Source organism: Equus asinus, chromosome X, assembly GCF_041296235.1.
Source record: "Equus asinus isolate D_3611 breed Donkey chromosome X, EquAss-T2T_v2, whole genome shotgun sequence".
NCBI classification, from domain to species: domain Eukaryota; kingdom Metazoa; phylum Chordata; class Mammalia; order Perissodactyla; family Equidae; genus Equus; species Equus asinus.
Genome location: NC_091820.1, coordinates 72,584,122 through 72,728,300, shown reverse-complemented (window position 1 = coordinate 72,728,300; position 144,179 = coordinate 72,584,122). Strand labels below are relative to the sequence as shown.

The following is a 144,179-nucleotide window of genomic DNA, read 5'->3' as shown; positions in this document are numbered from 1 at the left end:
TCTTTTTAATCTTATGAGGAGACTCTATATTGTTTTTCATAATGGTTGCCTCAATGTACATTCCCACCAACAGTGTATAAGGGTTCCCTTTTCACCACATCCTTGGCAGCACTTGTTTTCTTTTGTCTTCTTGATGATAGTGATTCTAATGGGTGGGAGGTGATATCACACTGTGGTTTGATTTGCATTTCCCTGACACTTAATGATTTTGAGCATCTTTTCAGGTGTCTGTTGCCCATGTTAATGTCCTCTTTGGAAAAATATCTACTTAGTTCTTCTGCCCATTTTATGTATGAATTGTTTATATATTTTGAATATTAACCTTTAATATATGGATAGCAAAATTTTTTTACTTATTCTGTAGGTTGTCTTTTCATTTGGTTATCTGCTAATTTCGCTGTGAAGATGCTTTTGAGTTCAGTGTAGTCTCATTTGTTGACTTTTGCTTTTGTTGTTTATGTTATTGGCAACCTCTCCAAAACATCACTGCCAAGACAATATCAAGGAGCGTCTTTCCTACATTTTCTTCTAAGAATTTATGATATCAGGTCTTATGTTTAAGTCTTTAATCCATTTTGAGTTAATTTTTGTGAATGATGAGAGGGAGGGGTCCAATTTCATTGCTCTGCATATGTTTCTCCAGTTTTCCCTGCACTATTTGTTGACAAGACTATCCTTTCCCCCACTGAGTGTTCTTGACCTCCTTGTTGAATATTAGCTGACTGTATATGCCAGGATTTAATTCTGAACTCTCCATTCTGTTCCATTGGTCTATGTGTCTATTTTTGTTCCAGTACCATACTGTTTTTATTATTATGACTTAGTAGTATCTTTTGAAATCAGAAAGTGTGATACCTCCAACTTTGTCCTTTTTCGATTGCTTTGATTATTCCAAGTCTTTTGTAGTTCCACACAAATTTTAGGATTGTTTGTCCTATTTCTGTGAAGAATGCCTTTCGCATTTTGATGGGAAATACATTGAATCTGTAGGCAGCTTTGAGTAGAATGGATATTTTAACAATATTAATTCTTCCAATCTATGAACACAGGATGTCGTTCCATTTGTTTCTGTCTTCTTCAACTTCTTTCAGCAGAGTCTTGTAGTTTTGATTGTACAGTTCTTTCACTTCCTTTTTAAACTTTATTCCTAATTATTTTACTGTTTTTTTGATGCTATTGTGAATGGGATAATTTTCTTGATTTCTTTTTCAGATGTTTCATCATTCACATAAAGGAATGCAACTGATTTCTCTATGTAGGTTTTTTATCCTGTAACTTTACTGAAATTGTTGATTAGTTTCAACAGTTTTTTAGTTGATTCTTTGCGTTTTTCTACATATAAAATTGTGTCATCAGCAAATAGTGACAGTTTTGCTTCTTCCTTTCTGATTTGGATGCTTTTTATTTTCATGTCCTGTCTAATTGCTCTAGCTGGGACTTCCAGTACTATATTCAACAGGTGTGGTGAGAGTGGGCATCCTTGTCTTATTCCTGATTTTGTAGGAAAAGTTTTCCATTTTTATCCGTTGAGTACAATGTCACCTATGAGTTTGCCATATATCACCTTTATTGTGTCAAGGTATAGTCCTTCTATAGCCAGGCTTTAAGGGTTTTTGTCATGAAAAATGTATTTTGTCAAATGCTTTTTCTGCATCTATTGAGATGATTGTGTTATTTTTATCTTTCATTTTATTAATGTGATGTATTACATTTATTGATTTGTGTATGTTGAGCTATCCTTGCATTCCAGGGCTAAATCCCACTTGCTCATGGTGTATAATCTTTTTAATGTGTTCTTGAATTTGGTTTGCTAATATTTTTTGAGAATTTTTGCATCTATATTCACCAAGGATATTGGTCTATAGCTTTCCTGTGGTATTCTTATCTGGTTTTGGTGTCAAGGTAACGCTAACCTTATAGAATGAGTTTGGAAGTACTCCCTCCTCCTCAATATTTTGGGAGAGTTTGAGGAGGGTTGATGTTACTTCTTTAAATGTTTGGTAGAATTCACCAGTGAAGCTGTCTAGTCCTGGGATTTTCTCTGTTCGGAGGTTTTTCATTCCTTATTCAATCTCTTTACTTGTTATTGATCTGTTCAGATTTTCTATTTATACCTGGTTTAGTCTTGGTAGGTTGTGTGTTTCTAGAAATGTATCCATTTCTTGTAGGTTATGTAATTTGTTGGCATATGATTTTTCATAGTGGTCTCTTATGATCCTATGTGTTTTCATGGTATCAGTTGTAATGTCTCTTCTGTTTCTAATTTTATTAATTTGAGTCTTCTGTCTTTTTTCTTATTTAGTCTAGCTAAAGGTATATCAATTTTGCTTATCTTTTCAGAGAACAAGATTTTAGCTTTGCTGATCCTTTCTATTGATATTCTGGTCTCTATTTCATTTATTTTTGTGCTTATCTCTATTACTTTTCTTCCCTCTCCTAACTTTGGGCTTAAATTGTTTTTCTATTTTTAGTTCCTTGAGGTGTAAGCTTAGGTTGTTTATTTGAAAGTTTTCTAAATTCTTAATATATATGTTTATTGCCATTAACTTTTCTTTCAAAACTGCCTTTTCTGCATTCCAGAAGATTTATGTGTTGTTTCCATTGTAATTTATTTCAAGATAACTTTTTATTTCACTTTTGCTTTCTTCTTTGAACCATTGTTTGCTTAGGAGTATGCTATTTAGTTTCCATATTTGTATATCTTCTCGGTTTCCTCTTGTTGTTGATTTCTACTTCCATATAACTGTGGTCAGAATAGATACTATTTCAGTCTTCTTAAATTTGCTAATATTTGTTTTGTGTTCCATCATGTGATGTATTCTGGAGAATGATTTTTGTGCACTTTAGAAGAATGTGTATTCTACTGCTGTTGGATGGAATGTTCTGTATATATCTGTGAAGTCCACTTATTCTAAGCTATGTTTCAATTCCAATATTTGTTTGTTGATTTTTTGTCTAGACAATCTATCTCTTGCTGATAGTGGAGCATTGAAGTCCCCTATTATTATAGAATTGTTGTCTATTTCTCCCTTAAGATCTGTTAGTATTTGCTTAACATAGTTAAGTGCTTGAGTGTTGGGTGCATATATATTTACTATTGTTATACCTTCTTGATGTATTGACTGACACCTTTATTATTATTTAATGACCTTCTTTATCTCTTATTAAGAATTTTGGCTTGAAGTCTATTTTGTCTGATATAAATATGGATACGCCTGTTTTCTTTTGGTTTCTACTTGCTTGGATTATCAACTTCCATCCCTTCAATTTGAGCCTATGTATTTAGAGCTGGAATAAGTATCCTGTAGGCAGCATATAGTTGGGTCTTCTTTTTTTATCCATCCAGCCACTCTGTGCCTTTTTATTGGTGAGTTCAATCCATTTATACTTAGGGTGATTGTTGATATGTACAGACTTACTAATGCCATTTTATCTTTGCCTTCTGGTTATTTTGTACCTCCATTGTTTATTTTTTTTTTCTGTTTCTTTCTACCTTTGTAAGTTGGTGGTTTTCCCTAGTGATTTGCTCAGTCTCCCCTTTTTCCATGTTTTGTGTCTTTGCTCTAGATTTTTGTTTTGTGGTTACCATATGGTTTGGATAAATCATTTCATGGATAAAATAGTCCTTTTTCTACTGATATCAACTTATCTTCATTCACCTATGCAGCTTTCATTGTTTTATTCCTTTCCTTTTGTATTTTTGATGTCACAAATTATCTCCTTTTATGCTGTGAATTTGTTACCAAAATGTAGTATCTCTTTAATGCTGTTTTCCATTAAAATTTATGCTGTAATTGATTTACACCCTATTCCAAGATAGAGTTACATTGTTCTAATTCTGACTGTCTAATTATCACCTTAATCAGAGTTTTGGGTACTTTGGGGTTGTTTTTTATTTCCTTGTTTCAACTTGAAGAGATTCTTTCAACATTTCTTATAAGGAAGATCTAGTGGTGATGAACTCTCTCAGCTTTTCTTTCTCTGGGAAAACCTTTATTTCTCCTTTGTATTTGAAGCATAACTTTACTGGATAGAATATTCTTGGCAGACAGTTTTCACGTTTTAATACTTTGAATATGCCATTTCATTCTCTCCTGGCCTGTAGAGTTTCTGCTGAGAAATATGTTGATAGCCTAATGGGGATCCTTTGCAGGTTGCTTTCTTTTTTCCCCTGATTGCATTTAAAATTCTGTCTTTATCATTGACTTTTGACAGCTTCATTATAATGTTTCTTGGAGAAGGTCTTTTTGCATTGAGATAATGTGTTCTATTAGCTTCATGGATTTGTATATCAAGTTCTTGCCCCAGGTCTGGGAAGTTCTCAGCTATTATTTCTTTAAACTCTGTACCCACTTCTCCCTCTCTTCTCCTTTTGGAATATCCATTTTTCTTATGTTTGCTTTTCTTCACTTTTTAAAAAATCTTAGTTTGCTTTCTACCTTCAGATGAATCATTTCTAAATTCCTATCTTCCTGATCACTTATTCTCTCTGCTATATGATCTGCTCTATTTCTAATGCTTTTAATTCATTCTTCTTCTCATTTATTGAATTTTTCAGCTACATATTTCTGTTTAGTTCTTTTCAAAATTTCAATCTCCTTGGTAAAGTATTCCTTCTGTTCATGAATTTTAGTCCTAAGTTAATTGAATCACCTTTCTAAGTTTTCTTATAGCTTGTTAAATTTCTTCATAACATTTATTTTGAATTCTCTATCTGTTAGATCACAATATTTCATGTCTCAGAGTTCAGTTGCTGGAGAGTTGTCTTTTCTTTGTGAAAACTTATTACCATAATTTTTCATATTTTCTGATTAAATGTGCCTCTGCCACTGCATTTTAAGTAGTGAGCAACTTTCTTATCAAGTAAGGCTTTGTTTACTTTGATTCTCGCAGTTCAACAGGTTGACAATTGGAAGCCTTTCTTTTGTTTTCCAGTAAGTTGCACTACAGCACAAGTTTTTGGTTTCTCTTACTGGAGCTGTCTTGCCACTATATTTGGGAACAGTGTTAACAAAACAAAACAAAAAGAAAAGCTGGTAGAAGGGGTATGTTCTTAGCATTTGTGGCTTTGGGTGTGTTCATAGCCCAGTAGGGGAATCTTTGAATGGGGAGATCCCAGAGGTCCTGGTTGGACTTCTCGCTGAACTCATGGGGCAGACAGCAGGAAATAGGTTCCTTAAGATCTCTTTATCTGCCTTCTTCCTTTTAATTTCCCTCCTCCCAGTCACAGACGTCTTTCCTCAGAAATCTGGGCACCACTGAAAAGCAATGGGATCCTCCAGCTGCAGCCCAAGGCCAAACTCCCACTCAATACTTTCACCCTCTGCCATTTTGCCAAGGGGATGGCCACTGCTGCCCATTCCACTGCTGCCAGTGCCAATGCTGCTGCTGCTGTTGCTGCCAATGCCAGTGCTGCTACCCCCTCACTGCTGCCACTGCAAGTCCCCTGACTCCACAGCCTCCATGAGATCCAATCCACTCACCCTCAGCTGCATAGATGGATGGATCTCTCAGGTGTCCCAATCTGCTGGGCAGTGGAACCTTTGTTTGGTTATGGATGTCCAACTGGTTGTAAATTGAAGAGGCAAAGGGAACAATTCATGGTGTCATGATACTGGAGAAAATATTCTTACAGGTTTTAAAAAGAAATCAAATCTTGAAGATACTGTGCAGGGTTTTTACTTTAAAAGGAAATAATGAAAATAAAGTGAGTAAAACCTGTAGCTATTCCAATAACCTTTTTCATTTTTTAAACTTTAAGTCATAGAGTCTCACTCATCTTGAATGCATATTATGACAGAAATCAAAGCAATGGTGGGATATGTTCACAATGTGAAATTTAACCCAGCAGAATTCTGCATTTAATTTTTTATTGAAGAGAGTGTGTGGGCAAATCACGAACTTGATTAGTTGTTTTCTAGGCAGACTCTAGACAATATTCTGAAATCCTGATGATTTCTTCTCCTACCTCCCAGTAGCCCTCTTCTATTCTCTGAAAATATTCCCAGAAGCTAAAAGAATGAGTGTAATGGGAAATCTTAGATACTATGCTGAATTAATGAGGAGGAAACTGAAGAACATGGATATTATTCTTTAGAACACCATTCAAAAATTTGTCTCTTTAACATGAATAATTAGTATAAGTTAGGAAAAAGAATAAATTTGTCAAATTTATTTTCAGAAACCAGCTTACATTCAGCAGTCTCTTTCTCCTTCTTGATGCTCCCTTCTAGTTATCATTTGCCTTCATGATCCCTCATGAACTCTTGCTTTCTCTACCATAGGACCTGCTGAGACATCCTCTCCTAGGAATATCTAATACTCTAGAACTCTCCTTATTCTTGGCCTTTAATATATATATATATTTTATATCCCATGGTGATGTTAGTCGTAATATAATAAAATGTCTGTATTTGGCCATAGTCCCAGTTTCCTGGCATAGAGCTTCTAAAATCTTTGGAATTTTCTGGGTGGCAAAAGTTTCTTTTGTGATTCATAATAAACCCTTTTCTCTCATATCTGAGTTTATGCTAATGAAATATCTCCTTGATAGGGACTGATTGTCAGAGAAATAAATCACATGATTTGAGACCTGGAAATTTCAGCCCCACCTCCTAATCTTGGGGAGAGGAGAGGGACTAGAAATTGTGTTCAATCACCAATGGCTAATTATTTATTCAATCATGCCTATGTAATCACATTTTGATAAAATCTCTTCAATAACAAATTTAGTAAGCTTCCAGGTTAGTGGAGAGGACCTGAAAACTGTGTGCCCACTCTCATACCTTGCTGTATACATCTCTTCCATTTGGTTGTTCCTGATCGTATTCTTTATAATAAAACTATAATCACTAAGTACAGAACTTTCTTCAGTTCTGTGAGTCATTATAAGGAATTAGAAAATCTAATGAGGAGTCACGGGAGCACTCAAATTTATAGCTGGTAGGTCAGAAGTACAGGCAGCCCCTGCAACTTGTGACTAGTGTCTGAAGTGTGATCAGTCTTGTGATGCTGAGTCCTTAAACCTGTAGAGTTTGATGCTTACTCCAGTTAGTTATTGTCAGATGTAATTGAATTGTTGTATATCCAGTTGGTGTCAAAGAACTGGAGACTTGATTGTTTAGAAAACCAAACACTAGCTAATATGAAACAAATACTCTAGTTAACTAATTAACTAATGTAATGGTTTTTAATTTTCAGATTACAAATTCAAGTATATAAAACATCTGATAGCAGACATTTATTTTTAGTCAATTCAGAGTAAATTCAGACAATTCAGACTTTTTTGAAGTCGATTTAACATCTTCCTCCCAGAGTTGCATCTGTCATATATCAGACTAAAAACACCAACAATTGCAAGATGCACCATTATTTTATGTATCTCTAGGGGAAAAATGCTGAAAATTAAACACAATGCTATTCTATCACTTATGACTTTTTTACACTTATTTTAAAACGTTTTTAGACCTAATTAGACATAATTTTTATCATATATCACTCTTACGGATACATTAACAAGGAAAATACAAGCAACATAAGTTAGTTATGGTAATTCAAAACCTACTTTCTATTTTACAGTCCCAATCTTCTTGTTTACATTTTACCTCAGAATTATCAAAATTTATTTTTTTCATGTGATATTTTCCTTGCCATCAAGAGCTTTGTTGATGCAGAATTTCACAGAAGAATCCATAAAAAAGCTATAAGCATCAGTTTGGGGCTCTTATGCCAGCTTTAAAATTACATAGAGCTGGATCACTTTGATTTCCACTTTAGGAATGTTGCTGGATAATTTGGTATAACACGTCTCTCATTCCCTCCCCACCAATATTCGGTTTCTAAAGGTTAAAACACTTCACTATGAGGTAAAAACACTTCAGTATGGTCGCAAGCCTTTGACATCCATTCCACATGTGTTGGTGATGCTGATGCTTTTGATATAAGCACAGTTCAGGCAATGACTACTGTGTTATGATTGCCATCTGGACAACACCGATTGTAATATGCCTTGGATTACAAGCTACATCTTAATTTTTGATATGTAAAAATGTGAGAAAATTGCATCTTAGAATCTACAAAAATTGTAAGAGGTCTAATACAATATCAAGATCCATGGTGGTGGTGACTAGATTTGACGGAATAATTATATAGTCAACTATTTTTCATGGCAAAGCTGCCTGGAACCCCGTAGTTTCCTCATGTCTCTAATAAAACACTTTAAAGTATCTGCAACTATGTTCTCTTTCTTTCTCCTCTTTGAAGTAACTTTAATATCGCTCTTGGAGGAAACACAAAATGTTTGGATATTCATCCTGTAGATTCTGGGGAAATTCTATATTTTTTCTCAAGTCATTCTATCTTAAACAAGCCAAAAATTATATTTCTTCTCTATTTCTTGTCCTACTTTGCATCAGGGGATGCCACAAGACTTGGAACCTCTTGCAGGCTTTACTCAAAAATTAGACATAGATATCCTTTACTCTAGAATCCCACAGACAGAGTGGTAGTTTCTTTTCTTTTCTTTTTTTTTTTTTGGTGGGGTAGATAGGCCCTGAGCTAACATCTGTCACTTATCTTTTTTCTTTTCCTTCTTCTTCTTCTCCCCAGAGCCCCTCAGTTCATAGTTGTATATCCTAGTTGTAGGTTCTTCTAGTTCTTTTATGTGGGACACCACTTCAGCATGGCTTGATGAGTGGTACTAGGTCCACACCCAAGATCCGAACCAGTGAACCCCAGGCCGCCAGAGCAGAGCATGTGAACTTAACCACTCAGCCAGTTGTGGTTTCTAATGCTCCTTTACCAAGTCTTCATCTGGAGAGTGGGAGAGCATAGTATCTTCTAGCAAGGACACATACTAACAACCTTCTACTCTTCTTATTTCCCTTATCCAGAGAAATTTCATCTCTTCTGAAGCAATAAAACTAACTTATATGATAATGATTTCTTCAAAATCTATTGTTCAAGCCAAAATTTTATACACAGTCCTCCAGAGCCTTGGTTTTTGATACTCAAAATCACAGACTTTGATATTTTGAAGTATGTTTTTCAGAAACTATTATTCATGTCCCAAATCTTATTTATTTCTCTTTGCAGTCCTAATGTAAAAACATACATTAATATAGGCGACAATTGGTTACCTGTGCTATTACCCAAATAACATTATCCAGAAACAAGGAATATCTTTCTCGTGTGTAAGAATATTATCCTACCCTATTAATTTTGTCTAGTATTAATTTGAACCATGTGAAGTGGCTGCATTTGTAGGCCAAAAATGGCAAAACCAAGCAATTTCATAAGATTTAGCTTAATATTGTAACTTAACTATTAGTACCACAGTTAAGAAAATGACTCTATTTTTAACATGGCTCTCCTGGAAAGCTTACCTTGTTATATTGGTAATGGAAATTTAAGACCAAGAATAAGGATTGGAGAGGTCTTCTTGAGTGTAATCAGGGATTTGTAGTATCCCTCAAACTCCAATATGTGGATGTGGATTGCCTACACTGTCTTTTTTCATCTTCCCTATGTCTATTCGTGCTTATAGATAAAAAAGTCTATGTATCATTCCTGAAATCTATGTTTCAGTTGGAACTGGCCCCCACATCTGCTTCAAACAGAACACTACTTTTTAAAATCTGTTATACATTAAATTTTCAAGTAAGCTTTATTTTGAATAAATTTCCACTTCTAATATTTTTTTAAAGGAAAAGAAACTTGTACGAGAAAAGAACATATATAGACTCTTTGGTCATATAAGTCCAGAGTGAGTAGGTAACTTGCCTGAAGGAAGAAAGTCATTCACTTAATCAGATGGAAAATGGGGACTTATAATCAGTTCTCTTTATTCTTATTTAACAGCTTATTCCAATATCCAAGAATAAGAATAGTTCCTTGACTGATAGGAGGATTATTGGCAACTGGGGAGATGGAAAATATATAGGAAAAAAAATGAGTTAAATATAGTGTGGATCCTGCCTGAAATTCATTGGCTAATTTAAGTTCTACCACTTGTGACATTTCCAAGAACCCCAGTGCACAGTGACTTTGTGACTCAGCTATTACAGATATAGTGCTATGCAACAAGCTACTCCCAAACTCAGTGGCTTGCCAAAATAAATGTTTATTCTCATAATCATAGGTCTGTTGTTTGTCTGATATAGGACGGGCTCAGCTGGGTAGCTATTCTTCAGACTAGACAGCCCTGTTTCAGGTTGTGGTACTGGATTCAGGTTGTGGAGTGAACTCAGTTTTGGGTTTGGAATCAGGTTGTAGACTGAATTCAGATCTGCTTGATATGTCTCTTAGCTTCCTTGGGCCAGCAACTACCACGGACATGTTCTTGTCATGGTGAAAGGAAAGAAGGCAAGAAGTCAAGCCAAACTGTAAGCATATTTAAGGATTTTGCTCATATCTCATATGCTAACAGCTCATTAGCCAATACAAATCCCTTGGCTAAGCCCAATATCAATGTGCTGGGGAAGTATTCTCCAACCCCAGTGAGAGAGCAAAGTTACATGTCACATTGTACAATTATATAATCCCATTACAGAGAAATAAAAGCTTGGAATCAGTAATCCACTTTACCACAGATCTTTTTCTTTTTTAAAGATCCTATAATCTTTATTTGTTTTAGTTCTATGATGCCTAACGTTCTCACTTATCTTTTAAAAAATAATAACAGACATTCAAGGTAATACCTCAGCAAATGTGTGGCAGAAATGAGAATAAACTAAAATCTCTGGTTCCAAAGTTGATTATCATAACTACTATGACATAGTGTCACTTTTGTCAGTAAATCATAAACTCATTGAAAGTTTTAACTTCTTTAATAACTAGCATAATATCTTGCAGAAAGAATTAACATAACCAATGTTTGTTGGTAGCTTTAAATTCTGTTTGAACCACTGAAAGCAACTAGATACCGGAATACAGGCTCTGTATATTGGTCAGCATCCAATTAGCAGACACATACTATATTGATTCCTTTAAGAGAGAATATAATATAAAGAAATCCTAGCAGGTATTAAACAGTAAAGGTAAAAGAAGGCTCTGAGGTGTCATAAAGATAGCAACTGCAGGGTGTAGCTACCATCCCCACAGCTCAGGAAACAGAAATGAAGTGTTTGAAATGATGAAAACCTAGAAACTTGGAGGAGTGTCCCCATGAAGCTGGGGTTAGACTGTGGAGGATGGGTTGATACTTAGCTGGTGCTGGTACCTCTGAAAGAGCGGAATAAGCCTGGTTACAGAAACGTGAAAACAGCAACTTGGAGCCAATTTGATGTTACTACAATCAACGCCACTGCCAGGGTGGAAAACATTGCTGTGGTATTTGGAAACAAAACAAGTGTTACTCTTCTTCCTTCTGCAGCTCTTCAGAATCTCTCTCTCTCTGTCTCTCTCTTTGTCTCTCTCCCTCTCTCTCACTCCTTATTAGCAGTGAATATAAAGGAACACGCTGGCAATGAAGCAATGGATTTGCAGAGTCAGCCACAGCATCAGAACACACAATATAGCCGGGTGGATTTGAAACTGAGAGATGGCATTTTAATAATCTTTCCTTCTGACTCAAAACCACAACATATTTATTTCGATTATAACTTAAAAGTTATCAGACTTTCATTTTTAAGTGTCTACCACAACAAGTAATGGAAATGAAAAGTAATTACTTTGTTTGAAGAAGTGCTAACTCCTGAGATTGAAAGAATAGCTTTTTATTAAAATTAAAGTTTAAAATTTAGTGCAAATTGTTATAGATACTCTTTCATATTTTTTTAAAGTACTATACGCTTTACCACTGCCCTCTGCTGAGGTCATTATCCTGATTCCAAACCCAAACCTGAGTTCATTATCAGAGCACAATAAATATAGGGGATTAGGGCACCCTTGAATTTGGGGTACCATAAATGCTAAAGGCTGCAAGCCTGCACTGTGGTTATGATAAACAGGAACTTATAATAAACAGGAAAATATTTTCTTTCACATGAAGCCTCTGTCTTCTAGTTTTTGGAATGACCTTGGGTAAATCTTTTATGAGGAAATCCTTCTCCGCTCAATTATGATGGCAGTAAAATTATGCTTCTGAATTAAATGAAATGAATGTGTTGCCTTTATTGTAAATAAAACATTTTTTCGTTTTAAAACGACAAGAAAAAATGTGAACCCTTCCTTTTCTCTTGGTGCTAGTCATTGGTATGACAAATAATTCCAAAATGCTGAAGATGGCACAGGTATGTTTTATTACGATTTTAGAGCTATTCTCTGATTATTTATGACTATATTCTAGTAGCCATAAAGCAGATGCTAATTGGTGAATTCAATAAAACATCAACCAAATTCTCTGGAAAAGGCAGTAAATAACTAAATTACATTTAACAGCTGTACAATTCAAGAGATTTAGCTATCTAAAACGGTCATATTCCTGTGGAAAAGAAGTAAGACAGAACTGTGGCCATGCCATAATTTCCTGACAGGCTTTAGAGATAATTGAAATAGTCTCTTCTGTCATTTTATAAAAGATGTTTGACTCTTCAAGTAAGTTCAGAATTCAAATGGTATTTGGAAGGTTTTTAAGGGATGAGTAAAATGTCATACCTGTGTGCTCTGTGTGTGTACCCCTTTTTTACTCTAAAGACAGCGAATATAGTTTCCTGGAAGAAAAAAAGATAATAAAAATAACTGAAAGTAAGTTGGTAAGATTTTGTGAAAACAACTCTTCTGAGAAGTGTAAATGAAAATAACTTTTATGCCCTGAAGGCTAAAATGTCATATAGAACCAATCGTACTGAAGAATCTAAAGAATTAATTCAGGCTGAGTCAGGTTCCCTGTTAGGACACACTGTCCTTACCCAGATAAGTCATTTATTGTCAGTGATTCAAATGGTGGTCCCTAATTAAGCTTACTCATATTTCCACCAATCTTTTATAATTTTATCAAAGCTAGTCACAAAAACTACCCGTAGTAATTCTGACACATACATTCAGATTATTATGAATTGACTAAATAGAAAATAAGCATTACTATATTAAGATCCATCTGATGTTTTATATATACCACATATTTCTTCTTTAATAATTGGCCGACTGCTGTCTCTTTCAAAGTCTCTCTGAATTATTCCACTTATTCTTCACTCCTTTGACGTGATGACTAAACCTTTCCTAATCTGGAGGTTGAGTTCATGGTTATTATATTAAACACAAACTTTTGACTAGTTATATTGTCTTTGCAGTGCTTCTCAAAATTTAATGTACACACAAATCACTTGGAAATCTTGATAAATTACAGAACCTGATTCAGGAGTTTGAGATAAAACTTGAGTTTTTTTTGTTTTTAACAAGCTTCCGTGTACTGTTAATGTTGCTGGCTGGAGAACCACACTTTGGGTAGCAAAGTATTTGAGAACTGATTCCAGACTCTTTTTCTTTTTTAATGTCTTCTGGGGATAACATACATGAATTCCTAAAATTTACTCTCGTGCATGCATGTACTCAGTCTCTCTCATACACACACACAAAATTGTGGTAGCTAAATTGTATTTTATTCTTGTGCAATCAAATCTTATCCAGACCTCATTAACCTATATATACAGATAAGGGCCACAGTAAAATTAAGAAGCCAAATGTCACTGGCTTTTGATCCTACCTATTCACACAGTATAGTATTAACCTGTGAATTGTCCCACAAATACTTCTGGAGTGTACAAAATTGTCTAATATGAATACAAGAAACTCTATTTCTACAGTGTATTGATTCTGTTCAATTCTTTGATGAACATCTATCTGTTGGTCATCATTGTCTCTTGCTGCCCTAAAGCAATGGAGTCTTCAAGATGAAAAACCCACAGTGTCCCATGTTGCACTAAGGAACAGTGCCTCTGTTCCTCTTTTTTGCATGCAAAGTATCAGAGTGACACCATCGTATTTCTGCTTGTATCCCAGTATTTCATAGAACTTTTAGTGTTAGATGACTATCAGTTTAGGCTTAGAGTATTCTTATACTCTAGAGAATTTGTACCTAAGTCTAACAGGGACTTAGGCTGAGAAATTAAGTCAAGTGGTAAATAATATGAGATATTCATAATGTCCCCCTAATAATGATAATAAAAGCTCATTATTTGATCAGGATAGTCACACATAGTTGTTCTTCCATAAAATATATATATATCCTAGGATAACCCTTAACACCTCTACTCAAATGGACTTCTATTCACCATTTTGCTAACAGTTCCCCAGACAAACTCACACAACATTAAGTCTCAGGCCATGAATAATCTGGCATCGCAAGTTGAAATTAAAATTACTACCACCTGTTCTTTAGATACCAATTTACTACCTCCAAAATAATGGACATAGTGATGCCTCCTTCAAAACATCTCTGATGAACTTATCCTTAACATTTTCTTTATTCCTTCAGCATGCTTACTAACTGATTCGTTATCTTAATATCACTTTCATGATAATTAATTAATTTTCAAATATGGGTCATTTCCCTTTGTTTGCCTTCTTTAAAATAGTGGGTAGCACTCATAACTATCATTATTACGTGTGCTTTATTTCTTTACTGAGATATAATTGACATATAGAATTGTGTAAGTTTAAAGTGTTGATTTGATACATTTATATACTGCAATATGATTATCATCATAGCATTAGCTCACACATCTATCATATCACATAGTTATCATTTCTTTTTTGTTGTCAGAACAATTAAGATCTAGTCTCTTGGTAACTTTAAAGATTATAATACAGTATTGTTAGTTATAATCACTATGTTTTGCATTAGGTCTCCAGGACTTCTTTATCCACCAGTTGCAAGCTTGTCCACTTAAACAGCATCTCCCCAATTCCAGCAAGGCACAGACCCTAGTAACCACCATTCTACTCTCTGTTTTTATGGATTTGGATTTTTTTATATTCCCCATATAAGTAATATACAGTACCTGTCTTTTTCTGTCTGACTCTTCTAACTTAGCATAATGTCCTTGAGGTCCATCCATGTTCTTGCAAATGGCAAGATGTCTTTCCTTCTCATGGCTAAATATTATTCCATTGAGTATATATATATATATACTTTATTCATCTTCTTTATTCATTCATCTCTTGATGAATACTTTGGTTGTTTCCATATCTTGGCTGCTGTGAATAATGCTACAATAAATATGGGAGTGTGGATATCTCTTTGATATTCTATTTCCTTTAGATATATACCAGAAGTGGAAATGTTGGATCATATGATACTTCTACTTTTAATTTTTTTAAGGAATCTCCAGGCTGTTTTCCATAGAGGTTAAACCAATTTGCATTCCATCAACAGTGAAAACGTTTTCCATTTTCTCCACATCCTGACCAATACTTATCTATTATCTTCTTGTTAACAGTCATTCTAACAGGTGTGAAGTAAAATTTCATTGTGGTTTGGATTTGCATTTCCTTGATAATTAGTTATGTTGAGCATCTTTTCATATACTGTTGGCCATTTGGATACTTTCTTTGGAAAAAGGCCCATTTTTAAATCAAATTGGTTTTTCTGTATTGAGTTGTATGAGTTCCTTGCATATTTTGGTATTTACTCCTTATGTGATTGGTGGTTTACTAATATTTTTTCCCATTCCATAGGCTGCCTTTTCATTTCTTTGTTGGTTTCCTTTGCTGTGCAGAAGTTTTTTGTTTGATGTAGCCCCACTTATTGATTTTTGCATTGTTGTTTGTGCTTTTGGTGTCATATCTGAAAAAGTCATTGTCAAGAACTATGTTGTGAGACAATAGTAAATATCTAATTCTCTACCCCTGGTTCCTGGCACAGAGCTCCTGACACCCTTGTAATTTCCGACGAAATAAGAGGACTAGGAGGATCTTTTTTTCTAATATTTGTTCTTTGACCCCAGTTCCTGACACAGGGATTCTGAAACCCTTGTAATTTTGTGGGCGATAGCAGCATCTTTTGTTCTAAAGAGGCAACTTTCGGTGGGCTCTTGGATGGCCCTTTGATGGGGGCTGGTCACCAGAAAGACCATGCCATGATTATCAGTTTGGAATTTCAGCCCCACTCCACCTTCTCCAGAGAGAGGAGAGGGGCCGGAAAAGGAGTTAATGATTGATCACGCCTCCCAGGACCCTCCCAGACCTTGCCCCATGTATCTCTTCTTTTGGCTGTTCATCTGTATCCTTTATCATATCCTTAAATAAACTGGTAAACGTAAAAAGTGTTTCTCCGAGTCCTGTGAGCCATTCTAGCAAATAATCAAACCCAAGGAGGAGGAGGTCATTTATAGCCAAGTTAGACAAAAATTGTGGGTAACTTGGGGACATCCTACTTGTGATTGACATCTGAAGTGGGGGGCAGTCTCATGGGACTGAGTCTACAACCTGTGGGATCTGATGCTGTCTCCAGGTAGACAGTATCAGAGTTGAGTTAAGTTGTAGGATAGCCCCCTGGTGTCACAAAATTGTTTGGCATAGAGAAATAAACCCATACATCTGGTGTCAGAATGGCTGTGAATATGATAGTAGTGTGAAAGTAAAGGAGAAACACAGGAGGCAGATTGAAATGAATTTTTTTAACTCAAATGTCAAGGAAATTTTTCCCTATGTTTCATCCAGGAGTTTGATGGTATTAGGTCTTAAGTTTAAGTATTTAATCCATTTTGAGTTAATTTTTGTGATGAGTTTAAGATAGGAGTCCAGTTTCATTTTTCTGCATGTGGTTATCCAGTTTTCCCCTTATCTTTTGTGGAAGACACTGTCCTTTTCCCATTGAGCATTCTTGGCTTCCTTGTCAAATACTAGTTGACTGTATATGCAGAGGTTTATTTCTGAGCTCTCTATTCTATTTCATTGGTGCATGTGTCTATTTTCCTTCCAGTATCATACTGTTTTAGTTATTGTAGCTTTGTAGTATACATAGTTTGAAATCAGAAAGTGTTATGCCTCCAGCTTTGCTCTTCTTTTACAAGATTGCTTTGGCGATTCAGGGTCTATTTTGCTTCCATAATAATTTTAGGACTGCTTTTCTATTTCCGTAAAAAATGCCACTGGAAAATGATAAGGATTGCAATGAATCTATAGATGGTTTTGGGTAATACGGACATTTTAAAAATATTAATTTTTCTGATCCATGAGCACAAGGATACCTTTCCATTTGCTTACCTTCGATTTCTTTCATCAAAGTCTTGTAGTTTTCATTGTACAGATCTTTCACTTCCTTGATTAAATTCATTTCTAAGTATTTAATTGTTTTTGGTGATATTGTAAATGGGATAGTTTTCCTTATTTCTTTTTCAGATGTTTTGTTGTTAACATATAGAAACACAACTGATATTCTGTATGCTAATTTTATATCCTGCAACTTACTGGATTTATTGATTCGAATCCAGTTTGATTTGATCAAAAACAGTTTTTAGATTGAATCTTCAGGATTTTCTATATATAAGATCATATAATCTGCAAATAATGGAAAATTCACTTCGTCCCTTTTTGTTTGGATGCCTTTTATATCTTTGTTATGCCTAATTGCTCTGACTAGGACTTCCAGTACTATGTTGAATAAGAGTGATGAGAATGGACACAGCTGTTTTCTTACTGATTTTAGAGGAATAACTTAGTTTTTCACCATTGGGTCTCTTAGCTATGGGTTTGTCTTATATGTTCCTTCTATAAGCAATTTGTTGAGGATTTTTATCATGAAAAGATTTTATATTTTGTCAAATGCTTTTTATGCATCTATTGAGATGATCATGTAATTTTTGTTTCATCTTATTAACGTAGTACATTACATTTATTGATTTGCATATGTTGAACCTTCCTTGCACCCCAGGGATAAATTCCACTTGATCTTGGTGTATAATTCTTTTAATATGTTGTTGAATTTGTTTTGCTAATATTTTGTTTAGAACTTTTGCATTTATATTCACCAGAAATATTGACCTATAATTTTCTTTACTTGTAGTGTCTTTATCTGGCTTTGGTATTAAGGTAATGCTGGCCTCATAAAATGAGTTTGGAAGTGTTCCCTCATCTTCGATTTTTTGAAAGATTTTGAGAATGATTGGCATTAATTCTTCTTTAAATGTTTGGTAGAATTTACCGGTGAAATCATCTGGTCCTGAGTTTTTCTGTGTTCAGTTTTTTGATTACTTATCCAGTCTTCTTTCTCATTATTGGTCTGTTCAGATTTTCTATTTCTTCCTGAGTGAGTCTTGGTAGGTTGTATTTTTCTCAGTACTTATCCATTTCTTCTAGGTTATCCAATTTGTTGAAATATAATTGTTCACAGTAATCTCTCATGATCCTATGTACTTGAATTGTATCAGTTGTAATGTCTTCTCTTTCATTTTTTGTTTGTGTGATCCTCCTCTCTTTTCTTCTTAGTCTAGGTAAAGGTTTGTTAGTTTTGTTTATCTTTATGAAAAAACATCTCTTAGTTTCGTTGATTTTTTCATTGTTTTTCTGATGTCAATTTCATTTATTTCTGCTCTGTTCTTTGCTGCTTCCTTTTTTCTGCTAGTTTTGGGCTTAGTTTGTTCTTTTTATAGTTCTTTGAGATGTAAAACTCTTTTCTTATTTTCATATTATTGAAAAGAGAATACACACTTGCACACACAGACACAAACAATTCCTATCTGCTGGAAAGTTTTGAAAAATGCTTGCTAATTGAACCGTAGTGAAATGATGTGATATAAATAGATGCTGAAATTTTATTCGGCTAGGAATTTTTAATAAAGTTCCAGAAATCCAAAGTCTGATCATAGGCATACATATGGCAAGCTCTGTTATATTATATAAATAATACGGTATTTTGCATTGGCTTAAAGTGGCAGCTGTAACAAAGCTCTGTGCAGGATGCTGATGTTCACTAAATATGAGAAGAGAAACGGTGAGCACTTTGTTCCATAGAAGTTTTTCATCTTTAACACATATAATAGTTCTTCTCTTTGTAGTAATCAACTCAGAGTTGCAAAAGTGTCATTCCATTTAGTGCTTTCTGTGAATAACTTTTCCTTTCCTTACAATACTATCTATAAAGGAAATGGAAATAAATTCAGGACATTGATATCTCACTCTCTCTTTCTTATCACCACCTGAAGCCCCCATGCTGTTTATGTTTCTAGACTCATGATTCATCATTCTTTCTTTTGTAAAAATACCCCTACCGTGTGTCAACTGAAAGTGACTGATTTATTTTCTGACTTGAAGAAAGACACATTGTATTTTAATTCAAAATTATGGTGTTATTTGAAATGACAGGTGCAAAAATGGTAGGGGAACGCTTTGTTGCCTGAACGAATGTGAGATGTCATTTTGTGGAACATATTAAATTTTCATTGTGTTTTTTAGAGCGTACTTTTTGTTTATACCATTTAAACTTATATTTCCCTGATGTGAAACTTTAATACGTTATTTCTGATGCTATTAATATGTATAAGAAAGTTTTGAAAATATATATCTTTATATCATGCATTCTCTTCAATTTCAAATTGCACAGGCATATTTCTTAGTATATGATATCAATTTTTATCAATTGGAAATTATTGCAGCATCATAAATATTTAGATAAGGTAGCATTCTACACAGGAACAATATAAAATTAATTATGCTGAGAAAACAGAAAAATATTCTATTTAAATATGAACTTAGGAAATAGTAATTCTTTTCATGTGTTTTTCCATAGAATTTTGTTCTGTTCTTATTTTAGATATTTATAACTCTCTATGAGCTCCTTCATATTTGAAATAAGGAAATGGTAATTTCAGCAGACCTTTGATATTTGTGTCCAATAAGTTTGGAGACTTTTGTGAGTATTCCAGTTCATTAATATTATTGTAGCATAGAATGTAAGACCCGAAACCATGAGAGTTCTAGAAGAAAACATAGGCAGTATGCTCTATGACATTGGTCTCAGCAGCATATTTTCAAGTCCCATGTCTGACTGGGCAAGGGAAACAAAAGAAAAAGTGAACAAATGGGACTACATCAAACTAAAAAGTTTCTGCACAGCAAAGGAAACATCAACAAAATGAAAAGACAACCTAACAACTGGGAGAAGATATTTGCAAACCACATATCAGATAAGGGGTTAATATCCAAAATGTACAAAGAACTCATACAGCTCAACAACAAAAAAACCAACAATCCAACTAGAAAATGGGCAAAAGATCTGAACAGAGATTTCTCCAAAGAAGAAACACAGGTGGCCAACAGGCATATGAAAAGATGCTCAACATCATTAGCTATCAGGGAAATGCAAATCAAAGCTACAATGAGGTATCACCTCACTCCTGTCAGAATGGCTATAATTAACAAGACAGGAAACAACAAATGTTGGAGAGGGTGTGGAGAGAAGGGAACCCTTGTTCACTGCTGGTGGCAGTGCAAACTGGTGCAGCCACTATGGAAAGCAGTTTGGAGTAACCTCAGAAAATTAAGGATAGATCTACCATATGGTCCAGCTATTCCACTGCTGGGTATTTATCCAAAGAACTTGAAAACACAAAGTCATAAAGATACTTGCACCCCTATGTTCATTGCGGCATTATACACCATAGCCAAAACTTGGAAGCAACCTAGGTGCCCATCAAGGGACGAATGGATAAAGAAGATGTGGTATTTATACATGATGGACTACTACTCAGCCATAAGAAATGATGAAATCCAGCCATTTGTGACAACATGGATGGACCTTGAGGGTATTATGCTGAGTGAAATAAGTCAAAGGGAGAAAGTCAAATACCATATGATCTCACTCATAAGTAGAAGATAAAAATGACAAAAAAAAAAAAACCCCACATAGCATTGGAGATTGGACTGGTGGTTACCGTTGGAGAAGGGGGGAGGGGGGAAGGCAAAAGGGGTGATTAGGGTCACATGTGAGGGGATGCACTATAATTAGTGTTCGGGTGGTGAACATGATGTAATGTATCCAGAATTTGAAATATGATGCACATCTGAAAAAAATAAAAGTTATTAAAAAACAAATATTATTGTAGCATATAAGATCTCCCATCAAATAAAATAATTATTGAAAAGTTTGGACAATACTTGCAGATCATTTTTACTCAGTTCTTCTATTATGAGCAGAACAAACCTGATTATTTCTCCTTGAGCTCTTCACTGTAGACATATTTTCATTCTGTACATAATTTAATTTTAGACATATTCTCTCCATGAATCTTATTTCATGTACAAAAAATGACTGTTTTTACACTGTAATAATTTGTCTGTTTAAATTATAAGTACTAATATTGGGCTTTCATTTCAGTATTTTTCTCCAAGCAACAAAATTTCCAACAGATCCAGAAAGAAAATGTAAATGTCAAGCAAAGTAAAACCAAACATTATTGAAGCGTAGATGCCAAAGCAAGCTTTATGTTCACTCATTAGATAAGATACTCATTTCAATATACTTACTTGATAGCATTTAGAATGAAATTTGTGATTCATAAACATCAAATATTATATTGCATGACAAGTGCTTAGTATATGAATAAGTGTTAACTAGCCTTGTTGTATAACGTTAAATAGTTTTACTTACTGTTGGACTTATTAGGGGTTTTAATATGGTAAAGAATATCCATAGGAAGAGAAAGGAAGGAAGGAAAGAAGGAAGAAAGGAAAGGAGGAGGGAAGGAAGAAAGAAAGAGAAGGAAATAAAGAAAGAAAAAAATTTTGTTGCACACTCCTTAAAAGCTGCCAGAAAAATGTGCACAAAATAATGGCACACCAAGAGTAGTTGGAAAGGTTGAACTGGGATACAGGCTTAGTGTACTCTACATGGAAGTGAATTCAGAGATCTCATGGTTACACTGGTGGCTTGTTACATATGCAGACTCATGTAATATTACATGTTCTGTATTTAAACTAAATTTTATTATTTTTTCTTAATTAAATTATTTTTTCATGAATATTTGTGTTTGTGGCTATGATTTTATGTTGCACACATAATGCAGACATATTTTCTGCTAGCATAAGTGTTCATTTTTTCTTTTGCCATCAGATTTTTAAAATTTGAGACTATTTTTTAGAGCAATTTTAAATTCACAACAAAATTGAGAGAAAGGTACTTAGATTTTCCCTATGCTCCTTGTTCCCACATATGCATAGCCCCTTCCATTAACACCTGTCATCAGAGGGTACGTTTTTTAAACTTGATGAGCCTACATTGAAAGATCATATCATCCAAAGTCTGTAGTTTACCTTAGGGTTCACTCCCGGTGTACATGCTATGGGTTTGGACAAATATACAATGACACGTATTGATCATTATAGTATCATACAGAGTATTCACTGACCTAAAAAATGTCTGTGCTCTGCCTATTCGTCTTTCTCCCTCTTTTCCCCACAACTCCCAGCAGACACTGATCTTTTTACTGTCTCCATAGTTTTGCTTTTCCCAAATGACATAAAGCTGGAATCACATAGCATGTAGCCTTTTCAAATTGGCTTCTTTCACTTAGTAATATTCATTTAAAGTTCCTCTGTGTCTTTTCATGGCTTGATAGCTCATTTATTTTCAGCATTGAATAATATTCCATCATCTGAATGTACCACTCTTTATTTATCCATTCACTTACTGAAGGACAATTTGGTTGCGTCCATGCTTTGGCAATTATGAATAAAGTTTCTATAAACATTGTGTGCAGAATTTTGTGTGAACATATTTTCAATTCTGTTGGGTAAATATCAAAGAGTGTGATTGCTAGGTCGTGAGGTAAGAGTATGTTTGGCTTTGTAAGAAAGTATTAAACTCATCCAATATGACTGGATCATTTTCCACTCCCACCAGCAATGAATGAGAGTTCTTCTTGTTCCACATTCTCACCAGGATTTGGTGTTGCCAGTGTTTTGTGTTTTGACTATTCTAATAGACATAGGGTGGTATCTCATTGTTTTAATTTGAATTTCCCTGATGTTGATGTGGTGCATCTCTCCATATGCTTATTTGACACATTTATATTTTCTTTGGTGAGTTGTCTTCTAAGGTATATGACCTATTTTTTACATCGAGTTATTTGTTTTCTTCATGTTGAGTTTTAAGCGTTCCTTGTATGTTTTTACTAACAGTTCATGATTAGATGTGTCTTTTGCAGAGATTTTCTCCTAGTGTGTGGCTCGTCTTCTCAGTATTTTCACATTTTCTTTCACAAAGCAGACATTTTTAATGAAGTCCAGCTTATCAGTTATTTTTTCATGCATTGTGCCTTTGATGTTTTGTCTAAAAATTTACCACCATACCCAAGGTCATCTAGGTTTTCTCTTATGTTCTATGCTAAGAGTTTTAAATTTTGCACTTTACATCCAGGAGTGTGATACATTTTAAGTCAATTGTTGTAAAAAGTATAAAGTCTGTGTCTGGATTCATTTTTTTTCCATGTGAATGTCCAGTTGTTCCATCACCATTTTGTTGAAAAGACTATCTCTGCTCCACTGTATTGCCTTTGCTCTTTTGTCAAAGATCAGTTGACTATATTTATTTGGGTCTACTTCTGGGCTCTCTATTCTGTTTCATTGATCTATTTGTCTTTTCTTTCACCAATAGCACACTGTCTTGATGACTGTAGCTTTATAGTGAGTCTCAAAGTCAGGTTGTGTCAGTCATCCAATGTCGTTCTTCGCCTTCAATATTTTCTTGGCTATTCTGGGTCTTTTGCTTCTCCCTATAAAGACTAGAATCAATTTGGCTATAAGCATAAAATAATTTTCTGGGATTTTGATTGGAATTGCATTGATTATATAGATCAAGTTGAGAAGAACTGACATCTTGAGAAAATTGAGTTTTCCCGTCCATGAACATAGAATATCTCTTCATTTACTTAGTTCTTATTTGATTTCTCTCATCAGAGATTGTTAGTTTTCCTTATATAGATTTTGTTCATATTTTGCTAGATTTATACTTAAGTATTTCATTTTTTTGGGTGCTAATGTAAATAGCACTGTGCTTTTTATTTTAAATTCCACTTATTTATTGCTGATATATAGGAAAGCGATTGGCTTTTATATATTAACATTTTATCCTGCAACCTTGCTTTAATAGCTTCTTGGTTCTGAGAGGGTTTTTTCCCTTGACTCTTTCATATTTTGTACATTGACAATCATGTCATATGCAAAAAAAGACAGTTTTATGTCTTCGTTCCAAATCTATATATCCTTTCTTTGCCTTATTACATTATCAGGGACATCCAGCAAGATGTTGTAAAGTAGTAGTAAGAGGGCACATCCTTTTTTTGTACCTGATCTTAGTGGCAATGCTTAGAGTTTCTTATCAGTAAGTATAATGTTTGCTGTAGGTTTTTTGTAGATAGTCTTTATCAAGTTTAGAAATTTTCCCTCTAACCCTAGTTTATTGAGAATTTTTATCATGAATGGATCTTGGAATAAGAGTTCTTTTGAAAAATGTTTTATTTCCTATGGTGCAATTTAATATATCAATTATTTCATGGCATTCTGGAAAGACCACCATGACATCCAGATTCTGTGATACCTGAACCAGTTGGAGAAACTATTTCTCAGGACATGAAGGGCTATGGAAAGGATTTAAGTAGGAGAATGACATGAACGTATTTTCACTTTTGAAAGATTTTTCTGGATCCACCTTGGGAAAAAAATTGGAGTGGAGGGCAATTAATGCAATTTGCATTTGGGAGTCATCACACTGTTGCAGCAGTTCAAGCAAGAAATGATAGTGTGAGTGACATGGGAGTAGAACGGCACAGAGGGAATAGAGTCCATGTTAAAAAAGGTTACCCAGTAGGAGCTTTGTGTGCCTTGCTAAGGACGCTGAATTGCAATCCATAGAGAATAAAGAGTCTTTGAAGCTGTGTTTCTTAATTGGTAGTACCTTATTCAGCTGCATCAGAGTCACCTGTAGTGCTTCTTACGAACGTAAAATCCTAGATCCCCTCTCATAACTGCTGAATCAGAATCTCTGTATGACAGAAGAAATATGGGTTTGTAACAAACTTTCCATGTGGTTCTGAGGCACATCAAACCCTGAGAACCATTATATGAATAGTTACTGAGCAGTGGCATGACACAGTGTAATCTGTTTACACAGATCACTTGAGTCATCATATAAAGAACTGATTGAATGAGGGCAAGACTAAAGACAGGAAGATTAGTTAGAAGGCTACTGAAATAGTCTTAGACTGATTTTATACATTGGGCAAGAGCCAAAACTCAAGAGAGGGCTGGACTTACAGTCCACATCATGACATACTAGTTGTCCTTATAGCCTGATTTGGACATGCAAATTTAGACAAGTGATATAATTTTCTATTTCCTCAACTAATTATTGTTTTTTAAAATTAGTCCTCAGTGGTCTTCTCAGAGTCACAGAGTTAATATAAAATGCTTAATCATGTAAAGTACATTTAACACCTACATATCTAGGACACTGCACTAGGATTGTGAGAGGTAAAAAGAAATATAAGGTATGACTTCTGTTCTCAAGGAACTTACTAACTGAGGAGACTATATATATATATATATATATTTCCTTTTTTTGCCTTGTTGTATTAGCAAGGACATCCAGTAAGATGTTGAAAAGTAGTAAGAGGATACGTCCTTTCCTTGTGCCTGATCTTAGTGGAGATGTTTTGAGTTTCTTATCATTAAGTATAATGTTTGCTGTAGGTTTTTGGTACATAGACTACAGACAGTATAATATATATATATATATATATATATATATATATATATATGCACACACACACATATACATTAAAAGTCAAATAGCAAATACCAAAAATACATCATTAGACAGTATCCAATGTGTGGTATACACAACAAATACTAATGTTCTACTTCTTAACCTGGTAGTGTTTATGCTTGCTTTCTAAATATTGATTTTGCTGTTTCCTTTTGTTTTTTAGAACTTGTTTGAATTTTTATATTTCACAAGAAAAGAATGCTAAAAAAGACAATAAGTTCTATGTGTTGAGTGGCATTAATCAACAGCCCACAGACATGACACAGAATCAAAAGACAAAGTTCTTTACACAATCGCTTTGCAGTCCTCCACAGATGAGTCACAAGGACTATGAGAGGGTTAAAATAAGAAGATACAGAGATGAAAAAGAGGGTAATGTCATCTTGGTGAGATACTAGCTTAATCATCACCACCATCAGTCATGGATTGACTAGGATGACGTCTCTGATTCTTGTTGATCTCTCAACACATTGCATTTTTATACTGATTTGTCTTTGTACCCATACATATGTGCACACATACATGCATGCATGCACAAACACACACACGCATACACCTAACCATCTCATTCCAAAACAGGTTTTGTGGGTCAATAAGTTAGGAACGTAACATCAGGATCAAAAGAGAGAATTCAAATATACTATTTCTAGGAGGGTGATATAATTGCTGTGATTAAGCTTTAAAGGTGATATTTTAGCTTCCTGGAAACCATACCAAAAGGAAAAATACTAGCTGGCATGGTTTTGTGTATTTCCTGTGCACAAAGGCCACTAAGTGATTTATTAATCTCACAAATATTAATTGTATGTCTACTGTGTGTCAAGTCTTAGACTAGGTGCTGGAGATCATACAAATACTAGAAGCTCAACAAACTTGAGGTGGGATAAACCCAAAGGGACTCTCACTGAGACACACTATAATCAAACTGTGGAAAGTCAAAGACAAAGAGAGAATCTTCAAAGCAGCAAGAGAAAACTAACATCATGTACAAGGGGTCCTGTGTAAGAATATAAGCAGATTTCTCACCAGAAACCTTGCACACAAGAAGGCACTGTGATGATATATTTAAAGTGTTGAAAGAAAAACCTGTTAAATAAGACTCCTATATCCAGAAAAGTATCCTTCAAAAGTGAGGGAGAAATTAAGACATTTCCAGATAAACAAAAGCTGAGGGAAGGGGCAGTCCTGTAGGCTAGTGGTTAAGTTTGGTGCACTCCACTTTGGTGGCCTAGGTTCTGGCACAAATTCAAGGACAAAACTCAGAGTGTCTTAATGAAGGTTGGATAACCAAAAAAATGACTAATCAAGATTCTACTGTACATGTGATATTGATGACAGAATCCCACAAAGTTTAGTTCTCACCAAGAACCCTACAAGACTAGAAGAAAATCTCTGTGGTCTTATCAAAGGAGGAGCTGCCAAATTTCAGGTAATAACAGACTTTTATATGATACTATGTAGATTTTCCTTAGGAAAAAGATGCTCAACATGACACAATATCATTGACAACTGTAAGCTGGTTACAAATGAATGTCAAAAAATGTTACTGAAGCTAAATAAAAAAACATTATGCTATTAAAATTGATCTTAATCTAATTTTAGATGGGAAGTACCCTTGTATGATAGAAGGGTATACTAAATCACATGATTTTCTTTTTGAAAAGACTTTACCAAAATCTAAGCTTAAAGAAATGACAGCAGAATCTGACATTATGCTCAAAGAAAGATGTGAAATTTTCTTTGATAAGTTCTAAGAAAACAGTATCCCTATATTTATATTTTCAGCTGGTATTGGTGATATGTTATAGATGGTATCCATCAAGGTGGTATTTATCATCCAGATGTCAAAGTAGCATCAACTTCATGGATTTTTATGAAAATGGGATTCTCAAAGGATTTAAAGAACTAATTCATATAATTAACAAAATGATGATGGTGCCATGAAAAAAATAGGATATTTCAATCAAATAAAAGATAATACTAACATAATTCTGCTGGGAGACTCCCAAGGAAACTTAAGATTGGCAGATAGTGTTCCATCTAGACACTCCAGAATAAACACATGCTGAAGTTTGGATATCTAAATGATAGAGTGGATGAGCTTTTAGAAGAGTACATGGATTGTTATGGTTTTAGTAAAACATGAGTCATTGGAGGTAGCCAACTCTATCTTACAGAATAGTATATAAACTAGCATTCTTCAAGAAGACCACTGTCCTGTGGGTCCAATTGATGCAAGAACTGCTCATTTATTTATCTTGCTGAAAGACTCTTATTTACAACATACTCTTGCTCTTTAAGTTTTTCCTTTACATTCTGGAAGTATTTTCAGACATGTTGTATCCATCAAATGCAAGCTCCTTTTTCTCCACCTCTCTCAACACACTTTTTATCATATTTTTAACAGATGAAAAAAAAACTTAAAAGCAAAATTGGAGAAATAATTCCCTACTTTACAAAGTGAATTTTGTAATTTAATGTCATCAAGAAGTTTTTTAGGACTCTTTTTACATTGACAAATTTGTAGAAGTTTAAAAAAGAAGTGTTATGAAGCAGCAAAATAATGTGCATGATTTTAAATATTGTCATTTTTGCAATTTGGATGAATCATGCTGATGGTATCACTATCTCCTGAAATTGTTTGCCTGTTTTGTTTTTGTTTAGGGAAAATCTATATTTACAAGAAGATATTGACACTGGATATTCTAAAAAGTTGTTGGTATTCACCTGTCACAAATCATTACAGAATGTTATATATTGAAGCATTGATAACAGACATGAAAATGAAAAGACTTAAAAAAGAACCAAGAAGATGAAGGCTGGCCCAGTGGTGTAGTGGTTAAGTTCACGTGCTCCACTTTGGTGACCTGGGGTTTGCAGGTTTGGATCCCAGATGCAGATCTGCACATCACTCATCAAGCCATGCTGTGGCAGCATCCTATATATAAAAAGTAGACGAAGACTGGCATAGATGTTAGCTCAGCAACAATCTTATTCAAGCAAAAAGGGGAAGATTGGCAACAGAAGTCAGCTCAGGGCCAATCTTCTTCACTGAAAAAAAAAAGTAATACTCAACTAAACTGAAATCTATGAAAGCTAGAAGAATTAAGAAAAAAAAGATTAGAACAGAGATAAACAAAATAGATAATAGAATAACAGAGAAAATCAACAAAACTAAGACATGGTTATTTGGAAAGATCAAGAAAATTGATAAACCTTTAGCTAGAGTGACTAAGAAACAAAGAGAGAAAAACTCAAATAACAACAACAAGAAAGTAGAAATACAAGATGGAACATTACTACCAATTGTACAGATATAAAATTTTTACAAGAGAGTACTGTGATCAAATGTATGATAAATTTAATAACCTAGATGAAATGGACAACTTCCTAAAAACATATAACCTACCTAGACTTAATCATGAAGAATCAAAAATTGGTACAGAGATATAAAACTTATAAGGAGATTAAAATCAGTAATCAAAAATCTCCCAATAAAGGAAAACCCAGGAAAAGATGACATAACTGGTGAATTCTACCAAACATTTAAAGAAAAATTAACACCACTCTTCCTCAAACTCTTCCAAAAATTTAAGAGAATGGAACACTTCCAAACTTATTCTATGTAGCCAGCATTATCTATATACCAAAGCCAGACAATAATAGTACAAGAAAAGGAAGCTACAGAAAAATATCCCTGATGAGTATTAGTGTAAAAGTCCTCAACAAAATACTAACAAACAGAATTCATCAGCAAATTAAAAGAATTAAAAAGCATGATCAAGTGGAACTAGTTTCTGAATGCTAGGATGGTTCAATATACAGAAATCAATCAATTGTAATACAACTGTAATACATGACATTAGCAGAATAAGGAAAACAAAACGTGTAATCATCCAATAGCTTCAGAAAAAGGATTTGGCAAAATTCAACATGCTTTCATGATGAAAAGCACTTAACAAACTAGGAAACTACATTGACATTAAAAAAGACCATATTAAAAGCCCACAGCTAACATCATAATCAACAGTGAAATACTAAAAGCTTTTCCTCTAAGATCAGGAACAAGCCAAGAATGGCCACTTTCACCATTTCTATTCAACATAGTACCAGAAATCCTAGGCAAAGAAATAAGGCAAGAAAAAGAAATAGAAGTCATCCATATTAAAAAGGAAGAAGCAAAATTGTTTCTGTTCACAGATGATGATCTCATATGTATAACATCCTAGAGATTTCACCAAAATAAAAAAAAAAAAACCTGCCAGAATAAACAAATTCAGCAGAGTTACAGGATACAAAATCAACACGCAAAAACCATTTGCATTACTATACTCCAAAAGTGAACGATCAGAAAAAGGAAATTAAGAAAACAATTAAATTTACAATAAAATGAAAAAGAATAAAATATTTTGGAGACATTTAACCAAGGAGGTGAAAGACTATTGCACTGAAAACTATAAAACTTTGATGGAAGAAATTAAAGAAGACACCAATAAATTGAAAGACATTCTGTGTTCATGGATTGCAAGACTTAATATGATCTGCAGATTCAATGCAATTCCTATCAAAATCCCAACAACATTTCTGCAGAAGTAAAAAAATTCATCCTAAAATTCATATGGAAACTGAAGGGACCATAAATATCCAAAATGATCTTGTAAAAGAAAAACATAGAGATCTCACACTTCCTGGCTTCAAAGCTTACTACAAAGCTACAATAATCAAAGCAGTGTGGTACTGGCATAAAGATAGGCATATAGAACAATGAAATAGAATATAGAGCACAGCAATAAACCCTGTCACTTATGGTATTTTCAACTTAGGTGCCAAGACCATTCAAAGGGGAAATGAGGGTCTTTTCAACAAATGGGAAAACTAAATATCCACATGCAAAAGAATGAAGTTGGACCCTTTCTTATACTACATACAATTGTTAGCTCAAAGTGGATTAAAGACTTATTTAACATGGGATCTAAAACTATGAAACTCGGAAAGAAACATAGGGGAAAAACCTCATGACATTGGGTTAGGCAATGATTTCTTTGATATGACACCAAAAGCACAGGCAACAAAAGGAAAAAAAATAGGTAAATCGAACTATATCAAAATTAAAAAAAACAAAAAAAATTCTGTGCATGAAAGAAAATACTCAACAGAGTGAAAAGGCAATCCATCGAGTGGGAGAAAATTTTTTCAATTCATTTATCGGCTAAGAGAATAAAAATTGGAAACCTTGTGCACTGTTGGTGGGAATGTAAAATGTGCAGCTGCTATGGAAAGCAGTTTGGCAGTTACTCAAAAAAATTAAGAATAGAATTACCATATGATCCAGCAATTTCCTTTCTGGGAATATACCCAAGAGAATTGAAAGCAAGGACTTAGAAATATTTGTACACCCATGTTCATAGCAGCACTATTCATAATGACCAAAAGGCAGAACCAATCCACGTGTCTATTGAGAGATGAACTGATAAACAAAATGTAGTATATACAAACAATGGAAGATTATTCAGGCTTGAAAATGAAGAGAATTCTGACTCTTACTACCTACTCCTACTACTTCAACACGGTTGAACTTTGAGAACAGTGTACTAAGTGAAGCAAGCCAGATAAAAGGAGAAATACTGTACGACTTGACTTATTTGAGGTACCTAGTATAGCTGAATGGGAAATTAATGGGGACGGAATTTCAGTTTTCAAAATGAAAAGAGTCTGGAGATGGATAGTGGTGATGATTGCTCATAAATGTGAAGGTACTTCATGCCACTGAACTGTATACTTAAAAACGGTTGACAGTAAAGTTTATGCTTATTTTGTCACAGCTGCAAAAGGGGGAAAAAAGTAAAGATTAAGCAATATTGAAACTAAGTGAATTAAATGTTTAATTCCAAAAGCCAAAAAAAGAACACTTCTGCAAAACCAAGGAAAGTAGAAGGAAACAAATAATATAGATAAAAGGAGAAATTAATAAAAAGAGCTTTAGTCTTTCCACAGAGGTCACTGAGGCTGATTGTCACTGAGTACTCTTGTGTGTAAACACATACATAAAAATAAAGTTTTTCTTTTTTCTGCTAATATTATTGTCAGTTAATTCACAGGCCCCCAACCATTTTGGACTTAAGTTGTTAGAGGAAAACTTCTTCTTTCCAACGATTTCATTATCCCATGTTGTTAACATTATAGCATGGTCTCAGCAGGATAATAGGAAATTAGAGCTGTTAAGAAAATATTGCCCCAAATCAGATCTGGAACAGAACATTTTTGTGTGATGTAACTCATAACCTCTCTCACGAAAAAAAAAGTTTCCTAATGAGATGCTTAAGTAATTTATTGATAGACTGTTGTGCTAGACATAGCTGATACCAGAGAGCTGACTGTTACCACCTCGTCTCAGTTCCGTATTCGGTGACTTTATGTTGGTAGCTTGAAATCAGCCATGGTGGGAGAATTTACATAACCAAAATCAGCAAACTCCACAAACCAGGGCTTCCCAGTAGCCACATCCCTTCTTTTTCAAAGATGGTTGTTAAAATTTACCAGTGTAGCACTGAAACTACATAATATTAAAAATTTCAGATAAGTTAGTTCTCTGTTCACCCGACTAATTGCCATCTTACTCTCCGTGAAAAGTCTAACAGTGTTTTATCAGTTATTTTGTTCTTCCACTCTTTTTTTTCATCAAGGTCTCTAACAAAATAACAATCTTTGCATTGGGCTGGATTTGGCCTCTTCCTTTGCAGCAAGTTTGAAATAAAACCTTAATATGTGCTCATAACTAAATTTCATGACTTAAAAGAAAATTTAAATAAGTAGGCTTGTTTTACATTTTGGGAGAAATAGCCCAGTGATGAGTATTACTTCATACCTGAGAATAGATTGAGGTTATAGAGTAGAGATTATCAGCTCAAGACAGATGTACTCAGCCAAGCACCGAAACTCTGAGAGTCATTGACAGGGAACAAGTAGAATGGCAAGAAAGGAGAGACTGGAGGAGAATCATGAATCTATAATCTGAAAAAGTTTCAAAAATAACTGGGATCCCCAGTAAAAGATGGTGGTGGTGACTCATGACATTTCCTTTACATAAAAAAGTGTAATCTTATTCTGTAGTCATGGACTGATATAGGTAGCAAGAGTTAAGATACCTGGATATTTACCTCTTTTGAATTTGGTGCACTCATTGACTTTTTTTAAGTTAGTTTTATACAAATAATTAGGTTTAATTTTCAATTGTTTGATTTTAACTATCTGTTTATAACATTCTCAACTATACACTCAAATACATATGTGGACACATGCACATGTGTGTACACAGGCATACACACAACATTTGTTTGTGTATATAAACAATTTTTATGTGACTATCTCCATGACATCAAAACATTCTGAGGAAATTTTGAGAAATCAAGCTGAACAATGGCAATGCCATTCTGTTACAAAGGGTTGACAGAATTCTAGTACTAGCTTTAGTCAAATTGAATGTATATTTCATTTATTAATTTATACTCCATCTCAAACACAAAACTAAATCTGAGACAAAACTAACAATGGCTGTTTATTCATAAAGTTGTTGCAAGGGAACTTATCTGCCTTTACTTTTATTTAAGCAGAAGTTCAAGGATATTAGAAAGGGGGATACACTTTAAACAATAAAAAGAGAAAATACTGGGATCATCTCTGATTTATAAGCATTCTATTAAGGTGGAAATTTTTTAAGTGGGGAAGACTTTCTCAATGGTCTTCAGATACTTTTGACATTCCTTGATTGGCTGCAAGGGGGAAAGTGAGCAATGTGGGGACATTTCAAAAGAGGATGGATTGTTCAATTTTAGAGGTGTACGTTTTTGTGTGGCCAGCCATTCCCCAGAAAAAGCGGGGGTTGTTGAGGTGCTTTTTTGTCATCTAACTGTTCTCATGGTCTTTATAGGAGGAGGCATGTTTGCCGTGGGGGATTCTTTCCTCGTCTCTCTCCCTGTCTCCTTCCATGTGTACGCATTTATGTAGAAACAAACAAGGCAGCTACTTTTTATGTATATGGAGTTATCATTGACAGATTTATTTTTCCTATTTATGTCGTTTATTTCTCCTTTCACAAGGAATGCTAAACATTCAGGTTTATTTTCTGTGAATCTTTACTATGGCTTTGCCTTCCAGGCAGAGGGAAAAGCACGTGTAAATGTCCTCAAGAGAAAAAAATAGAACAGAATTGACCGTGGGAAGAGTAGACTAAGGAAGGGAAAGGCAATATAAGAAGTAGGTTCCATAGGCTAGATTATGTAGAGCCCTGTAGATCATGGTAAGAGTTTGTGTTTTCTTCTGAAGATAATAGGAACCTTTTGGATAGGTTAGAACAGGAGATTTATGTTTTCAAATGATTAGCTTTTTTAGAAAATAAATGTAGAGAGGCAAATGTAGAAGTAAGGAGATCCGTGAAACAAACATATATATATATAATGTCATTTATTACATCAGATATATGATTTATTTAGAATTTAAGAAATATACATAAAATTGAAATAGAAATTTATTTTAAATGATTCTTATTGTGACCTGAAACAGTATTTTCAAAGGACCTACTCAACTATTTCTTTCCTGAGAAGATAAAATTGAAGTTCCTTGACTGAAGAATCAGATATTCCCACTCCATCCATCCTCCCTTAAGAACTCCCCTTACACACACAAACCAACCAGAATCAAAAGTAGGGCTTGTTAAAATGCATATGGCTGGATCCCACACCCAGAATTTCTGAGATCTGGGTTGGAGCTCTATAATCAGTATTTCTGACAAGGTCCCAGATGATGTTGTGGCTACTAAAATTTGAGTTTTAAGCCACATCAGAGAGCATTACCCAACCCTTGGATACATCTGAATGGGAAGTGGCTATATGTTTGTGGTTTGAAAATGTTACCTCCTCTGATTCAATACCACTTGTCCAAGAGAATTACTGCTCCTGCCCTTAAATCATACCACTGAACTAAATTTACACAACTTCCTGACCTAGTAAAGAACAATTTGATCACCTTTTTTTTTTCTGCTTTATCTCCCCAACCCCCCCCCCCCCCCACATAGTTGTATATCTTAGTTGCAGGTCCTTGTAGTTGTGGCATGCTGGACGCCGCCTCCATGTGGTTTGATGAGCGGTGCCATGTCCGCACCCAGGATCCGAACCCGAGAAACCCTGGACTGTTGCAGCGGAGCGCGGGAACTTAACCACTTGGCCACAGGGCTGGCATCTGATCACCTTTTTTATGTCATGTCTTTCACAGAAAGAAAAATGGGAAATCTCATTTGTAGCTTGTCTTGGGTTTAACTGCTCAACATAAATTGACAACATGTTTGAAACAAACTCATCAAATTTTATGAAGTTCAAGTTTGGAATGAGAATTGTGTTAGTCCTTTTTTCAACAGACCATAAATATTTACAACTCCCCTGTTTTATTATTTACCCAAGTATTTGTTGGTTTACCTTTAGTCACTTTCCTTCTTTCACATATATCCTTTCTTTCTTTTTATTAGTATATGTATATATATAATGTTAGAATATTGGTTTCTCTGCTTTAACAGAGTCCAAATAATATCTTAACCATGTGCTTCTCAAACTTTACCGTGCATCTTAATATGCATATGAGTCACGTGGTGATCTGCAATAAATTGCAGATTTTAATTCAGTAGCTGTGTGAGGAGGCATCAGATTCTATGTTTCTAACTAGCTCTCATGTGATTCCTGTACTGCTACTGGTCCGTGGGCCAACAAGGGTATATATAACCTGGTTTATTTCTTTCTCATGTAAAAATCTAAGCTAGTAGAAGGTTTAGGGGATAGAACAACTCTGTCTCACAATGACGCAGAGATTCAGGTTCCAAATGCTCCATCTTTCTCCATGGGATAGCTCTCATCACCAAGGTTGTAACTGACTCATCACTATAAGAGCCAGGAAAATGTGAAAAGTACAATGGAGGAAACACTGCTTCTTTTTTAAAGGATATAACTAAAAACTCCAGTGTAACACTTGAGTTTACATTCCAATGGCCAAAATTTAGTTCTGGACAATCTCTAACTGCAAATCTAGGATATGTAGTCTCTACTTTGGGAAAATTGTGCCCAATTAAAATGTGAGAGATTCTACTACTAAAAATAAGAATGGGAGAACAGATGGTAGACAACATGCCACTGTAAATAAACACCACATTTTTTTCTCATATGGCTTTCCTTTCTACATGGATTTGCAAAAGTGAATATTTGGGACATTTTTGAAAAGACAAATTTATACTGATAGAGAATACATCAGTGGTTGCCAGGGGCTAGAGGTGGGGGGAGAGTGTTACTACAAATGGGGCGAAACAAGGGAGTTTCTGGGCCAATGGAGATCTTTTGGATCCTAACAGTGGTGATAGTTACGTGAATACAGTAGTCCTCCCTTATCCTGGTTTTGCTTTCCACAGTTTCAGTTCAATCATAGTCTGAAAATATTAAATGGAAAATTACAGAAATAAACAATTCATAAGTTTTAAATTGCATGTCCTTCCTATTAGTGCGTTGAAATCTCACACCATATCACCCTGTCCTGCCTGGGACAGGAATCATCCCTTTGTCCAGGGGATCAGTACTGTATATGCTACCTGCCCATTAGTCACTCAGTAGCCATCCCAGTTATCAGATCAACTGTCACAATGCCACAGTGCTTGTGTTCCAGTAACCCTTATTTTACTTAATAATGGCTGCAAAGCCTAAGAGTAGTGATGCTGGGAATTTCGATATGCCAAAGAGAAGCTGTAAAGTGCTTCCTCTAGGTGAAAATGTGAGAGTTCTCAACTTAGTAAGAAAAAAATAAATCTTATGCTGAGGTTGCTAAGATCTGTGGTAACTTTTATTACATATGTTGTTATAATTGTTCTACTTTATTATTGGTTATTGTTGTTAACCTCTTACTATGCCTAATTTATAAATTAAACTTTATCGTATGCACATATGTATAGAAAAAAACACAATATATAGAGAGTTGGGTACTATCCATCATTCAGGCATCCACTGAAGGTCTTGGAATATATCTCTAACAGATAAGAGAGGACTATTGTATATGCATGTGTTAAAATTAATAGGCCTGTACACACAAAAGGTTAAGTTTACTCTTTAAATTTAAAAATTAAAAACTTTAATTGCAAAAAGGTAAAAAAAGTTACTATTTAATTATCCAAAAATATAGTTGAGATTGAGATTCATAATGACTTATTTTGTTTCAGTTGTATTGCTAGGCTCTACATGCATCATCTCTCATAATCCTTCTAACAATCATAATGTAAAAAAAACTGAGGCTTAGAGAACCTAAGTATCTTGCCCAAATCATGCGTCATTAACCTGTTCTTCTCCTTGGTTTCCACAATTTAGTAAATGGCCTCACCATCCATTCAGCCAAACATTTTTGTTCTAGCCGAAAAGTCAGGAGTCATCCTTTATTCTCAAGTCCACCATTCAGTTCATCATTTAGTCTTATCAACTGAGTAAAATAGTGTTAGATAGGGAGAGGCAAGGAAGAGTGAGATAGGCTAAGCAAAGGAGGGAAGAAGTTGTAAGGTAGTTGTGACCAATAAAGAAAGCCATGTAGGAAAAGCATGGGAGGTCAGGACTGGGAACGGTGAGGATCTGATAGAAAAATGACTGACAGCAGGGTGGGAGCTGATTGGGGTCAGAATGGGCCTTGGTGAGATCAAGTGTATAAGCATAGAATGTGTATAAAATGTTGAGCTTTTCATGGGACAACAACACTTGGAAGCCTACAGAGTTGTTTCCTTAATGTGTATCATTTCAAAAGGATGCAAAGTTTCCTAATGCCACTATCATCACACCGAATAAAAAAGAAGAAAACAACATCCAAAGTCTTGGCTTTCTGCTCTCCTGTGCTTCCAAGATACTCACAAGTGTTCTCCATTGATAACTGCTCAGCACCATCAACTCTTAACTCTCAAATTCACAAAGCCTTTAGATTTTCTTGTAATCTCTTTTTATATCAGATAAAAGTAGAAGGTGGAGAAAAAATAAGTATTAAAAGTGCTGCACTCTTTACATTGATTTCATGAACCTATTCATTAGTAAGCTTGGATTCTGTTCAGTAGTGTATTGCATGTAGTCAACATTCACTCAACAAATATTTTTGAGTGCCTACTCTATACCTGCCACTGTCATTTTTCTAGGTATTAAAAATGATTTGGATATCATTTTGTGATTGACGAACAGCTATAAAAAACCTAATGAGATCACTGATGGTCTCGAGACAAAAAGTTATAAACAGACTCAGGTTTGTGAAGGGAAAAGGGTTGATATAAACAAAGCTCTGGAATCCACCCATTTCCTCCTGCTGATATAGATGTGGAGGCCAGGGGGAGGGAAAGCCTTTCATTTAAAGAAAGGCTAGTAGAAAAGTGCCCAAATGGTCTTTATTAATGAGCTCAAGTACCCAGAAATAAAGGAATATGCAGGAAGTATTTGAAGGGTGAAATGAAGTTCTCCTTCCTAATTGAGAAACTTTTATAGAGCTCTCAAGATGTACCAGCTGCTGCAAAGGACACAAAAATAAACATATCATATTACCTGTCCTCAATAATCTCTCAGGCTAATGGGAGCAGACTCTTACATATATACCATATTCAATCTTCTGGTACAGTAGTTGAAGATAATTAGGAAAGAAGTCTGTGGCTGTCTATTGGGATTTGAGACTGTCAGAATTTTCTAGAAGTACTCCACTCATATTAGAAAGATACTTTGGTTCAGTAAAATCAAATTATAGAAATTCAGAATTAATTATATCCAAAAAAAGGTACAAGATCCTGGAAAACTATGGTTTAGACACAAACCCTTAAGTTGTTCTTACTCAACCCCCTAATTAACACAAATATAAAAGTATTATTTTAAAAAGTGCTTAATTCCTAGATATATTGAAGAGAGAGGATCTCACTGGAAAGTGAAATCTTTGGGTTTTTATGAATACTGTTCTGCTAAGAGCCCAGTAGGGGCAGATCTGATCTGACCATATGCTCTATTGTCCATTACCTTTGCAGTGGAGGGAGATCAAGGCCCACGTGCTGGGAGGAGCACTAACTCTGTGGCATAACTTGAAGCAAAACCTGATGAAATAATGGCTGTTTAAGTAGCCAGGTGAGTCAACCGACTTAAAGTGCATCTCACAGGTCCAAGTTGGAAATGGTGCCAAACTTCCAAGTACTTGGTGAAACAGGGGAGCTGAGTGCCCCTTATATCTACTCATGAATAGAGGATTACCAATATTCTGGCCTATCATTTGCCTTATTATAAAGAGATTTATTCAAAAATACAGAAAAACCTTTTATAATCTCATTATCAAAAGCAGAGTAAAAGTCCATGAAAATTATCGTTTTAAGGAGAAAGAAAACCAAATTCTAGTTTTTGTACCAGCATTCTTTTGATATTAAAGCTCATTTACTTACATTGATTTCAATCTTAGCCAGCTTGACAATGCATAAAATTCTTTTCTAAAGGTTTCTTTTTCATAAACCTTATAGAATTTTATTTTTACATTCAGAATTTGTCCCATGCCTTCTTTTTCTTCCCCTAGTAGTTTAGGATAATTTTAACTTTATTAGCAAAACAAAGAAAATTATTCCTATTTTTTATATCTTCTTTACTAAAGACATACATCTTACTTTCCTTGAATACAAATATGTTTTCCTTACTAATTTTAGTAGCTTTAATCACATATATTAATGAGAACTCTTAACACTTACAACCTTATTTTTTAGAGGAAACTAAGAAGTAAGCAATTATAAACTGTCTTTTACATTAACATTCTTTGATTTTTATAAATTTCTAAAATTTATATATACTTTTTATATATAAATACTTTCTTATAATTTCTAGAAATATGCTACTTCATAGTACAATCTTTTAATAAAACACAAGACATGATTCCTAATAGACCCAAATATCTTTTAGTTTCTCTATAATAATAAGCCAAAAGTAAATAAAGCTATATTTAATAATTGACATCTAATATTTTATCTTATTTAGAATTGATCTAAATATTCTATAAATGTTTATCATTTAACTTAATTTAACAAAACTCTAAGGTTTCAAGTCATCAAAATGTTTTGAAGTTATTCTTAGTACATATACCATAACATATAATTATTGTTCAAAAGTTCTCCTAAAAAATTTTATCTTACTGACATCTATTTAGTTTACTTCTTTCCAATAATTCGGTTCAAAAACTTCATGAGACATTAGATAAAATCAGCTATCATCCTAACCTATTCTTCTGTTGACAAATTTGTAATAGAGATAACATTAGCTTATTTGACTAGTAAATCCAGACTGCATGTCTGCATTATATCCAGCTGATGACTTTGAGGACATGCCTATTTCAATCAAAACAACAAACTCAAATAAGCTTTTATTTACCAAATATTATTTCATATCATGTTAACCTGAAAGACATTTGGGTTAATTTCTATTACATTTAGAAATATTTTATGTAAGCACTTATTTTAAGCCAATTAGAAAGTGCTCTTAATTTTGCCCATACCATATGGAAGTAGAAAAATATCTCACATTTATAACATACATATGGACACACACACACAGATGTATAGAAAAACACAAACGGAGATCTTTCGAATTTTAGTCATGACAGTCACAAAAGTCCAAAGAATGCTGGATCCAAATTGTTACCTGCTCAGGAGCTTAAAGATATTTTTTCCCATGCCAAAGATTCTTTTCTTTTTGCAGTAAGGATCCTTTTCATAGCTGTTTTTGAAGTAATTTCAGCCAATTTACCGTGTCCTTTACCATGCTTAATTAACATTGCCTGAATGGTGGACTTATATGCTCTCACAATATCAGGCAAGGGAAACATTTCCAAGTGAGACATGATATTTATTCCCACAATATAATTTAAAATACAATCAGTCACAAGAGATGTAATTACTTTGATACAAAACCCATCATTCCCAGCCAGTCCTCTTGGAAGAAGATTAGTGCAAAGACAAAAACAAAACAAAAATCCTGAACAGCTGTTCTTGCCTCCTTCCATCACCACCTCAAAACTTCCTGCTGAGGCATGGTACCTGCAAGGGTCAGGCACCCACAACTGTGACCTGGGATAATCAGGCATCCAAGATTCCTCATCCAGTCTGTCCCTCAAGGACTGGTACTGGTCCTTGGGAGAAGGGCTCCCTTAAGGGTCCTGCAAAACCATTCCTGGGGAGAGCTGGGACTGAGAGTCTCCCTCAGTCCATTCCTGGGAAAAGGCCTCTCCTTTTCCTCAGTCCCGCATGTTCACACATACTTGTTCTGATGATAAACTGAAGGTAGGCTTAATATTGACTCACAGGAGGTCCTCCTTGACTTCAGCAGAGTGTTGGAAGACAAAAGTCTAAGTGTGGCCACAAGTGCTGGTTCAGTAAGAGTCAGTGGAGAGAGCCCAGTGGTCAAATGCTGGGCAAGACAGTCCTAGCTTCCCTCCCGTTTGCAAGCCTATGACAACATTGGTGAGTTAGCCTGGGATGTGCTGATGCAGCCCATTGTTTCACCTGTTGGGAGCTGAAAGGCAAGAATAAGGAGGAGAGCCAGTTACCATTCCATTCCATTTGTGGTTGCCAAATTTTGTTATCAAGCCTTAAGGGACCAGTGACCTGCAAGTGGGTCCTTTTTCCCAGAGTTGCTCATGCCAATAAAACAAGACCAGGTTTGGAATAGCAGACCAGAAACTTCCTTCATTGTCGAAGGAATGGAGAAGGGATATCTCATGTTCTAAAACACATTCTCCCCAAAGAAAGGGAAACGGGGAAATTTTAAAGGGCAAGGGGTCATGGTGTCATCAAGGTTCTGGGAAAGAGGCAGAGATTTCAAGGAACAGGTGGTGCAGGCACAGTCCTCTGAATTCTTTTACACATGGCACCAAATGTGGTTAGCAAGGTATGCAGGGGAGTATATTTTTCTATGGTAATGAAGGAGAGGCAAATTAAGGTCACCTCTAAGTCCCTCTGCACAGATGCTGCCCCTGTGGTTGGGTTATAGCTAGTTTAGAACAGTTTGCAGTTGTGGTTTCTCTGAGGCAGAAGTCTAGCTCAGTTGAAAAACATCTCAAAGGAAGACAGACGTTGGCCAAAGCTAAGTTTTTCTGTTAGGAATACTCGTCGGTGCACCAGAGATGTATATGGGTGACAGTATCGACCCTTCCCGAGGACTCTAGTGGAACTAAACCTTTGACCTACAAAACTTAGAGTCGTGGAGATTAGAAGTACAAATTATACAATTAGGTCACTGGAAGTAATGGTTAGTCGAGTCACTCTTACTTCTATTCCTTTGTTCTCAGATTCCTATGTTCTACCTATTGTGGACAAGTACTACACAGTGGTCATTGCTTCAGTGTGTATTCTCCATCATGGAGGATGGTGCCCCATATTTTAAGGGTATTACTTTTTAATCTCACACTCTAGCTGTGCCTTCTAAAGATCATTCTGTTGTTCTATTAGGCCAGCATTTTCTGAGTGGTGCGATATATGATATGACCAGTGGATCCCATGATTGTGTGCCCTTTACCTCATATCCTTTCCTGAATAGGATCTCTGTTTCACATACAAGGCTATGTGGGATCCCATGCCAGTGGATAAAACTTTCTGTAAGCCCTCAAATAGTGGTGCTGCCTGAGACCCTGTGGGAGTGAAAAACAAACCTACACCTGAAATATGTGCTGATTTCAGTCAAGATTAATTTCAGTTCTTTGTAGAGTTCAATGTAAGAAATTTGCCATAAAGTGGCTGGTTGACAGAGCTGTATGGAAGCTCATCATTAGTCTTTAAGCATACAAGTGGGACTTTTGGCAGTGGCAACAACTAGATCAGTCTTGATAAGCAGTAGTCCATGCTCATGTCTATCCCTCTTTTCTGCCACCATGGCTACTCTGTTCATATGTCCACTGTATTGGCCCTGGAATTGATAATGACAGGGGCTGGCTTATATCAGTTGGCTGAGTCATTCTACCTACTTCGTTGTTTAGTGCCTTTTCCTGTGAGGATGCTCTCTGGCAGATGTTAATGTGTAATACAAAAATCATTATACTTTGTGCCAATTCCCATAGAAACATCCACATACCTCTTTCCTAGAATTCCTTGTTCGTGAACTTCTTCTACTCTCTCCCCTTCAAGCCCATTGAGCAATGGTATACACTCCACAAACTATATATATAGTCATTCTTAACTAGGGACATTTACTCTCCACAAAAGTGGTGTGCTGCCAATTTCTCTTCACCAATGTCTTTCAGGCCTACCCTTGATTGGGGTTGTAGTGCATTGGCAGTTCATTTTCCACTTGTGCCCACAAACTAGGCTGACCCATCTGTGAAGGAAACCTGGTCTTTTCCTCTTTGGTAAGATGGTCATAAAGGAAACTCATACATGATTGTAGACAGAAACTGAAGGAGAGTGACTGGTGCAACAGTGGTGGATGACTATGTTAGTCTGTGCCACCTGCTTTTACAGCTTACTTTTATCTTTATTCTGTTCATGCTGAGTCCTCATGTACCATTTCCATCTTAGGATGGTTTGCTGCCTGGCCTGCCTTATAGGAGTGAGTCTGATGGGACCCAGATCATGACGGGTTTTTCTGGTTGCGAGGTCACTTGATGTTCCAGGGTCAAGGATCCTGTTTGTAAACACAGCACAAAAAGAATTGTTTTTTTTTTAATAAATTTTGTTTACATATAATTTTCATACTATAAACTACACACATTGTTAGAATACAGTTTGATGAATTTTGACAAATGCATATACTTATCACCCAAAAAGTCAAATTGTAAACATTTCTAGAACTTTAAAAATCTATTTGTGCGTATTCCCAGTCAATCCCCACCTCCACTTCTATCTAGCTCAGGCAATCACTGATATGCATCCTGCCATTATAGTTTAGATTTGTCTTTTGAGTCTCATATAAATGCCTTTTGGGCTTGGCTTCTTCTGTTCAGCATTACATTCTTTATGCAAATATATGTTATTGCATATATCAGTAGTTTTTTCTTCTCATTGCTAAGTAATATTTTATTATATGGCTATACCATCTGTGTAGTAAAGAATTAACCTTACCCAAAAAGATATGTGACCTTTGCCCTTAGCTACTGGGAGGTGATCTCTAAATCTGTGGAATGGCATTTCTGATAGAAGCATCTTTGTTTGCTTGAGGGTCACGGCCACTGAAGAGTCTAACAATGTGATTTATGATGGAGGCTTTGGAGCACACAGTATTGATTCTACATCCATAGGGACTGGATAGTAAAGTTCAGCCATCTGGGGAGTATGTTATCTAGCCTCAAAAAAAACTCTGGGCACCAAGTTTCAGGTAAGCTTCTTTAGGTGGAAATACTACACACACATCTTCATACATCAATGCTGGGAGTGTAACGCTGTCCATGATTCCATGGGGAGAGGAGAACAAGAAGCTCTATGTTTAGAACCTTCCTGGACTCTGCTCTATGAACTTACAATCGGTGTCCGGAGAGAGGGTGGATTTGTGTAGACTGTGTTCTCTATAACTTAACACTTGGCTAACTCTTTTACTAGCATTTTTTATCCATTTGTGCGTTGATGAACATTTGAGTTGTTTCTAGTTTAAAGTGATTATGAATGGAGCTACAATGAATCCTATTGTAAAAGATTTGTGTTCACATATATTTCCATTTCTCTGGGGAAAATTCCTAGTAGTTAAATTGTTGGATCATAGTGTAAGCACATGTTTAGCACCAGAAAAAAATATTTTCCAAATTAATTGTAGCATTTTACATTCCCATCAGCAATGAATGATAGTTCCAATTGTACATCCTCACCAACATTTAGTAATATTAGTCTTGTTAAACTGTTTTAATAGGTGTATAGAAATATCCTTTCATCTTTAATTTGTATTTTCCTGATGACTAATGATGTCAATCACCTTTTCATGTCTTTGCTGGCCATTTGTATACCTTTTTATGGAGAAATGTCTGTTCAAATTCTTTGCCCATCATTGAGGTATAATTTATATACAGTAGGAATTAACCATTTTAAATACACAGTTCAATGAGTTTTCAAAATCTGTATAGTTATGTAGCCATGACTCCAATTCGCCCCTCATGCATCTTTGAAATGAATCCATTCCTACTACCCCTGGTGCTAGGTACCTACTGATCTATTTCTGTCATTATGTAGCTTTGCCTTTTGTATGATTTCATATAATGAAAATCATACATAAATGAAATCACACAGATGGAAATTTTTGTGTCTGGCTTCTTTCATTTAGCATGATGTTTTTGAGATTCATTTTTGTTATTGCATGTATCAATAATGCATTCTTAATTTTTATTATGGACTAATACTCAATTGTATGGATGTAACATATTTTTTAAATCCATTCCTCAGTTAATGGAATCACTTAAAAAATATACTTAGTGTATTAGTTTCCTAGGGCTGCCATAAAAAATTACCACAAACTTGGTGGTTTAAATAAACAGAAATTTATTGCCTCACAGTTCTGGAGGCTAGAAGTATGAAATCAAGGTGTCAGCAAAATCAAGGGTTTAGTTGAGCTGAAGAGAACCAAGCTGCTAGATGCTGGCATAGCCAATTAAAACAACAAACCAAAATGAAAATAACAGTCAAGACATTAATCATTTATGTGACAGTACAAGCAAAAGGCTAAACTGGAGAAAACACCAACTCCCTCCATTCCAGTTTTTTCCTATAGAATATTGCCAGTTGAAGATCAGAGGCATTAGCACTGACATAGTGGCTGTCTCACTACTGAGGTGACTTAGAACAAAAGGTTCCTACAGTTTTATGGACCCAAGAGCTAGAGGGAAGGAGAAAAGAATGTGCTAGGAGTGAAAAAGTACAGAGTACAGAATCAGAGTGAAGATACATGTCTTCAAGCTTCTCCTTTCTTCCTTCCAATATGGAAGTCTCTGCAGAGGCACCTGAGGAAGTCCTCAGCTGAGGCCCCAGATAAAGGTGCCTCTGAATGGAGATGCCAAGGCTAGGAATGCAGATATCTGTAAGGGCATAACTGGAGAGAGGGGCCTGAGTCCGTTATTGCATCCCCCTTTAGAGATGGCAATGTATTGACTTTGTGCCAACTCTGGTGTGGGAAGGGTAGCTTCCCCCTATGAGACCTTCCCGTTAAATCCTTTGTAATTACCTATGGTCAGGCCCTAAAAATCATACATAGGTTTTTAGCCAGGGGCTAGACTCCTCAGGCAGGGCCATGTTCTCTCTGAAGGATATAGGGGAAGATCCTTCCTTGCTTTTCTTAGCTTCTGGTGGTTGCTGGCATTCCTTGGCATGCTTTAGCTTGTAGATACATCACTCCGATCTTTGCCTCTGTAGTCATATTATGTTCTTACTTCTGTGTCCTGTGTCCAAATTTTCCTCTTCTTACAAGGACATCAGACATTGGATTAGAGCCCACTCTAATCTAGCATGGCCTCATCTTAACTTGACTACATATGCAAAGAACTTATTTTTAAATAATGTCACATTCATAGTTTCTAGGTGAACATGAATTTTAGGATGACATTATTCAACCCAGTATGCTTAGTGGCCCCAGTCTGAAATTATTTTTGATTTATCATCTTGGTCTGGGGGCTAAGGGCAATTGCAGAGGTTTCCATTTACCTTTTTCCAGTAAAATAATGTTGCAATCACCTCTTATTCATCCCATTGCCCTAGGACAATGAGGTTGGCCATACACTCAACACTGGACGGATGAGATCAACAGCAGTTTGTTAGTCACATACAACTTCTCAACATTGTCTTTGTAGTCCAGAAGTAGTTATAGAAAATATGTAAACAAATGGAAATGGTTATGTTCAAATAAAATTTTATTTACAAAAGCAGACTATGAGACCACGGGCTGAATTTGGCCTATGTGTCCATTTTCTGACCCATGCTATGGAAAACGGTCGCCCCCTGAGCCTATGAAAAGTTCTAGTGTTTCACTTGCAAGCTTATTTCTTTATATTTTTGGTACACAGAGCATAATTCAAGCCCTCCCACAGAATATAGCCAGCCTTGAGTCAACTGTTCCAGTTGAGTTCTCAATCAACAGTCAGCTTTAAGGTAGCACCCATGTGAGCCATCTTGAAGTGAATTCTCTAGTCCCATTCAAGGCACCTCAGCTCACTCCATATCAACAGAGACAAGCCATCCCCTCCAAACTATAGTAAAATATTACATTAATTGGCAACATAAATGATTATGCTGTTTTAAACCAATTTGGAGTGGGTTTTTTGCTCAACAATTGATAACCAGAACTGAAAGTGAAAGTGAGGTTTCACCATAACAAATTCTAAAACATGTGGAATTAGTTTTTTTTGAGACCACATAGTGAGATGGAACAAGACCTTGAGAACACTCTTAGTGAAAGCAGGAAAAGCTTCAAGTTGACTGTTGATGAGAGCTTAAAGAATACAATGAAATTATTATTTGATGCTTGTAAAAAGACAACCCTTATTATTTAGTGGCAGAAATTTTGGCCTTGGTGTTGCTTGTGTTTACATGGAAATCTAAACTATACCTAATGATTTGGTGAGTTGGGCTAAAAAAAAATTCCAGGCTGAATGTGGGAGGGAAGTATTAACTGGTTTCTCTTAGCTGCTTATGATAAATTATGGGTAGAAACAAATAAACTACAAAAAGAACAATTCTGTTTTTAGGTAAAGTTCAGAGAAAATATAAATAAGACATGTTCTAAAATAACCCATTTCTCCCACTAGCAGTGAACAAGGGTTCCCATCTCTCCACATCCTCTTCAACATTTGTTGTTTCCTGTCTTGTTAATTATAGCCATTCTGACGGGAGTGAGGTGATACCTCATTGTAGTTTTGATTTGCATTTGCCTGATAGCTAATGATGTCATTATGGAAAGCAGTATGGAGTATCCTCAGAAAATTAAGAATAGATCTACCATATGATCCAGCTATCCCACTGCTGAGTATTTATCCAAAGAACTTGATAACACAAAGGCATAAAGATACCTGCACTCTTATGTTGATTGCAGCATTATACACAATAACCAAGACTTGGAAGCAACCTGGGTGCCCATCAAGGGATGAATGGATAAAGAAGATGTGGTATTTATAGAAGAGGGACTACTACTCAGCCATAAGAAATGACAAAATCTGGCCATTTGTGACAACATGGATGGACCTTGAGGGTATTATGCTGAGTGAAATAAGTCAGAGGGAGAAAGTCAAATCCTGTATGATCTCACTCATAAGTAGAAGATAAAAACAACAACAAACAAACACATAACAATGAAGATAGGATTGGTGGTTACCATGGAGGAAGGGGGGAGGGCAAGAGGGGTGATTAGGTTCACATGTGAGGGGATGGACTATAATTAGTTTTGGGTAGTGAACATGATGTAATCTACACAGAATTCGAAATATATTACGATGTACATCCAAAAACTATATAATGTTATAATCCAATGTTACTGCAATTAAAAAAATAAGATTAAATTTGAAAAAATATAATAAAATAAACCGTTTCTCAACCCCATTCACTTTAGAAAGCAAAAGAACTCCAAGTAAACAGTGACTTCATGACAAAGATCAAATCTAGAGTGTGACTATCAGATACTTTGTTATGACTGAAAAAGATTTATGGTAGAGATACATCGAATTGAGGGAAAGGGGCAGGTTCTTTGTATCAGTCATTGGAAGCCGACCTCCTCAGGGTAGGTACATAAATTGAAGTGAATCTGCTTTCCGCCACTGAGAGCAACGCCTGTAGTGGAGTTCAGCTATGAGCAACCAGCATACAGTATACCTGGCACAGATTGAGGGTGAGGGTGGTTAAGTGCCTTATTTCTGAATGGGGGATCTGCATGAGACAAAACAGTATCTACAATACTGGGCTGTTAGAACAGGTCAGCAGGACATGATTAGCATAAGTAGGTTCTAAGCCACTCTAGAGAAGCAGTGATAAGGACTGACATGTTCCAGAATACTGGATTTGACACTCCTAAATAAATACAGAAGATAACTGTTACTTCTATCTGAGGGTGGTGTCGTAAAATGGAACTCACCCAGATCAATAGGTAGTTGAGATTTCTGGTTGATTGGTTTATGCCTAACAAGGGGCAGTGCTGTCAATTGAGACAGTGGGCGATAGCAAGTGCTATGTTTCTGAAGCCAGAGGCTTTGGGCTCTCCTCAACCTTGGGTTGTAGCAGAGAAATTAACCAGCCAGGGGTGCAAGAAGAAACGTATTTGGAATAATATATTCAGATAATTTAAAATGTTTATACATTTCAGTATTCTGTGTACTGCATCTTGAATTGGTTTCCTTTTTCTGAGTAAAAATAAACATCCTAAAATAACATGTTTGTCTAAGAGAAAAATCTAGGAAACCAACCAAACTTCAGGGAAAGGATCATTATTATTGTTGTTGTTACTATAGCAATTACTATAGGGTACTTTTCTAAATACTATACACACATAAACTTATTTAATTGTGGCAACCAGCCTCTGTAGCAAGTTAGTACTGAAAAGATAGAGTAATCATTATCTTACAGTAGCTCACATAGCCACGTAAAACAGTGTGGACTGAATCATTCTGGATGCTGAAAACTAATATGCCAAAATAAAACAAAGTCATACAGTAATCCTTAACAATTGGAAGAAAAAGATAAAATGCAAAGCATACTGTGGATTTTATACTCTTGACAGCACTTGTTTTCACAGACAGCAGATAAAGCACTGTGTGAACTCTGGCAAGCATGAAGATGGGCATAAATATGATGAGCAGAAAAAGTATAGATAGATGCAGAGGTTTCTTTAAAATTTATGTGGTTATACCAGAAAAACTTTCTATCTTTCTTTTCTGATCATTCATATATAAAATAATTATAATTGGATATCTAGCATCACAGAACGCCAAGATAGACACTCTTTCCCATTCTCTAGTTCAACTAGTTCCCATTATTCAGGCTTCCTTTGAACTGTCCAAATATTGGAGACTCTTTCAAATGTTTCTATAAATTATATTATAACAGGTTTTTTTTTAGCCTCAAAGAAATTTTCTAACCTAAAAGAAGGATAATGTTGAGAAGCATCACTAAAAATGCTTAACTGCTACAATAGACAGTGAAGAAAATTGGTCAAAACTAATGATTTAGGTAAATCCACAAAAGGAAAAATAAAAGAGAGATTACTTTTAGTCCATCATTGATTCATCTTGCCTTTTTCAATTCAAAATATTTTCGTATATGAATAGAGTGAGTACATATAACAGTAAACACATATCACTCTTCTCTAAAAGATTTTTGAAGTATTTGGCAATAATTATATGAGAGAAATGACATGAAAGCTGTAAGTTTTTATGAATCTAATTAGACATACCACAGTATTGAAAAGTGAGATTCACTTGTAAACAGCACTGTAAAATAATGAGTCTACACAAAAATAAATGTATTTTAAAATTGCTTTATATGCATGCCTACATTGTAAACTTACATTTTAATGTTTAGAGTGGAAATCAAAATATATTCTTAATAAATCTAACATAGCACACTAGTTTCCAAGAAGCTAAATGTCAACTAATTTGACATTTGACATTTGAAAAGGTAATTTTGAAATGGAAACAAATGTGAAATCTCAGAAAGCTTGATGAATTATATTCAATACGGGGCTATTGAATGATAAGCTGAGGGCTTGTCAGGAAAGAATCATTTATTTCAAAATCGCATTAGAACTCAAAAACGGATGTTGAAAATAAATATTAGAATGTATTTTAGTTTAGATTAGAAATAAAAGTAACATTCAATATTGAAAAATAATTACCTCTTGTCTACTGTCACAAAATAATATGTCTTTAAGATGAGATTTCCAGAATGCTGGAGTATGGAGCTCTGAAAATTCACTCTTCCATAAAGCAGTGAGAACACTGGCCAAAATTGTCAAAATCAACTTTTACAGAACTCTAGAATTTGCCAAAAGTTGGCAGCAATCTGAGAAGAATTTATTCAAGAAAAATGGCAGAATCTTGTAAAGAACAACAAGCTATGTTGCAATGGAACTTGTCCTACTCTCATGTCCTTTTCCCCAGTTCTACCACAGCCTGGCAAACCAGCAGCCTCGGTACTGCTGTTAAAACAACACACTAGTTGCCAGTGGAGGGGAAAGAATGGGTTTGGAGCTCATCAGAAGGCCCTATCCTCAAAGAATTGTCACTATCTGATCTGTTTGGCAGAACCCTGAAAAAATCCCATAAACAGAGATCATTGTATTTAACCTAACTCAGAGCTCACTCAGTGGGAAAAGCCTCATCTCCAGGATATTTTTCAGAAAAAACAATTAGTGGCATGTGTTTAACATTTCAGCTGCCTTAGATGGTGATGCAACTTGAAGCAAACAAGAGCCTGGCCAAAAATTAAAAGAAAGATCTGAGGAGTGATATGTATGGGGGACTTTGAAAAGCTCTGACATGTTTGTGGGCAAGCCTGTGCACATGCCCAGTAAAGATCTGAGAAGGCCCTAATCTCTTAATTATATATCACCTTGAGGCTTGGTGCAACCAGAAAGTGAGTGAAAAGGTAGAATTATAAACTACCTGAGCATTGAAGGCATGCCTCAACACATCTACAGAGTCCCCTGGCCAGAGGTGGGAGATACATCAGTCCATGGCACTTTAGCAAATCTCTGCCCAGTCACTAACAGACCACCAAGCTAACTGAACAGAGATTTTAGTGGCCACACATAATAGGGAATATAGACTTTATAGAAACAAGCCAGGTAAGTCACCATACAAACTAACAGGAACAATAAACTCCAGACAGGAGGAGAGCCTAATTTCCCAAGTTTCTACATTTTATTAAGTAAAATGCCCCATTTTCAAAAAATATTACAAGAGACACAGGGAAACAGGGAAGTATGGCTCACACATAGGCCAAACAAACAAAAAAGTCAATAGGAACTGTCCTTTAGGAAGTGTTTATATTGGATTTACTAGACAAAGACTTTAAATCTGCTGTTATAAATGTGTTCAAAATACTAAAAAAAACGGCCTAAAGAATTAAAGGAATAAGTATATGAAAAGACTCTCAACACCATTAGTCACTAGGGAAATACAAATCAAACCCACAATGAGATATCAGTTCACAACCAATAGGAAGCCTTTAAAAAGAAGACAGATAGTAAGAAGTATTGGTGAGGATGTGGAGAAATTGGAACCCTCATATACTGCTGGTGGGAATGTAAGACATTGCAGACACTTTAGAAAACAGTTTGGTGGTTTCTAAAAATGTTAAATCTGGAATTTTCTTATGGCCAAGTAATTCTACTTCTTTTCATGTACTTGTAGGGGAGGAAGAGCTATTCTTCTACTCTCTGGGCTCTTCTGGCTAGTGTAAGAATTAAATTGACATGAAACAGAATAAGAGGAGAAAATCAAACAAAGGTCAATAACATGTATACATAGGAGAAACCCAGGAAAACTGAGCAACTCCAAAAATGACTGAAGCCACCACCTTAAATACTATCTTCATCTACAGACAAAGGATCACGTTGGGGATAATGGTTTGGGACTTCAAAGTAGAAGAAAGCAATTTACACAGAGATGGAAAAGCAAATTTTTGGTAAAAAAAAATTTTGCTGGACCATCTGTAGTCAATGTGACCTTAGAGAAAACTTTGATAAGAATGGGCTTAGCAAGGGTCCTCCCAGTCTACCAAACCTAGAGTTGTCTATGGTGATAGCTCCTTCCTCAGACAGGCCTTCTATCTTAAGTTCTTTTAGGCAGTTAGGGGGAAGGTCAAAATTTCTTTCCAAGTATTTTGTTCTTAAAAATAATCATGCCAGAGAGATGCATTTCTAGGTGGCAAATTCTTATCCCTCATGTACTCAAAAGAAATAAAAGCTTGGTCCCCAGAAAAATTTTACATGAATGTTCATAGCAGCATTATTTATTTATTTATTTAGGTGAGGAAGATTGTCTCTGAGCTAACATCTATTGGCAATCTTCCCCCTTTTGCTTGAGGAAGATTGTCCCTGAGCCAACATCTCTGTCAATCTTCCTCTATTTGGTATCTGGGGTGCCACCCAGCATAGCTGGATGAGTGGTGTGTAGGTTCATGCCTGGAATCTGAACCCATGAACCTTGAGCCACCAAAGAGGAGCATGTGAACTACTTAACCACTAGACCGCTGGGCCAGCCCCTAGCAGCACTATTCTTGAGAGAATGGGGAGTGCCTGCTAATGAATATGAGCTTTCTCTTAGGGTGATGAAAATTATGGGGAATTAATGGTTTGCTGCCCAGTTTTGTGAATATATTAAAAACTAAAAGTGACTGTTACACATTAGAAGGGTGAATTTTATAAGTTATATTTCAAAAGAGCTGATAATAATAGTAATATGACGTTTAAGAGTATTTGCAATGCTAACAAATGATGGATTTCTACTTCTGGATCTATTTTACTTGGATCATCTAGGGCCATTTGTATGGCTAAGTGCAAAGGAAATGATAAAGGGAGAAAGAGTTGGTGAAAATAGTCGGTGAGGAAAAAAGCCGAGGGAATGACAACATATATTTTAGCAAATTATTACGGACAAATGTTAAAATTATTTTACATTTTAATGCATGTAAGCCATACAAATATAACGATTTTTTCATAGACATTTGTAAACACAGCACAAGGAATCTTACAATGTCAGGCCTTTAAAATGAAACATATTCATTCAAGTGTTTAACAATTTTTCCTGATTTCACAATTTTATTTTCTATGGTAATGGAACAGAATGAAGGGACATATAAAACCTTTTCAGGGACACATTAAAGTCCCCAATGACATTTGTTTATTTCTGAATAATGTTCACACTTGCCTCAACTTTACTGCCACTTCCAACTTGAAGACAACCAATACAGAAAAAAATATTTATGGCAAAAATGTGACATTTCTCTATTGAAGACCTAGTGCTAAGTGCTCTCTATAACTATCTTTCAACATGCTGCATACTTTATGCAATTTATTTGGTTGTTTTAGTTAAAAAACACACGGGAATAATTAAAATGTGCGATCATTGGGAGGATTTAGATAGCATGGTTTGTTTTCCTTTGTTTTCTGTGAGAATTTCTTCTTTTTTTTTTTTTTTTTAAATCAAGAGACATTGTGGTGTGGTGAAAAGACCAGCCTTTGGTATCAGACAGTCCTAGGTTCAAATCTTAGCTCTACCACTCATAAACTATGTCACTTTGGGAAAACTGAGTAATCTTTCTGAGACTTAGTTTTCTCCTCTGTAAAATTTAGAGATTAATACATGATAATAATGCCATAGTAACCAAGATTTATTAAGTATCCACGATGTTCCTAGTTCTGCATTGGATTCTTTACATATATATACAGTTTAACATTCAAAATATTTATCAGAGGATGAGCAAATATTAATCAGGAATGAGGCTGGCTACAGTGTTATATCATGGTCCTGGGGGCTCTCTGCCCCGGCAGACATGACTCCATTTGATGCTTAATTGTGAGGAGGTAGAGGGAAGAGGAAAAGGGTACATTTGTGGAAGGATGAGGGGCCTAAAAGCACGTATTCATCAACCATTAAGTTTTTGTTTGTTTTTTTCTTTTGGTGCAAAGCTATTGAATATTATCCCTGAATGTAATATTTCATTTAATCTTCACAAAAACCATAGAGAGAGGTTCTTATAGGCATTTGATATATAGCAAAACTAAAGTTCAGAGAAATAATTTGTTACACAGCCAATAAAATGTGAAAGCCAGGATTTGAATCTACTTGGGATGTATCAGTCCTTAAATAAACTTTTGGCTTTCAAAATAGTGCAAGTTTGGGGGCCAACCGCATGGCATAGTGGTTAAGTTTGTGCATTCCACTTAGGTGGCCCAGGGTTCGCAGGTTTGGATCCTGGGCACAGACCTAGCACCACTCATCAAGCTACACTGTGGTAACATCCCATATAAAATAGAGGAAGATTGGCACAGATGTTAGCTCAGAGATAATCTTCCTCAAGCAAAAAGAGGAAGATTGGCAACAGATGTGAGCTCAGGGCCAAGCTTCCTCAAAAAAAAAGCAAAACAAAAATAGTTCAATTTTCTGACATTCAACTTACTATTTCAACCACCTCTTTATGATTTTCTAAATATAGCTGCCAAGTGGGGTTTTTGAGGCAATGCATCAAACTGAGTTATGACAGGTTCTGTATCCAAACATTGGATTAGAATCTTGGTTCACTACTATGATCTGTACAATTTTGAAGCAGTTGCTCACCCTTTCTGATCCTCTGTTTTGCCATCAGTAAAATGCAGATAATTAACTTACCTGCCTCATATAATTGTTAGATTTAAATAAAATATATGCAAACCACTTAGCCTAGTGCTTGCCATTTAATTACAGTTCAATAACTGTAAACATTGTTATGCCTCTCTGTACCTGGGATCTTGTCTTTACTGCATAACCAAATAGACCTTTACAAGTTTTTGAAGTTTTGAAGTTTCATTATAATGGTTGACGAGTGAATGGGACCACGTACACTCCATATGACCTAAGCTACTTGATGTCAATTTATTTAATTTATTTCTGAATTAAAAGATATAATGCAGGGTGTAGTATTTTAGATACTACAACTTGAATAATAAGTGAGTGAAAGAATAATGAAATAATAAGACCCAGTTGTTCAAGGATGCCACTTGCCAGCAGATAGCTTCGACAGCCTGTGTGAGTTTTTGAAAAAACAGAAAATAACATTCAAAAGTTCTGTGAGTAGCTCTCCAGCTTTGTCAAAAATCAAATCAAAACAAATCAGAATAAACAGGAAAATGAACCAGTCACAGGTGCTTAAAAATGATTATCTCCTTTGCTGTGATCATTGTAGCTTACCGTCTGCTTACATTTATTTTAAAAAAAAGAACAAACATTTACTGTTGAACCTAAAATTCAGGAAGTTTAAACGTTATCAAATCAAATGCCAATGTATGTTTGAAAATATATCACTTTTATTTTCTGTCTTCTTATTCATGAATGCTCAGCTTCTGGAGAGAGAATAGTCTAAGGTAGTATGATATGGCTTCTTTAAGGAGAAAACAACAAAACAGTCTCTATAGGGGTCTAAGGAAAAAAGTAAAAATTAGAATCTCCTCTGGGTAGAAACTATTTTATATTTATAACAGATGAAGTCTGGTTGTGGGGAGAAAAAACAAACAAATATATATATATATGTGTGTGTGTATCTATATAAAAAGTTTATCAGTCTTAATACAATGATAATAAGACTATTAAAACCATTGATAATGATTAGTTAATATTCTAAGCATAGTTTATTTTAATGAATCTCTGCTTTTTATTTTTTTTACTTCTGTGATGTCATTGCGATGCTTTCTAAAATTGCCTTTCTGTAGATGGGGAGCCTGATCGTTTCCGCATGTCATTACTCTTGTTCATGTTTTCTAAATTGGAAAAGCGATTTTTAACTTGGATTGCTTAAATTTGTTTTATTTAATTTTCATGGCTTCATTGATGACCTTTGGTCTTATTGTTTTGAAGGTAAAATTAATAATCCTGGTTATTTGTCTTTATTAACATTAACATAGGCTAGCTTTACATGCTATTTTCTAAACTTCAATCTGAATTCTAGGTGCCTCAATGTGTTGGCTCAATCAAAATGACAAAAGAACGTAAAAATATAACTCTGTTTATACTTATAGTGATTAAAAATGAAAGACACATTCTTGTAATTTTTAAACAGGAAAATTCAAACCATACTCTTTAGGAATATACAGATAGGTGATAAAACTATAAAGAAAAGAAAAAAACATCATTCCGAAAATCAAGGTAGTGGTGATGGGAAGTTGGAGTTGTGATTGGTGAGAAGCACAAGGAATGGTTGTGAGGTGCTGACATTATTCAATTTTTTTTTTTATCTAGATGGTAGCTACATAAGTGCTAATTTTTAAATTAATCATATAACTATATATAAAATTATTTAATAAATAATAAATTAATAAAATTTTCTGTGTGAGCTCTGTTTCATAATTCTTAAGTGAAACAAGATCATATTAACAGTAAATCATCTAAATATTAAGTGCTCCAAATAGTCACTTTAGAAAAGCGCATATGTGATGCAATAATTGTGATATTTTGAAATCAGAAAGTAGCGAGAATAGTCTAATGGAACTCTATATACCCATTACTTAGCTTCAAAAATTTTCAACTCATGACTAGTCTTCCTTCATTTGTAAACTACTCACTTCACTCCTTTCCTTGTTATTTTGAAGCAAGTTCGAAATATTGTAAATATTAAGTATGTAGCTTTAAGAGATTAGGACTCTTTTATATAACATAGTCACAGTATTATTTTTACACCTTAAAAGTAAAATTAACAATTCCTTCATATTATCAAATATACAGTCGGGATAAAATTTCCAATTGCTTCATAAATATCATTTTTTCCTACTAATTATTGATTTGGTTGAATCTGTTTCCAACAAAGTTCCATACATTGCAGTTGGTCGATGTCGTTTAATTCTCTTTTAAAGTTTAGATTTCCCTCTTTGCAGTTTATTTATAGAGACTTAGTTATTTGTCCAAAGACACATTTTTAAAAATTAGTTTTATTGAGACATAATTGACATATAAAAGAATTAATGAATTTTAGGTGGATAATTCAAAGAATTTCGACAAATGTGCTGTCATGTAACCAGGGCGATGATCACGACATATGGAATATTTCCACCACTCGCAGAAGCTCCCTTGTTCTCTTTTGTCATCAATCCCCTCCTCCTAATGCTGGCTCTTGGCATCTACTGATGCGCTTCCCATCAGTATAGTTTTGTCCTTTCTAGGATTTCATACAAGTGGAACTTTATAGTATGTTGCCTTTTGTGTCCAGCTTTTTCAATTTAGCAAGGCTTTTGCGATTCATCCACGTTACTGCATGTTTCAGTAGTCATTCTTATTCTTGAGAAGTATTCCACTGTACAGACCTACTAAAAAGGCACATTTTTTAAACGATAAAAGTGAGCTAAGCAAAAATAGTATTTTTTGCCAGTATTTTGTCCTTTTCCATGTTTACAGATTATAGTAACCACTAAGTTAAAGGAAAGAAATGTCACCAGCTATTCATAGAATTATATTGATATTTCTTTCTAGTTTTCAAGAAGACTCTAATTCTTCTCAGTATGGCATTTTAATTACAGCTATAACTAAGGTGCACGGAAGTAATATTTCAAAGACACTCTCAAGCACAATTTTAAGATACTCTTTATGATTGTGGAAATCTGAGAATAAAAGTATTGTAATCAAATGGATAATTCTTCCCAAGCAACAATATTGAAGGAAGTAAATTGTGGAAAGAGATTCACAAACAGCCTGGGTCTGCTCAAAACAGCCTAACTTGCAAACTAGTTATCATTCCATATTATAAGTATGTGCAACTACAACATTCTGAGCATAAGAAGCTGACTTTTCACTTACTGATGTCCTTTTATGAAATGTAGATTAAAAAATTATGATAGAATGGATTAACATGCCAAAAGCTTCTTGGGATACTAAAGTTTAAAAAAATCCTATACAGAAGATCAAAGATTTATCTTTCAGGTAACTCACATTTAAAATACTGATTCAAATAGAACTTTTGTTCAATATTCACTATAAAATTAAATCATACATTTCTAACAAATATGTTGTATATATATGTTTTATACATAAATAATTTTATGTTCCTCAATATATAACTTTTTTGTGTGCACTATTTCACAAATTAAGATGCCCTATTTCCAGATTATAGTAATGTTCCAAGTTTAAGCTATTTAATGCAGCATTAAAGGAGGAGATAATTATAATGAATCAAATATAATATGAAGACAACTTAACTTCACATAATTCTTAGAGAAATGATTCAATTGGTGACCAAAAGGAGATTAATAAAAACATAGGAAATAGTTTACTGATTTTCTGTTTTCTTTGTTTAGATTTCTAAACACAAATTTATTTATTTATTTTTCTTATTAATATATCTATATATTTTTTTTTGAGGAAGATCAGCCCTGAGCTAACATCTGCTGCCAATCCTCCTCTTTTTGCTGTGGAAGACTGGCCCTGAGCTAACATTCATGCCCATCTTCCTCTACTTTATATGTGAGACACCTACCACAGCATGGCTTGCCAAGTGGTGCCATGTCTGCACCCAGGATCCGAACCGGCGAACCCCAGGCCCCGAAGCAGAATGTGTGCACTTAACCACTGCGTGACCGGGCCGGTCCCTGAACACAAAATTTATGAACTTAAAAGAAGTGCCCAATTTTTGAAGACAAAAAAAACAGTGATTTAAAAGGAAACACGAGGGAGGATAGGATAAAACCCTAGTGAATGAAGCGGAATATTAAGAATGCTTTCTTACTCTTTCAGGAGCTGGTGTTCAATGTCTTTCATTTCTTGAGGAAAGAAAACAAGAAACAGTCTTTTTTTGGCCCAATACAGATAAAAACAAGTAACACTCCTAATACTTTACTTCTTTGTTTACTTCTCTGGGTGAATATAAGAATAGTTTGGTGAGGAAGGGATATAATAGTGAGAAACTGAAGCTACAGTAGGTTACCTAATTTTATCCTAAGAGGTAGTTTAAAAGACAGATTCAGACTTTTTACTATTGTTATCATTATCCTTCACACTTTTGGTGAGTCAGAAATTTGTGAGCAGCTTAGCTGGTTTGGGGTCTCTTAGGAGGCTGTGGGATGTTGGCTGGAGTTGCAGTCATCTGAAGGCTGCAATGGGGCAAGAGGATCTGTTTCCAAGGGGTTCACCCCCATGACTGGCAAATTGCTGCTAGTTGTTGGCAGGAGGACTTAGTTCTTTTCCATATGGATGGTTTCGATGTCCTCAAAACATGGCGCTGGTTTTTCCCAGAGAAAACAATCCAAGATCTAGTTTTATCCTTTCACATGTAGAAACTGCCAAAAATCTCCACTTAGATTTACAGTTGTGACTACCTAGCAATTAAAATCTATTTTGAATGAAATTTTCTATTTTTCATATTTCCTGAGAGTTTCCATTTTCACCTCTAAATTTGTAGCTAAAATGACAGTCTCCCTTTTTGAAGATTCCCAATGTTTAATGAACACTAAGATTATCATACATTTGATCCTACTTGTAAATTCCTAAGTTACTCATTTAGGTTTCTTTATGTCAATATCCAGTAGTGGTGATATTAACATAGTGTGTAGCTGATATTTCCTGATTACAGTTTTTTGCTTTTGTCCTCTGTTGTCTAGTTTTTCTTCTAAGCTTGTAATTCTTTCAAAGCTATCACTCTCCAAACCCTTAAATACTTTGAGCACGAATGCCTCTTATTTCATAGAGAAAGTATATGTAATAGAAAGTAGTGGAAATTCATTCAAAATATTGGACTTCTACAAATAAAGATGTCTTTATACAAATCCACTTACATTTTCCCATGACATTACAGTAAATTAAATATCCTTCCTCTAGACTAAGGCTAATCTTTTCATTTTTGCAGAATCTGATCTTCTCTCTCATTCTCATGGACCTGACTCCATCAACTACCCATTTTCTCTTTTATATTTTAAATTTCTCTCCCTCCAATAAAGTATTCAGCATCTTATATCTCAAAAAAAAGCCAAGTAGAAGAAAAATCAAAGGAAAAATAATGTAGTGAATCTGTTGTCTATTCCATTACGTTAGGTATCTTTCCATTTATAGCCAAGTTTGAAGACAAAAATAGTCTACTTTTACAGTCTTTATATCGCTCCCTCTTGGTTTCTATCCAATTTACCACAATCTGTATTCCACATCCATCATTCTAATTAATTATTTCAACCAATATTTACTGAGTGTTTCTATGTGCCAGGGAATGTTCTCCGTACTGGGGATGCATCAGGGGATAAAACAGGCGATGATCCCAACGTTGTAGAGTTTGCACTCCAGTGGGGTTTGGGGTGGGGGAAGACAGACATATAACTATATATAAATAAATAAAAAAATAAGTAAATAAGTAATGTAGCACATTAGAGGGTGGTAAGTATTATGGAAATAAAAGTAGAACAGGAGAAGGGAGTTTGAGAGGCCCAAGACAAGGGGCAGTTTGCAGTATGAAATGGGGTGACCTGGGTGGGCCTCGCTGAGAAGATGAGACTTAAGCAATGACTGAAGATTAGAGAGTGAGGCAGATGGACAACTGCAAAGAAGAACTCTAGGCATAGGGAACAAGTAGAGTATATCTCTAAGGGAAGCATGTGCCTGATATACTAGGAGAACAATGAGGCCATGGTAGTCGGAGCAAAGAGAATGAAGGATGATGAATCTAAAAGAATGTCAGAACGATAATGGGCAACACGATCATTGAGTCTTGCAAGCTTTAATAAAAATTTTATGTTTCACTCTGAGTAAAATGGAGGGACACTGAAGGGTTTTGAGTAAAAGAGCAACATGATTTGACACGTTTTTTAGTAGGTACCCCGATGGCTCTGTTGAGATTAGTCCTTTTGAAGAAAGGGAAGAAACAGGGAAATCTATTGGGAGACTAGTGCGGTAATCCAGGTAAGAGACGAAGTGGTGATAAATTGTTAGATTGTGGATGTGTTTTAAAAATAGAGTCAGGGGTGCCGGCCTGGTGGCACAGTGGTTAAGTGCACACGTTCCACTTCAGCAGCCCGGGGTTCACCGGTTCAGATCCCGGGTGTGGACATGGCACCTCCTGGCAAGCCACACTGTGCCAGGCATCCCACATATAAAATAGAGGATATGGGCACGGATGTTAGCTTAGGGCCAGTCTTCCTCAGCAAAAAGAGGAAGATTGGCAGCAGATGTTAGCTCAGGGCTAATCTTCCTCCAAACTAAAACAAACAAACAAAAATATTTAAAAAGTAGAGTCAAAAGGATCTTCTGACAAATTGGATGTTGGATCTGAGAGGGAAAAAATGAGTTAAAAATGATTCAAAATTTTTTAGCTTGAGTAAACTTAAGAATGGAATTGACATCAATTGAAATGTAAAAGGCTTCCTGTGGATCAGTTTTTAGGGGAAAATCAGAAATTCAGTTTTAGATATGAGTACGCTGGTCAGAGTTCTCCAGAGAAACAGGACCAGCTGAAAGTTGACCCTTAGAATCTACAATAAAGAGATCACTGGTGATCTTGACTATAGCAGTTTTGGTGGAGTGCTAAAGGCAAATGCCTGATAGGATCAGATTTAAGGCAGAATGGGAAGAGAGGAAAAAAGACTGCAATTGATTTTTCTATTTTGATCAATTTTGCTAGGCAATTTTCTATTTAATCATTATTATTTTTTCTTTTCAAAGAACTGGCTTTTGGTTTTGTTGTCCTTATAATCTGCCATTATCTTCTTCAATTTATTACTTCTTTCTGTCTTCTTCTTTTGGTTCCACTCTATTTTTTTCTAACTCTTTCAATTAAGTGCCTACATTTCCATTAAAAAATAGATATATTTGAAGCAATAAATTTGTCTCTAAGTACCACTTTAGCTACATCCCATAAGTTTGATATATAGCTCTTTCATTGACATCCGTTTCTAAATGCTTTGTAATTTTCTGTGTGATTTCTGATTTAATGCACACTTTACATTTTGGAATGTATTTTTAGTCCTTAATAATATGCACATATGTGTGTGTTTGTGTGCACATGTTGGAACTTTCAAATTTGCATTGTGGTAAGAACATGTAATCTACATTGTATTGAATCTTTCAAATTTGCTCTAATTTTTAAAGGAAACTAGCTGAATATTGATTTCTATTTTGACAATTATCTACCTTCAGAACTTCTAAGATATTTATCCACTGTCATCTGGAACCTATTTTTACTGATTTAAAAGTATGCTGTCAAAAGTCTTGCAGGTAGACTTTTTGTGCAGGGGCTGTGAAAATTTTTTTCTCCTTGTTAAGGTTGCAGTTTCATGATGATATTTCTAGGTGTGGAATTTATTTATTTATTTTTCTTTATTATTTGTATTCTTTTTGCTCCACAGTCTTTAAATTTGAGGATTTATAAAGTTCTTCAATTATAAAATTCTCAACTATTATCTCTTCACCCATTGCTCCTCCAATGTTCCTTCTAATGTCTTTTTTGCAATTTCTACTAGACATATGTTGGAACCTCCCAACTACTCTCTTTGTCAATTGCTCTTAGTTTCATCTTTTTGTGCAACATTCTCGCCAAATCCCTAAAAGATAAATTCTTATTTTCTAATGCTATTCATGACTTTTCAGTCTACAGTCTATTTCTTCTTTTGAGCATATGTATATGTGTGTACATATATACATATATTTTTTAATGGCTTGCTGTTTTAAGATTTTTGATTTTTTAAAGAATAAATTTTAGGTGTGTCCATTTATTTTCATAAAATAATAAAATATTGAGATTGAACAATGTCTTAGACAGCATCTAGGCCAACAACATCATTGTACAGATGAGCTATCAGGGGCAAAATAACATTGTCAAGATTGTAGTATTGGTGGCAGAACTGAGGCCAGAAGATCTAGGGATGTTTTTTTCCTCTCTACTGATTTAGTTCAGAACATTTAACACATATATACAGTAAGACTGAAGCCACAGAAACTAAAACACATACATATGAAAAATCCTTTACACAAAACAAAAAAATCGGTTGCTTGAAGTCTTTGGGATTACAGGCAATTTTTCTGGGAAAAATATCCTTTTAATTCATTATATTATATTTTCCAAAAAACTGTAGAGTATATGTTGAAAACTTTAATGTTTTTATCTTACAAACATTGTTTCTTGCTATTTTACTAGGTATAAAGAGATATATATTTAATATACCTATACATATGATTTCATAAAATGTATTTGAAAGCTCTGTTTTCAATATATTAGAATCTTCCTTTAAAAAAATTATCTTGTCCTTTCAGATTTTAATTATGGCTGCCTAACTGCTTAAAAAGAAAGCTATTTACCAAGTCACTATTGACACCTATTTACTGAGTACCTCCTATGTTTTATATATATTATATATGGTGCTTTAAAAATTCAGAGCTATAAAGAAAATAAGTGACAACTGAAATTAAATAGAATACTCTTCCCTCAAATGTAAAATACAGTAAATAAAAAAGGGCAATTATTTTCTGACTAGTGAGAAATTCTTACATGAAACATACAACATGATAATTAAATTCTCTGTTTTAGATACACAAGTGTAAGTTTGACACTGATGTTACAAATTCAAGTTAAGTTTTATGACATTATTTTTTGTTTCTTCTAAAAAGATTATGATTAAAATCATGGAGTAGTAAAATTTTATCTTTGAAGACTTTTGTTTTTCCCCATCCAAGCTTAATTTATGTATTTTATTATACACGCTTCCTAACAAAATTCAACATTACTTTTCCTAAAATTAAAGACATGCTGGCAGCCAAGCACTATAAAACAAAGCAGAGAACAGAGACAGAGAAGGGTGTGTTTATAAAAGCAAGTAAAATATTTTTAAAAGGATAGAACTATCTTAACCGCATCATTCTAAATAAGCGTAAGTTAGGGCCTGTGAATTTCAATGCTCTTGTTGGTCTTACTGACAACTGAAATTCTAAATATACAGTAACAAAGTGCAAGACCTAATGGAAATATTAGTTACATGGATATTTTAATTACATCTATGTCATAGTCTCATAAGAGTAAGACTGTATAACCTCCATAGATCTCTGGGGAAGCTGTGAGGGCAGCTGCAGAAATACTCACCCAGGGAGTAGCTAGTTATCATATGGAACAACACAGACTGGGTACTTTACAAAGGAACTAACAACTGTCTAGTAAACCCCAATCCAAAATTAATCTTGTCAAGCGTGCATACATTTCTTTTTATAAAGCATCAGTTTATAAAGCACTGAGACAATTAATGGAAAGACTGCATTGAGTGTGACTGAAAGAAAAACATGATTTGCCTAACCTAGGCAATTCTTTCTTCTTTTCTCAATAGCAAGGTTTTTAATCTGTAAAATAAATTAATCTTTCAGAGTGACTCATTTAAAAGTCTTTATAGTTAGGGCCTCTCTCTATTCATTAAAGATCCTAGAAATACTGGATTTCATCTCTTATTTATTGTCAATATATAAAAGTTTATAATACTGTTTTCTTACTTGAAAGGACTTTAATATTAAAACCCATTTATTGGCAAACATCCTTAGAAAATGGTTAATCACTTTCTATTGGAAAATCTTGTCCCTGAGTGATAATTTAAGTCATCTTTCTCTTTGAAATGCTCTACCACGTGTCTGGAGATCCTTGGATTTGATAGGATGAGATTGTCTCTTCGCCACAGTCTATTTTTGTCCCAAGAAGGGTTGTCAGGTTTAGCAAGTGAACCGTAGTCTCAAGCTTCCCCTTTACTGTGATTTATCTGTCTGTTAGTGTTTCCCATATTTGTTTACATAGTGAGAAATTCCTGGCATCTTCACAGGGAGAAGTAACTATATGCAGATGAATCTGGACATTATCCTTCAGTTTAAACTGTCCTCATCCTGATTTATGGAAGATGGATCCATTTTAATTATCTTTGCTATTTAAAAAAGTTGTATATTCAGAAATCTAAGCAAGAATTTTTGAGATATTATTTCTCCATTCATTATACATTCATTTAATTCATGACCATGACCATCTATATATCCTCCATTAATGTATTTTTTTCTTCTATAAACATTTATCAGCTTGACAGCTTTAACATCTGTGCTTGGTGTCATGACAATTCTAGCAAGATCTTTTCTATGTGCATGAGAGAAAAGAAAATGTTAGTCAAATCATTGAATTTATCTAGAACCAAATGTGCAACAGTTTCCACTAAAATTCATATTTTCTTCATTTTATATATGCATTGCAAAACTTTTAAGGGTTTCTTGACTGGAGGAACTGGTTTCTGTGTGTTGAGTTCCTTATGTTTTTGTTAATTTTGACACAAATCATAAGGAAAAATCTCATTTGCTGGGAGTACAGAAGTTAAATGATAGCACTTCTTCAAGTGTTTTTCTTCAGTAACTCCTTAGGCTCTCAATTCCAAGCCTGAAAGTCTCCGCTCTCATGGATCAGTTGTAGGATTAAATTAGATAATCCATGTAAATGACAATGCAGTTTGTGGCACAGTGTAATTACTCAAATCTTAGCTCTTAGTACGATGATGTAAGTGATGACGACAGTAACATAATAATGATGATGATGATAGTGATGCCTTCAACTGTATCAATGATAACCAAATTGCTAAAGCTTTCGGTTTCCCAGACATACTCCCAAGTTCTAGCCATGGAACAGAGATGCTCCAAGATGCTTCTTCAGTTGTTTAGCCATTGATAGCATCTCCTGCTCCATCAATACCTTGTCAGCCTGCAGCTGGTTGCTGTGCTGTACCATGTGGTACAGCTGTGCCCTCATGCAGGCCCCAGTGACTCCTCACAACTGAGGCATAACGATTGCCTCCGTTACCTGAATGGTTCTTTTTCATGGCTATCTGTGCTTGTTTTCTATTTGCTTTTTTGGGTCCTGTGAATGTTTGTCAGGATTGTTTGTCTCATGAAATATGCCAAATAAAATCAAATACATTTGAAAACAGAAGTGTCTTTCTGCTTATAAATGTAGTGGGAAAATAGATTGAAAGTTTCATTGATAAATTGCAAGAATTTTGTCATCAGTGAGTTAAGGTAGCAGATTTATTTGATTCAAGATGCAAAGTGCTAAATATGAATGATAAAATTGCTTCTGTATTTGTTTGTATTTCTCTATAAATAGCACACTGGAGAGTCATTGAAGAAAATGTGCACCATCTGTATGGCATCAGACAGAGGGAAGTTCAATCCTGGCTTTTGTACCTCTTGGGCAAGTGCTTCTTTAAGCCATAGTTGCTCATCTGTAAAATGCAGAGGAAAATATCTACCTCAAGAAGTTATATGAGAGGATTAAAGACAATGCAAAGTATTTTCTATCTTTTTAAATATTATAATTTTTTATTCTCATACTTATTACTTTGAGTGAATCCTAAAGATATTATTTTTAAACTTTCTTGATTTCATTATATTATTGTATTTGTCTGGTGTCACTTCATGTCCCCATAGTATACTTTGTTGTATACCTCTCCTAGTATTAGATTTATTCATGCATTTTAAAATATTGGTGTGAAGGTTCAACTTGGCGAGAGAATTATTTACATGTTTGTTTTGTTTTTTCTTTTTCTCTCTCACTCCACTCACTGTTCTAAGAGTTTTACGATTACATTCACCTGCCCCCAGAGAGGCTAGTCTAGAATTAGATGTGATATTAGTGTCCTGAGGCTCCCGCAGTTCAGTGGTATTAAGGTTTTCATATAACTGGTTGCTGTGTCATTGAGGAACTTGACTCAATCCTGGCCGTGATGATACATCTCTATGTTCCTGCCCTTTAAGCACCTAGTTCCAAATAAATTATAGTCTCAAAGAATTGTCAGTACCCTGTATCTTTCAACCTTAATTCATGAGTTTGGGAGGCTTAACCAGCCATTAGCTTTAGGCATTGAACACAGATCTAGTCTCATGCTTTCTCTGAAACACTTTTTAGTCCTCATTACTCAATAAAAACGTACTCCTTGCCTTCCTTTACTTTCTCCATATGTTAATCACAGAGGGCTTATTACTTCAAGATGCTACACATCACTTTACATTTCTGTTTGGCTTCTGATCCATAAATAAACTTGTCTATTTTATAAGCACTGATATAGCTGTTAAATTTTTTCCTATTAATATTTTATCTAAAAGTGCTCTATTTTTTAGAGCACAGTGGGGCTTAGAATAACTTATAAAGCATCTTAACTAGATTTCCTATTATGATTTTTTAATCATCTTTATAGTGAGTGTGAATAGGCCATCATTTTTACAATAAAGTCTTTGTTCTCAATGACAAATCCAGGCACTACTTAAGGTACTGACTCTGAGAATCTGACTTCAATTCTTTTCATTGAATTCTGCTCAATAGAAGTATGAACAGCTCATTTTTTTGTTTTATACCTTGTTTTCCCTAGTGGTAATGTCTGCAATTCAAGAATATTTTTTTAAACAAACAGCTTCCCTAATAGATACCATGGACTACAGTTTCTCAGCAGTTAATGTAGAAAATAATTCTAACACCATGAGGATGGAAGTATGTTTTATTCATTTCTGGTTCCCAAGCACTTAGCACTCTTAGCACTGGGCTCAGCAGATAGAAGGATTTAATAAATTACTGTCATTCCAAGCAGGCAATTTCCTTCCAAATCCATTATAGATCACCACTGGGTCCAGTCTAACTGATCCAGAGACAGTGACTTGCACACTTTCTAGCTTAAATTACTAAGATTCTAGCAAGGGAACCAAAGTAGAATTGTTTTCACTGGTCTTATATGAGGAAGTAAAAAGAAGGATAGCAACGTTCCTGATTCTTCCTTCTTTGTATTCCCAACTTCTCGGTCAGGAAGTCACGTACTCAGAATGCCCAAAGAGGCTGCAATAGCACGGAAGTAAGGAGTCAGACTCAGTTTTGGAGGAAATAATATGGAGTAATGAAGACTATGGAAAACTAGTAGACAGCATACACTAAACCTAAAAAGTATAGTCATTCCTCAGGTCCAGTTGATTGTTGGTAATGAAATAATGCAGGTTCATAGTTTTCAGATATTCTGATTTTTGCCAGATAGTCAAGATTTTTATTTACAATAGACTACTTTTGAAATGTTGGCAGCTAATTTATCTTTAAAATACTAACCAGGCCAATACTGCAGGGGCCGGCCCGGTGGTGCAGTGGTTAAGTTCACACGTTCTGCTTCAGCGGCCCGGGGTTTGCTGGTTCAGATCCCGGGGGCGGACATGGCACCGCTTGGCATGCCATGCTGTGGTAGACAGCCCACATATAAAATAGAGGAAGATGGACTTGGATGTTAGCTCAGGGCCAGTCTTCCTCGGCAAAAAGAGGAGGATTGGCAACAGTTAGCTCAGGGTTAACCTTCCTTAAAAAAAAAAAACCTGCATAGGCCAAACAAAATGAACTTGTTGGCAGTTATTTTTATAAAGAAATCTCAACCTTTATTCTTGAAAATACTCTGAAATAGAAAATTAAAATCAAAAGATCACTCCTTGATGATGTTTTAGGTGGAGTTTGTCCTTCATTTTCAAGGTTTAGATGTACTATGAAATAATCTGATAGAACAACATGCAAAACATATTTTTAAATAATGCATCTTTCAGATTAAAAATTAAAGCCTCTTTGTTCTCTTATATTGTATTCAAACTTTACACGTAGCCACCATTAGCCCATCAACAGCTATCTCTAATCATGGGCATGCCACTTATATTTGAAATCTGATTTTCCTCAAAAATGAGAGACTGGTTGAGCTCTCTACTCTATAGTGTTGTTATGGTGAAACAAGAGTAGAAAACTGAAAGTAGTCTTAAAGGATTCATGCTATATAAATGCTGTAGTATATAAGTTGGTGTCAATTTAAAAGATGATTATCCAGGAGCTGGCCCAGTGGCACAGCAGTTAAGTTCACTGGTTTAGATCCCAGGCACGGACCTATGCATCACTTATCAAGCCATGCTGTGGCAGGCGTCCCACACATAAAATAGAGGAAGAAGGGCACGGATGTTAGCTCAGGGCTAATCTTCCTCAAAAACAAAAAAAGATGACTATCGAATTTAAGTTTTATTCCTCCTCTGGGTACATAATAAGATAAATCTGGTTCTACCAATTACTGTGAGATCTAGTGCAAATTATATCAATGACACTGATGCTTTACTTTCCTTAGCTAAAGAAACGGTGCATTATACTAACTGGACAAAGTAATTGTGAACATAGCCAGAATGTGTGGAAAAAAAGAATTTGTAAACCAAAGGACTAATTAAGGAAGTCCAATTGTCCAAACTGATCAGCTCAGTGGAAAGGGTTGTCAGGTATTTGGAGATTTAGATAAAAACTTGGTCTTATTTCAAGGATATGGGTTCTCACCTCTGGTTGAAACATTCCCACTCACTTATGCAAAGACTTTGCTCATGAAGAATTTATTGCAACTAAAGAATATTGGAAAGTCAGCCACCAGTCAACAATAGCCAAGCACAGAATTCAATATGGCAGTGTAGATGAGCACGACCAGGATAAGCAGACATGCACACACTTCAGATAATGCAATCAGCAGACACATATTTTAAAACAACTATACCTACAACGTTTAAAGAGAGAATATTTACAGGGAATAGCAAAGTATTAAGAAATGAAAAAAAATCATACAATAAAAGAAGCAAATGAACTTTTTGAAATTAAAAACAACCTATCAATTTGGCAGCATTGAAGTATTTGACTAGAAATTGAACACAGCAGAAAAAAACTAGTGAACTGAATGGTAGATCTGAAACAATTTTATAGCATGCAGTATGGAAAAAGAAAAAGATAAAAAATACCCAAAAAGGGCACAAACTGTCAGAAACAAAAAAGAATAATGAGGCCGAAGTAATAAATGAAAAGATAATGACTGAGTTTTTTTTCAGTTTTTAGAAATGATGAAGGAAAGAAGCTACATGCTAAAGATGCATAGAGAATACTAAGAATAAAAACAAAAATAAGTCTACACATAGCAAATCTTAGTGAAAATGGAAAAAAAAAAAAACACAAAGGCAAAGAGAAAATCTTAAAAGCAACCAGACAAAAAGGAAAGATTACTTTGAAAATAACAGCCCATACACCAACCAGTTTTTCAGCTGTGTCAATTATTGTCACAAATACCAGTGTATTAAAAGAAAATAAATGACAATCTATCTAAGATTCTAAGTAAATCCAATAAAAATACCCTTCATAATGAACATGAACTAAAGATATTTTCAGACAAATGGAAACTAGGAGAGTTTTCCATTAGCAGAAGGTCAATAAAGAAGTGTTAATGACATATATTAGACAGAAAGAAAATAGTCTCAGATGAAATGATTAAAGGGAAGAAATAAAGAGCAAATAAAGAGGTTGATATGTGGACAAATGTAAATGCATCTTGATTGTATAATTATGTCTATCAGGCTTAAAAGTCAAACAAAAAACATAGCTTAAACCACCAGACTAAAATTTAATTTAGGAAGAGTATAAAGCATTCTAAGGTCTTGCAATATCCAAGAAGATGTAAAAGTACATTTTTATTAACTGTAAAGTTTGATAAGTTAATTATTGTAGTAGGCAGAATAATGGCATCCTTTAAGGGTGTTCATGTCCTAACCCCCAGACCCTGTAAATTTATTACCTTACTTGGTAAAATTCTACAGGCAAGAAACAGGATGATAAAACTACTCAGCTGCAAACACATCCATGCCACCTTTCATGCAATGGAAAGAGTGACTCTGAGCCCAGAGAGTGGAGCTGTAAACCACAGAGGATTATTCCTAAGTCTTGAAACCTAATGGAGCTTAACAGGCTGGATTTTGAAATTGCTTGGGACCAGTGACTCCTTATTTCCTTTATTTTCTGTTTTTTGAACAGAAATGACTAAAACCGTTATTCTATGCCTGTCCCACTACTGTATTATGGGAGTAGACAACCTGTTTCTTTAGTTTCACAGTCCACAGATGGAGAAGAATTGTGCCCTAGAATAGATCATACACAGAGTCTCACCCACACCTAATCGAGATTATTTTAATGATATGACTCGGGACTTTTGAACTGATAACATTTTAGACTTTGAGTTGATGCTATTGGGGATTCGGGGGACCCCCCTAAATTACGATGGAACGAGTATATTGTGCAAATGGAACAGACATGAATCTTGGTGAGTCAGAGGACAGACTATGATAAACTGAATAACTCCCCTCCCCCCACAAAGATATCAACATTTGAGACCCCATAACCTATAAATGTTACCTTACATGGCAAAAGGGTCTTTGCAGATGTGATTAAGATTAAGAATCTTGAGATGGAGAGATTATCCTGGATTAGTCTATTGGACCCAACTTAATCACATGTATCTTTAAAATGGAGGGCATTTCCAGCTGTGATTAGAGGGAGAGATCTGAAGACTGAAGAAGTTCAGAGGAATGCAGCATGAAAACAACTCTGACTGCCCTTGCAGACTTTGAAGATGAAGGAAGGAAACCATGAGCTAAGGATCTCTATAAACTGGAAAAAATAACTAGATTCTCCCCTGGATCCTCCACAAAGGACTCCAGCCATTTTGACATCTTGGTTTCAGCCCTATGAGACCCAAGTTCAGTTTACGATCTACTGAATTGTAAGATGATAAGTTTGTGTTACTTTAAGCCACTAAATTTATGCTAGTTTGTTACAGAAGCAATAGAAAATTAAGGCAATTATGTATATTTTAATTTTGAGGGTAACATAAAATGATACGAACAATGTATAACAAAAAATAAAAGAAGGAAAACAATATTGGTAAAATAAATATAGCTAATAAATTTTTTAAAAAAAGATGAGTAAAAGAAATAGAATGTGTGAGACAAATACAAAGCAAAAATAATTTGTATTTCTTACTTTCAAATATTTTATCAATTGCATTAAATGAAAATGGACAAATTCTCAAATTAAATGATAAAGATTGTATGGCATGGTTAACAAATTACAGCATAAGAGTACAGAAAGATTGAAAGGATAAATAATAGAAAAGATATCCCACGAATATCTAGTGACATGAAAGTTGGTGTAGCTATACTAAGATCATACAAAATATTCTTTAGGACAAAAGTCATTGCTAGGATTAAGGAGAGTTTCTTAATAACATTGAAATGTTCAATTCACCAGGAACATATTAATTCAAAATTTGAATTCATTAATATAGTCTCAAAATAAAGAGAAAAATGGCAGAACTAATAGAGAAATTTTTCAAAATACAGGATATTTTAATGCACTTTTCTCAACAATTTATAGAACAAGTAGTAAAGATACAGAATACTTACACAAGAGTTAGAGAACTTTACCTAAATCATGTACATCTAAGACTGAAATCAAGAATAATAGACTAATGGGGCTGGCCCCGTGGCCAAGTGGTTGGGTTCATGTGCTGTGCTTCAGTGGCCTAGGGTTTTGCCAGTTCGGATCCTGGATGTGGACATGGCACCGCTCATCAAGCCATACTGAGGTGGTGTCCCACATAGCACAACTAGAAGGATCGATAACCAGAATATACAACTATATACTGGGGAGGCTTTGGGGAGAAGAAAAAGAAAAAAAAAATATTGGTAACGAATGCTAGCTCAGGAGCCAATCTTTAAAAAAAAGCCAAAGAATGGTAGATTCACTATTTTTTAAAGGGCACAAAAATAGGTGAAGAGACTATAGATCTACCCATATATAGAACTTGATTTATGAGCAGATTTATATATCACTATAAAGTAGTGGGGAAAAGATTAGTCTCTTCAATGAATTGTGCTGAGAAATTTGGTTAAACATATGGAAGAAAATGAAATTGTATCTCAATATCACACCGTACATAAATATTGATTCCAATTCAAATAAAAAGCAATAGTGAAAGTCAAAGCAGTAAAGCTTTATGAGAGACTACAGGAGAATGTCAAAATGAAGAAAGAGTAGGGGAGATTTCCCAAACAAAACATGAAACACATTAACCATAAAAGAAAATATTGTTCACTCTGACTTCAGTAAAATGAAGAACTTCTGTTCATGAAAAGACATCAAAAAAGAGACTAAAGAAAAGCCACCGACTGAGAGAATATATTTGAAAAAGTTAGAACCAAAAAAAAGACTAGCATCAAAAATATATAAATAATTTTTCAAATATACCAGAGAGAGAGAACCTAATAAGAAAATGGACAAAAGATTTCATATAATTCACAAAAGAAGAAACCCAAATGATGAATAAAACAAAAATATAAAATGATTCTTAAACCCACTAGTACTCAGAGAAATGAAAATTAAAACAAAAATTCGATAGCTCTACACACCCATCAGATTAGTTAGCTAGCTAGATAAATAAAAAAAGAAGAAACACAAAAATAAATAAAAGTAACACTGTGAAGTTTTGTTGAGGCTGCAGAACAACATAACTCCTTATAGACTGCTGGGAAAAATGGACATTTCTATGACCACTCTGGAAACCAATTGCATTTCCCAGTAAAGTTGAAATATGCATATCCTATTACCAATCAGTATCACTCCAAGTTACATACCTCAAAAAGCTCATGCACATTTATTTGAGGTTACATGTGCAAAGTTGGTTTATAAATATTATTCATAACTATCAGAAACTGTAAGTAAAATAAATGTTTATCATAGTGACACTCTAAATTTTGGTATATAATGAGTCAGAAGTATTATATAACAGTGAAAATGAATGCACTATGGCTTTGCAAACAACATGGATAAATCTTACAAAAATAGTATCAAGTGAAAAATCAAGACACAAAAGAATGCATGCAATCTGATTCCATTTATTTAAAGTTAAATAACAGGAAAACCCAAAACTGCTATATAAGAACGCAAATATAGTTGGAAAAACTATAAAGAGAAATGAGGATAAACAGTATCATAAAAGCCAGGACTCTGGGAAAAAGCTGAGTTACCTCTGGGAAATTAACGGTATTGACAGATTTATATATACGTGCTATTCCAAAATTTATTTTTTCCACTTTTTTATGAAAGAGGAAGCAATGAACTGGGCCAAATGCTACCGAAAGAGTACAATGACAACGGAGAGCTGACAACCGGATTTGGTGATGTGGAAGTAACTCAATATATGTCAATTTAATCTGAATTACTTCAATTAGATCAAATATAATTTGAAGAAAGAGACCACCTTTTTTATTCCTTTTATAATATTTTTGCTACCTGCTCTGGAGCAAAAAAGAACTATTCCAAATTCCAATCTCTGCTTCTTACCCTCTGAATACTGTTGAATAAATTATTTTCCTCAGTGTCAGTTTATTTGCTTGTAAAGCGAAAGCATAATAGTTGTCTAACTGTGCTGTAAGAATTAAATAAACTGATGTAGTGAAATGATTAATAACTTCTGACATATAGTAGGCACTCGATGAATGTCTAACACTCTACAATCAGTTTAGTAAATAGGTGATTAACAAATATATGTTGACTTTTCACCTCTACTTGGTTGAAACTAAAAGTTAAACATAAAACTAATCTTGAAATTAAATTTCTACATGTGTTCTACAGACTGAGGTTAAGTGCAGCTTCAAAACCAGTCACTTTTAATCAGACATTTCAAAATCCTACCACTTATGTTAACAATATCTACAGGATGTAGATATTTTTCAGCTATTAAACATAAGCTATAAACACATGAAAGTAGATACAATGAGAACTGCTAAGCTCTCAGCACATAATGACTCAATCCAAACCTCTGCACTGAGAGAAAACCAAACTACAGCATGGCTTCTAGCAGCATAAGGCTCTGTCCCTGTGATGACTTCAGCCCTCCCTTAAAATGCCTACCTAAGAAGCCAAATGCTACCAGGAGATCTTATTGTTTGCTCTAGTCAATGCGTCATGATAGGCCCCAATTTCCCCTTTCTTAGAGCATTTACTGCAAAGGGTTTACAATTATAAATGCTTTCTCCATCCCTTTAGATGTATACATATCTCCTACATGAAAATAACTAAAGGAAACCTCATTTAAAATAGTTAGCAAGACCTGAACGGGGAGCTCTCACACATTATTACTCATGGCCCTTTGGGGACCCCAGAGGAAGGAGGAAGGAAAATTTTCTCCTTGCCCAGCAACAGCCCAACCAATGAGAAACCATCACCCCAAACTCTTGCTTTCCTCCAATAAATTTTCATTTAAAGTTGCCCTTCCCAACTTCCTCCTTTCTTCTATAAAAGCAAGCCCCTATCCTTTGTTCTCCAGAGATGCCTATGTTTTACCATAACTTGCTAATCCCATTTCTATTCTCCACTATTCTTGAATACACTCATTTTGCTAGTAAAATAACTGGCTATTATATTTTGAGGATGATATTACATGGTGATCAGAAGTGAGATCTGAAGGAGACAAACCTCTGAGGAACTAAGGACCCCCAGAATCTTGTGCAGTACCCACTTGGGACTTTTGTGCTCTCTACTTCAGTGAGTCATCTTTTTCCTCTCAGTTTAGTAAGTCTCCTCTTATGTTGCATTTGCTCCCTTTGGTTGAACTCTCTGATTTTCTTTGGGATGTGTTTAAAATCTTCATCTTTTCTGTTTAAAGACGGTTCTTTCTGTTTAAAGGCTTTATCCATTTTATGAATACTTATTTGTTTTATTCCAAACCTCTGATTTTGTATAATGGGATTACAATATGCTAAATTCTCTTAGAATAGCAAGGAGGACCCTTGTGACAGTCCTTTCTCTGGGACTTCAGCTAGTTGTATATTTAAAAACTATGGTCCCTCTTTATGTACATTTTTAACCAAATAGAACAAACGAAATGTAGACTTTCAATGGCCACTATGAGGAACTTTTGATGTCCCCAAAATTGTTTTTCACAGAACCAAATTGAAAAAACACAGCTCTAAAGCTGAATAGACGTATGGGATGCCTATTTTGATTGGTACCTGAAAGCTTCCAAAGTTATTCAAAACCCTAAAATTGTCTCTTTGCAAAATATCAGTCATAAATTAACTGAAGTGAACAAATAAGTTTTTAAAAATTCAAAATGGTTTCTGAGGCCTCTTCTTGCCTTCCCCCATTGTCTTTGTCTCTGGATACTCAACAGCCATCTTGTGCTCAGGCCTCACCCCCAATACTATCTTCCTCTCTCCCTTGTGCACCACCTCTTTTCTAGTGCTGAAACTTTACCAATTGAGCCTGTTAAAATTCTCCCTTTTAAAATTAGGTCTTTTGAGGGTACTCTGCCGTCTCGTATCAGATGAGTTCACTTTAAGAGACATCTTTAAAAAAGAGGATTCTAAACCTCTCAAAAACAACAGAATGTGTTCATTTATTGGTATTCAGAAGCTTCTAAAAGACAAAATGACTCCAAAAGTAGCTCTAAAAGGATCCTTACAACATGCAAATAAAAACCTTGAGTAAAACACAAACAAACAAAAAACTTTGGCTGTCTGATCAGGTAACCCTAACTTAGTCCATCTGCCAGAAACACAATTTGGATCCAACTATTCTTTTCGTGTCATACCTGAGGCATGGCTAAAACTATTTCTTTTTAAATCTCTGTGTCTCTCTGTATGTACATGTATGTATGTTTATATACGTATGTGATATTTTTCTACCTCCAGATGGTATTGCCAAAATTAATTTGTAAAGAACTCTATTTAATTGGCTTAAAGAAAATTAAACATTTATATGAATTAAGTATTCCTAAAACTCTCAGAAATGTACAAACTAATCCAAATGTTTTTCAAGTTCACATGATCTGGGATAATCTTTGAGAAATAAAAGCTAATTTAAGTTTGTTGGTTTCATAAAATAGGCAATGTCATCAGAGTTATCAGTACTGAACGCAATGCAAGCATACAACTTTTTCTACCTATGTTTACTAGTCAAATAAGCTCATGCTTTTTCTGTTACAGAATTTGTCACCAAGAAATAAACAAGATGATGATTAGCTGTTTAATGTCTATTCCAAACATAATTGTTAAAAACAAGTGTTTTAAATAACTGTAAGTAAAAGTCTATACTAAGTTAACCTAAATGATTAATATTCATTGAATATCTAAATCATTTCCAAATAAGATAAACATTAAATACTAAACATAAATTTATCTACTGGCTACTTTTGGCTTTTTAGTTTTTATAGAGAGACAAAAGATATTTGAGTCTATTAATAAACATGTTTTGTGTCACATTAAAAAAGTTACAAACATTTAAGAAACAACTTCTAAAAATTATGAATTATATTTATAAATTGCTAATCTACTACAGGATGTTAATATGCAATAGGCAGTTCACAATTTCCTGCTTCCTAGTTTTCACTGGAAAGCAGAGATTACAACTTTTTTTTAAAAACACTTGATAGAAGAGCTGAGAATAGAAAATGAACCAAAGAGAAAACATCAAAACACTTAGAGTAAAAAGCATAAATTAACACTGTGCAAACTGTGTGCATTGGGACTGAGAGAATTCCAGCAAAGCAGCAGATGCCCCTTTGGAAGGTAAGAAGCAATGAGCTCCCATGTGAGTTTTCTCCTTCTATGGAAGGATTTACTATTACTTCTTGTTTTTCAAACTATGGTCACAGACCATTGGTGAATTATGATTAACATTTATTTAAATAGAAATCATACATATTATCTATATGCATCTATATAGATAAACGGATAATATATATCTCCAATTTTATATATAATTTACTGATAGATTTATTTATTGTCTGTATATAAATAAAGAATAGTTTCATAAAGTGCAAAATAGAGTGTATGCATGACATTTAGTGAAAAGAGGAAATACATGTGAGTTTATTAAACTTTTATTTCAGTTACTTATATGGTTATATGTATAGGTGTGTTCTGGGCTATAATATACACCGCATTTCTTAGTGTAAAATGATCTAACATATTTGAAAGCCACTGCCCTTATACCACAGTAAATTGAGCTACAAAAGAGTCTGTGTGGCCAACTGGAAAGGCCTATGCAAGAACAACCACCCTTTTTGTCCTGTACTCACACAGTCAATTTCTCAAGGCCAGGCTGTAATTACTCTTTGATAGGCTCATATTTTGTTGCTTTGTCTTTTCAGATTTGCAGCCAGGCAAAAATCTTTACCAGAACTTCCCCCATTTCTAATCACTACTTCCAAGGTTAAGAATTCTTGTGGTGGCTTCCCAGATATTTATAACTCTGCCATAAATTTAAAAGTTGTTGTCCCATCTTTCAAATATTTATTTTACCTACTCAACTTAGAGTAACACTGTTCAGTAATGATGTGGAAATCCTGTCGTCCCTGGTTGTTCTATCATTCTGAGTCCAGAAGAGTAACATCAGGATGATCTACAGACATAGAGAGACTCTCATCCTGTAATTTCCAAATATTTTAACAGTATTATGCAAAAGAAGTTTATATTCATTTAATGTAAGGCATAGGCGATTATACTATCATTTAAGAGTAAGTCTGTAATTATTCTATAACAAGTGCCTTGCATAATTTCTTTTCTACATAAGCTTTATAAGTTGTTGAAATTGAGAAAATAACATTTGAACTAATAAAGTTGAAATTGTTAGCAAAAAAAGAGAAAATATATATAAAAATAGGATGTATATTTTCAATAAGAAAGATATAAAAATGGATTTTTATGCATTTTTGTTGAAGAAAAAGAGAAAATAATTTTGCCCAAGAATGATTATTTCAACATAAGAAAGGAAAAGATAGGACAAAACCTAGTAGGGTATAAAAAATTTAGAAAAAAGTTATGGAAAAGGAATTTTGAGAAAAGAATTTTATGTGTGGTCAAGCTGACTAAGATTGGAGTGGGTTTATCTAACTTTTTAAAAATTTAAACAATAAAAAATTTTTAATATGAAAAGTACACTGATACAAAATTAGAATTTGGTTTTCCGTACATTAAAAGGACAAAACTTTCTTAGATTTTTAACCAACTCTTAATAAGAAATTGTAAAAAAAAGGCTTTTCTTTACTTTGAATGTAACCTGCCTGAGAAAAAAAGATTCTGTGTTTTATGAGAATGTTTCTTGTCCTCCAGGTTGCTTTTATCAGGTCTTTGGTTACTTAGAAAAGTCTCTTCAATATTAAAGAACTAAAACATTTTAGAACTATGTAATTTTCTACATTTGCCTTTGAAGTCTTTTATTTGTCACTTTGGTTAAATGGATGGGTAAGTATTGCTTTACAATGGCCTGTGATTTTATTTAATCATATCTTTTAAAACCTTTTGATTTTTTTGACAAACTTCCCAAAATGAAATTCTAAATGAAGCCCTTTTGACCTCTAGCTAATTTTGGGGTTTTTTTCATAGGGCCCCTTAAACATCTCAATAGATTTGTTCTCCCTCCTTATAAAAACAGAAACATTACACTAATTAGGCTTATTGTTATATTAAATTACATGGAAAGCATTGCCAAATAAATGATGATAAACCTTCTTGTATGGATAAATGTTATTAATGTAAGTGTTCTAGAAATTATATAAATTCCTAAAATCTGATATCTCCTGATATAATGCTATCAATTGTCATTTTAGTTTCTGTTCTAAAATGTATGTCACAAAAATAACAAAATTTCCTTGTCAATTGCATTGTACTGAACTTTCATCAGACCTTTAACCATGGCTATTTTTAAGTCTTTTGTCATCCACAGACACTTATTGTTTTGTTCTGATGCTAGGGCAAAACTGTTCCTGCAGAGGATGGCATCAAGATGGCAGCACAGATGGACTCTGAACTCAATCCTCCCATGGACACAATAAATTTACTCTTGGGACAATTACCGGTGAGACAGAACTGAAAACTGGATAAAAATAACCCCCACAACAAGGGACAGTGCTGACTGAGGTGAAAGAGGCAGAAATTCCTTTCTGGAGAGGAAAACACCACTTTCAAGCCACAGCGCTTCATGTCCAGCTGGGAGCAATTTTAAGGTATGAAACTTTCTCTGGAGGAGTGAGGGATCTGAGCATGGGAGTGTTACCACAATAAGCAGCTTTTGGAGTCAGCACAACCAAGACAAGTGTTATAACATCTGGCTCTTCTGGCTATTAACAACAATGGGGAATACCCCAAGAGAAGCTATCAGACATAAGGGCAAAAAAAGTCTGCTCTTAAAGGGGCCATGAACAAATTCACCAGTTTTGGAAAGTAACCTAAAATCACCAGAAAGAAAAGTGCACAGTCTTTTGGCAGAAAGAAACTCACTTGAGAGGCATTGGATGCATCTTAGTGAGAGGTGAGAACTCCCCAGGAACTGAGACATTGGTGGCAGCCATTATTGTGACCTAGTACAGGCTTACTGACAGTCACACTGGCAGATGCCATTGGGCTTCTTCTCCTGTTCTGTTAGTGCAGGAGTCTGCCCCACCAACTAGGGCACCAATTTAATCCAACTCAGTCAGGGCAGGGAGCCCACCCTAGGGACTTGCCCCACTCAACAACAAGCCCTCAGGCAACTTATGGGGCTTTATAGCCTGGGTATCTGGAACCTCTGCAGCCAGGAAAGTGGGGACACCTCTGTAGGGCAGGGCATGGATGAGGAGCAGGCCTTCATTGGTGGAGTATGTGGGACCTCTGCACTGGGGGGCCTTGGTCCACATCAGTGAGTCAGGGCACACACAAGGGCCAGGACTATGTTGACAAGGTGTGTGCCCCTGCAAGCAGGGGTACTTGTCAGCTGCAGCAGGCTTGTGCTTCTCAAACAGTCACAGAGGGGATCAGCCACACCTACCAAATCCTGAAACAAATAGGTGCTCCCATGCCTGCAGCAAGCCCCACTCAGCTGCACTCCTGACAAAAGCCTTGTAGAAAGGAGGCCCTCAGCCTAGCAACCAGCCATTCTGTGGGCTTATTCACTTAACAGAAAAACTGCAACAGGTATGTGCTATTAGACCTTTCAGCAAGCTGTGCTGGGGCTCCCCACACCTGACAAAGTGACTGAAGTGTGCATAGCTTACAGGAACCTGAGCATTACAATCAGTCAGCCAGGGAGACACAAAGGGGACAGCCTGGAACATTTGGAACTGGTGCTGAGAGGGAAGCACACTGCTGGGCCTCATAAGGCATCTCTTACATAAGCCTACCTCTCTAAGATCAGCAGATGTAGATGACCTACCTAAATATAAGCACAGAGAAAGAGGCAAAATGAGGAGAGAAAGGAATACATTCCAAGAATTGGAACAGGACAAAACCCCAGAAAAAGAACTAAACAAAACAGAGATAAACAATCTACCTGACAAAAGAGTACAAACTAATAGTCATGAAGATGCTTACTGATCATGGGAGAAGAATGGATGAACTCAGTGAGAACTTCAACAAAGAATTGGAAAATATAAGAAACAACCAATCATAAAAGAGGAACACAATACTGGAAATGAAAAATTCACTAGAGGACTCAATAGCAGACTAGATTAAACAGAAGAATGGATCAGCTAAATGGATGAAAGACTAGATGAAATCACCCAAGCTGAACAGAAAAAGGAAAAAAGAATTAAAAAGAGCGAGAACAATCTGAGACCTCTGGGACAATATCAAGCACACTAATGTCCATATTATAGGTGTTCCAGAAGGAGAAGAGGGTGACAAAGGGGCAGAGAATCTATTTGAAGAAATAATAGCTGGAAACTTTCCTAACCTAAGGAAGGAATCAGACATCTAGGTACAGAAAACACAGAGAGTACCAAACAAGATGAACCCAGAGAGGCCCACACCAAGGCACATTATAATTAAAATGTTGAGTTAAAGATAGAGAATCCTAAAAGGCGTAAGAGAAAGGCAACAAGTTACATACAAAGGAAACTCCATAAGGCTATCAGCTGGCTTCTCAGTAAAATCCTTACAGGCTAGAAGGGAATGGCATGATATATTTAAAGTGCTGAAAGGAAAAAACATACAGCTGAGAACCCTGTACCCAGCAAAGTTATCATTCAGAATGGAAAGTCAAAAGGCAAAAGTACTAAAATTATATATTTCCATGATAAGAGGGTAATGAATACACACACACAAAACACACAAAAAAAGAGATTAGATATGATATCAAAAACATAAAATGTGGGAAGAAGGAAGTAAAAGAGTAGAGCTTTTAGTAAGAGGTCAAACTAAAGAGCTCATCAACTTAATATAGATTCCTATATTTATAGGTTGTTATCTATGAACCTCATGGTAATCATAAACCAGAAACCTATAATAAATACACAAAAAATTAAGAGAAAGGAACCCAAATATAATACCAAAGAAAGCCATGAAACCACAAGGGAAGAGAGCAAGAGAACAAAAAAGGAACCAAGGAACTACTAAAACACCCAGAATAAAAGTAACACAATGGAAATAAGTGCATTCTTGTCAATATCTATTTTAAATATCAAACGACTAAATGCTGCTATCAAAAGACATAGTGTAGCAAATTGGATTAAAAAAGAAGAGCTATATATGTGCTGCATACAAGAGACACACTTCAGACCTAAAGACACTCACAAACTGAAAGTGAAGGGATGGAAAAAGAGACTCCATGCAAATGGCAATGAAAAGAAAGCTGTGGTAGCAATACTTAGACAAAATAGACTTTAAAACAAAAACTGTAACAAGAGACAAACAAGGGCACTGCAAAATGCTAAAGAGAATAATCGAATAAGAGGATATAACACTTGTAAATACCTATGCAACAAACATAGGAGGACCTAAATATATGAAGCAATTGTAAATGGACATAAAAGGAGAAATAGACAGCAACACAATAATAGTAGGAGAATTTAACACTCCACTTACACCAATGGGTAGCTCATCAAAATAGAAGATCAATTGGGGGCTGGCCCCATGGCCGAGTGGTTAAGTTCGCGCACTCCGCAGCAGGCGGCCCAGTGTTTCGTTAGTTCGAATCCTGGGCGCGGGCATGGCACTGCTCATCAGACCACGCTGAGGCAGCGTCCCACATGCCACAACTAGAAGAACCCACAACGAAGAATACACAACTATGTACCGGGGGGCTTTGGGGAGAAAAAGGAAAAAATAAAATCTTTTAAAAAAATAAAATAAAATAAAATAAAATAAATAGAAGATCAATAAGGAAACATTGGCCTTAAATGAGACATTAGACCAGATGGACATAGAATTGTAGAGAACATTCCATCCAAAAACTGGAGAATACACATGTTCAACATATTTTTGGCATCCCTTATAACAGCCAAGGTCAAGCAATTGTTGAACACGCTAACAGAACTCTTCGTGAATATCTCCATAAGAAAGGGGAATATGAGTAGAGAGTACAGTGATAACCCCCGAAACCTTTTGCATCAGACTCTTTGAACTTTGAACTTTTTGAACATTTGGCCTACTAATAGTCAGCCTCCGGCAGTGACACATCTGGAATCTAGTGAATCCTGTGATATGACCCCCTCTCAGGGGTGACAAGCTTGGTACAAGGATCCAACACAAGGATGGATCCCGGTTAAATTGCGATATTTAGGACAAGGATTTGCTTTTATCTCTACAGAAAAGGATCTAACCCACTTAGAGTGGGAAAAGTGTCAGGATCATAAACCTGAACTTGTATATAATGTAACTGGTGCTTCCTCTTCAATTCCGAATATGGTAGTTGACTGGAGTCCAGATCATTCTCAATTTTTGGAGAAATGGTCTAAACATACCTTAAAGTGGCATCGCCACAATGGAACTTTGAATGGTTACGGAAATGAGACTGTGACTATGCAACATTTTGCTCTTGTTCCCCCACTTCTACAACATCCTCCTTATCCTCAAATTCAGGGGGATATATGGAAATTGTGGGCAGTTTCTGGACATTTGACTGTGTGGACTAGGAATTTTACCTTAAATATATCTCAAGATTCTGGACCTTTTCAGGTTCATCTGCATAGGAATAACACCTACACTGCAACTGCTTGTGTCAAATTTCCCTATTCCTTATTATCAGGGAAAATTATGTTAAATGTTACAAAGGGATATATAAATTGTACTGCTGATTGTGTCTTTACTCAATGTGTAAATAAGACTTGGTGGAAAGCAATTGAAGATTCCAACAAATCTGTAATAATTGTAAAAGCTTGTTCCGAACTCTGGATGTCTGTTAATCTGACACGCCCCTGGTCTGACTCAATTGCCGCTTCACACATGTATGATGCCCTTCAAGTTGTCCTACATCGGTCCCGTCAGCTAGTAGGACTCATCATCACAACAACTGTCCTTGCGGTTGCATCTGTTACCGCGACAGCCGCTGTGGCCAGCCTGGCACTGCAACAAGAGATCCAAACTGCAGACTTCATCAGGGAATGGCATAAGGACTCCCATGCCTTATGGCAACAACAAAAGGACTTAGATGCTCAATTAGCTACTGATGTAATTAATTTACAACATACTGTATCTTGGCTGGGTGATCAATTGACGGTTCTTGCTACCCGCAGCATATTGAAATGTGATTAAAATTAAAATTCAACCCAAATGTGTGTTACCCATTACGGTTCAACATGTCTGAGGGATGGCAAAAAATTAAACGTTCCTTGTGGGGTCATCAAAATCTAACTGCAGAAATAATGCAGTTGGAACAATCTATTGCAGATACCTTCAGTAAAGAATTACCTAAATTGACAGGGGATGATATTCTAAGGGGGTTGCAGGAGGAGTTAAATCACTTAAACCCTTTAGGGCATGTAAATACGCTACTATCCGCCTCCTTGGGCAATTTGGTACCAATCTTGATTGTTTGTTTGATTCTCTATATAGTCCTCCGGAAATGGACTTCCGGAGACCTGAGCGTTAGTTAATTGGGTAATAATTTCTTGGGGCTCCAGGCCAGTTAGCTGGAGGATTCTTGTTCTTCCTTTAGCAATAAGAAGAGCTATTTTGTCAATATATGTTCGTAGCTTCTTATTAGTTTGGTTAGAAAAGAAAAGCCATTCCAAGATGGCTGTATTTTGAGCTATCACTCCAGTAGGCGAATGAGATGTATGAAAGAGGACTAGTTGAATGGGTTTCTTAGAATCTATATAAGAAAGAAATCCATGTGAAATGCGCTGCTCTACATAGGAGAGCTCTTTCTCAGCTTGAGGAGACAATCGCCTAGGGCTATTTAGCGCCCTGTCTCCCTCTAGAGTGCCAAATAAATGACGCAGTTTACAAGTGGGGATACCAATGGAAGGTCTAAGCCAATTAATATCTCCGAGTAATATTTGGAAATTATTAAGGGTATTCAGATGATCTCTTTGGATTTGGATCTTTTGAGGTTTGATGCAGGTTGGCTCAAGGATTGATCCTAAGTAAGAGTAGGGAAATTCTTCCTGTATTTTTTGAGGAGCAACTTGCAATCCGAAAGCCTTTAAGGCCTCCAAAACCTTTTGATAAAACGGAGCCTTTTGCTCCTTGTTAGGAGCGGCAAGAAGTAAATCATCCATGTAATGATATAAAATAAATTGAGGAAACAGTTGTCTCACCGGAGATAAGGCTCGTGCTACAAACTCTTGACACAAGGTCGGGCTATTAATCATACCTTGAGGAAGAACAGTCCATTGATATCGCTTGACAGGCTGACAATGATTGTAAGTAGGTACAGTAAAAGCGAATTTAGCTTGGTCTTGCCACTGCAAGGGGATTGAGAAAAAACAATCTTTTAAATCGATCACAGTAATAGACCATCCACAGGGGATCAAGGCAGGAGAGGGTAATCCGAGTTGTCACCCTCCCATGGGTTCAATACATTTGTTAACCTCCCTCAGATCTATTAAGAGTCTCCATTTTCCTGATTTTTTCTTAATGACAAACACCGGAAGAGTTCCATGGGGAGGTCGAAGCCTCGATGTGGCCAGCAGTAAGATGCTCTTTAACTAATGACTCTAAGGCCTCGAGCTTTACTATGGGTAGAGGCCACTGCTCAATCCATTTTGGCGTATTGGTGAGCCATTTAAGAGAGAGCGCTCGAGGAGGCTGAGCAGTGGCTATTAGTTTCCCGGAGGGAAAGACAAAGATACTCCTAGTTTAGTTAAAACATCTGTACCCCATATATTAATGGGTATGTTGACTATGTAAAATGTTATGAATATCTCTTTTCCTCCAGATGAACAGCACAATAGAGGTTGGGCACTTTGCCACACGTCAGAAGTGGCACCAATACCAGACAACATCAAAGAGTATTTCTGTTTCTCCCAAGTAGCTGGCCATTGGAGTAGGGAGATGACAGAGACATCAGCCCCGGTATCTATGAGGCCTTCAAAAGGCTGTTGATTGATTATTAAGGTCAGAGATGGGCAAGAATCATTGATGAACATTTCCCAGTATATGTCTTTACCTGTACTGCCAAAACCTCCAATTCTTTATTTATTGCAGGAAAAGGAACATATGGAAGTAACAAAAGCTGGGCTATATGTTCCCCAGCTAGTAACGAGATGACCTTAGAAACTTGGGCCACAATACAAATTTCTCCCCGATAATCAGGGTCAATTACCCTCGGAAAAACAGTTATTCCTCGAAGGGCTGCACCGCTTCGTCCTAAGAGGAGGGCAAAGGTCCCCTGAGGCAGTGGGCCAAAGACATTAGTTCTTAGTTTGTATGGACCGCCTCCTGGGGAGAGAGTGATAGTCTCGGCGATGGGCAAATCAGCCGCAGCGCTGCCATGAGTAGCGGCTTTTAGATTGGACACTAGTAAGGGGGGACCCTGAAAACTGGCTCCTAGGGAGCTGGAGGGAAAAACGGGCCCACCCGCGAATTGGTCCCCGGTATTGTTGTTGTAGGGCCCCAGGGACGAGGGCCCCACATCGAGTTTCCCGACGGATTAGGAAGTGGCATGTTATTAAAAAGGGGGTTTCCATTCTTGTCAGTTTTAGATCGACATTCATTGGTTCAGTGCTTTCCTTTACCGCACCGTCGACAATTCCTGGGGGGCTGAGATTTAAAAGAAGCCCTGGATTGTTGTTTGGAAGGAGAACCCCTTTTCTGATGACTGTTTCGACGGCAATCCTTAACCGAGCTAGAAAATCAGTATACGGCTCTGTGGCACCCTGTAAAGTTTTAACAAAGGAGGGCTGGGACTGACCGGTGGGAACCACCCGTCGCCAGGCCCGCAAGAATACTTGACGGACCTGCTGAAGGTCTTGGTCAGTATATTGGGCTTGCTGCTGAAGAGCATTGTATAAGCCACTACCAGTCAGCTTATCCTTGGTAGGCCCTGGCGGATTCTGGGTTTGATTTTCGCGAGCTTGCTTTCCAGCCGCCTCCTCCCACCAGCTCCGCAATTGTAACCACTGGGAGCCCTCAAGTACTGCCTGTCCGATACTGGACCAATCAACAGGAAGCAGGAGCTTAGCCGTGCCCACATTTTCCATCATAGCCAAAACAAAAGGAGATTGAGGGCCATATTGAGACACAGCCAATTTAAGATCTTTAAAAAATTTATATTCCAAAGGACTATAATTCACCTGCATTCCTCCCCCTGCAAGCCTTTGCCGAGTAATCGGGAACATAAGCGGGGGTGTCTATAAACCCACCCGGTGGCGCAGGAAGGTCATCGTCATCATCTCCATTATAGGGTAGGCCAAGCAGAGGGGGAAAAAAGAAAGGGCGATTCTCAAGCCCTACATTAGGCTCCTCCTTTGCCATTGGATACAAAGAGGCATAAGGAGGAGCGGGAGGAGTACATGGCTGACTCTTTGCCCCTTGTTGCTTTGAAAAGAGCTTAGCAAAGGTCTCCGTCATCTTATCAATAATCCTATCCTCTAAACGAGGATTATCGTCCTCCCCATCACTCGCTTTCGCTATTACTCAAATCATGATCTGGAGGCTCTGGAGGGGGAGGAGGAGGTAAATCTTTAGCCTCCCCCTCCTCAATGGGGGCATCTTCATAATGAATTTCACTGTGAGGCTCACTACGGCGAGACTTGGTGTCGCTGTCGGTATCAAACAATTTTAAAGCTTGCGTAATAGCACTACAGAGAGTCCACAGTTTAAGAGACATCACTTTTTTTCGCTGATGTTGTTTTTGCAATTCCTTTTGAACTTGCTTTTATTCCCCCAAGTTTAGCTGCACTTTAGTTTGGTGTCTAAACCAATAACAATGGCATTCAATATAGCAAAAAAGTTCATTCAGGAGTCGAGAGGACGCCTTAACCCCTACGGACTCTGAAAGCCCTTTAATAAGGTCTAAATACTGTGAGCGAAGAGAATTAGAATTCCCCATTGCAACCAAGACTCCCGAAAGTCCCCCTTTATACCGCTCGGAGTGAAGTCCCTTTCGGTTTCGTCAGATCCTGAAAGTCCCCCTTTCGCAATGCCCGGGGTGCTTACCCTTTCAGTCTGGTCGAGCCCCACGTTGGGCGCCAGATGTTGCTGAGGAAATGAAGAAAGTTGGGGCCCAAAAGGAGACAGACACCGGTGTAGATAGTGGAGAAAAAAAGCCCCGCCTTCCACGGGCTGTTTATTTTTATATCCCCCTAGACAAAGCCGGCAACTAGCCAAAAGCAGTGACTCAGCATACAGGCTTCTACGCAAGCGCGCTCACGTGCTTACACTGCTGCGTTTGCTTTTTATCCCTAGGCTGAATTCCAGGATCTGAGAACATTCCTGTATGCAGGCAATGTTCTCCCCGGAAGGGCCATAAGAGGACTGGGCAGAACATCCTGTTTGCAAGCAAGCTCAGCCGCAAGTCAGCTCCATGAAATGTCCTGTATGCAAGCACATTCATGTTCTTAGGCCAGATCTCCTTCACATAAAGATATATGTACCCCTGTGTTCATTCACAACAACCAAGACTTGGAAGCAACCTAGATCCCCATCAAGGGATGAATGGATAATGAAGATGTGGTATATATACACAATGGAATACTATTTAGCTTTAAAAAGGTTAAATCTGGCCATTTGTGACAACATGGATGGATGCTGAAGGTATTATGCTAAGTAACATAAATCAGAGGGAGAAAGTCAAATACTGTATGATTTCAGTAGTAAATAGAAGATAAAAACAACAAGAAATGAACACATAGAGACAGAGATTGGATTGGTGGTTACCAGAGGGGAAGGGGGAAGGGAGGAGGGCGAAAGGGGGTGACTAGGCACATGTGTGTGGGGATGGATTGTAATTAGTCTCTGGGGGGTGACCACGATGTAATCTACAAAAACATCAAAATACAATGAGGCACAGCCAAAATTTATATAATATTTTAAACCAATGTTATCATGATAAAAGCAAAGAAATCTGTCACGTTAATAAAAAAGTTACTGCAATAGTGCTTCATCTTCAAAGAGATCTATGGAAAAGATTATGATAAGTACTCTAGAATGCGGTTTGTTGTTCACTGTAAGGTTATAACACTGAATTGGGTGGGAATTTCTAAAACTCCGATGAGAAACTAATTGCTTTGATGTTTTGTTTTCTAGGTTTAAAAGACCCCCTTTTCTCCTCTCTTTTAAGCTATAACTTACAGCAATTCGGGTCAAATGTATCATTACAACAAAGATTGAAGCATCTATCTTTTTTTCCCGTACCCAATCTCTCCAGAATTCTGAAACTCTTATTAAATATTCCTTTTTTATGACAATATATATATGTATTTACATAAGTTCAATAAGAATCTGTTCTCCCTATAGGGCACCCAACATACCTAGCCCCTTCTTCCATTAACCCACAGCCGATAAAAGGGGATACACTTCAGTTTTACAAAGGCCTAATCAAATCCACAGAGAATAATCATAGTTTGGTAGAACAATCTTTCCACAGCTCACTCCTGGGAGACAAAAATATTAGACATCATAATCTGCAACCTGGAGCTTTTATCTACTGGAAAAAATACCTTCAGAAAGACTCAGCCCAGCCTCACTGAAAGTGAGATTATCATGGACTGTTAACCAAGGCTTACATCACAAAACTGCAAGGAATAGACTCCTGGATTCATGTGTCACAGCTGAAGAAAACACCAAAACCTGACTGGACCTGCACACCCACTGGTGACCTGAAAGGAAAGATTTCCAGGAATTGAAGCAGGTGACAGCTGAAGGAGACAGCTTTCCAAAGATGACCAGACCAGGCCTGCATACCTTCTTTCCCTTGCTCATTCTCACTTTTTCTTCTTCCTGTCTTTCTTCAAAAGACAACGCTCTTAGATGCATTTCCCAATCTATTGCAAAAGGGGGAACCTTTCTGACTATTGAATCTGTCTCTGGAAACTTTGATATGTTCATGATGTTGGAGATCCCTTGGTGTTATCTGTAACCAATTTCTCTTTTGTCCCAAATGCCTCTGAAGAGATAGATATTTAATTACACAAGATCACAGGAGATGTGCACTGGTTACAATAAATTTCTGCTGACACTTTATGGTTTTTTGATCTATTTAGCTGGCTACCTTCAGGTTTGGGTTCCTGGTTTAGAACCATCATGCAAACCAAATTTGCCATCTTACTTTTAACACTTCTTTACATAATCGTTTTTAAGCTCTGTACCTGTTGCCTGTCAAGTCTTTGTAGAAATGACATACCCAATAGGGTGATACTGACTCAGCACTTCAAGATGATCCCCTTGGCTTGTGCATTGCAGAAGATACAGACTTTAAATTAGAAGTACCTGAGAGTTCTCCCTTCCACCTTTCCTTGTTACTTAATTGTGGTGTCATTGGTTTCCAACTTGTGCACTTTCCCTCCAACGTGGGACTTGACAACAAGGAAAGGTCCTTCCTGGCACCACGGGACAAAAATCGCTAAAATTTGACTCTTGATCAGTGATACTTTCAAAGAAAGATCTTGATTAAAAGGAGAAAATGTGAAAACAAACAAAGAAAACTTCATTTAAAATGGAGTCAAGAAAACCTGAAGGGGGAACTCTCATACACTATCACTCACGGCCCTTTCAAGACTCTAGCAGGAGGAAGGAAAATTTTCTCCTTGCCCAGCAACAGACCAGTCAATGAGAAACCACAACTCTGAACTCTTGCTCTCCTCCAATATACTTTTGTTTAAAACAGCCCCTCCCAACTTCCTCCATTCCTCTATAAAAGCAGACCTCTCTCCTTCATTCTTCAGACTTGCCTCTGTTTCACCATAGCTTGGTTGTCCCAAATTTCAATTCTCTGCTATTTCAAAATAAACTTATTTTACTGGTAAAATGACTATTTTTGAGAATGATACCTACAACTTGTGAATGTCTTTCTCAAGGATCTGAAAGCCATTCCTTTGAAATGTAACCATCAGAAAGGATAGGGCCTCTGTCTCCCAGTTTCTGTAGCAGGATAGAATCTTACCCTCCATAATTGCCAACTGTTAGGCACAGCTGGCCTAATCACATTTAGAAGGAACAATCTTTTGTAGTTCTTCACTTGAGCACCCACTTCTCCCTCCCCACTCTCCCTTTCTTCCTTTAAACCACCCAGTCATCTCAGCACAAATTGGAACTGAGCTCTGTTCTTTCTCTGCTGTCAGTAGTTACTGAATAAAACCTCTTTTCACTTCTTTAACTAAGGTCCAGTTTTGTTTATTTTTGATGACAGTCACCATGAAAAATTTCCAAATATCTATTATCTGAGGATAAAGAATCTCAATAGCAGCAAAAAAGCAAATGTTTCATTTAGTAGTGATGCCTATGAAAGGAAAGAAAACATTCATTAAGTACTTGTCACTTATGATATGGATGCGGAGAAGATGAGGCAAGTACAAGGATATCCTGCAGCAGAAGGGAAGTGAGAAGAGCCAAGGGGAAAAGTAAAAATCTTATCAAGTTATTTTGGACAAAGCAAAATAGCCAGCTAGACAGAGGAAAAAAAGTCCATGCCTTTGCTTGAAGCATGAGTGAAACACAAATGGAACTCCAAATGGAAGTGCTTCTCCAAAAGGAAAATGTAGCAGAAACCAAACCTGTAGTTGATAAAAACAATTCAACAAGAATAATCATGTGTATAGCAGGGCTTCATAGACAAAAAACTGAAAATACCAGTCAAAAAGAGAAAGTTTGAAGGTAGAGAAGAACAAAATCTATAGTCATATAGACATAGAATAGGCAAAATCTCTATCTTGTCCTCAAAATAGCAGATCAAATCTTGAAATTTAACACAAATGAGGAACAAATAAATGAAATTTTTATTTTGAAATCAGGGTAATAAACTTATACAATTCATTACCACAAAATGAGAAGGGGAGCTATAACTATATTCAAGAAAGTTTTAGATGAATTAAGAGATGATGTAATCATAACTTTATTTTAAAAAAGTATTTTTTAATTTATTGAGAAATAATTGACAAATATAGTTGTATATGTTTAAAGTGTACAATGAGTGATTTGATATACATATAAATTGTGGAACGATTACCAAGATCAAGATAGTTAACCCATCCATCACCTCACATAATTAACTCTTTTGTGTGTGTGTGGTGAGAACGCTTACTCTCATCATCTTTCAAGTCTACAATACCATGCTATTAGCTATAGTCACCATGCTGGACTTTAGATCTTCAGAACTTATTCTTCTTATAACTGAAAATTTGTACACTTTGACCTATATCACTCCATATTCCCTCCCCCTATGATAACTTTTCATAGGACTATTTTTTTCTAGGTTGATGACCTTATTAATTCTCCAGTGACAGAATGGCTGTGGCTTGAAAGAACATTTGTTTGACTAGCACGTCACTGCTTATATATACACACATACACTGCAATTATCTTTACCCTGTATTAGTCAGCTTGTGGGGCTGCCATAACAAAGTGCCACAGACTAGGCAGCTTAAACAATAGAAATGGATTGTCTCACTGTTCTGGAGGCTAGAAATACAAAATCAAGGTGTCTGCAGGTTCATTCCTTCTTGGGTTCTGAGGGAAAAATCTGTTTCAGCCTCTCTCCTTGGCTCATAGCTGGCCATCTTCTCTTTGTGTCTCTTCATATAACCTTCCCTCTAACACATGCCTCAGTGTCCAAATTGCTCCTTTTTATGAGGACACCAGTCCTATTGGAATAGGTCTCACCCTAATGACCTCACTTAAGCTTGATTACCTCTGTAAAGACCCTATCTCCAAATAAGGTCACATTCTCTACTGGGGTTTAGGACTTCAGCATAAAACATTTTGGGGAAACAAAATTAAATCCATAGCACCCACCTGTATAGTAATTGCCATAAATTCAAAAAATTCCTTTAAATAATTTTCCATTAAAATAAGAAAGTTGTTTTATTACCTTTAAAAATGACAAGAATTGAAACAATGACACTGTCATTTCTTACTATTTTCAAACCAGTACTTGTGTGTGTATGTGTGTGTGTGTAAGGGGTGCAGAGAATAAAATCACCTTATTGCACTGCACTCATGAGTGTCTTCAATATGTTTCTTATTACTGTTGCTGATAATAGCACTCCTGGTTGTTAGTATAACTTCTTGAATAGGAATCCTCATGTTTTCGGAACCAATAATATTTCTTTGAAATTTTCTTTACTCCTTTGCTGAAACTTATCATTGATACAAGATATTTTATCTTGATATTGTCATTTAGCAACCTGAATTTATTTGTCTTTCATTGTTGTGTTTCTGTGTTGTGTAGATTTACAATTACAGAACAAATGGTGCTCCAGTAGACTCTCTGCAAGAAAATGATGAAATACAGAGAGGCTTTCAATAGTACTTAGTTTTTTCTGAACAATATCTGGCATGTATTTTACAGGAATGAATTTTATCTCCAAAAGCTATATTCTCCTGAAGAGATGTTAGTACAACAGACAGTTCATTATTCAAACGGTTCTTTTTGATATAGCAGTGTACTGAAAATAAAACCACTGCAAAAATAGTACAGTGCTTCACAGACACAGATTTATTTCTTATAATTGACTTGAAGAAATAAACTAAAATTAAATTTATTTAATTATGCTATACATGTGTCAATTCAGCCTTCTGTTTAGAGAATGGGATAAATGCTGGTATTAATGGTTAAAATTAATTGGAAAGATTTTGCTAAAATCTGGCTTCCTAAAATTTGGGGGGGTAACATATGTACACACACAAAGATTATTACAAGCCTGAAAAGTGTGCCATTATAATATTAGAAGAGCAATTCCTGTAGAATTCTATCCATATTCAATTCAAGTCTGATACTCCATTTTTGCTTATAAGTTAAGATTAAAGGGCCTATGACTCCACAGGTGACCGATGCTATTTATTTCCATTGTATGGAAAGAGTTCTGATATTAGTATATGCCCCAATGTCTTTAAGGTCAGAAAGTTAACCCCTTACTGATAGTCTGATCTGCAGAATTTATTGCTGATTAAATTACATAATTGAATCCTAATTCATTTCCGTGTCATTTGAAATTAAAAGTGATGGTTGGTTGACCTAATAATGCTCTCTAATATGTGTATATGACTCTGTATGTGTGTTGCATGCATGTGTATCTGTGGGCTTTAGGAAGGACCAGACTAAGATTGCCTCATATCCGGGTGATTGTCAAACCCACAGGGGTGGGGCAGAAAAATAAAGGGTGGTTTCAGTCTTAGGCAAAAGTGAGAGGTCCGGGACAGTGGGAAAATAAGCAGGACTAGGAACACACTATTAAAATTATTATAAATAGGACTTTAGGCCTTTGGAGGATTTGGGTGTAGGTGGGTCTTCAAACCTGAATTATTTATTCACTTGAGAACAACTGCAAAATTGAATACTAAATCTGGCTTTTAAACTGAGTGCCTAGTCTTTGCTAAACAAGAAAAGGACAAAGAAACATTTACTCGTTCTTGTGCCAGATATTGTGTTAGGTACATTATATGGATTACCTCTTTAATACTCTAACCATTCCTGTGAAGCAAGTATTATCATCCCATTTTACAAAAAATAACTCTAAGTTTCAAGGACATTAAGTAATAAGTCCAACCCTTCATAATTAATGTGGTGGTAAGAATATTCAAATCTAGATATGAGTATATATTAACTAGGGTCCAAGTTCAGACACTATAACAAATACCAAAATAATCACAACTTCAAGCAATATGATAGTTTATATATAATGGTCTGAATGTAAACAGTACAGAGCTAAATATGGTTGCCCCAGTTTGTCATGGATGCTTCTAGGCTATGCTCTGCCATCCTCAAATGCAACCTAAATTCAATTGATGGGTTAATATTTCTCCTTTAGCTCCATCTTTTCTGTCTGTATTCCAGCCAGCAGGAAGGAGAAAACAGGAAATGGAGGGCAATCCCCTTCTCTTTAAGAACACTACTCAGAAGTTGCACATATCACTTCCATTTACTTGAACACATCTATCTACAAAAGAAGTTCAAAAATGTAATTTTAGCTCGTGGGCAGGAGCCCAGTTAAAATTTGAAGATTGTATTACCAAAGGAAAAAAAGGAGAATGGATACTGGGGGATTGCTAGCAGACTCCAAAGCCTGTGATCGTGTTTTGTGCGTATGTGAAAAATGGCCTCTCCAGTATTGCATAGAGCACCTTTCCCTCTGTCAGTTAACATTATTGTCCTTCCCTTTACTCAGTAGCATCTGTATCATAACTGAAGAAGTAAGTCCCTTGCCTAGATACATTTTTTTTCTTGCTTATCATGAGACTATGTGAGCACTTCTAAAAGAAGTTTGATGTAACAGAGGAAAGTTCCCTGAAAACCTTTTGGCTGACAAACTTAGAACTCTATCACTCCTTTGTCAAGGCTGGTCCTCTTAAATCCAATTGGTTGGAGGTAGAAGATGAATCTATTGACTTACTTACTCCAGAGTACCATGGAACTGTACCATGAAAAGCTTTCAGGTAGGGGAGAAGTAATCACATCTTATTTTGTACTTCTAATCCAGATGCTGGTTTCCCAAAAAGACACTGCATTATTTTGGAAGGAGAGGTATCAGCAAAAGGCTCTAAATCAGTTTTTGTCAGCCTTTTTTCCATTATTGCCCCTTAAGGAGACTTTTTTTCCTAATTACCCCCTACCCTTATAAAATGTTAATGTCATAGATTTATTGTATATCTCTTTAAGATCTGTAGCCCTTCAGAGGACCACAAACCATTGTAACGTATACAATTTTTTCATCTCTGAAAGACTAATGTTCAAAATTGCCTCCTTTGCAAATGCATGCCATAAGGCAAACTGAACTACATATCCGATCCAAGTTTAAGTACTTTCCATCTCTCCTCAATTTCTTTAGGACTTACAGCTATTACTGCACTGGCTCTGCTGGAAGAACCATGATTAATTGGACATGCTAACTGATTAATACTCTAGTTTGTGACAAATTTTTTCTTCGTGTATCCCCTAGCTTTGGCGGTCATTATAGACAGGTACACTTCAAAAGGATTAAGACAACTAGGTTGGAACACTTGGGAGATTTAGGCACCAATAATGAGTTTTCCAGAGAAAGGAAAGGCCTCTCAGAAGTTAAAGAGTGGAATTTTAGAGTTACAACACAAATTGCCTCCTCAACGACTAGCACAGTTTCATTAGGTATTATTGCTCGACAGTAAATGAGTTAGCTGCATCTGCTCTAAGTTACAGGAGAAATTATGGCTTATACTCCAAGAGAATGCATTAGACAACTTCTTCACTTTGGTGGGGATCAGGCAGCTGAGCTTGAGAATTTTATCGAATTTCTCTGGGCTCTGATCTTTTGTTTTTAAATTTTCCTCTTTGTAGGATAGAGCTGTCGAGTTGCACAACTCCAAGAGGTGCCATTCACATAGTAGTCTATGAAAACAGTCCCCTAGAACTGTTCAGTGTATATTCTATGTAGCTGTGCACAGTAACCCAGGTGAGCAGGGTCTGTTTTTGTACCAAATTTTACCAAATTTATTACAGTGTAATGAAGATGTATTAGTATAACTCCAGGAGCCTAGGGAACTACTTGGGGCTGCAGCAGTCATCTTTGTGCGCTTGTAAAAGGTAGGGGCAGACGTGAGTAGACTGAAAGACAGTGACTGAAATTTCAATGTGTATAATGTGTATGTGTGTGTATATATATACCCAATTTTAAAAGCTTGGCAAAATCAATGGTCTTCAAACCACTGCAGTAGTCTCTAAAAGAATTTTGTAAAACTGTTTCCCCCCACACATATTTATAAATTGACATCAAAAATTTTGAATCATTAGTTTATGTGATTGTAAAAACTGTAATTATTAGCATATTGTAAATATTACATTTTAAAATAAAATGTTACACTATTCTTTTAAATGGATCAAATGAAATATAAAGGCTGCATTGATGTGATACACATCATTTTCCATTTGAAAAATATGGGATTTCATCTTTAACAGATGGGTATTCTATATATTTCATCGTTCTCCTAGAAAAGTATTTGCATTTCTTTTCCCCCACAAAATTTTATTGTAATATAATATATTTTATGGCAAAGAGTCTTTTATAGATGACCCTATTATACTCTCTGGAACTAGAATTTGTATGTAAACTGGACTAAAAAAAATTCCTGTAAACAATAAATCTCTAAGGATTAAAATATTTTACTTTAGATTAAGTTATCATTACCATTATTAGTAGTAAATAGTTTGTTAGATCAATGTAAATATGTTGTACACTGTGACATGTAATATTAAATATCTAAGTAAGCCTTTATTGGAAATACACTTCTTAATGAAATGGGTAAACTTATTTTCAATTACTTCATGTGTCTGTCTGTGAATACTACTTATTGCTAGAATGCGACTGACTTAAACATCATCTTTATTTCTAATTTTTATTTTTATAGATCGAAGCACTGAGAAAAACTTTATATAAAAAAAGGAATAGCAATGTTTGGCTTTTCTTTGATAACCTTTTGACCTATATGTCAAAAATCTTATAGTGATATGTCATCAAAATTCATTTTTAAATATATATAAGCTGACAACTTATTTACTTATTCATTTATTAATTAATTTATTTATTTAGTAAAAGGAACTGAAAACAATCTGACCAACAAAACTTTGTTAACCCATTATTAGTGTCATTTACATTCTCAACATCACAGAGAGGGAATTTTTGATTTCCCTCTTTTTTGGCTTCCTAGAAATTTCTCCACTGAGGCAACAATGCACCATAGTAAGATATGGGTATGATAAGATATGGGGATGATGCTATCTTTTATAAAATGGAGGAAGGACAATTGTGAAATAAGACGTGGGGAGGGAGAAATTTCTCCTTCATTATGGGTCCGTTCTCAGGGAGATCAACATTAGGAAATATTACATTTTGAAGATGTGATTCGGGAAACTGATCCATTTAAAACTATCTGTGCATGTACACTTCTTGGAGAGCCTTCATGCACCCCCGGGGTTCTGTATATGATAATTTATGGACCGTGAGACTAGGTCATGGAACTTAACTAAGTTAATATTTGGTGTTCCCACTGGACTATCCTCTTGATGGTGGTGGTTCCCAAAGGCTTATCTGAGTCTTAAAGACAAATTTTCCAGGGTCAAGGAAGGACATGGCTAGTGGAACAGTCTGTCTCTTTTTCAAGAGTGTCAAGAAAGGGCTTGATTGATGGTCTTGATTTGATTCCACTGAGGACTGCCAAATTGAGTTGAAATTAAATAACAATGGTGGATCTTATCAAAGCCCTTGGTTTAAGGGTTAATTTGAATACTTGCTCCACAAAGGAAAACACAGAGTCAGCATTCTTAATAGCCAATTGTATGTCCTAAGACTATGCTGAGGTGGGAATAAATGGAGGGTCTGTATTATAAGGATTAAACCCAGTTGACAGTAAGATAGACCAAAGTAATATATGGTCAGTATTCAGGCACTGGAGTACTACATAAGGTATTAATTGAAGGAACACAGAAATTTAGTGGTTGAAAAAAAGTGGAACCAAAGCACAAATGAAATGATAAAGTGAATAAAACTGGGATACAAAATCATAGCATTATCAAATGACTAGCTTGAGTTGGTGCTGAATTATTGACATAAGTATTATTAGGATTTGCTGGCTTAGAGACACTATTAAAATTCAAATTTATGTTTGTGGACTTAAAGGCTCAAACTGTGAATGTTAGAAGGGATATGGGAACAGGGAGACAAGCAAGTCATTTTCTTGTCTTAACCATCTTATAAATACTCATAAACATGTTTTTAAATAAAAGGCTAGGTTTTGAATTGGAACTCTTGTGCATTGTTGATGAGAATGTAAAACAGTTCAGCTACTATGGAAAATGGCATGGCAGTTCCTCAAAAAATTAAAAGAGAATTACCATATGATCCAGCAATTCCGCTTCTTAGTATGCACCCAGAAGGTTTGAAAGCAGGGATTCAAACAGATATCGATACGCCCATGTTAATAGCAGCACTATTCAAAATAGCCAAAAGGTAGAAGCAACCCAATCATCCACAGTTGGATGAATGGATAAACAAAATGGTATACACATACAATGGAATACTAGTGAACCTTAAAAAGAAAGGAAATTCTGACACGTGACAACATGGATAATCCTTGATAACATTATCCTAAGTGAATAAGCCAGTCACAAAAGGACAAATATTATATAATTCTACTTATTATGAGGTATGCAGAGTAGTCAAATTCATAGAGACAGAAAGTAGAGTGGTGGTTGCCAGGGACTAGAAGGAGGGGGAATGGCAAGCTACTGGTATAATGTAGAGAATTTCAATTTGAGAAGATGAAAAAGTTCTGGAGATGGATAGTGGTGGTGGTTACATAACAATGTAAGTATATTTCATGCTGCTGAACTCGATACTTAAAAATGGTTAAAAGAGTAAATTTTGTGTTATGAATACGTTGTCACAATAAAAAAAATAAAATAGCCATGTTTTAAAAATACTCGTCTTAGTACAGGATAGCTAGTTTAACAAGGAAAGAAACAATTCATTACAATTATATGAGGCATTTTGAATCTAAATATTGATCCTTAGTAAAGGCATTCCCTTATTAATGTCAAAATGTGTTCACTTTGGTCAAAGAGAAAACTGTATGGGCTAAATCTCATGTAATACCAATCCTAATGGGAAAAATTGTGACTGCCAACAAAATCCCCATCTGCTGCCTCAATCTGCCAACCCTGACATACATATCAACAGCTATTTACAGGGACTAAGAAGTCTAGTGATTGAGTGAATGCGCAATATATCCTGTTGTCCCATTTCCTTGCAGTAAAGAGATCTGGCAGACTAAGGTGACACTGAAAGCAAAAGGTTGAGCACTATATGTGTATCAAGCAAAATCAGACTGTTACATTCCTAATTTGCATACTTTTAGAGCTAAAATGCAAAATACCTTTTATGTGTAACTTAACACTGAGAATAAAAGTGTGAAATTTGATAAATTAACTTGGTAACCAGTTAACGGAGGTTTAGGCAATTGCGTTTAGTAAAGTGTAAGTGCATATAAAAATGCCATCAATTTGAAGCTAATCTTTCCTTCCAAGACTTCTTTTGGTCCCTAATAATAAGACTCTCAGGAATATTTGAAAAACAGTTCCTGATATATTTATATAATCTCTTGATATTAAAATAATGACACTGCTTTCATTGGCTTTATGGTTATGGTTGTCATGGATGCAAGTCTTTATATACTAAAAATCAAAAGCTCTATTAAAAGAGAGTGATCATTACTTGAGTAAATAACACTGAAACATTAGAACACTGAATTTGAGCCTGTTTTCCAGGTTAGTTTTGTGTCTTCTCTTGAGTATTCCTCATTTCTTTTGGTCTCTTTGTTCTCTGATTTACACATTTTCCATTCATCTTTGACTTTGTTCTCATATTTTTCTTTTTCTTTTATTGATTTTCTTTTCTTGGTGTTGGTTTGTAGGAAATGCTTGGAGTATCTCGGGTAGATTGAGTGGACCTCAAGATCCTGACATACTTAGGATCCTCAGACATCATGATTTGTTAACCTAGGCAATCATTCCTAGAAACCTCAAACCCCTGAGAAGTTGTGTGGCTGCTTCCAATTGAATATATTAGTTTCAAAGTAAAATACATAAAAATTGAAATGTTAGTAAAATTTAGATTTATGTTTTTTGGGTTTTTTAAGATTGACACCTGAGCTAACATCTGTTGCCAATCTTCTTTTTTTTTTTCTCCTTCTTTTCCCCAAAGCCCCCCAGTACATAGTTGTATATTCTAGTTGTAGGTCCTCTGGTCGTGCTATGTGGGACAATGCCATGTCTCCACCCAGCATCCGAACAGACAAAACCCTGGGCTGCCAAAGTGGAGCACGCAAACTTAGCCACTTGGCTACAGGGCTGGCCCCTATGTTTTTTAATTATAAGTACATAATGACCATTTGTCATTACATTGTAGCAAGTAACTTCTTATCTTTGATTTCTCTTAAGACAATGGACATAGATATGATATCAATAGGTCATTATTCTAATAAATAGGTCATGCATTTTGTATGCTCATATTTATTTAATTCCCCACAGTGATATAGAATTGAGATTGTTATGTAGGAAAACTAGAAAAAATTGTGAAGTGTAGGAGAATAAACCAAACACTTTTAAGGATAGCACTCCTGGGGTTTAAGAATGTATAAACTAGAAATGTAATGTCCATGCTTACTAAATAATGAGCCTATGAAAAGTGAATCCAATTTAATTATTGGTACACTTGATGACATGGAGATAACAAATGAGAAAGCAATTGTTCAAACATAGAAACTCTACCTGAGTAAAGTTTCACATATGCCTAAGATATTTTAACTTTATGTTTTGTTTGTTTATTTATTAGAGGTTTGGATTTTTATTTTATAATGTATAAGATTATAACGTATCAGTAAACTATTCATTGTGAAAATAAGAATAGATCAAATATAATATAATCATTAACCTAAATGCATTATACAATGTTAAGCATGATAGATTTTTATATCTTAGATGATAACACGGCCTTGAATTTGCATAGTGTCTTTCTTGCAAAAATCACAAAGCATTTTCACATCAGTCACAGTTAGATGAGGTAGAGCAGTTAACTTTATTTTATGAAGTTTAGAAAGGTTAAATGACTTGGTTGAAGTTACAAAACAAAGCCTAGTTAGGGCCCAGATATAAACCCTGGTGGGACTGATTTATTTTTCTTTTTTGTCCCCCTTTTTCTGGAATAATGATCATAACATAAAATTTACCATCTTAACCATTTTTGCGTGTACACTTTAGTGCTAATAGGATTGATTTTGCACATATATGATTGAAAAGACTAGTTGAGAATGTGAATGCTTTCTCACTTTAGCCTATCATGAAATCTAGGTACTATTTGCATTGCTCATGTTGTAATTCTGATATTTGGTTTTGTTTTGTGTTTCTTACAGTGATACATCTTAGGTCAATGGATTGTATACGGTTTAAAGATTTTATTTTTTTCTTTTTCTCCCCAAAGCCCCCCAGTACATAGTTGTATATTTCCAGTTGTAGGTCCTTCTAGTTGTGGCATGTGGGACGCCACCTCAGTGTGGTTCGATGAGCGGTGCCATGTCTGCGCCCATGATTCGAACCGACGAAACACCGGGCCGCCTGCAGTGGAGCGCGTGAACTTAATCACTTGGCCATGGGGCCGGCCCAGATTGTAGATGGTTTAGAGCTATACAAGATTGTCATTTACCCATTTGTTTCATCATTATAACTTTCCAGTAATAGCTAGTAGCTAAGCTGTTTTTCTTATTACCTTGGGTTAACTTACAAGTGGTTATCCTCTTTCTGTCAGGTTGTTGAGCTGTCTCCACTTCTTTCCATTATTTACTTCTGCTCCTTTCCTAATACTCAACTTAGATGTTGCCTCTTCCATGAAGCTTCCCTTCACAATCTGCCCACTTTCATCAGGATGAGTTACATGTATGACACTCCATGTGCTTCTATAGCAATAGGTACAGTGCACTGTATTGCAATAGTTTCTTTACTTGTCTATACCACTTCTAGAGGAGAATATGAAGTTCTTAAGAAAAAGAACTGCATTTTATTAGTATTTGTATCCTAAGCACCAAATATAGTACATGTACATATAGATGCTCAGTAAGTGTTTAGTGAATGGATGTATAAGTGAATGGATGACAAATTCTCCTTCACAGTATCAGTAGCATTTCTACTTGCCCAATATTTTTCTTTGCTAAATTGTAAGCTCCAAAAGGCAGTTCAAATAAACTGTAGGTCATCTTATTCACCTCAGTAACTCATTTTTATCTCAGTGTATCATAAACTCTCAATAAATGTTGAATAAATGCCAAATGGATGCATGTTCATCCCTCTCACCTGCTCACCACAGCAAATTGAATCACAATGACAGCCGTTATAAGAGATTGTATTATCAGATATTATTATGAGTAAACTTGCCCCCAACACAAAGTAATTATGGCATGTCACTGATTTATTGGCACAAGATGTATTATTTAGGCAGCACCACAGTAATTATGTGACCTCAGACCTTTTCTGTAGATGCACTTCTTATCTGATTTTCAACATCAAGGATTAGAAAATATTGCCTGTTAGGTGATAGAAAATTCTAACTCATATTTATGGGCATAAAAGAAATTTAGAACTATTTTACAGAAATGAGACCCATGAAATTAGGATCACCCAGAAGCAACTCTTCTGTGATAACCTCTATCTCATCTCTAAGTGCTAATATTATGTTCTATTTCTAAAAAGTTTTGCTTTCAAATGCATGGTTTAGTAATTCATGCTACTGTGCAGGGCAATAAAGAATCAAAATATTTCTACTTCCGGGAACATTTTATTTTAGTTCAAAATGTGAAGAACCTACCACACAAAGGCATTCATTTTCCAAATATGCAGTATCAGGTGGTATAATAGGTGGTGAACACCTGAGGTTGACTTATTTATGAGTTGGCGGCAGCGATCTGTATATTGTTTGTAGAGTCTGTGGTAGGTTGTAACGTCCATAAATCTTGCGCTTAGTGTTTTTTTCTGTTTCTTCTTTAATAACATGCTATCAGTTGCTATCCTAGAATGCTGTTTGGCATTCTGACCTCCCCAATTGAAACAAAAACATGTGAAAAATAAAACACCTCAAAAAAAGTCAAAGGCAGAAAAAGCACAAGAGGAATACCAGGAGAGGAGAAATAACGGGGTTAGACAGCAGTAGAACCAAAACTGTAGTGAAAAAGCAGCTTAGAAGAGCAATACTATGTAGGCCAACATTTCTGACGTTCACTCCACAGGCAACTTGCATTAGATTTGACGTAAACTTCCTGTATGGATTTAGTAAGAACAAAGGGGTGACCAACACTTGGAAACATTCTTTACAGCTAGAAATACCATCGACAACATTTTTATCAAAGTGTAATCTGCTTCTTTAATAAGCTGTTTCTGAGACCAAAAGCATCCCAGTGGATGTCTTAGTGCACACAGGTAGCTGATGCTCACTCTTCTCTGATGCCATGTCACCAGCGTTCTCAAGGGAATGAGGAAGAAATTGTTTTTTCCAAATTTAACTTTTGTAGAAAGCAAGCAGATACTCTCCTAACATGTATCATTGGCCAATAATAAAGATTGCCCCAGAACAGTTTCTCAAATTATAAAACTTTAAACAATAAAGTTCAGAGAAATCTAGGCACCTATCAGCTTCGTGCCATGATATTACAATTGAAAAGATTCTGGGTCAGAGAAAGTATGTGAACTTTGGGTGATACACAGTCATAAAGTCTCAGTCAAACTCTAGTTTTCTGAATTCCTTTTCAGTATTGTCTTTACTATGCTACATGCACCAACTACGTATGGGGGTGTAATAGAGAGAGCTTAGGCAACCTCGTAAGGATACATGACAGTGTCATTAGAGAAATCCCCTTTTTTTAACCACATCAGTATGACGTATTTTTTAGAATATGTATATTGTGCAGTGGCAAATGTGAGCTGTCGTTGAGTCAAAATCATTTTTGTTAGGAGTTGGAACCTGATCACTATTGTGAGGACTGGAATCGGCCACCCCAAGATATGTCTCTTTGGCATGAGGATTATTTGAGGCTGGTTCCTTTGCAGACAGGAAAGCAACTGAAAAGTAGAATTTACCTACCCTTTGTAAGAAACATTTACATTGTAAAAGAAATCTCCATCTGTAAATATATCCCTCTCTGTACCAGGAAGAAGAAAGGAGATGACCTTGTCTCTAGAAACTCTTAATCAATGGGGAAGGCAAGCACTTAAATCTGCATTTGTTTATTGTGCTTATCTGGTAACTTCCTGTAACTGACTTCCCTCCCCCTCCCAACATTCGCATTTCCTTCAGGATTAAGCATCTTTCCTTAGGAAAGGAACTGATTGCTGCGCTCACCTGTGACCGCCCAGCTGGAGACAATAGACTTGCCTCCTGCTACTCCCACCGAGATAGCAGACCTACTACCTGCTGTGTCCATCAACTGCTGTGCCGACAGGGCAATCTTGTGACTATTGTGGGAGGGACATTTCAATCACATGTGAAACACCCTGTTTGGGGGTATATAACCACTATGTGCACCCCACTTCTTGGGTGCCAGAAGAAAGGCCCCGGGCCATGGTTCCTCATAAAGCTTTGTTTAATTTTCTCTTGCTATTCTGTCTCATGTGAATTTAATTCGTTCTCCGGCCAGACGAACCCACATTTGGGAAGAGGAAATGTCTTCCTCCCCTACAATAGTTTCATCTACATCAATCGTGCCACAGAACCCCTTGTATAACGTCTAACATGGAGACTGTTCTGAAAAGCCAAATTTCTATCAACCTGAAGATCCAGCCAGCCAAGGGAGAGAGCCACAGCCTGACTATTTTTGCTTTGTGTACTGGTACTCCAAACTTAGTTACTTTTCATGCTTTTGCCTTTTGAATCCTGTAGAAAACAAAAACTAGAGTTACAAACCCAGATTACAATAACACTGACTTTTATTTTTGCCCATGTATTTATCTTTACTGGAAATAGTTATAACTTCATATATCTTTGAATTACTTATATTTCTTAAATTACATATATCTTTGAACTACTTACTAGCAGCCTTTCATTTCACTTTGAAGGATTTACTTCAGCTTTTCTTTTAGGTCAGGTTTAATGATAATGAATTCCCTCTGCTTTTGTTTAGCTGGGAATTTCTTAATTTCACCTTCATTTTTAAGGACAGTTTTGCCAGGTAAAGAATTATCAGTTGATAGTTTTTCTTCTTTCAGCACTTCAAATATTTCATCACATTGCTTTCTGGCCTCTAAAGTTTCTGATGAGAAATCAGTTAATAATCTTATTGAGGATCCCTTATATCTGACAATTTTCTTCTCCTTTGCTGCTTTCAAGATTCTTTCTTTTGTCTTTGTTCTTCAACAGTTTGAACGTACTGTGTTTTGGTGTGGGTGTAGAATTCACTGACCTTCTGGGCTTTGTAATTTCATGCTTTTTCTCAAATTTGGAACATTTTTGGCCATTATTTCTTCAAGTAATGTTTCTGGCTCTTACCTCTCTCTTCTCCATTTGGAACTCACAGAATGTGTTTGTCAGCCTGCTTGAATGTGTCCCACAAGTTCCTCAGGCTCTATTCACTTTCCTTCATTCTTTTTCTTTCTGTTCCTCAGACTTAATAATTTCAATTATCGTGTAATCAAATTTATTTATTCTTTCTCCTCCCTGTTTCAATTTTTGTTTCAATTTAGTTGTTGCAATTTTCAGTTCAAGAATTTCTTTTTGTCTTTTTTTATAATTTCTATCTCTTTTTGGATAGTCTCCTTTGGTTCATAAATCATGTTTCTTATTTCCTTTAATTTCTTTTTTGTATTTTTCCGTAGCATTCTGAGCATGTTTAGGACAGTACTTTTAATGTTTTTATCTAGTAATTCTGATGCCTGGCCTTCCTCAGGGATGGTTTCTAATTTTTTGTACCCTTGAGTAAGCTATATTTTCCTGTTTTTTTTTTTGTATTCCTTGTATTTTTGCTGCTGTTGAAAATTGGGCTATTGATTATTATAGTGTAGTAACTGGAAATCAGATTCTCCTCTTCCCCAGGGTTACTTTTTTTTATTGTTAAAAACTGTAGTAGTCCACGTGTTTAGAGACTGTCCCAAATTATTTTTGTAGACATTACTTGTCATAGGTTTTCACTGAAGTCTCTGTTTCTTTAGCTGGTCTTCAGCTGTTTTGACAGAGATTTCCTTGAATGGCAGGAGCTGAAACAAACAAAGAAAAAGCCCACAACAACAAAAAGAGAAAATAGCCACTTCTTCCAGTCTTTGCATACAGGCTCTGTGCTAAATCATTCCTTCAATGATTAGCTAGGTTTGGTCTAAGACTAGTGATCATTCCAAGGTGAAAGCGTAAGGTCTTTTCAGATCTTTTGTGAACATGCATCTTGTCTGGGCATGTGCATGGCTAAATTCCTCTGTATGCATGGCTCCTTTTGAATGTCCTAATTTTCCAGTCTTCCCCTCCAGCTATTCCTCCAGCTCTTAGATGGTCCAGGCCCTGAACTTTCTTCTCTCAGGAGTCTGTGGGTTTGTAGTACCCTTCTAGCTTTATAAGCAGTGTCCACACTTTTTCTGCCTGCACTGAAAGCTATGTAGGACAGAGATGAGTGAGTCAGTTCTTCAGGTATCTCACAGACAGGTTAGCACAGACTCACACAATAATTTGCAAATAATATCTGCTCTGTTATTTCTCGTGCAAGGAAATAACATAGGTATCAGACTGCTGCTGCTCAAGATCCAAACTACCAACACAGTGAGGAGGGGGTGGGTAAAGGACAAGTAAAAATGTCCGAACACTTTCCTGCTCTTTTGAAGATATTTTTTCTTATGTGAGTCTTTCCTTGGTTGCTGTCAACCTTTGATTATTTTCCAGAGCTCCTACAAAATTGGTTCAAACAGTGGATGATTGTTTTCCTGAGGTTTCTATGGGGGAATGAGAGCTTTGAGTTTCCTAGTCTGCCATTTTGGTGACTTCTCTCCTCCAGATATGCTTTTTGAAATAAAAATTAGAAGATCATAAACTATATGAGGCACGAAAAACTTTAAAGATTAATTACATTGCCCAATTTCTTCATTTTATAGGAGAGGTTGTGGCTGAGCTGAAACTAATATTTTAAGCGATATTTGACTTCACAAACATATACTGCATGAGTGCATACACACACACCGGCACACATCTTTCTAAATATAAAATATTCTAATTTTGTTTATTCGTGTTGCAATTATTTTAAAAGATACTTCTAGGAATTATAAAAATAATGGAAATAGTTTTGGCAGATGGAAAAGTGAATTATGATTTGGGAGTAAAGGTTAGATGTCTCATGCTAGGAGTGATAAAATGTCTTCTAACCTAATAGTGGCTAAAATACCAAGGGGCTTCAGTATTTGTAAAGAATCAAAACATCAATAGCTCCAGGCAGGGGTTAGTGTTCATTTAGCCACAGGTGTATAGAGCCATATCAAAGAAGCTTTGACGTAGAGAAGTCATTCCGTAACTACAAGGAAGGCAAAGAGACTTGTCTCCCTATCAGTTTCCACTTTTTCATTTAACCTAAGAACTTTGTATTTCAAGAAAGGGACACACAAAAAGTACTGTCACAAATGGTTTGAGATAAAAATGTTCTTTTTGATTGTTTTTCCCTGTGGTGAATGACCAGTCTTCAGAGAATCAATTTCTGTACTTATGCTATTATTTATTTTTGTGATCAAACTTGATTCAAGATCTATTTCTTTTGATTACCTAGAAACAAGATTTTTCAGTTTATATCATAATTTTTTTATATGATCTCAGCATGAATTCCAATTTAACCACTTCATCATAAAAGATTTCATGAAAGAGATAAGGCCTGAGCTAGATAGAAAAGAAAGAGGTATCATTTGAAACAGGGGACAGTGTATAAGCAAAAACAGTGGTCAGTCTCTCTATAGAACTCCTTCTTGACTCACCTGGGCAGAATTGATCACCATCATTTATGTCCGCACTGAATCCTAAATATAATCCTTTTATCATAGCACCTGTCACACTTAATTATACTTATTTATATACTTGTCAATCTTCCCCAAGTACAGATTAGGTTTGTTTTCATAACCCCTGAGTATTATACCTGAGTCAAAGGAGGTATATTAAGAAAGTTTAAACGTGATATCAGAGAGGAATTTTCTCAAATGAAAGGTAACTTTACGTTAGAAAAATAATGTTTGAGTACCTTAATATTCTTCAACCTTGCTTTTAAAATATTTCTTTTTTTCTTTGAAATTGCAATCAGAGAAATCTCTTGGTTCAGATATCCAGCAAAATAATTATTTTACAGCCATGTGCATTATGTTATTTAACCCTTCTAGTAAAATCTTTACATTAGCTATTACGTGTCATTTTCAAGATCTGCAGTAGGGGCTGGCCGGGTGCTGCAGCGGCTAAGTTCACACGTTCTACTTTGGCAGCCCAGGGTTCTCCAGTTCAGATCCCAGGTGCAGACATGGCACCGCTTGGCAAGCCATGCTGTGATAGGCATCCCACATATAAAGTAGAGGAAGATGGGCACGGATGTTAGCTCAGGGCCAGTCTTCCTCAGCAAAAGGAGGATGATTGGCAGCAGATGTTAGCTCAGGGCTAATCTTCCTCAAAATAAATAAATACTATAAATATATCTGGAGGAAATTTCTTTCTCTTTACTTTTTAGTGAAGTAAAACACATGTACAGTAAAATGTGCAAAGAAATACATCTTAACTGAACAGCTTGTTTAATATACATTAATAATATATATAATATATACTTATATATTTAATATATAAAAATATACTCACAACCTAGGTGAAGGTGTATAACATTTCCAGTAATCTAGAATTTTCCCTGATGCCCCTTCTTAATCAATGGTTATCTCCATAAAAATACGTGCTGCTATAAATTCTACCATGACTCACTTATCTCTGAAAATATTAGTAACATTTATTCTTAAAGTTTGATTGCATTTCCTTGAGTCTCTTGATTCTATATAAATTATTCTGGTCATCCTGTTTGTTGTGTCTGATGCCTGTCTTATACAATAGTCTGCTAATTGTTGAGTGTTTGCTCATCTTTGTGTCTGAGCATCCTTTTTGCCTGTCTTTGAAATCTTTGTTACTGTATTCTTTTGTAAAAAAGACATTATAAGCAGAAGCAAAGCCAGGACAAAAACAAATACTATATTTCTATATGTTACCTTTTCTTAAACTTTTGTTGACATTTTTCCTCAGGGAATCCAGAAAGTTGCACATTTGTTCTCAAAATGTTAATCATACACTAATGTTCACAAACAAATGATTTTTTTAAATTTAAGACTGAAAGGAATTACAGAAAGCCTCAGATAGAAATTTATACTTTAATCCAGAGAGAAAAAAGTCAAACAACATAATTTCACTTTTCAAATCTATACTATGTGCCTTTCTTTAGCCCTAAAATCTAGGGTAGGAAGGACCTTAGAAAAAGCGTTATCTGTTAGGTTAGGCTGGGTATGGGAAGAAGAAGAAAACTTTCATAGAATGCCCAACACATTTTATTAATTTCTTACTGCATGTAAAACATTATGGTGGGCAATGAGGAACAGATCCAGCTGACATCCTTGAAATCTAATAAAGATGTTGGAAATGTTCATGTTTCGAAAAACAGCTATAGGTACAATAGTGATAACAAGTACTAGAGAAGTTCAGAGGAAGGAGAGATTGCATTGTTCTGAGGAATAGGCACCTAGATTTGAGTGGATCATAAAAAATATTGAGTATAATGTTGATTATTTGAAGACTAGGCAAAATGTTATAAGTAGGAGAGAAATGAAATGTTTTCTAACTGTGTAAAATAATCATTATTATTGCAGAAAGCTGATATCAATTTAGTTGAATCTGAGCTCATTAAAGAAGCATAAAACACACTTGTAAATTATAAAAGACATATGTAAAGCTAAATAAATTTGAGTAGGTAGGTTTCAGCAAGATACTGGAGGATCTTGAATACCAAACCAGGGCATTTTAGCTATATTCTATAGCAACAATGAGGAGTCTTTGAGCAGAGGCATAAAATGAAAAGAAGTCTTAGGAAAAGCACTTTGGCAGTAGTTTTCAGAAGTAATTGGATGAAGGTAAGACAACACAGAAAGAAACCAGTTAGGCTACTACAATAGACTAGGAATGAGGTCAATATGACAAACTAAATTAGTAGCAGTAGGAATTAAATAAAGGAACAAGTACAAAGAATGGACAAGATGGATCTATACGAAAGATAACTTTTTGCTATTTCCTGAGCCTGTAAGGTAGAGGCTCTGTGCCAGCTAGAGGCTCTATTAACTACTAATTATATTCAACATATAGCAGGAAGTAGAAAGACATTTTTAAGGTCCCTGAACCCTATTATTAGGAAGAATATGGAGGTCCCCAGGTGAAATGGTCTTTCTAAGTGTAAACACATTTTGACTGCTACTCAGCCCCCCCAAAGCATTGGCACTGCTGTCCGTTCAGAAACCCTAGAACTGATAGAAGTATGAAGGCAGAGGCCTAATCTACAGCCTCAGAATCTGCACTCACTGACTTTTTTCCAGGTTCCTTGTGGTGTGCATATTAGAGAGAATGTTTTACCATTATATTTTGAAAGGCAAATCCCAGGTCTGTCAAAACATGAACAACATCTTTTCACTTAAGTTCATTCTGCACTCATAAATTAAATGATTTGACTGTTTAAGTTTAATCTTTAGTGTTAGTAAATGTTATTAAACTACATCAAACAACTTCTATTGGCTTCAGCAGGCTGTGCTGAAGACTCCTTGATGTATACTAAACTAGAGAATGAACCACCTCTAATAGCTCTAAATTTCCAATTGAAACTGTTGGCAGAACTTTAAGAAAAGGGTTTGCCCAGGTTTTTACTTGGCTTGTGAATCCTTGGGTTCAATGTTCGGTTTTTACCATAGCTTTCAAGTACATCAATAAGGATGATTTGTGGTGACTTTATTTTTGCAGTTACTGAGAATCACTGCAGGTGATTTTGACAATTGAAATTACAGCAAAACTACAGGAGTATCATCTAAGTCTGGAGCATCATCACTCTTCTAAAAAACGTAGAATTATAGTCTACCCTGTCTTTTAGCTAGCTTCTTGTCTTTCCTTGTGTCTGCTGGAGTCAGAAAATGTTGGAGCCCTTCCATGAGAAATGTGTTTTTAATTACAACTCTAGTTATCTATTTTGGTGCAGCAAAATATCCCAAAACTTAGTGGCTTAAAACAACCACCAATTTGTGGTTTTGCGTGATTCTGTGGGTGGAAACAGCAGTTCTTCTGCTTCACGAGGTGTCAACTGGGTTGGTGGTAGAGCTGGGCATTCCAAAATGTCCACAGTCGCATGGCTGCCAGGTAGGTCTGTCAGTCAGGGGCCTTGGTTCCCCTCCAAGTGGGCCTTTCTGTGTAGTGACTTGGGCTTTCTCACAGCACGACAGACAGTTTTCAAGGAGTATTCCAGGAGGCAGTGGTGGAAGCTGAAGAACTCTTAACGTACACCTCAGAAGTTAAACAGAGTCAATTCAGAGGCATTTCTATTGCTCAAAACAGGTTAAAGGGCCATCTCCAATCCAAGGACAGGGGAAATGGCAATGTTACATTGCAAAAGAACATACAAATGGAGATATTGTTGTCGGCATCTTTGGAAAAACATCTAAAACAAATCCACTCAGGGTTACCAGAATTCAATTGCAAAATTATTAGAAATTGATGAGTTTTGAATATTTATTAACTTTCTTTTAAATAAATTTATGTAATTTTATTAATGCCTCTGTTTAGCAACTGGCTTGTAAAATTCCTGAAAATTTAATAATTCACTTTTAGGAACTGGTATGAACTAGATCTAACACGCAACTGTTTCTAATGCATTTGCCACTTTTTGATTATCTAGTCTGATTAGTATGATATTGTCAATATATTGGACCAATATGATCTTCGGCAGAATGTCCATATCATCAGAGCGCTTTTGGATTATATTATTCCAAAGATATTCAGCTGGTCCAGATCTTTTCAGATTGCATTATGACAAGGCAAAAGAGTTAACATAGCCACAGGGCAAGATTACAAATATATACTTTAATCTGTTCCAAGTGAATACAGAATATTTTTGATCCTCTTTTCTCACAAGAATGGAAAAAAACATATTCACTAGATTAATGACCACATACCATGTACCCAAGTGCAAACCCATCCACTCTAACAAAATTATCATATGTGGCATCATAGCTGCAATTAGTACTACTACGTGGTCAAGTGTGTAATAGTCTTATCACCACCCTCTAGTGTCTGTCTGCCTTTTGTAGGGCAGAAGTCATGAATTAAATTGGCATATGATAGGGACCACTAACCTTGCCCCTACACCCTGTAGGCTTCTAAGGGTAGAACTAATCTGTGCCAGTCTCACTGGAATGGGAACATTGTTTTTGATTTAATATCTTAGCCAAGAGGGGAAGTGTGTAGTTTCAGAGGTTTCTACTTGGCTTCCCTGTTATGTTAGCTCCAATCCTACAGGCCAAGGAATATGGGAAAAAAGTGAGCCAATTCTGAAATTCCAGAGCCCAGGGCCATGTGGGAAGTCATGATTTTCAAGTGCAGTGGGCCAGATGTCACTTATCATCTGTTAACGTTCCATTCTTCTCCAGTTAGAATCCTGGTCTTTTGTTTAGTAGATTTCCCTCTGTTAAGAGTTTAACCTTCTGTTAAGATCTCCTAATCTTGTAACTAAATTCTGTATTTGATCCTCAGTGGTTTCTACTCTCCAGCTGTGGGAGGTGAGAGCATCTTTATAGGTACCAAATGTGTATTCCGGCTTTCACTCCTAGCTTTCAATTATTTATAAATTACTATTAACCTTTCACTGTTTATGATATTAAACCATTTTTAATTGTGCAATTCACTGTCGTTAAGTGCATTCACATTGTTCTCTAGCCATCCTCACTATCCATTGCCAGAACATTTTCATCAGCCCATACTGAAACCCTGTACTCATTAAACAGTAACTCCCCATTTCCCCTCCTCCTTCCCCCATTAACCACTATTTTCCTCTCTGCCTCTATGAATTTGCCCATTCTAGTTACCTCATATAAGTGGGATAATACAATATTTGTCCTTTTATGTCTGATTTATTTCACTTAGTATGATATTTTCAAGATTCATCCATGTTGCAGCACGTATCAGTACATCATTCCCTTTTTAAGGCTGAAAAATATTCCTGTAGGTATATACCACATTTTGTTTATTCACTCACCCATCAATGGAAATTTGGGTATTGTCACCTTTCGCCCATTGTGAATAAAGTGGCTATGGACACTGGTGTACAAATATCACTGTGAGTCTTTGTTTTCAGTATTTTGTGCGTGTACCTAAAAGTGGAATTGCTAGATCATATGGTAATTTTATGTTTAAAATTCGAGGAATCACTGTACTGTTCTCCACAGCAGCTGCAGCATTTATATTCCCACCAGCAATGGACCAGTGTTTGAACTGCTCTACATCCTTACCAACACTTGCTATTTTATACTTTTATTTTATTTATAAAATGTGAACACAACCACTAAGCCACCAGGCTGGCCCTAAGAATTTTATTCTTTTTGATGCTATTGTAAATGAAATCATTTTATTTCTTAATTTCCTTTTCATATTCTTCATCGTTAGTGTATAGAAACACAACTAACTTTTGCACATTGATTTTGTATCCTACAACTGTGATGAATTTGTATATTAGTTCAAACAGGGTGTTTTGTGTGAATTATCTAGGGTTTTTACACATAAGATCATGTTATGTGTGAATAGAGACAATTTTATTTCTTCCTTTCCATTTTGGGTGCTTTTAATTTCTTTTTCTTGCATAATTTCTCTGGCTATAGCTTCCGATACTATGTTGAATTGTCTCTTTGGGTATATCCTACTTGGAGTTTGTTGAGCTTCTTGAAAATGTAGATTCTTATGTCTTTCATTAAATTTGGAAAGCTTTTTGCCATTATTTCTTCAAATAATCTTTCTGTCCCTTTCTTTCTCTTTTCTTCTGGGACTCCCAGGACACATATATTTGTCTGCATGATCATGTTCCATAAGTCTCAAAAGCACTGTTCATTTTTTTCTGCTCCTCAGACTCAATAATTTCAAATACCTTGTCTTCAAATTCACTTACTTCTTCTTTCGTCTGCTCAAATGTGATGCTCAGACCCTCTAGTGAATTTATCAATTCATTTATTGTGTTTTTAGCTCTAGAATTTCTGTTTTGTTTCTTTTTATAATTTCTGTCTCTGTTTATAGTATAATTTTCTTCAGGTTTTATTTTCTTGATTAGCTATTTGTCTGTTTTTCTTTAGCTCTTTGAGCATGTTTAAGACAGTTCTTTTAAAATCTTTTTCTAATAAGTGCAGTATCTGTGCTTCCTCAGGGACAGTTTTTGCCAGTTCATTTTCTTCCTTTGTATTGACCATGTTCTCCTGTTTCTTTGCACGCCTTTTCATTTTTCTTTTAATTGGGCATTTGAAAAGACAGCTAGCTTTCCCAGTTTTTGCAAACTGGCTTTGGGCGGGAGTAGTCCTTCATTAATTAATTGGGAATTCTTTGAGCCTAGGGATTAGCCTGATGTGAAACCTTATGGTCTTCTCAGGTCTTTTCTCAGCATGCATCTTGCCTGGGCCCATGTGTGTCTTTCTCAATTCTCCTATATGTACAGCTATTTTGAATGCCCTTATTTCTCTAAGAGATTTATTTAACTTCTCCTTGTGGTCTTAGATGATTTCTTGTACATTACCACCCATAATATCTTTCCCTAGATGTCTGCAGGTCTGTAGTCTCGCAAGCTCCCACTTTTGCCAGCTGTGGCCACCACTTTTCCCCACCTGAGGTCTGACTCAAGCAAGACAAAGACCAGTCCTTCAGGCAACCACTAGAAAGGTTAGACTGTTGCAAATAAGAATGGTTCTGCTTCTTCTGGTTGAAGGGAGGAAATTGGGAACTGGGTTGCCACCTTCTGCAGACCAGGATCAAGCTGTGCCAGGGAAGCAGTGAGTCAAGGACGAGTAAACACACCATGACATTTCCTACCATTTGTAATGTGGCTTTTTCTTGACCATTTGTTTTGTTGCTGTAGACTTTGACTGTTTTGCAGAACTTTAGAAAGTTATTTCAGACAGTTTCTGATTATTTTTAAATGTTGCCATGGAGGGAACAAGGGCTTGGAGCTTCCCAGCATGCCATTTTACTCTCATTATCTCTTAAAAGGCACTAATTTTCCCTAGTAACAGTCATACAATTACATTGTCATTATACTTTTATTTTCCCCGTATTTCCCAAATGCCTGACACAAGTTTTTTCATTTGCTATAGGTCCTTCCACTAGTATACTACCCACTTCAACCTGGTAAAAGTGTAACAATATCTTTGTTACCTTATATCAGTAGCTATCCATTCTCTACCTACAACTAGTGATTTGTTCCTCATTTCCATTTATCTCAGGGGCCAGCAAACTATGATCCATGAACTGGTTGCATGTTTTGATAAATACAATTTAATTAGAACATGGCCACTCCCATTCATTTATGCATTGTCTATGACTGCTTTCAAGCTACAATGGCATACTAAGTACTTATTCCAATGTCTATATGGCCTACAAAGCCATATTTACTATCTTTGCCTTTAAGAAAAAGTCTGTCTATCCCTGATCTAGCTGGTGAATGATCCAGTTCCAAGATCTCATCTTAGCATTTGCTTTTTCAGATCAATTCTGGTAGCATTTGTTGCTGGTTGGGTTCCTTGAGAAGCAGACTTTGAGATGAAGATTAATGTGCAGAAATGTATGAGGGAATGTTTTCAGATTTAGTACTTGAGAGGAAAGGGGAAGGAAATAGGATTAGGAAGAGGAAAAAGTTGGGCTATGATGGAATCACAACAAAGGTCTCAAATTTTGCCGTAGGGAGCTCTGAAGCTGGAATGGCCCAGCAGAGTTGTGCAAAGTTGGAGTGAGGCAATCAGTTTTTTGTACATCCTTGTTGATCGTTGGATGCAGACTTCCCTGGGAAGTGAGCATGCTCTTGGGGAAGATAATTCTATAAGTCAAGAGTAGTTCCTGGAAGAGAGCTGGCAGTTGGCAGCATAGTCAGGACCTGGGAAAAGGTCTTTTAATCTTGGAGATGAGATCTGCTGACACATCACAAAATGCACTACAGGTAAGTTATTAATATTTTAATGTATTTCTTTTCAGTATTTTTGTTCTCTGTGTATATATAAACTTTATAAAGTAGACTTTTATGAGCTTTAATTCAAACTAAATCATACCTTTATTAGTTAGTGAATAATTTTGTTTTCTTTCAAGAACTTAAATAGCAGCAGAAAATTTCCTTGTGACGGTTCCATTATGTTTTGTGTGAAACGTGATATGCTACATTATTGAATTGTGTAACTGAAGAAAATAAAGAAAAATTAGTTGTATGCTTTGAGGCAAGAAATTATACATAACTATAAATATGATATGTCTATGTTCCTATTTCATATGTTCAATATTTATATTGAGTTTTAAATTTATATCATTGATTTTAAAAAGTGTAACTTTTTTCTGATATTTTTCCACATTACAAAGAATAAAAGCATTACTTAAGTGGTTCTTTTGGAATTACATGCTTCAGCCTAAGCTTCTGAAAAAGAAAAGATATCTAACTGAATCAACATGAAGTTTTATTGCTGTTTGTTTTAGCATCTCATAATCTTGTTTCCCTAATGCAAGTCACACCTGAATTCCACTTGAATGAGAGATATGAATATTTTCTTCCATATGTTTTAATTCATTCCACCTTCTTGAAGATTTCTCATATGCTAAATATATAAGACTGGCTTTGCAAAAATCCTTAACATGATGTCATTCCACTTACCATTGCCTTTGTGTCAGATTTCTCTAGTCTTTGAGACTGTGATTTTAGAAAGGGAATTTCGGCAGCACTTAAATGTATGTTTTTTCTTTACCTAAAGAATGCCTTCAGCAAGTTGGCAGATTTAAAGTTACTCTAGCAAGTTCTCCAGTTCTTCTCTCTGCATCTGCAGTTCAAAGCAGCTGTGCCTAAACTGTTTCCTTTTAATTCATTATGATACCTTAGGCGCTAAAACAAATAAAGATGGTATTATGAACTCCAATCTTCCACACCAGATTTTTCTCTAGGCTGTTTAAAGCCATCATATGCTAAACATATGTGAATTCTGCTAAGCAATTTGGAGGGAAAATAAAGTACAGAAGTTGTTGGTACATTAAAATAGATAGACGGGCAGCTATAGAATGAGATTAGTATGTAAAAACAACTAAAGAATGTTCATCAGAAACCTTTTACACTTCCATGACTTCTATTTTTTTAAGTTTAAGCAAAGCTCTGGCTTTTCGTAAAGAGGTTTTTTTCACTTAAGACCAAAGTTTGCACATGGACTTTTTGGTTTCACAGAAGCAAGAACATCTGTCTTATAAAATCAGTCATCAGGTATATGAGTCAAGTGCCATTGGTGATATAAGATGATGAATTCTTCGAGCAACATAAGTTAAACGTTACGATTGCTGTGATGTTCTAGCATATGGTTTAATAATAAATGGTAGCCCCGTCTTACTACTTTTATTCTATACTTCTTCTAAGAGATCATTTATTATTACCACTGGATAATACCTATTATCCAAAGAATCACTACCACAGGAAATACCCACTTTAAGGTATTTTACAATAAACAGTAATAATACAATAATTCCGAAAGATTAGCTATGTGCCGTTTGCAGGTGATTACAAATGTATATCTCTGGTGATTATATTTCTCCTCTCTGTTGGCAACCACTATTTTTAAAATGGTATCCACACAGAATTAAGATTCACCTACAGAAGTTCCTGTTGTCTATTTCTTCCAATAAATTCTTATTTATACATAAATACACAGAAGATTTCAGAAGCTATCAGACAAGCCTGGATAAAAATAGAGACAATAAGCAAAGGAGAAAAAAACATACAACTGCTATAGATAAGTGCTATGTTTGGATAGATGTGTAAACATACAAAAGAATTCAGACAAAAATTATATTATGTTATGTAATCTTGGAAAATTGGGGGGAGAGATAAAAATACTTCCTTTGTATACCCTGTGTATTAGGAATTTCCCTTGAAAACATTAATATCCTTTCTCATTACAGAAATGTAAGGTAAAAATCTTAGTGACCATGGTTAATATTTGGTTAGTGATCATTTTTTGACTCACAATATACCAGGAATCAAAGATAAATTTGTACCAATTATAGAGAGCAGAAGAAAGGCTTGATTACTAAATTTCTCTCTCAAAGTAAGATAAAGCAGTTGAACTGATAGTAATTAAACTACCACTTCTCTGACACTTTCTAAGAAAAAAATAAATTAGCTGATTTATTCATTCATGTAAACATATTTATTATTGTTGATTGTGTTCTAAATTCTGTAAGCACAGTTATGAACATAACAAAGTCTTTACTTTCATGAAGTTAAATTATAGTGAAGGGTAAGGGTATTAAACATATAGTATAATCACAGGTAGTGATTAGTGCTATGAAGACAAATAAGTCAGTAAAATTGTGCAGATGCTTGAAGGCCATGGTATGCCTTTAGGCCATTATAAGGATTTGGGATTTTGTTTTAATTCTACAGAGAATCCCTTCCCTGAATTTGAACAGAGAATTGAATTTCTCTCATTTATATTTTAAAAACATAAATGAAAGCACTTCAGGTTCTGCGAAGATGGAATAACCCAATTCATCCATGGTCTTCCGTATTTCAATGAAAACCATAGAAAAAACACAATAAACAAGCACAGGAAGTCTCTGAAAAGTGGAAAAAAGATGAACAACCTAGGGACCTCAGGATTTGAGGAATGACATGGTGTTGAGTTCCAATGGATTTCTTATTTCTGGCAATATATCTCAACAGGGCACTTCAGAAGCATCCAACCCAGAACTTCCAAGAAGGCAGACAAGAGAAGCTCTAAGAAAAGCCCGTCCCCACAGCCATAAGACGTGGAACAAGCTGGTATAACAACAGAAAACCTAGTTTTCACAGTACACATCCTACTCCATATAAACATCAAAGTAAAAACTGCAACCAAACCCCAGGATTTCAGCAGGTCTCAGCAAGGAGTGTCTATATTAATATCAGAAGATTAGTCCCCAGACCAAAGAAAACTTCTAGAGTGAGACAAATGTATTATATAATGATAGACCAGTCAATCCACTAGAAAGAACAAAACCTTAAATGTGTATGCACCAAAAACAGAGCCTGAAAATACATGAAGCAAAAACGGATACAGCAACAAAAGTAAAAATAGATAACTTGGACTATATCAAAATTTAAAACTTCTGTGCTTCAAAAGAGACAAGCTACAGAGTGAAAAGGCAAACTTATAGAATGGGTTAAAATATTTCCAAATCATATAACTAATAAGAGTTAATATTAAGCATATATAAAGAACTCCCACAACTCAACAACAAAAAATCAAACAGCCTCATTTTAAAAATAGGCAAAGGACTTGAATAAACATTTCCCAAAAAGATATACAAATGGCCAATAAGCACATGAAAAGATGTTCAACATCACTAATCGTTAGGGAAATGGAAATCAAAACCACAATGACAAACCACAACACACACATTATGATGGCTACAATAAAAAATTAAGAAAGTAATGAAAGTTATTGAAGATGTAGCAAAGTTAGAATCCTTGTACACTGCTGGCAATAACATAAAATGATATAGGTGCTATGAAAAACTCTCTAGAAGTTTCAAAAAAATTAAAAATATAATTAATTAGTGATCCAGGCATTCTACTTTGGGGTATAAACTCAAAACATTTGAAAACAGAGACTCGAAGAGATGTTTGTATATCCATGTTCATAGCAGCATTATTTACAATAGTCAAAATGTGGAAGCAACCTACGTGTCCATTGACAATGAATGGGTAAAGAAAATGTGGTCTATACAGACAATGCAATATTATTCATCCTTAAAATGGAAGGAAATTCTGACACATTCTACAACATGAATGAAACCTGAAGACATTATGTGTAGTGAAATAAGTCATTCAAAAAAGCTCAAATACTATATAATTCAACTTATACGAGGTACCTAGAGTAGCCAAATTCTTCAAAACAGAATGTAAAATAGTACTTACCAGGGCTTAGGTTGATGGGAAATTGGAGAGTTATTATTCAAATGGTACAGAGTTTCAGTTTGGAAAGATGAAAAAAGTTCTGGAGACGGATGAGGGTTTTAGTTGCAAACAAGGTATCTGTATTTAATGCCACTGAATCATACACTTAAAAATGGTTAAAATGGTAAATTTTATTTTAAGTATATTTTACTACAATAGAAATAAATTTATAAAAATAAAACTGGAGAAAATCTTTGAGATCTAGGGCTAGAGAAAAAATTCTTAGACGTTACACAAAAAATATGGTCCATAAAAAGAAAAGTGGATAAATTGAACCTCATTAAAACTGAAAACTTTTTGTGAAAGACTCTGTAAAAAGAATGAAAACACAAGCTATAGGCAGGTAGAAATGACCGTAAAGACATATCTGAAAAAGGACTGCAGTCTAGAATATATAAATAACTCTCAAAATACAATAGCAAAAAATTATCTAATTGGAAAATGGGCAATCTGAACAAATATTTTAGTGAAGAGATGGCAAATAATCACATGAAAAGATGTTCAACATCATTATACTCAGGGAAGTGCTAATTAAAATCAAAATGAGCTATCATTAGAAACCTATCAGAATGGCTATAATAAAAAATAGTGGTAATACTAGACACCAATGAGATGCAAAGATATGGATTCAGTCCTACATTGATGTTGAACATCTTTTATATGCCTCTTGGCCATCTGTATACCTTCCTTAGAAAAATTTTTGTTCTGATCCTCTGTCCATTTTTTAATCAGGTTGTTTGATTTTTGTCACTGACTTGTAAGAGTTCTTCACATATTTTGTACACAAACCCATTTATCAGATGTATGATTTACAAGTATCTTCTCCCGGTTGTTAGGTTGTCTTTTTGTTTTTTTGATAGTTTCCTTTGCTGTACACAAGCTGTTTAGTTTGATGTAGTCCCACTTGTTTACTTTTTCTTTTGTTTCCCTTGCCTGATGAGACATATTGAAAAAGGTATTGCTAAGACTGATACCCAAAAGGATACTACTTGAGGCCAGCCCAGTGGTGTGGTGGTGAAGTTCATGTGCTCCCCTTTGGCAGCCTGGGGTTCACAGGTTCGGATCCCAGGTGTGGACCTACACATCACTCATCAAGCCACATTGCGGTGGCATCTCATATACAAAATAGAGCAAGATTGGCACAGATGTTAGCTCAGGGACAATCTTCCTCACCAAAAAAAAAAAAAAAAGCTTACTGTCTATGTTTTATTCTAGGAGTTTTATGGTTTCATGTCTTATATTCAATCCTTAGTCATTGTTTAGTTAATTTTTGTATGTAGTGTAAGATAGTGATCCACTTTTATTCTTTTCGTGTGACTGTCCAGTTTTCCCAACACCGTTTATGGGACTTTCTTTTCTCCATTGTATTTTCTTGGCCCTTTTGTCAAACATAGCTGTCTGTATATGTGTGGGTTTATTTCTGGGCTCTTAGTTCTTTTCCATTGATCCGTGCGTCTGTTTTTTTGCCAATACCATGCTGCTTTGATTACTGTAGTTTTGTAGTATGCTTTGAAATTAGGGCATGTGATACCTCCAGCTCTGTTCCTTTTTTGTCAGGATAACTTTGGCTGTTCAGGTATTTTTTGTTCCATATAAATTTTAGTATTCTTTGTTCTGTTTCCATAAAATTGTCATTGTGATTTTGACAGGGATTGCATTAAATCTGCAGATTGCCTTAGGCAGTGAGGACATTTTAGCTATGTTAATTCTTCCAATTCATGAGCAAGGGATATCTTCTCATTTCTTTGTGTCTTCTTCAATTTCTTTCAACAATGTCTTATAGTTTTTAGTGTACAGGTTTTTCACCTCCTTGGTTAAATTTATTTCATATATTTTATTCTTTTTATCATGATTATAAATAGGATTGTTTTCTTGATTTCTCTTACTGCTAGTTTGTTGTGTATAGAAATGCAATTGATTTTTGTATGTTGATTTTATACCCTGAACTTTATTGTATTTATTTATTATTTCTGATAGTTTTTTGGTAGATTCTTTAGGGTTTTTCTATGTAAAATCATGTCATCTGCAAACAGTGACAGTGACACTTTTTCCTTCCCAATTTAGATACATTTATTTCTTTTTCTTCCTGATTTTTCTGGTTAGGACTTCTAATACTATGTTAAATAAAAGTGCTGAGAGTGGGCATCTTTGTCTGGCTCCTGTTCTCAGAAAAATAGCTTTCCAGGGGCTGGCCCTGTAGCTGAGTGGCTAGGTTCGTGTGCTCCATCCAGGGTTTCACTTGCTCAGATCCTGGGCATGGACCTAGCACTGCTCATCAAGCCATGCTGAGGTGGCATCCCACATAGAAGAACTAGTACGATCTATAACTAGAATATACAGCTGTGTACTGGGGGGTTTTGGGGAGAAGAAGAAGAAAAAAGAGAGAGATTGGCAACAGATGTTAGCTCAGGGTCAATCTTTAAAAAAAAAGGAAAAAGAAAAATAGCTTTCCATTTTTTACCACTGAGCATGATGTTGACTGTGTTTGTCATTTATGGCCTTTATTATGTTGATGTACTTCTCTTCTATATCCATTTTATTGGGAGGTTTTATCATAAATAAATGTTAAATCTTTTCAAATACTTTCTCTGCACCTATTGCGATGATCATGTTTTTTCTTTTTAAAGATCAAATTGGGAGACATCTTAACTATATTGAGTTTCTGATGCATGAACATATGTAACTCTCTTTTTTGTGTGTGAGAAAGCTTTGCCCTGAGCTAACATCTGTTGCCAATCTTCCTCCTTTTTCTTGAGGAAGATGGTGCCTTAGCTGACATCCATGCCAATCTTCATCTACTTTGTATATGGGATGCCGCCACAGCAAGTCTTGATGAGCAATGTGTAGGTCTGCACCTGGGATATGAACCTGAGAACCCTGGGCTGCCAAAGCAGAGCACATGAACTTATCCACTATGCCACAGGACCAGTCATGATCATATGGTTTTAAATTTTTGTTAAACCATATGTTAATGTGGTATACTTCATTGATTTTCAGATGTTGAGCCATACTTGCATCCCTGGAATAAATCCCATTTGATCATGATGTATGATCTTTTTAATGTATTGTTGTATTCAGTTTGCTAATATTTTTTTGAGGATTTTTGTATCTATATTCATCACTGATATTGGCCTGTAATTTTCTTTTTTGTGTGTTGTCCTTGTCTGGATTTGGTATTAGAGTAATGTTGTCCTCAGGAAATGAGTTAGGAAGTGTCCCATCCTCTTCAATTTTTTGGAAGAGTTTGAGAATAGTAGGTATTAAATATTCTTTGAATGTTTGGTAGAAGTCACCAGAGGAGTCACCTGGTCCTTGACATTTGGTTTGGGGGAATTTTTTTATTACTATTTCAATCTCTTTACTTGTGATTGGTCTATTCAGATTCTCTATTTTTTTTTTTTTTGACTCACTTTTGGAAGATTGTATGGTTCTAAGAATTTATTCATTTCTTATAAGTCATACAATTGTTGGCATATAGCTTTGCATAGTATTCTCTTACAATTCTTTGTATTAATGTGTTATCCATTGTAATTTATCCTCATTTATTTCTGATTTTATTTGAGCCTTCTCTTTTGTCTTAGTGAGTCTAGATAAAGGTTTGTCAATTTTATCTCTTCAAAGAACCGGCTCTTATTTTCATTGATTTTTCTCTATTGTCATTTTAGCCTCTATTTCATTTATTTACATTCTGACTTTTTATTATTTCTTTTTTTCTGCTAACTTTGGCCTTTTTTTGTTCTTCTTTTTCTAGTTCATTTAGATGTAATGTTAGATTTTTTGTTTGAGATTTTTCTTGTTTCCTGGGGTAGGCCTGTATTACTATATACTTCTCTCTTGGTACTGCTTTTGCTGCATTCATAGATTTTGATATGTCATGTTTTCATTTTCATTATTCTCTAGGTATTTTTTGATTTTTCCTTTGACTTATTTGTTGATCGAGTAGTTGTTCACTAGCATGTTGTTTAGTCTCCACATATTTGTTACTTTTCCAGCTTTCTTCTTATAGTTGACTTCTAGTTTCATAATGTTGTGATTGGAAAAAATGCTTTATATAATTTCAATATTCTTAAATTTATGGAAACTTGTTTGATTTCCCAATATATGGTATATTCTTGAGACTTCTCCATGTGCACTTGAGAAAAATGTGTGTTCTGCTGCTTTTGGATGAAAGGTATGTAAATATCTATTATGCTTATTTGGTCTAATGTTTCATTTAAGGCGGATGTTTTCTTGTTGACTTTCTATCTGATCTACTCATTCATTGATATACATGAGATATTAAAGTCCCCTATTATTACTGTGCTATCAATTTCTCCCTTGAGGTCGGTTAATAATTGCTTAAAATATTTTGGTGTTCTTATGTTAGGTGCATATATATTAATAGATGTTATGTCTTCTTGATGAATTATATAATGTCCTTCTTTATCTCTTGTTATCTTTTTTGGCTTGAAGTCTATTTTGTCTGCTATAAGTATGGTTACATCCACTTTCTTTTGTTTGCCACTTGCTTGAACTTTCATCCTCCAACCCTTCACTTTGTGTCTTTCCTTAAAGTTGAGATGGGTCTCCTGGAGGCAGCATTCTGTTGAGTCTTGTTTTTTAATCCATTCAGCCTCTCTGTGTCTTTTGATTGGTGAATTCAACCTATTTACATTTAGGGTATTTATATATGAGGACTTAATACTGTCATTTTATCTTTTTTTTTCTGGTTGTTCTATATTTCCATTGTTTCTTTTTCCTTGTTTTTCTGCTGGCCATTTCAATTTGATTGTTTTCTGTGATGTTTTTCTTAGTTTCCCTTTTTCATGTTTCATGTTTCTGCCCTACATTTTTGTTTTTCAGTTACCATGAGTTTTGTCTAAAATGTCTCATAGATAACATAATCCTTTTTCTTCTGATAGAATCTTATTTTAATTTCCCTTTGCAAGTTCTATCCTTTTCCTCGTTCCTTCCTATGTTTTCACAGACACAAATTATCCCATTTTTTATAGTTAGTTTGTTATCAAATTGAAGTGGTTTTACTTATTTTTTAATGCTTCCTTTACCTTTAACCTTTTGTAATAGTAAAGTGTTTACTAACTTATTCTGATAAGGAGTTTCAATTTTCTGATTCTGTCTATTTGTCATCTTGCTCAAAGTATTATATTGTATACATTTGCTTTTTGTTTCAGGTAAGAGAGCTCCTTTCAATATATCTTGTAAGGAAGGTCTAGTGGCAATAACTCCCTCAGCTTTTGTTTGTCTGGGAAAGCTTTTATTTCTCCTTTGTATATGAACGATAACACTGATGAATAGAGAATTCTTGGCTGGCAGTTTTTATCATTCAGTATTTTGAATCTATCATTCTTACTCTCTCCTGGCCTATAGAGTTTCTGTCAAGAAATTTGTTGATAGTTTAAGGGAGGTTCCTTTGTAGGTTATTTTTTTCCCCCTGGCTGCCTTTACTATTCTTTCTTTGTCATTGGCTTTTGTCAGTTTTATTATCAGATGTTTTGGAGAAGGTCTTTTTGCATTGAAATAATTGGGTGTTCTATTAGCTTCATGGATTTGTATATTCAGTTTCTTCTCAAGATGTAAAAAGTTTCCAGCTATATTTTTTAAGATAAGCTCTCTGCCCCTTTTCTCTCCCTTCTCCATCTGGGATGCTCATTATCCTTGTGTTACCCTTTCTAAGGGAGTTGGATAATTCTTGTAGAATTTCTACATTTTAAGAAAATCTTGGGTCTCTTTCCTCTTTTACCTGCACCATTGCTAGATTTCTGTCTTCAAGCTCACTAATTCCCTCTTCTATATACTCTGATCTATTTCCAGTGCTTTCTAATGCATTCCTCATCTCATCTATTGAGTTCTTCAGCTCCAAAATTTCTGTTTGGTTCTTTTTAAAAGTTTCAATCTCTTTGGTAAAGTATTCCTTCTGTTTATTGATTTTACTTCTGAGTAGTTTTCTTGTAGCTTGTTGAGTTTTTCATGGCAGCCATTTTGAATTCTTTATCAGTTAGATCACACTCTTCTGTGACTTTATGTTTGGTTTCCAGATAATTGTTATTTTATTTTTGTGATGGCTTGTTAGTGTAGCTTTTCATGGTGCATGCTGAGTAATTCTTCTACCAGCACATGTGTCATAAGGAACAGTTTTCTCATTTAGGTATAGCTTTGTTTGTTTTGACTCTAACTATTCAACTGTTTAGAGATTAAAGGCTTTTCTTTTGCTTTTCAGTAGGTGCTACTATAGCACTCATTGTTGGTTTCTCTTGCCTCAGTTGCCACTGGCTATATTTGAGGATCAGCACATTCCACCCTCCGCCACCTCTATTAGGGGTATCGCAGGTACTTTTGTTGTCACTGCCTGTGCCTCCATAAGTCACTGATGCCTTGCTGTTTCTGGTGTCAGTACAGTTACTGGCTTCATCACCAGGGGTACAGGGATGGCTGACACCTCTGCTGTATCCAGAATCACCTGGGTCAGAAGCTCTGTTGCTGCAGTAGGGGGAGGGGGAGAGTAAGGAAGATGTTGAATTCATGGGGCTCTGATTTTACTATTGGCTGTTTCCTTGTGGCCGGCCCTGGCACTGCTGCAGATAGGAGGTTGGAGACATGTGCACAACTTCATTGCTGCTATCAGGCTCTAAGCCACAACTGAGAGCCTGGAATTGAGGGGCTCTACATTTCCTGCTCTCCACTCCCTATGATTACAGGTGCCACTGCAACTGCTAGGCCAGAAGCACAAACATAAACCTCTGCAGCTTCCCACTTGGTTCTCTGGGGCTGAGTGTGGCTGCTGTAGCAGCCATGGTCAGAGGGCCAGGATCCTGTGCACTGCCTCTGCTGTTCCCCCAATTGGCTTCCTCTATGTTTTCCAGTCCATCTACCTTTGTGGATGTGTGGCATTCTGGTATGTCGGGCAATGTACTTTGTTGTGCTATGGATGTTTTACTCACTGTAGATTGAAGAAGAGGGTCAAAGGGATCCTCTCATGCTGCCATACTGATGATGTCTCCTAATAATAAATATGTTTATAAAAATCTACTGTGATTGTTACATGGATACAGACTGTGAAGGACAAGAATATAAGCAAACGGTTCAGTTAGGAGACAATTGTTAGAGTGGCTCATCCTGAAGTCATGTCTACAAATGTTTGAGAAGAGGTCATACTTTGGATATATTTGAAGGCAAGACTAATAAGATTTGTTATAGGCTCATATGAAGTATGAGAAAAAGAGAGGAATTAAAGATGACTCCCAACGCAACTGGATGCTATTTATTGAGATGGGGAAACTTAGGAAGAAGCAAGTTTCACAGGTGGTGGTAATCTGGAGTTTATTTTTTCATGTATTAGAATAGAGATGACTGTTAGAAATCCTAGTGGAGATGAGAATTAAACAGATACGTGGATCTGTTCAGAATTGAGGCTTGAACTGGAGATATCAGTTTAGGGGTCTTTAGCATATAATTGATATTCACAGACATGAGAGTAGATATAGCCACTTAAAGATTTAGGAAGACTGAGCCCTGGGGATTTCCTACAATTAGACTTTTGGGAGAAAATTAAAAAAAAAAACAATAAATAATGTTAGCATGAAAAACTATTTCACGTTGTTACAACAATATGACAGAAGAAAAAATAGGTAAGCATGATGTGAAGAAAGGGTTTCTAAGAGGCAGAGAGTGATCAGATTCAGCACTTTTGAGACACCTTGTAAGATGAAGACTAAGATTTAGCCATTTGATTTGGCAACATTGGAGATCCTTATCAAGAGAAGTGCTAGCAAGTTCAGTTTCAGAAGAAAGAGCAGACAAAAGTCTGATTGAAGTGGTTCCAGGAAAAATTGTGATATGAAGATGACAGCAAGTTGAGCAATTTATCTGAGTATCTTTTTATCCTAAAGAGGAACAGAGAAATGGAATTGTAGAGAGTCGCAGAGTGGTTGTGTGAAGATTTTATATTTTATGTGGATATACATAGCAACTCTGCATTTGGAAATGAGCCAAAGTAGTGGAGAAATTAATGACGCAAAAGAGAGAGAAGTAATTACAGAAGCAGAGTCCTTGAGTAGGAAAGAGGAGATGGGGTATAGTACACAGGTGGAATGGAGGTAATAAAATAGAAGCAAGGATAATTCTTTCCTTACAGCAAGAGGGAGAATAGAGTGTTTTTTATAATTGTAAGTTGTTAGTTTTCATGGTGGAAAATAAGTTTCTTTCTGATAATTGTTTTTCTCAGTGAAATAAAAAGCAAATTCATCAGCTGAAACTGAGGATATGGAAGGGAATTGGAAGTTTCAAGATAGAGGATAAGATATGAAGCTATTTCAGATATTGAGAGTGTAAATTGAATAGCAGGATTAGTAAAGTTATCAGGAACTGCTGAAGACTTACTTAATATTTGTGGTCAAATATTTAAAGTAAGACAAATTATCAAGTTTTTGTGTTTTTTTGCAGCCTTGTTCAGCAGCTTGGGTACAAATGTGCAGTAGATGGTATATTGCATATAATCAGGGTTGTTTTTTCAGGAATGTTTTCAGACATAAAGAGAGGGGCCAGAAGATTGAGAAGGACAAAAGAGTTACTATAACAATGAGCCATGGAGCAATGCTGGGTAAAGAGGGGTATAAAGAAATGATGGGATTGAAAGAGAGGGAAGAGGCGGTAAGGGCAGTAGATTAAAGGTCCCAGCAGGGATGGATAATTATAGGAGTGAAATAATAGAGAGAGATTGAGCTGAAAAAATAGCAGTTATGTGTCAGAGAGTGGAAGATTTGAACTTGAGACTTTAGAGGTGGTAATTATTGGTAAAGACAAGGCTATGACACATGAGACTGAAATGGATGGAGGAAACAGCAATTGAAGTGGGGGAAGGAAAGAAATTCACAATTCATAATGTTGGATCGATCATTTCTATGAATGCTAAAATCACTAAGAATCGTGACATGAGTAGTGGTGCCAAGAGAGATGATGGCAAGCCAGATGTTGAAATACTCAATGAGTGAAGGAGAGTTGCTATGAAGATAGTGGATAACTATAGCAAGGAGAGATGGCAGGGCTCATCCCATAGCATGTACTTTAAGGGGGGGGGGGGGAGTTAAGCTAATGGTAAATAATCTCCAAATTCTGATTTAATAGCTTTTTGAAAGTAGGACGAGTGAAAGGCTGACCCTGTAAAAGTAGAACTGTAAGTGTCTGGGGCTCTAGTATTAGCCTGGGCCTTCTTTGGTAGTATTAAGTGAATTATATTTTGTTCATTCTGAAATTCATGCCTATATCTTTAGCATTCCCCAAAACAGGACATATAGATACTCTTGCAGATAAAGTGAAGCATAATTTGAGGACTACACCCATTGCAAGCCACATTCTTCCCAATAGGGAAAATACATATCTATATGATAGGGAGAAAAAACAGGAGGGTGGTCAGTATAATTTTTTCTCCCTTCAAAACTTCTCAGCAGAACATATCTTAACAGTCCTGCAATTTAAATCATCATCTTGTCTTCTCAAATAGCAGCTAATATTTGTGGAAATTTTACTATGTAAGGTATTGCTCTAATTGTTCAACATGTGTTAGCTCATTTAATTATTACCAACAATCCTGTGAAGTAGAAACTATTATTATCCTCATTTTAGAGATAATAAGACTCAAGTACTGAAAGAACAAGTAACTTATAGCTTCACAGCATGTAAGGAGTGAACTCAGGACTTCAATTCAAGCTATATGACTCCAGAACTCAAAGTGTTAATTGCTATCATTGCTATCTCACATGGGAGAGATTTCATAAGTCTCATTAATAAAATAACTTTCTGTTAAATATAGTAACCTGGTTTAGGATGATCAAGTTTTATTCATTTTTCTTGCCATTGGAGAAGTTGTGCCTTTGAAAAAATATTATAGTTAGAAACATTATCTCAAGAAAAAGACTACATGAATGAAATAATAGAAACTATATATTTTTGGTCTTTGACCCCAGTTCCTGGCACAGGACTCCACAAACCCTTGTAATTTCCTAAGTCATAAGTATACTACAAGCACTTTTTACTCTAATATGTGGTCTTTGACTCTCTGGTTCCTGACACAGAGTTCCTAAATCCCTTGGGATTTCCTGGGTCATAGGAGTGCCTTTTGTTGTAATAAAGTGACTCCTGGTGGGCTCCTGGAAAGCTTCAGGATGCAAGCTGGTCACCAGAAGAGCAAGCCATGGTTAGAAACTTGGAACTTTCAGCCCTACTCCACATTCTCCATGAAGGGGAGAGGAGCTGGAGACTGAGTTAATGATCAATCATGCCTACATGAGGAAGCCTCCATAAAATTCCCAAGAGTGTGAAGTTTGGAGAGCTTCTGGGTTAGTAAACACATCCATGTGAAAGAAGGGTGGCACACGCCAACTCCATAGAGACAGAACTCTCTGCACTTAGGACCCTTCCAGATCTTGCCCTATATATCTCTTCATATGGCTATTCATATGTATCCTCTATCATATCTTTTATTATATAATAAACTGGGAAAAATAAGTGAGTGTTTCCCTGAGTTCTGTGAGCTATTCTAGCAAATGATCAAATCTGAGGAGGGGGCCATGGTAGGCTTTGATTTATAGCTGGTCAGTCAAAAGCACAGGTGATAACCTGGACTTCCTACTGGTGTCTGAGGTTGGTGGGGCACTGAGCCCTTAACCTGCTGGGTTTTACTAACTCCAGTTAGTGTCAGAATTGAATTGAGTTGTAGGACACCCAGTTAGTATGTCCTACAGAGAATTTTTCAGCATGAGGAAAAAATCCACACATCTGCTATCAGAAGTGAAGCGAAGTATTGTGAATGTGAGTAAAGGAAAATAGTGAATTTTTCCTGGACAATATGCTAATTATTTTAACCCTAAGATGGCAAAGCCATCATGTCAAGATTTTGTCTGTTGAACACTTTCCAAGTCAAATATGAATCAGGATTTGGTATTAACTGTTCCAGCTTGCCACTCAGAGCAAACGTGATGGAAAGGGAATGACATTGCCCCTGACTGAGTAGGTTATCACTTTACTTGTCCTATAGCAATGAGAAGAATGCTCTAACAAGGATTCAGGCTGTGTCATTAATCTAAGGATATTATTTTAGTAATTTATGTCTTATTACCAGAAAATAATCTTTTAAGATGAAGACATTAAAAAAGTTCCATCTCTCTGGCTTGACCCTAGTCCATTCAACATTTAATAATGATAATGATAATGACACTGCTAGCACTGAACAACTAAAAAATATTGAGATGTGTTGGGTGTTGTGCTCAATCCTTTACACTTCTTATCTCATTTTATCTTTACAACACACCTGTTTTACAGATAAGGACATTAAGACTTAGGTTAAATTACTTTTTCCAGTCACACAGCTACTAACGCTTAGCTGTCTAATCACAAAGCTGTTGCCTTTAACGGTTAGGCTTCATAAAATATCAGATGGCATAAAACAAGAAGATTTAACTAATAAGGCAGATGACAGAATCCAGATTCGAAATTATTTTGGCATAGCAGAACATTAGCTCACACTGATCCAACTGATAAAATGAAATTTAACTTGTAGAAATTAAAATGTAATTTTAAGATTTTAATGAAAGTTAAAGAATGAAGGATATCTTACCATGCTGTAGTTAATGTGAAAAATCTCTCAGGGGAAATGGTGGTGAACAAGGTTTCACTTGCCTGTAAATAATATACAAACAAAACAAAAGTAATAGAACTACGAAGATAGAAATGAAGTCTGTGACTACGTCACTAGAAGTGATTTTTATGTTGTAGTTTCTGGTAAGCTGCTAGATTGTATTCAATTCCAGGTGCTGAAATAGCAAAGAGAATGGTCAAATTAGACTATTATGTAGAGCAGAGTTTGGCAATCTATGGCCTAAAGGTCAAATCTGGCACAAGATCTATTTTTGCAAATAAAGTTTTATTGGAATGCAGCCACAAGCATTTTTGTGTTGCCTACAGCTGCTTTTGCATAATAATGGCAGAGTTAAATAGTGGAGACAAAGACCATATGGCCCACAAAACCCAAAATGTTTGCGATCTAGCCCTTTACAGAAAATATTTGCCAACCACTATATTAGAGGAATGTGACCAAGATGGTGAGATTATTTGGAAAACTGTGCCAAATGTCAACTAGTTAAAGCAATTAAGGATGAGTAGCCTTTAGAGAAGGAAAATAAGGGGATGGGGAGAAACATAACAGATGCCTCTAAATATTTAGACTATTTTAATAAGCAAGAGTGCATAGACATGTTCTACAGCTCCGGAAGACACATGAGATGAATGGATAGAAGTTTTAGTGAGACAAATTTGGCTGCATTAATAAAGAAAATTTTTCTTCCGGTTAAAGCTGTATAGCAAAGAAAACAAGTTGCTTAATAAAATAGTATACCCTCTGTCACTAGAAATATTTAAGTAGAGGCTGATTACGTATATCGAGGACGCTAGAGAGAAGTAGTTTTCAATACGCTGTTCACTGAAAAAACAAACAAACAAATCCTGGGCTATACACTGTACTTTCCTTATTAACATTTGAGATCAAGATCGGAAGATGTGTCAGAATATTTAGCAGAGATCGTGGAAATTTTGAGAAATAAAGACAATGGAAGATGTTTGGCAATGATAATCAGAAACTAGAACTTCTAAGGTTATAAATGAGACATGGGGAAAGAGTGTTGGCTAAGAGATAATCATTAGTGCTTATTTATTGAAGGACTAAATTCCAAACAGCAGAGATCTCTGCTACTAAGGTAACCCTGTATAGCCTATATAAGTGGCACTCCCTGCAGTTGGTCAGTGAATAATATGCACAGATTTGCTCTCCACACCATACAAATGGGGTAGCTAGAAGCAATGATTTTGCCTTCCAACTAAACGTAAAGAACTGTTTTTTAAAGAAAACTCTTATTAAGTGTTTGAGGCCTGAAAAAAGTAGATACTGACCTACTTCCAGACCTCTGCAATAAACTTGAGAACATAATAAAAAATAAAAAGATAAAACAGGAATAGCAACTGTGTCCCGAAGTGAAATATTCAAAGTGCTCTACTCCAGAGTAAAAACACTTCTTACTTTAAGAATTGTGAAAACTCCTCTTCTGCTTGCCTGCTCTCTATTCATGCACCCATTTAAATGCTCTGCCCACTCACAGATATAACCCACAGGCAGAGGACTGTAGAAGAAAAAGACTTATACAATCCTAGGCTAACAACTTATTCTAAATGACATAACAGTATTGATGAATATGGACACTTAGCAACATTTGATAGAAGTCAATAGCGTAAAAAAGGAACAAAGTACAGTTTCAATTGATTTTAGCTTATTGTACTCAGACATGGAAAATAAGTCATAAAAATAAAAGTGTGCAGATTTCTGGGAAAAAATGATATTCAGAAAACAAGAAAGAGTAATTTAAAATTCAAATTGTGATTGTTTAAAAGGAAAAAATTCATGGCCTGGAAAAAAGAAATATAATTGACTGAATTGCAAGCTGTTGATCTGAATGATAAATTCAAAGAAATATTCCAGGAGATATAAAACATTAAAAGTCATGAAAAACATAGGGATAGAAGGCTATCATCCATTTTATGAGTTCCAAAAGTAAGAGAGAGAGAGAGTAGAAAGGAGAAAATATTTAGGGGAAAAGTAGATCAAATGTCAAGCATTGACAGGAAATAGGTCTTCCAATTGAAAGTATCCACTTAGAAACAAAATTATTTATGAGAAAGATACCTACATAATGGAGAAATTTCAAAGCATCAAAGGTAAAGAGAAAATTATAAAAGCTTCTCTGAGAGAAAAATTAAAAAAGCAATATCCCAAAGTTATTAGGAATAGACTTGTCTCTAGAATCCTCATAACAGCAAACAATAGGCAATATGTATTACGGCAAAGTTCTGAGGGGAAATATTTTTACCTAGAATTCTATACCCAGTCAAATTAACAGTCAAGTATGAGGTCAGAATAAAGACATTTTTAAACATTCGAGTACTCAGACATTTTATACTTGTCTTATCATAGCAAAAACCAATTATTCAAGAGGTTATTGTAACAAAACATAAAAGTATTATAAGAAAGAGGATGATGTCTAATGTAAGAAATATTAGCTAAATATAAACTAGAAAGAAGTAATAGAAACTAGATTTCAACTTTAAAATAATGCGTCTGGGAATAATAGTCAATGGTTGCTTAAATTAAGTGAAAAGCTGATGAAAAACATCATAATGGGTGGATCAAGCTGGTAATAAACTCACTGATGAATTAAACATCACAAAATTAGAAGAAATCAGACACTGTATGCCTCCTGATGGGATCGAATAGGAAGTTCATTACATGATGTGTGAAGCAGTCTTGCCAAAATCTGAACTAGAATCTGATTAAGCCTCATGATCAGATTACTGTTTTACAAGAATCTGGGTATGGAGCAAAGTGTTAAATGACACTAAAAGGAAGCAATCATCAAAATCTACAAATGTAGAGGCTGGCCCCATGGCACAGCAGTTAAGTTTGTTAAGCTTAGCAGTTAAGTTAAGCACGCTCCGCTTCTGTAGCCCGAGGTTGGGAGATTCGGATCCTGGGCATGGACCTGTGCACTGCTCATTAAGCCATGCTTTGGTGGCATCCCACATACAAAATAGAAGAAGATGGGCACAGATGTTAGCTCAGGGACAATCTTCCTAAAGCAAAAAGAGGAAGATTGGCAACAGATGTTAGCTCAAAGCTAATCTTCCTCACACACACACACACACACAAAATCTACAAATGTAGAGAAAAACTATAGGACAAGCTATGTGCTTTCTTCAGAAAATAAACCTCAAAAAACAAAATAAGGAGAGGAAACTCACTGAGTTCAGAGACACATCAACAAAATGTGTGTGGACTTTGGATTATGGCAAAAAAATAAACCATAAAAAGAAAATGAGACAAGTAAAAAAATGTAAATATTGTTTCGAGTTGGCTTGCATACTCAGAAAAGATGTTAATGTACTAACTGCCAGGACCTGTGGATGTGACTTTATTTGGAAATAGGGTCTTTGCAGATGATCAAATTAAGATGAGGTCATTAATGTAGTCCCTAATCCAGTATGACTGCGTTCTTATAAAAAAGGGAAATTTGGGCACAGAGACATTCATACAGGAGGAACGCCATGTGAAGGTTGGAGTTATGGTGCCACAAGTGAAGAAACAACCAGAAGCTAGGAAAGAGGCCAGGAACAGATGTTTCCCTAATACCCTTAGAGGGAGTTTTGCCCTGTCAAAACCTTGAATTTTTACTTTTACTATGAGACAATACATTTCTGTTGTTAAAGCCACATAGTTTGTGTTACTTTGTTACCACAGTCCTGAGAAACTAACAGAAACTCTGCCTGGGTATTTGCTGATTAATATTAAGAAATGATTGTTATTAACTTTGCTTTTTATAATGGATTTGTGGTTAGATAAACAAATCAAGAGTCTATCTTTTAGAGCTACATTCTGAATTATGTGTGAATGAAGGGCTATATTGACTAGGATTTATTTGAAAATAATTCAGCAGGGTGGGGGGATGGGTCATGTAGTGATTACTTAGACCCTAACTAAGCGATGGGCACATGGAATTCATTACACTACCATCTCCACTGTTTTTATATTTTAACATTTTCATAAAAATAATTAAACAATATAAATTAGATTTTGATAGCTCAAAGATTCTACTTCAAGTAACAATGCTTAAATATATAATACTAAATATTTATTTCTGGTGGACTGTCCATCTCATTACTTGTTTCTATAGTATATGATATCTATATAATCATAGAGTACATATTAATAATAGTTTTTTTATTTTTAAAATAAATCTATTACATAAAGTATGTGAAACAATTATAATTATAGAGTAGAATATAAACATGACTAATGAAAATGAAGATGGGAACATGAACAGATGGGAAGAAGTGTATGTGTGCTTATATCCTAAATTTTCATAGCATGGAGTCAATTGGCACTGTGTGAAAGAAAATGAGTCAAGACATAGAGTTACAATAGACATTACTAACGCTCAGCAACATTTCTGGCTCTCCTCCTATTCTTCATCACACAGTCAACTCTGTGTCCCTGACTCCTTGCAGTTATACATAGCAAATTGTAGATGAATAGGAGTGACATGTGTCAATGCTGGATAGGTGCATTTAAGAGCCAATGAGCAATTCTCCATGTTCTCTTTCCCTTCAACTAAAAACCCTGAGGCTTTGTATCAAAGTAGCGGAATCATAAACTTGTAGAGTCTATGACAGGAGAGGTCCCTGAGTAACTGTGATGAGCATAGCCTTTCTGCTGACCTTGAGTGGACATGTAGTTTAGTGAGAAATAAACACGTTATTTTAAGTCACTGAGATTCTGGGGTTATTTGTTACTGTAGTGTAACCTAGCCTATACTGGTTTGATAAAAGATATACAGGTATTTATTTACTATTAGAATCAAGCCCACCAGTAGAACTAATTATGGAAATTGTTAATGGTGGTCAACTTTACAGAGTGGAATTGTTGGTGAAGGTGGGGTTGCAAAGTAAGTATTTTACTTTTCATGTTAGGCTTTTCTATATTGTTTATAATTTTAATGTTTACATGCCTTTCTTGTATAATGAATAAATCTAGTTTATCAGATATATGATATATAGATATTTATACAAATATTCAGTGAAATAATGTACAGACATTAAAATGAAAGAGGTAGACATCTATACTGAGATGGAAATAACTTAAATACATATTGTTGAATGAAAACATTGCAAAATAAAACACATAATATGATACCACTTGTGTAAAAAGCATATAGATACATTAATAAAAATATATATACATATATTGAAATATATGCATGCATTTAGACCTGGTTATCTTTCTATTCATTTCTTTATGTATTAAAAATAAGTGCAAAGATACAAATCGGACTTTATTATTGGTTACTTCTGGGGAAGGGAGTTGGAGGGGTAAATGGAAGTCTTTTACTTATTAAGTTATCTGCCTCTCTTCTATATGAATTTTTTTTACAACCTATATTGCATATATAAATCACAACATTTGTAACTATTTAAAATAGTGTAATACATTATGAAACATTTGCATTAGAGTATTACACATATGAGTATGGACACAGCACTAAAAGAAGTATGTTATTATATCAGATACTTTTTGTTGCTCTCAGAAAATTAAAGAACATTATGAAGATGTTTTGTCTCCTGTACTTTCTCACTTTTGTCTCTCTTTTCTAGTCCTATACTAGAACAACAGTAATTATTCCTTTTTAACATGATTGATAGATTTATAGTAGTCCTTTGTCATCACATCCTTAATGAAAATGTGTTCATATTCAAAGGAACAGTACTTTGGAGAGATTGTGCATGTACCTAACAGAGGTTAGAAATATTGTACAATGTGTTGTCCAGAAGAGAGATATTAAGAAAAACATCATAGTTCCATTTTACCTTCCTCTATCTTCATTGTATTTGTCTCAAATTCTTAAATTTCTTCCAGTTTTCAGTCACTTATTTCATCTAAGAGGATGGAAAGCTGTAATAACAATTAGAAGGCCATGATTTCAGTTGTGGATTTACCATTTACTTTGACAAGTCATTTAAACTCTCTGAACTAGTTTTCTTCAAGTTTAAAGTGATTATTATACTATCATTGTGAGGACCAAGAGAATATAGTCCATTAAAATCTCTTGTAATCTTTAAAATGAGATGCTATAACCAATGTGGAAAACCTGAAAGCTTTTTCTCCAATATCAGGAAGAAGGCAAGGATGCCTACTCTTGCCACTTCTATTCAACACAGAAACGAAAGTGCTAGCCGAGCAATTAGAAAAGAAAAATGAATAAAAGGTACCCAAATTGTAAAAAGAAGAGAAATTCTTCCTTTTGCAGATGTCATGATTCTACATGTACAAAACCTTGAAGACTTTACAAAAATAGTTAGAACTAATAAACAAATTCAGTAAAGTTTTAGGATTCAAAAGTCAAAAAAATAAATTAGTACTGTTTCTATATGCCAACAACAAACTATCATAAAGAGAAATTAAGAAAATAATACCATTTACAGTGACATCAAAAATAATAAAATACTTAGGAAAAGACTAAGAAAATGAAAGACTCGTATACTGAAAACTAGAAAACATTAATGAGAACTCCTGCACAGCAAAGGAAATAACCAACACAGTGAAAAGGTAACCTATAGAATGAGAGAAAATACTTACACCATATGTCTGATAAGGGGTTAATCGCCAAAATATATCTAAGGAATTTCTAAAATTCAATAGCAAAAAATTAAAAATTTGATTAAAAAACGGGCAAAGGACATTTCTCCAAAGAAGACATACAAATAGCCAAAAGGTATATAAAAATGTTTTCAACATCACAATCATCAAAGAAATGCACATCAAAATCACAATATCACCTCACACCTGTTAGAAATCTATTATTAAAAAACAGTGACAAAAAGTATCGGTGAGGATGTGAAGAAACTGGAACTGTTCCACATTGTCAGTGGGAGTGCAAAATGGTGCAGCCACTAGGTAAAACAGTATGGAGGTTCCTCAAAAAATTAAAAATAGATCGACCACATGATTCAGCGTCCATCTTACTTCTTGATATTTATCCAAAAGAATTGAAATCAGGATCTCAAAGACATATTAGCACTCCCATGTTAATTGCAGCACAAAGTCACATTAGCCAAGATATGGAAACAATCTAAATGTCCATCAAGAGATGAATTGATATAGAAAATGTGATATACACATACAGTGGAATACTATACAGCCTTAAAAAAGAAGGATATTCTGCAATATGCAACAACATGGATGAACCTTGAGGACGTCACGTTACAGAAGGACAAATACTGAATGATTTCACTTATATGAAGTATCTAAAATAGTCAAACTCATAGAAGCAGAGAGTATAATGGTGGTTTCCAAGGGAGAGGTGGAGGGGAAAATGGGGAGTTGTTAATCAATGGCTATAAAGTTTCAATTATATTATGTAAGTTGATTAAGTTCTCAAGATCTGCTGTAGAACACTGTGCCTGTATGTAATAGTCTTGTATAGTACACCTAAAAATCTGTTTAAAAGGTAAATCTCATGTTAAATGTTCTTATGACAATAAATTTAAAAAAATGGTAATGTAAATGCAAACTGCTATAAATATTATCAATGATATATTTTTATGAAGCAAGACAGACATCTGCCCAATGTTCTGAATCAGAGAATATCTCAGAACTTAAAAAAAGGCTAATTTCCAGCTATATCACCAATATTATCCTTCCACAGGACTTGAATGTCCCACCAGTAGTGAATTTTCCTCTTGGGTTTAGTGTTGTGTCTGCTGAAAATAAATATCAAGTATGTACATTTGCATCATCACATTAAGATGGATAATTATCTCAGTAGTGCCAGAATAGCATGTTTTTAATGGTGAGAGAAAAAATATAATATAGGCATGTGCGTGATAGGAAACAAAGTATCCAAATTGTTCTTAGACTATGGTCACCAGATAAAATACAGGATGACCAGTTAAAGTTGAATTTCAGATAAACAAATACAATTCAAATTTAACAGGGCATCCTGTATATTTATTTGTTAAATCTGGCAACCCAAAGTTAGATCAGTCTTCTTGGTCATATTTTCTATCTATAAGAAAATTGAGTCCTTGCTCTGCTCTTTCCAACAATAAATAATGCATTACTTTTGAAATTATGCCCATCCCCCATCTCAAAACATACCCGTGTACACTCACCTCTACAAGGCCATCACAATAAAGCAAAGTGAGCATAAGTTGGGAAGAAACAATGTACAAATTTACCTCTAGGTCTTAAGCCTGAGTGAACTTTTTTATTTAAATTTAAATTTTAAACACCCATGGGACTAATTTACCTTTTGTGCAGTCAGTCTACAGTGACACCCATTTGTTTTGTACCTCTCTGGCAAAGATTTCACTTTGATATGCAACGTTTGGGGGCTCTTGATATAGGTGAATCAGGTTGACAAGTCCTTTATTGTGGAATGACACAGATAATGAATGTGTAGGAAGAAGTAGCAAATTTAGGTTGTCTTACTAGGGTCAAGGATGTAGGCAATGCCTGATAATTGCAGCTGATCAGTTTTCTGGCTCTTTCGGGCACCAACTGTAGTGGATACTAGTATAATCACAAATTTGTATAATTTATGCAACTGCTACTTCTAATAAATCAGCTATTTCCCCCATTATAATGCTGTGTCCCCAAAGTAGAAGCCAGAACTTGCTTTCCCAGCCTGCCTTGCAACTATGCCAGAGGTATGGAACCTAAACTTTCATAATTAAAGAAACCTGTGAGACACTCTGATTTGGAAGTTTGTGACATTAAGAAGCAGGCATTCATTCTGGTAAAGGTGGTAGCAGAGGTATTCAGTTCTCAGAGACGTTGGTGACAGAGTTCTAGTGCCCACCATCACCTGTACAAGCTGTAGTGTCTGACTCAGAAGTGGTAGCAGGACAGTCCTTCGAAGGAGCAGTCCTGTGAAGTAAGCTGGGTTTGTCCCTAACCATGCTACTTCCAACCCTTGTTTTTTAGCCCTCTCACAGACTCAGAGAGCTACCTAATGTTTTTAACTATATTATTTTGGTGCTTACCTTGTTAGAGAGGTTTTTATGCAACTGAGAAGCTTGATTTATTTTTATACCATACAATAGTAAAATGATAATATCTGCCCGTACTAAGCATCTACAATGTCCCAGAAAGTATGCTAGAACTTTTACATACATTAACTTGAATCTCTACAATAAACCTGCAAGGTGATTATTATTATCTTCATTTTGCAGGTAATGAAAATGAAAGTCATAAAAATCAATTCAACTTCCATTGTCACAAATTCAATTTGGCCTATTCAAAAGCTCCAGTAATTTTACTATACCATGATACCTTCATGGTACCTTCATGGTACCTTGAAAGACTAAATGAAGATTTCAAAATAAGTGTCAAACTCACACCTAGTTACTGATCTAGAATAGTCAAATATTGAGCAATCTGATGCAAGTCTCTTAGTTTCTCTGGCTTCAGTTTCCACATCCACAACACTTATGCTAACAGGTCATTTGGAGCATCAATTTAGCATCAACCACAGGCTGAGTACCATCTAGTGCAAAGTATAGAGGTAAATATGTAACACCATCAATTTGAATGGGAATACAGATCTTCTTTGACTTAATGATGGAGTTATGTCTGGATAAACTCATTGTAAGTTGAATATATCATATCAAAATGGGTTTAATACACCTAACCTACCAAATGTTATAGCTTAGCCTAACCTACCTTAAATCTACTCAGAACACTTACAATCACTTACAGTTCAGCAAAATCATCTACCACAAAGCCTATTTTATAATAAAGTGTTGAATACCATGTAATTTATTGAATACTCTACTAAAAGTAAAAACCAGAATAGTTGTATGGGTACAGAATTGTTGTAAGTGTATCAGTTGTTTACCCTCATGATCGCAGGGCTGGCTGGGGGCTGCAGCTCACTGCCATTGACCAGCATCACAAGAGGGTGTTGTACTGCATATCGCTAGCCTGGGGAAAAGACCAAAATTTAAAATTTGAAGTACAATTTCTACTGAATGCGCGTCATTTTTACACCATTGTAAAGTCACAAAATCATTAAGTTGAACCATTGTCAGTCAGGAACTGTCTGTAGTGGATATGCAGAAGATGTCTATCTCTGATGGAAAGAGGCACGGTACCAAATATGGTAAATTTGCCTCAAGTTCCTAAAGGGCTGAAGTTTTAGAAAAGATAGAGATCATACGGTTCAGAAATACCACAGAATGACAAAGACACAAGGTTTATTGGTCATTTCTACCAGAAAAGACTTTGCAAGCCTATCTCTAAAGGACCAAGGAAAGAATAGCTTATACTCAGATAATCCATCCTTGTTTATAGAACTTACTCTTTTTTTTTTTTTTTAAATTTTACTTTTTTCTTTTTCTCCCCAAAGCCCCCTGGTACATAGTTGCGTATTTTTAGTTGTGGGTCCTTCTAGTTGTGGCATGTGGGATGCCCCTCAGCATAGCTTGATGAGTGGTGCCATGTCGGCGCCCAGGATCCGGGCCGGCAAAAACCTGGGCCACTGAAGCAGAGTGCAAGAACTTAACCACTCGGCCACGGGGCCAGCCCCAGAATTTACTTTTTTTAAAGAGTGTTTTAGCACAGTTTTAGATTCCCAACAAATCTGAGAAGAAGGCATAGAGATTTTCTATATATCCACTGCCCCCAAACATGCATAGCTTCCCCCACTATCAACATCACTAAGCAGAATGGTACATCTGCTACCTTGGACGAACCTACACTGTCACACCATCATCACCTAAAATCCATAATTTATCATAGAGTTCACTCTTGGTGCTGTACATTCTATGAGTTCGAACAATTGTATAATGACATATATCAATCATTATAATCTCAGACTATTTCCACTGCCCTAAAAATGCTCTGTCCTATTTGTTCCTCTTCCACATCCCACCCCATTAACACCACTGATCTTTTTACTCTCTCCATAGTTTTGCCTTTTCCAGAATGTCATATAGATGAAATCATACATTATGTAGACTTTTCAGATCAGCATTTAAAGTTCCTCTCTGTCTTTTCCCAGCTTGATATCTCATTTCTTTTTAGCAGTAAGTAATGTTCCATTGTCTGGATGTACCACAGTTTACCCCTTCACCTACGGAAGGACATCTTGGTTGCTTCCAAGCTTTGGCAATTATGAATAAAGCTGCTATAAATGTCTATGTGCAGAGTTTTGTATGGACATAAGTTTCCAACTCATTTGAGTAA

At 35.5% G+C, this 144,179-nt stretch overlaps 1 long non-coding RNA gene and 1 pseudogene across 2 annotated transcripts; one reads left to right on the top strand and one right to left on the bottom strand.

The window, feature by feature from the left end:
• Positions 1-26,672: 26,672 nt before the first annotated feature.
• LOC106848128 (cytosolic 5'-nucleotidase 3A pseudogene) lies at positions 26,673-27,888 on the top strand (annotated as a pseudogene).
• A 6,281-nt stretch (positions 27,889-34,169) lies between these two features.
• Positions 34,170-88,733, bottom strand: LOC139042689 (uncharacterized). Of its 2 annotated transcripts, none has more exons than XR_011499725.1 (4): positions 88,577-88,733; positions 43,214-43,371; positions 40,399-41,268; positions 34,170-34,957 (listed from the first exon to the last, which is right to left on the bottom strand). It is a non-coding gene; the product is annotated as an uncharacterized lncRNA (long non-coding RNA). The 2 variants fall into 2 exon arrangements; XR_011499724.1 differs by lacking the exon at positions 34,170-34,957 and adding an exon at positions 85,791-85,881 and having other exon boundaries at positions 40,582-41,268; positions 88,577-88,728.
• Between the last annotated feature and the right edge of the window lie 55,446 nt (positions 88,734-144,179).